Genomic DNA, 144,179 nt, shown 5'->3' with positions numbered 1-144,179 from the left:
CCTGCCGAAGTGAAAGATTTCCTATCTTCAATTAACCCGGATTCAAATGGCTCTGACTTTTGAAATTCTGCTTTTCTTGACGCCACAATTAACATTTTAAATTGTCCTTTTAATACATGCTCAAGTGTCTTTTGACCTGTCATCATTGACATTCCTGTATATATGCGTTAAGATGCATTTTACTGACTTTTATATATTATATTAGGCTTTGAACCACCTTTTGAACCGGCAAGGGAACGGTGTTATGGAGCCATTTTGGCTATAATTTTATACACGTTATTTTAGCATACTGGGCCTATCGCTGTGCACTTCAACCTAGATATATTTTATTCGGCTTTGTTTTATTATTTTAACATTAGCCACATTTGCGGTCTTGTTTTATTTTCTCTATCTCGCTGTTCTTCGCCTAGGTCAGCAGTACGTTCGTAAACAAGACATTTCTTTCACTCTGTGCTTTTCTCAAGGCTGCAGTAAGATAGGTTGCCGACAAAAGTGGTTTGCTTTGTCTCTAATGTTCACAGAAACATACACACTCTTATGTGGGGATCCTTTCTTGGAATATCCGATGTTTTATTAGGAAAACACTACTTTGACCAATGTACGTTAGAGGGCGATTCCAGCCAGATGAACACGACTGTATGCTGATTATTGATTGCTTCGCTACAGCTGCAAATGTAGACTACAGGCCTCTTACTCAGGTATGAGGGATGATGTCTCCCCAGGGGGAACCTGAAAGGCAGAATTAGAGCTTAACATGCTGTGCTCTAATATAGCTTAGGTAGGAACTATCTCTACAAACCTTAGTGACAGTATCGTAGCACTATTCTTGTGTTTTACTCTCCTTTCCACAATTTTAATCTCATTGTGCTTCATCGTCCTAGTTATTCCAATTCATGCTTTATTATCTAAGATGCAGTCACTTCAATAAAATATTATTGAACTATAATCTGTCTCTGATTGTCCTTACATATGTGAGACTAATGTAACTGAGAGAAACGGATGAGATCTGAGTGACCACAATTCCCCTGAGGAGTCATGTATGTTATGCGCCCGGTTACCCCATCATCCCCGTTCTTGGGTGGAGATGAGGCACTGCTAGTTAGCCTGAACAAACCCAGATTAGGCCAACAGGTGTCACCTGGTGCGGGATCAGACTCAGCCCCTCGCAGTACAGGTGATTCTGCCACCCGAATCCAGTAGTCTCATTAGGATAATGAGAACTATGCGACAAGGGAACCCAGTAGCACCAGGATGTACCTCAAGGTACATAGGCCCATAAAGTTTAGATCTTCTGCCACAATGACTGTCTGCGGAGTAAGTATAAAGGGCCTCCTCCCTTTATATTGTCTGGTTAAAAGGAGGGGCATTTGAGGACGATGATGGGTAGGCCTTCTTTGATTGGCACACCTCATGTGCGAAGTGGTAGTATGAGAAATGAGTGGAGGTGTTAATTGAAATTTTGAGTAACTATCTTAGTTGATATTACGGAAACTTCGAAAAATAACTTAATTAATTGTTTAGATTTATCAAGTGATGAGTATTCTGTTGTTTATCCAATAGTTAAGAGTTGGCTATATCTTGGAATAGTAATCCCTGAATGTTCTCTTTGTCCAAATTGTGAGGGGCCCGAAACATTGACTGTAATGCAATTTCTGGTATGTGAAGTAGCCTGTCCTTCTCTGGCACACTGCAGTGAGTGGGAGAGCGTATGTAACCCCCCGATAAACACGTTCTCAACTTGGTAGTCGCGTCTGCTGTGTTGGTTTTTCTCATCATCCCAATTTCCCTCATATGTTATAATTTGTTTATGTTTGGATTGAGAACATGAATATGTATAGTGACAGGTTTACCAAAAATCAGAACATTTGCACCGAAAGAAGTACTCCTTGAAAGGATTGTAAATTTACTACTTTTTAGAATACACAAACATTGTTAGTAGTAGGCTTGGGAAAACTGTGCTAGTCTCAGGTTTCCAGGCACACTCCTGCCAATCAAACACCCAAAAGGTGAAGGGACGTATGCTTGGAAATAGTGTAACCACTCATACTACCATGGGAGAGCATTCCAAGCCATTGTTTTGCATCCAATGGACCACTGTACACACAGGGCCTGATTTAGAGTTTGGCAGGCAGAGTAACGGCAGAGTTGTGGAAGACTTCCCATCCGCCATCCTGCTTTCCCTCCATCTGCCAAACTTAGAGATATCTACTGGTCTTATGGACAGCTCTGTACATTTGCAGGAACAGACGTCATTTTTCCAAACTTTTTGTTTCTCCAAAAGAAACTCCCAAACAAAGTTTTCTCCCATGGCATTTTCTCCTATCCGACAGTACACACTAAATAGGGTAGATGGTCGGATGGTTTCACTCTGATACCACATACGTTTTACTCCGTCAGCATAAAACTTGCAGTCCGCCCGACTCAAAATTGAGGTGTTGGACCTTGACTTTGGCAGACAGGGTAGTCTGTCGCAATGTACGGCCAAACTCCACATCAGCACCAGAGGTCCACCTTTTGTAAATCAGCACTGACCTTGCTCCTCATGGGAACAGTCACTCTCAAATTTTGATCATCTCACCCATTCAGCCTGCAGCCCCTGTTTTTTTGGTTGGGAAATTTGAGATTCACCCACCCTAAATCTCACTGACTAAGCTACAGTTGCACACAGGCATGATCATGACCCCCTCAGTTTGCCTTTTGGGTACTCATGAGAATTACAAGCAACCAAGAAAATTAAAATAGCAAGACCTGGCTGGCAGGCTAGCCTCTTTCTTCTTCCCACCATAACTCCTCCACCCCCACTCAAAATTTAGCGTGTGCAACCCTTTGAATTGCCCCACCTTTTCCTGTGCCAATGACACTCATCAATAAAATTAGGAAGTAACAATAATAACAATAACAAAAAATTAGGAAGTGATATTAATCTTAGCGGAAAACTCTTAATGATGGACACTGGGACTAAAATGTCATAAACAAAATATAATAGTAGTGCCTGTTCACCAAAGAATAAATATGAGGTAACGAGACAGATACACTCTATATAGTAAAAGTTTGACCAACAAAAAAACATAAGCATGACAGTACCAACATAAGAGGCAAGAGGTAGTAATAATCCTCGCAGCAAAAATCAGGGAGCATCAATTCCCCAAACAAAGAAACATTGAGAAATATTTCTAATAAGAATTTAAGCAGTAACTTCAAATAGAAGAAGCTAGTTGTAATATTACTCTTGAAAATGAATAAAAGAAGATGGAAAGTATGAATATTTAAAAAAATAAAATGAAGTACAGAGTAACATAACACTGCATATTTTTATTATGTAACAATACTTTCAATAAAAAACAAATATGATGCAAGATTACTCTCAGGGAGTAACTGTATTCCCAAAAAAGGAAACTAGTGAATAGCATTCATCTTAGCAAATTGTGAGTTCTCCATTCTGAACAGGGAGTAACTGTCACAACCTGAGCTCTGCCAGTTTTGAGAATGTCAATACCTCCTCATCCCAGAATGCTATATTCAGCCCTTGTAGTTATTTTCAAGGCTAGAGAAGAGAACCCAAGGGACTTCCAATTTTAGAAGAAACTGGGATAATTCTTGGCTTTGACGGATACATGTTTGCGTGACTGATGTGAACTATACAGTGCATACCTTGTGCGACCTCCGCCTTACCGCCCTGCTCAAGGATCAATACAATGAGGGCAGGCCTTGAATATCAAGGTAGGCCTCCGGAACAGGAGCCCAGGAAGTTGCTGCTGCTCTGTACCGGGACCTCTGAATAGTGAGCACGTGGAGCTGGGCTGGCTCCCTTATATAGAGTCAAACCAAGCCCACAAAACCACACCCAGTCATGCTGCAGGGGAAGCTTATAGAAGGTCGTAGGAAGGGACCACACCCTAACACACTCAGTAAGCCTGCAGCAATACCTTGCAAATGAACAGTTATTGCAAACATCATTAATAGTGCTTTTCAAGGTTAAACTCTGCAATGCAAAAGGTTAATATACTGCATATAAACACAATGCATGAATTATGCTCTTGCATAAAGACTGGGTTTTTGCATTTTTGTCACCCGTAGAGCACGCATTGTCCTGATGTTGACAATACTCCCCTCTCCCAAACGCGCTCTAGGGCCTGGTTTGCCTGGCTTTAGACGATGAAAACGTCTCACTAGTCGTGGAGCATGAATGGCAGATGCGGAGACCCATGAGTTGCTTTAAGGACCGTAACCTTTCCAAGACATCAGATACCGCAGGTTACGACCTCTAAGTTTGGAATCCAACACCTGTTTAACTTCGTATTCCAATTCCCCCTGTACTAGAACTGGAGCTGGTTGGGAGCGTACCTTCTGGACTGCTTTTTTCAGGAGGGAAGTATGGAACACCCGATGAATACGTAGTGACCGGGGCAACTGCAGTTTATAGGTCACTGGATTAATTTGCTGGAGGACAGTGTAAGGACCTATGAATTTGGGATTAAACATGTGCTTTTTCTTGAAGTCAATATGTCTTGTAGAAAGCCACACTTTATCACCTGGTTGATGCTGAGGTCCTTCACAATGTTTCTTGTCGTAGTGCTTTTTGTATTTTTATTTAGCCTTTTCTAGATGCAGTTGAATCAGTTTCTGGGTTTGATGGAGTTGTTGAATAGTTTCCGACACAGCTGGTGTAAGAGAACTTTCTTGAGGAATCGTGATTGGCAAGGTATCAGGATGGTAGCCAAACAAGCCAAAAAAGGGTGTGGCACCAGTGGAGGTGTGAAACGAGTTATTGTAGGCTAGTTCAGCTAACCAGAGCATTGATGTCCAGGAATGAAGTGCTTTCTCAGCGTAAGCACGCAGGTATTGTTTCAATGTCTGATTCAGTCTCTCAGTTTGGTCATCTGTTTGAGGATGATGGCTAGTAGATAGTGTGGATGTAACTTGAAGCGTTTTGCACCACGTTTTCCAGAAGTTGGAGGCAAATTGCGATCCTCGATCGGAGAGAATCACTCTCGGAAGCCCGTGATAACGGACCACTCTTTTCAGAAGGATGGTTGCCAGTTCACTGGAGGTTGGCAATATCTTGCAGGCAATGAAATGTCCATATTTCGTGAGACTATCTACCACCACAAGGATTACTAAGTGCTGTTGAACGACTGGTAGACCTGTAATGAAGTCTAATGAGATGTGTTCCCAAGATCAAAGTGGAGTTGGGAGCGGATGCAACAAACCTTTTGGTTTTCAATTACTTGTATTGATGTGAGCACAGACTTCGCAGTTAGTGACCAATGTTTTGACGTCTTTTGTCAGAGTAGGCCACCAAAAGTAGCGTTGGATTAATTCAAGAGTTTTAGGAGTGCCTGGGTGACCTGTCGTAGGTATAACATGCAACCAATGAAATACTAACTTGCGAAGCTTGGTAGTGGGCACGAACAAACATGCGTCATGGAAAGGTAGTCCTTGATTGATTGATGTTTTGGGATCGGCTTGAGCCCATGCCTGCCATTTTTCAATGGTGAAGGAATTACGGATGTCAAAATCTAGCTGAGCTCATGAACTGGAGATCGCGATGATCGGTGTATACTGTGATAGTGTACTTGGCACCTAACAAATGATGTCTCCACTCTTTAAAGGCATCACTGATCGCCAGAAGCTCTTTCTCAGCAATGAAATAGTTCCGTCCGGCTTCGTTCAGTTTTCGAGACATGTAAGTTACAGGATGAAGTTGACCAGTGTCTTTACTTCGTTGTGACAAGACTGCACCAATTACCACATCTGAGGCATCTGCTTCAACTATGAATGGATGATCCACATCAAAGTGAGTCAATACTGGGGCAGTGGAAAAAGCTTCTTTCAAAGTTCAAAAGACTCTGTCAGCTTCTAGAGACCACACAAATGTTTCTTTCTTTCTCAATAACTTGGTGATTGTCTGAGAGAAATGGTTTATAAACCTGTGATAAAAGTTTGCAAAGCCCAGGAAGCACTGTACATCTCGAACAGTCTTTGGAGTTGGCCAATCGGATACTGCTTATACTTTCTTTTCTGACATGACCATACCTTGGGGGGTAAGGATAACCCCTAAAAACTCAACTGTGGTAGCATGAAATTCACACTTGGTTAGTTTGCAATATAGATGATGCTTTCGAAGAGCTGTGAGAATCTTCTTGACATGTTCGGCTTAATTGTCAGAGTAGATTAAAATATTATCAATATAGACTATTGAAAATATGTCTAGATACTCTCTAAGGATGTCAATCAGGAAAAATTGAAATGCTGCTGGAGCATTGCACAGTCCAAAGGGCATGACGGTGTATTCAAAGAGACCATATCTTGTCTTGAACGCAGTTTTCCATTCATCACCTTCTCTCACTCTGACTAAATGGTAAGCACCTCGTAAATCGAGCTTAGTGTAGATTTTTGCTTTTTTCACTTGATCCAACAAGACAGGAATCAGAGGCAAGGGGTATTTGTTCTTGACTGTGATCTTGTTCAAACCACTATAGTCAATACAGGTTTGAAGATCCCCATTAGCCTTGGGGCCAAAAAACAAAGGAGAGGCTGCAGGAGACTTGGAAGGGCGGATGAAGCCATTCTCTAAAAATTGATCTAGGTACTTTCGTAAGTGTTGATTTTCATGTTCGGACAAGGCGTATACACGACAACTAGGGAGTATCGCACCAGGAGTTCGATCAATTTGACAGTGATAAGGTCTATGAGGAGGCAAGGTTTCTGCTTCTCTTTCATCGAACACATCTTCATAGGATGAATACTGCCAGGGCAACTTTACTTCTTTCTCCGCCGCAGTGGCTATGTGAGAGTTGCAATGTTTGGCGACTCGAGACGTCTGGAGACATTGCTCATTACATAAGGTGGAAGAGAACACGACTTTCCGTTCTGCCCAGTTAATCTCAGGATTGTGATGAGTTAACCATGGTAAGCCAAGGATAATTCCATACTGAGGAGCATAGATAACATCAAGGATGAGCTTCTCTTCATATTTAGTTCTTTGATCTCCCCCATCATAGATCACCGACAAGGGGACAGTCTGAAGAGTTACTGGGCCTCCAGTCAAGAGTTTTCTATCTACTGCTTGTATTATATCTGGAGTCTTCTTCTTGGTGCATGGGATCCCCCATGCGCGAACCAATTGGGCATCAACAAAGTTCCCAGTAGCCCCAGAATCTATGAGGGTGTTCTTGAAATAGTTGTTTTTCTTTACTTGAACTTTAATGCCCAGCTTGAGATGCCTAGACTGTGAAGGGTCAACGGTGACACCCAAGAGCAACCCTTCTTTACATCTTGGGTGATCTAGTTTTTCCGGCTCGACTTGTACATTGGCTGCAATTTTCTGGACAGGACCTCATTTGCTCTTTGGTTTGATTGGACAATCTTTGGCAGAGTGACCCTTACACCCGCAATAAAGACATTGTCCATTCTTTCTACGTAGGTCCTTTTCGTCTTTGGGCAAATGTCTCCTGATAGTTCCGATTTCCCTGGGTTCTGGGGTTCTCTCTTTCTGAGATCTTGATTCTCTATGATGGTGAACACGCCAGGAATATTTATCAGTCTTTTTGCGTGTTCCCTGTCGTTCTGCAAGACAATGATCTAATCTCAAAACAAGGTTTATTAGATCTTGACAATCTGTAGGCTGAGGATCTATCTGGGCAAGAATGTCCTTTAACTCATCCTTGAGTACTTTGTAGAACAAGGCCACTTGCTTTTCTTCAGGCCAGGATGCCTCTGCTACCAGCCGATTAAAGCTAGCTAAGCAGGAAACTAGATCTTGGTTACCTTGTCGCAAGTCTAATAGTTCACGATCTGCCGACAATGTCACTGTTCTTCGATCAAACACTCGTTCAAACTCAAGGACAAAATTTCTGCAATTGTAACGCAGGGGAATGTCTTTAAGCACAAGAGGGATTGCCCAGGTGGCTGCGTCCCCAGTCAGGTAAGATAACAAGAAGGCCACCCTGGAATGGGCATCAGGGAAAGTGTTTGGTCGACAGGTAAAATGTAATTCCACTTGAACCAAGAAAGATTGCGCTTTCAGGGGATCGCCTGAAAAACGTTCTGGGGGAGCCAGGGGGATAGCAGAGGGAACGTTGAGGGAAATGTTCGTAGGAGGATTACCTCCTGAAGCTTGAGAAGGAGGACCAGGCCAAGCCTTTGTTCCTTCTTTTCTACCCTTTCCTGCAACTGACTCACTCTCTCAGCTAAGCTGGTTGCTATATCCTTAGATGACACTACCTCTGCTTGGAGCTGCGTGATAACTTTGACTAGCTCGTCCAATGTGGTCATGCTGAGACGACGCTCAAACCAGGAGGATATTAAATTCATGGGCTCACTATTCTGTCAGGAAGACCAGATCCCGGGGCCTGCGCACGTTCCCAACTAGACCTCAAGAAATCTAGGTACCTGGAAAAAGCAAGAATGGGTTAATACAATGTTTCATATGAGCTTTTCAGGAAATATCACATACTGTCTAGAATACAAGAACCTTCATCAATAATGTTTCAGAATAAACATTGCATTTTTACATGAGGACAAAGGCTATCTGAACATTCCCTGGAAACAACAGGAACTGTATTCAGAACTTAATATGCACAAAGAATGTTGCACTTTGAATTAAGCACTTCAAAGAAATCCATAAGCTCCGGATAAATGTGTGCACCTCAAAAAACACGGCACACCATAGTTTTCAATGTCATGAAATGATCGCGCACACTGCCGATCTAAAAGCCAAGTGTTTTATGCCAGGGTTGAATCGCGCACTCTGCCGATTTGAACAAGAATATGCAAATGCCATGAAATGATCGCTTGCATAAAAACTGTGTTTTTGCATTTTTGTCGCCCGTAGAGCGCGCACTGTCCTGATGTTGACAATTGGCCTGGTGGTGGAGTACAACATTTCAAGACCTATACCTGAGGTGTTTCATTTGAGCTGAGAAGGCACAATAGGTGGTTTAATGGTTTATTTTCTAAAAAGGGGGCTAGAAAAGCAACGTTACATGTAGCCAGGTGGCTGTATAGGTTACAGGAATGCATTTAACATTGGGTATGCGCCAGGTGAAGAATGTAAATGCATACTATTTGTCTTGTTTACCAGTAGAGGCTGAGGATTGTGAGTAAGAGGACATGGCTGTTAGAGATGTCCAAAGAAAAGGCATCTGGAAGAATACACGTTTTTGTGGGTGGAGCTGTCCATTGTGGGGGGCATAATGAGAGAAGGGGACCGGTTGGGTAGGATGGTAAGTTGGTAGCGCTTCTGCATGAGGAACATTATGGCATATCCCCCTTTTAAGAAGAAAACTTGTGTTGATTGTTGGTGGCTCAGCATTGTCTGGGAATTAGAGAACCAAGTGAGGGGGTATGTGGAGTGTATTTGCAAAAACAAATCCCACATAGAGAAAAAGACCTCAGTGGTTCTGATAAATTTGCCTGAACATGCTTGTCAGAGAGTTGCTGTGGACATCTTTTGTCCTTTTTGTTTCTCCATCACCAATGGAAAGTTCACTTTGGTGCATATGGATCATTATTCCCAGTAGCACGAGGCGAGTTTTCTAAGTAAAGCAAAAACAGTGAATATGGTGAATGTTGGAGAGGAAATTAGCCAGAAGAATTTATTTCTGACAATGGTCCACAGTTTGTTGAATAGGAATTTAAGAGATTCTTGCCACAAAAAGACATGAACTACCACAAAACAGTATTGTACGATCCTCATGAAAATGGACAAGTAGAGCAGTTTAATAGAGTGTGTGTGTAGGTAGCAGTACAAAGTGGATTGTAATGCATGAAAGAGGAAGATGTGGAGTTGTAGGACAATGCCACACTATAAGACATCAGTGTCACCCCCCTTTATTCTAACAGTGAAGATGCCATGTACCAAGGTGGTGGTTCCTGGGTGGTATAACAGAGCTAGGATATGCAGGTTAGACTTTGTCCTACTTTCCAAAAGAGTGCAGGGTAAGCAAATGAAATTTGCAAAATGAAGTCTACTGAATGAAAGTTATGTGAGGGGGATTTTGCTTGGATAGCGTGAGGAAGTGGAGTGTCCAAGTGGTCTACTTCAAAGCAAGTGATTGGGGTGAACAGTCACTCTGTTATTTTGGAGGATGGTAAAAATGGAATCTGAGGAAAGTGTTGAAATGCATTGATTTGAAATAGACAGAATGAATGAGGAAAGGTGGAGTGGATGTCGAAACTTCACATCTATTCAATTGTGGGGGTGGTTGTCATGTAAAAATGCCAAAACAATTCAACTGTATTTTAGCTGTCCAAAGGTAGTGTATTGTGTCCTTTCTTAGTGGGTGTAATTTCTTCACTTTGTGAGCATTGCTGTCTGCAAGGTGCTGTTAGATGAGCATTTAACACGTTTCATTGTTCTGGGTTATTATTATTGTGTGTTTTTCTCTTTAGGACTTTGTCACATTTATATTTTCCTGGCTCCTTCGTGGTTTCTCTTTCTTTGTGTCAGTGATGAAGAAAGACATGTCATGCTTTCCTTTTGGGCAAAGTGTGCAAGCTGTTTGGGTTCCCAGAACCCACTAGGATTCTGGAAGTGTTGTGGGGAATTCTGTGAGTGGCATTTAAACCTATTCTACAGTTGTCCGGGCTGGTAATACTCTTATGCCAATAAACCTTATGATGTTTACAAAAATGTGGTGGATGGAATGCTTGAATTAATCTCGGCCACTGATAACTACATGGGCTACATCCCAGTCCATTGTGTCCATTGTTATTTTGCACACCATGTCACCATATTTTGGACTCAACAATATTCAAGTGAGTCTTGACCCTGCTCCAATGGGAACATTCCAGCCTGAACTGCCAGACCTGTAACACAGCACTCAAGACTGGTTTTGCCATAATTAGGGCTCATCTGTTGAGTATAGCCTGGTTCTAGTGGCACAGAGTGCATGGGACCCACATCTGGGAATAACTGTCCCACCTAGGGTGGCACACTGAAGTATACAAAAAAGTGATGGATGGAATGCTTGATTTAATCTCAGCCACTGGTAATTACTTGTGGACTGATGAGCTGATGTTATGGACACAGCTACTTCAGATGCTAAACATATTAAAACAAATTGAAAGAAATTAACGCCTCTTGTGAAATTGTGAAAAGTGAAATGAAACAAAACATGACCACCTTAGGGGAAGTATGCATGGTGGTAGAGAAGTTAAAGATGCAATTGAACGTCATTACTGAAAGCGGCGATCAACTGGACAAGGGGGTGGGAGAAACTGAAGGGGCAAAATAGGCATAAAACTTTAACATCTTGAGCCTGCTTGAGGGCTTGTAGGAAATAAAGAAGTTAAAAGAATGGTGGCCTCACAAGGACTGTTGCCAATATTCACCCTGTATAGATATCATTGAGTGCAGTTGGTACTGCTGGGTGATGCCTGTGGCCTCCATACGAAAGAGGAGAATTCTTGTGTGTTTCCAAACTCTGATGAGCCCAGGGGTATCCCACATATGGTGGAGGTTTGAAACATCCAATGAGAACCACAGATGTTTAAATATTTATGGGACAGAGTCTATCAAAGGGACACGAATGTTAAGGAGGCCAACTTGGACGATGCACTGCGTGTGAAACATCTGGTGCTTGTTAAAGCTCCTTATAATGGCCTGCTGTTACTAAAATGTTTGTGTTCCCTTGAGTTTTTTTCAAACCTTCCTGTCTGGATTCCCCTAACTTGGTTTTAAACGCTAGATTCACTAGTCCAAGAATTAGGTGGTCATTCTGACCGCCAAGCGGTTCCCGCCGAAAGACCACAGCGGCCATTCCGGCTTTCCCACTGGGCCGGCGGGTGACCGCCAGAAGACCGCCGGCCGGCCCAGCGGGAAAGCCCCTTCAACAATGAAGCCGGCTCGGAATGGAGCCGGCGGAGTTGCAGGGGTGCAACGGGTGCAGTGGCACCCGTCGCGATTTTCACTGTCTGCAAAGCAGACAGTGAAAATCTTTGTGGGCCCCCAGGGGCCCCACGGCACCCGTTCCCGCCATCCTGGTTCTGGCGGTGGACACCGCCAGAAACAGGCTGGCGGGAAGGCGGTCGGAATCCCCATGGCGGTGCTGCAAGCAGCGCCGCCATGGCGGATTCCCTGGGCCAGCGGGAAACCGGCGGGAAACCGCCGGCTCCCCTTTTCTGACCGCGGCTTTACCGCCGCGGTCAGAATCGCCCAAGAAGCACCGCCAGCCTGTTGGCGGTGCTTCCGCCGCCCTCCGCCATGGCGGTCATGGACCGCCAGGGTCAGAATGACCCCCTTAATGTGGGATGATGATTGATAATGTGCATCATTGCGAGTGATTCAGCCTACAACCAAGGAAGGGGACTGAGTGTTCTGGATTTTGAACTTCATTATAAGGCGCCCCAATGGCACTAGGTTGCTGAATTGCTGCCACATTGTGAGAAACTGAGTTACGCAGGGGAGAGAAGGCAAGAGGGTTCACTGGTGGCCCTCCTGATGGAGCTATGTCCGGTCTTTGTTAAACTGCCTTAATTGCTAAATATTTAACTAAGATTCTGGAAACAAATTGTCTAAAAATCATTGCAGTACAAGATGTATGCCCCAGCTTTACCAGTAGTGGGGCTTTCATAGCATGTAGGTTGCAAACATGGTCCAAGGCAGTGATCCTAATATTTGGAAACTGTTTTGAGGTAAGGACACTAGGGAGCATAGAAGCACTGATGAACAAGACTGGGCTTCCAGTTTCTAACATATGTAGTGCTAACATGTGCAATGCACAATATTTAGGGGGACAGTATTTGAATCGGGAACACATGAAGGGCCAGATGTAGGAAACGTTTAGCGACTCGCAAACGGCAAAAATTGCCGTTTGCGAGTCGCTAAACGCGTTTCCCAATGCAGAAATGCATATTGCGAGTCAGTACCGACTCGCAATATGCATTTCGGAATCGCAAATAGGAAGGGGTGTTCCCTTCCTATTTGCGAGTCTGAGTGGTATGCAATACCATTTGCGACCGCATACGCGGTCGCAAATGGTGTCGCAGTTACCATCCACTTCAAGTGGATGGTAACCCACTCGCAAATTGGAAGGGGTCCCCATGGGACCCCTTCCACTTTGTGAATGGACCCAAAAATATTTTTTCTGGGTAGGTAGTGGTCCAAGGGACCACTACCTGCCCTGAAAAAAAAACGAAACTAAAGGTTTCGTTTTTTTTTTTAAGTGCAGCTCGTTTTCCTTTAAGGAAAACGGGCTACACTTAAAAAAAAAAACTGCTTTATTGAAAGCAGTCACGAACATGGAGGTCTGCTGACGACAGCAGGCCTCCATGTTTGCGAGTGCCTATACTCGCTATGGGGCCGCAATTTGCGACCCACCTCATGAATATTGATGAGGTGGGTCATTGCGACCCCATTGCGAGTTGCAGTCGGTGTCTGAGACACCGTACTGCATACCAATTTGCGAGTTGCAAATTGCGAGTCGCATGGACTCGCACTTTGCAACTCGCAAATATTTTATTTGCTACATCTGGCCCGAAGTTCTACAAATTTTACTCACCTTTGTGAGAGGCTCAAATAAATACTCTGGCAGTATTAATGAGCTTTGGACATTGCTCAAAACTATTTGGCATCTGCTAAAAGTAAGTGAGAAGATGGCCTTGGCTGAGAATTTCTGGAAAAGAAATGGGAGCACACCCTGGAACATATTCATAAAGTATCTAGACATATGAGGTTTAGAAACACCCAATTTAATTACCTTTATACCACTTACCTAACACCACAAGCTAAACAGGATACCAGAGATGGTGAATAAAACTTGCCCCCGTTGTAACCTGTTGGATGCAGATTTCATTCATATAACTTGGTCATGCCGAAGGATTGAAAGGTTTTGTAGATAGATGATACAGTTAATGGACAGAACTTTGAGTAAAACCAGTCTGTTGCAGATGGACATAGGTCTGCTTGGCCCCAACCCTTACTCAAAAAGTGCAAAGGCAAGCTCTAAATTTCTTGAAGAAATGTGGGCACTAGGAGAATGTGTGGTTTTAAAAAGGGAAGAAAGAAGAGGGCTCCAGAGAAAACCTGTAGCGGAGGAATGGTCGACAACTTTAGCATAGGGTCTCAAGCCACGTAAAAAAGGATTGGGGGATGAGGTAAGAGTAGTTCTGGAGCTGATACAACAGTTGCAGTGGAGTTACCATCTTGTAAATGGATAATCGACCCAGAAAGGACAATGGGAGTGATGCTCAGAAACTCAAGTCTCTGTGTAGCCTGTCTAGTTGGGGATGAAGATTTCTGTTGGAGGCTTGCTGGTTAGCCAGTGTAATATAGACCCTAAGGTATTTAAAGCCTTCCCGCTGGATCTGAATGTTGACCTCCCAGAGGAACACTGAAGCATGATATCTGAGGGAGGGGAAGAGGATTTGGCCTGTTTGACAGTAAGTCCCGAAATTTCCACTGAATACTGAAGGTCAGCAAGGAAAATCAGTCTATCCTTGGCGTATATAGCGCACCGGGTCTACGATCTCAGATGTCCATTCGAAGAACGGCACTAGGGCATCTATTCTGAGCCTTCCAGCCCGGGCTCTATCACCACCTCCAAGAGGAGCAGGGACAGCAGCCAACCCTGACGGATTCCCTGCTTCACAGGGAAGGGTCTGTTACCAAGCATCCTACAATCTTCCATGCTACCAGGTCTGTATACATCAGACAGACCAATCCGATAAATATAGGGCCAAAGTTCATCATTGCCAATAAGGTGAACAGGTATTCCCATCCGGCTGAGTCAAGGGCCTTGTGGAAATCTTCTAGGAGAAATGCATGGGCTCCAGGCAGTCCTTCGGCCAGCGCAACAGCATTGTAAACCCTCCTAATAATGTGCCAGGATTGCTCAGTGGGGCATAAACCTATATTGGTCAAGCGTGCAAGGGAATTGGTGAGGGCCCTTGCCCATATTTTAGTTTCAACATTGATAAGAGAGATAAGGTGGTATGAAGTGCAGCTGTCCAAGGGGAGCCCTGTTTTGGGGATGACCACTATCTCTTCAGTGCAAATATCTAAGGGAAGAGACTCTACCCTAGCGGATTCAATGAAGGCTGCCGGCAGAGGCTATAGTAGTTTTGACTTGAACACCTTAAAGAATTCAGCTGGCAATTCTTTAAGCCCTGGGGTTTTACTGGACTGTAGTTGTCCAAGAGCCTCTCTGTGCTCCTGCATGTTAACCTCACCCTCAAGAGATTTCCTGTCTTCAAGGGCCGCAGTGCGGGTTGGGGGATCTTTATTAAAGCAGCAAGGCCGGAAGCGTCCAGCATAGATGCGCCCGAGTACAGAGTTGCATAATATGAAGTGAAGTAACCAGTCATGCTCAGCTCATCTTGAACTTGGGAGCCACTGTTAGTGGTTATGAAGGTGATAGGCTCTTGCCAAAATGTAGCCAAACACAACAAATTAAGGGTCTTAATTTCTTTGTCTCCTAACTGGTAGATGTGGCTATGTGCAACTAGTCATATTTTTCTAGCTTCCCATAACACAGTAAGCCTCGACTTTCTGAGTGTGTGGGGAGTCCCAAAGGACAGCTGAGGAGAGCAACTGAACAAGTTGCTTTTCCAGCTTCAAAACCCAGGCCTCGAATTGCCACCTCCCTCTGCTGCTCCCGGCATCTGCCTGTTTGATAAAGTGGCATTAAGTGCCTCCCAGAGTATTTGTGGGGAATCCACCCAGTTAATGTTTACGGCAAAGTACTAGATAATGGCATCAAGTATGTGTTGTCAGCATGTGGGGGTCAGTCAGCACCCAAATGCTGAACCTCCAGCTTAATCATGACAACCTTGGGTCCCAGGTGAGAACAAGCTTGACCGTAAAGTGGTCAGAAAGGGCCTGCGCCATTATGCAGGCATCTGCCACACTGTAGATCACTGCGTGTGACATAAAGAAATAGTCATTACCTTTTGGGCTCCTGAGTAGAAGGTACAGCCCCTTTTCATAGGATGCAAAGTTCTCAATAGGTCAGATAGTCCAAGTATATCAAGAAACATTGGCTTACCACTCAGATCAGATGGGGATGGCGTGCAGCCTTGGTTCTTGCAAGTCCTACTCTGGCCGAGGTAGGGGTGACCCCTTCCAGTAGCCACAGTGCTGCTGACAGTAGTACTCCACCACAGTCCGTGCCCTCCTGAAGGAGTCCCTGAGGAAAAAGCCTGAAGGGAAAAAACCTCTTGGACAGGAACTCCCTAGAACAGAAAGGAGGACACAAGAGAATCAGAACTTCGATGCCTGGAAAATCACTGGAAAGACCGAGGAAAAACAGGAGCAAAAACTGGAGTCCAAAAGAAGACCAGCCGGAGTAAGACCACCACAGGAGAAATGTTGCAACGCAAAGAGAAGAAGAATCTATCCCCTTAAATACCCCTTGACAGGAAGTGACATGCAGGAAGAAGTAGGACTGCCATCTTGGATTGGGAAAGGGGCTATAGAACAAGATAGGAAAAGACACCATTGTAGTAAGGGGAACAGATGCATGCAGGGAAGGTGAAGGAGAATGGTATGCTGGGTAAGAGAAATCATGGCTCCTCCAGGAAGAAAAAGGAAAAAAGGAGAAGGCCCTAGAATGGGGCACTAGGTAAGTAAAAGGACCGAGGGGGGACGCAGGCCCCCCGCGACAACACCCACACTGCGCGTTATACGCAGTGAGGACCGACGCCCAATCCTGGGCCTCCGGCCTTGCCACGGTAAAGGAAACAGAGCGCAGCAGGAAAAAAGGGCTGCGGTGGGCTCCGCGATCCGGAAAACAGACCACGGCCCCCACCGCGGCCCGAGCGGGAGATGCCATGGAGGCCCGCGGCATGACAGCTATGCTTTCTGTTCTGCTTTTGCCATTGTGTGAAGTGTGCCTAAAGTACACCTTCTGATTTTTGTTGACTGGTTACTTCTTAGAGTTTGTACGTGAAAAGATGAAAGAAACCCAATTCAATTCATTTTGAAATGTGTGTAAACTTGCAATGGAGTATCGAGTGCAGATGTAAAGCAAGCAGTGAGTGGGCTTATTATGTTGAGTTTTTCATTACTTAATAATTACATTTCTGATAAATAACAGTTGTAAATACTAACATTATTTGTGTGTTTGTTTCTTAAATTACCACTCACTCATTTTTAAAGAAAAGTAATTTGTATATTTGGACGACATTTTATTTCAAATTGTTATTCTCTCAGTGAGTTATTAACAGGTAGTCACAAGTGCAGTTATCTTGCAAGCCCTAGGGTCATGATTTGAATGGTGCAGCAGGTGCAGAGGCACCAGGCCGAAAGGTTGTCAGAACTCCTCTAAACACCCACTATTGCTATATTTTACCACTGAACAGGCAGTCATAAGTGCAGTTACCTTGCAGGCACTAGAGCGATGATTTGAATTATGCAGCAGGTGCAGTGGCACTGGGCCCAAAAGTTGTCAGAACTCCCCTAAACACCAAATATTACTATATTGTACTACTAAATAGACAGCCACAAATGCCGTTATCTTGCAGGCACTAGGGTCATGATTTGATTGGTGTAGCAGGCACAGTGGCACTGGGCCAGCCCAAAAGTTGTCAGAAATCCCCTAAACACCAACTATTGCTATATTTTGTTACTAATCAGGCAGTCACAAGTGCAGTTATCTTGCAGGTATTAAGGTCATGATTTGAATGGTGCTGCAGGTGCAGTGGCACCAGGGCCAAAAGTTGTCATAGCTCCTCTAAACACCACATGTTGCTATATTTTACTACTACACAGGGAGTCACTATTGTGGCTACCTTGCCGTTAAAAGGGCCTTGATTTGAATGGTGCAGTAGGTGTAGTGGCACTTTACTAACTACACTTCCCTATACTCTAATACAATGCCATATTAAATAAGGTACAAATTACAAGTTTGAAGTTCTGGGATATTTATTCAAACATACACCACAATATAAACAACTATTAACAGTTTATCAAATTTAAAACACACATTTTTATAACCTTTTTCCAATACTTATTATCCAGTTAATAGGATCACATGCAAAAGAAAAAAACAAAGGTGAAAACGATTGGCTTTGCCAATGCTTGTTTGGAAGAGCTCTGATAACAGGGCAGCTTCTTATGCAAGAGACTGTGTCACAGCTTTGGGATCATTTGCCAGACAGGTAGCCACACAGATAACTCATCACATTATAGCACCTGGAAGTAAGAAATGCCAGACTGCCAGTCATCCTTGCTGTGCTGAAAACCTAGAAGTGAGCTATGTGATTAAAGGAGCTAAGGATTGTACAGAGGGCCTGCAAATTAAATTATAAATGACACTGCGCTAATTGGCCTCTTAATTACTTGGAAGCACTTAATTAGCAGCACAAACTGTGCTAATTGTTCATTAGCAAAATGAAGCCCCTCAGAGGCAGGCAGAAGGCGGGTGAACATTTTGTGCTCGCAATCTGGCACAATGCCAAGCTGCAAGTTATCATGCTGTTCTGTGTGTAATGTTATTATGTTTCACGGTACATGATGCCATTATTATACATGGGATTCTGTAATCCCTGTATAACTGAACATCTCTAATTTCTTTATACTCTTGATACAATAAAATGCCCTCTAAAACAAGGAGGGTGTAGTGTAGTTGTGGAGCCCATAAAGGAGAGCCGCCACTTGTCCAGAGACACCTCTCCATCAAACCAATCTATCCACTCAATCTCCCTTTCATCCATCAATTCAATCATTCATCCATCCTTTTGCTCATCCATCCACCCTTCGCTCCATCTATCCCTCCTTTCACTCGATCCACCCATCATCCTCCCTTTGGCTCATCCATCCTTCCACCCTTACATCCATCCATCCATGCATTCATACATCCCTCCATTCACCCTTTCACTTAGCCATCCATCCTTTCACTCACTCATTCATCTATCTATTCATCCATCCATCAATTCACCCTTTCACTTATCCATTCATCCGTATTTTCATCCAGACATCCATCTACCCTGCCTTTCACTCATCTATCCATTGTTTTACTCATCCATCTTTAAATCATTTTGTTTGCTCATCCATCCATACTTTCACTCCATCCATCCACCCATCAATTTACCCTTCCACTCATCCATCCTTTCACTCATTCTACCATCCATCCATCCTTTCTCTCATCATCCATCAACCCATCCTTTCACACATTTATCCATACTTCTATTAATCCATAATTTCATCTATCCATCCACCCATCCTTCCTTTCACTCACTCACCCTCCCAAGTTCATAACGAGCCTTTGTCTGCCAAGCTGCAGACAGAAGAGGTGCACCAAGAACCCACTCCACTATAACTGCTAAAGGTGGAGTGGGGGATGACGATGCCCTTGATGCAGGCAGAAGCTGAACTGAACACTTACCTCTGAGCCCACTAGTGTAATTGTTGTCCGCAGCTGGTTACTTCCCTGTCTCCTCTCTCCTTGGCTTCTCCAGTCGAGATAAGGAGCACTCTGTCATGCTCAGCTTCATAATGTTTTTTTCAAAGTGAAACCAAATGCAGTACTAAACACTTCTTACTTCAAGAAGAACAGCCCCCTGCACCTCTCCGACAGCCTGCTTCTCTGTGCAATCAACAAATTGTTGCCACCCACTCACTCCTGGTTCTCATCGGCCTGGCCCACCCTCAGCCATTTAAGTGAATGGAGCTTTGCTAACTACTCCTAGGGCCACATTGTTTGCTCCCCCAAATACAACCAGATCAATTGCATTGTAAATCAGCCCTCCCTCTCAGATGTCACTGCTGTAGCTTGTGCCTGCAGGTCAAATAAATCCTCACCACACTGTCACTTGCAGTAGGACATCTGCAGAGTTCACTAGAGTTCACCCAGTAGATTCAGCACACTGTCTCCCAACAGTTATTTATTCTCAGCTGCTCTGTGTTTATTTCCCTGTTCTTGCCCTGGAGGGTGGCAGGGCAATGCCCCTTTTGTCCATGAACGCCAGTCTCCTTTGCCCCTGATTCCATAAAGCCAGATGGGACGGCTGTCCTATCTCTGTGGCTGCTGTCAGCCTATGAAACACTTTGCCTGCCCACATCTCTCAGGTAGATTCTTTTGTCTTGTTTTAAAAATCCTTGAAAACCTGGTAATTTTCATCTCAGTCTTCCTACCAGGGCACTGTAGACGTTTGTGGGTTCTGCTCTTGGTTTAGTGCTTAGATACTCTGGGTTTTAATGACCTCAATAAATACACATTTAAAATCTGTTCATTTTAATATCCCATTAAAGGTTTCTGGTTCAGAGCATCTTCACTGCACTTATTTCTAAGTACCCCTCAATAGCATTCTCAAAGGTAAAGGTGCACATGAATCCCTGTTAGTAAAAAACATCTGTCCTTCTCCTCCCTTCCAGTTGTAAAACTAGAATTGCAAAGCCATCAAGTCTAGCTTTTTAGACCAGCCTTTTCGTTGTGCCAATGCTTGTTTTGTTTTGTCATAGTTTTCTTAAAATGTTATTGTTGATAGACCTTCCAAATATAAAATAGAAACATTGACTTATATCAAAACTATTGGTGGTAGTAGTAGGGTGATGTTGGAAGGATTTTGGGTGTTGGATGGTTGGTGTAGGTGTTGGTGCAGGTGTGTTTGTGTTTGCGTGCATCCCAGTGGGTGTTTGTGAGAGAGTTGGTTTGAATTTTATGATCCCCCATTTACCTGAACAAATAAATTTCCACCAACATTTTTCCAAAGGCCTATATGTAATATCATTTTAAACAGGCAAAAGAAACATTGAAAAAGACAGCCTATGACGTGGAATATTCGCAGATGGCGTAATTCACTTGTAAAATCTGAACCATGGGGCATGAAACGCAGTGCGGCCCTGTTACAAAAAGTGCCATATACAAGAATAAACAAAATAAAATCTAGTTATATTGTGATAGATATGCTCCCCCTCCTGAACACATTGGGGGTGATTCTAACCCTGGCGGTCGGTGATAAAGCGGCGGCCAACCCGCCAACAGGCCGGCGGTCCAAAAAATGGAATTCTGACCCTGGCTGGAACCGCCAACACAGACCGCCACATTAACACTCCGACCGCCACGGCGGTACAGACAAACAGCGCGGCGGTCACCGCCAACAGGCAGGCGGCAGACAATGTACCGCCCACACTATCATAACTCACCAATCCGCCACCTCTTCCGGGACGGAAGCACCGCCGATAAAAACACGGCGGAAACAGACTACGAACGGGAAAACGCTCACCGAAACACACTCCACGAGTACGGAGGACAGCATGGAACCCGAATTAAACATCCTACCTGCTCTCGTCTACCTGCTCATCTACCACGAGTACGAACGCCGGCGCAGACGACAACGGTGAGTACTGCACCTACGACACACGGGAGGGGGGAGGAGGAAAGGTTACGGGCACACACATATGCGACCCCCACACCCCCAAACTATGTACACACCAATGCAGAGCAACAAGTCACAGTGACACCACCCAAACCCCCCTGAAAAATGCAAAGACATAATTCAATTGTGAAGAAAAATGTATGTAAAAAATAGGCTCTGACAAATATAGGTCAACTATGCAAACTATTCATACCAAAATTATACTATATACACTGCAATGGATAACCGAGGCAATTAGTTCCGTACATCAAAAGTAAATCGAAGTGTCCGTGGACCAAAGTGTAACAACACAAGGGCAAAGCCCACACAGGAGACCTGAGTCCTTTGGAGAGAACACTGCAGGGGCATCTGATGAAAAAACTACAGGCACCTCAGGGGGAAGGGAAGGGGGGGGCACCACAGCCACATGAGTCCACGACGCCAGATCCACGAAGGGGCCACCATGCCCACTGTGCCATCCTGGGGAGTGCAAAGCCACAGTCTCACAAGTCTCTACAGTGGGTGGATTGCCCACTGTGCCATCCTGGGGAGTGCAAAGCCACAGTCTATCAGGTGGATTACATTCTCCACTGGTCAAGGAGGAGGCATGGTGGGCACAGTGAACCGTTAACATTGCTTGACAGGAAGGGCCCAGCGGAGCGGTGCTTGAGACGGCGGGGCCCAGCGGAGCGGTGCTTGACAGGAAGGGCCCAGCGGAGCGGTGCTTGAGACGGCGGGGCCCAGCGGAGCGGTGCTTGACAGGAAGGGCCCAGCGGAGCAGTGCTTGAGACGGCGGGTCCCTGTTCAGCGGTGCCTATCTACACGGCGGGGCCCTGTTCAGCGGTGCTCTTCTGCACGGCGGGCCCTGTTCAGCGGTGCCTATCTACACGGCGGGGCCCTGTTCAGCGGTGCTCTTCTGCACGGCGGGCCCTGTTCAGCGGTGCCTATCTACACGGCGGGGCCCTGTTCAGCGGTGCTCTTCTGCACGGTGGGCCCTGTTCAGCGGTGCCTATCTACACGGCGGGGCCCTGTTCAGCGGTGCTCTTCTGCACGGCGGGCCCTGTTCAGCGGTGCCTATCTACACGGCGGGGCCCTGTTCAGCGGTGCTCATCCAGTAAGTCAAGGGAGCCAGACCTGGGCTGGACTCCCTGCTCAGTCCCCCTCCGACCGTGATGTTTCTGGACCCTTCGGTGACGGAGTCCTGGGCCCATGGGTGTCCTCCCTTACAGCTGGGACGTGGCATGTGGGGCCCACCTGCTCCGCGCTCCTGCTGCCTGACTTCTCCGCCCTGCTGCCCTTTCGCTCCTTAGATGTGGCTCTCGGGCCCTTGCCTCCCCTAGATGTTGTGGCAGGTGAAGTGGGCGAACTTTGCTCCTTGGGGGCAGCCGTGTCAGTCCTCTCACGGCGGCCCTTTTGTTTCCTGGTCCTCTTCCCTGGGGGGGGGCTGGATGTGTCCTTGCTGCTGATTGAAGTGTCACTGCTGGCAAAGGGTGGACTCCAGAACCCATGCACAACAGTGACACTTGTAGCTGGGCTGGTGGTGGCTGAGGTGCTCTTGGGACTCTTTGCAGATGGAGGGGGTGGGTCATCGGAGGGAAAGAGGTCAAGATTAGCGAGGAAAAGTTTTTTAGGACCAAGGTAAAGGGTAGGAGAAGTGGTGATGGGAGTGGAGGAAGAGGATGTGGTTGTAGGAGAGTCAGGTGTGCTGTCATTGGGTGAAGGTGCTGGTGCTGTAGGCTGTCGTGAGGTGGATGGCTGTTGGGTGGGTGGCTGCCTGCGTTTGTGTGTCTTGGAAGAGGGGGTGACAGACACAGTGGGAGAGGACACAGGGGACGTGTAAATGGCAGTGGGGGTGGTGACTGCACGCGTGCGGACTGTACTGGAGGGTGTGGTGGTGATGGAAGCACTGGCTGATGGTGGTGTGCATGCAGGTGTGAGTGTAGACGTCACAGGGAGGGAGGAGGGAGACGAGGAGGAGGGGGACACAGAGGTGGTAGTGACTGTTGGAATGTCTGCATCTGGGTGTTGCTTGCGTGAGTGTTTGTGGGATCTGTGGTACTTGTGTCTGGAGGAGCTGCCCTTAGGTGTTGAGGTGTGTGCAGGCTGGTCAGATGGTGTGGATGGGATAGGCTGAGGAACAGGAGACAGAGACAGGGTGGAGGCAGTCAGAAGAGGGAGGCTGGAAACAGGGACAATGGCTGCCGTCAGTGCTGAGGCCAGAGCATTGAACGATCGTTGATGGGCAGCCTGACCCGAATGAATGCCCTCCAGGTAGGCATTGCTCCGATGCACCTCCCTTTCTACCCCCTGGATGGCATTCAAAAGGGTAGTCTGCCCAACAATGAGCGTCCTCAGGAGGTCACTGAGCTCCGCACTGAGGGCAGCAGGGGTGTCAGGGGCAGGGGCTGAGGTGCCTGGGGCGAAGCAGACGCCCGCCTTCCTGGGCGAGCGGGCACGGAGCGTAGGCTGAGGGGCTGCTGGGAGGGCGGGGCTGGTGCGCTGGGTGGCGGCTGTACCTGTAGAGGCGGGGGGCACGGATGTTGCCGCCACCGCTAGGGAGCACCCATCCGAGGACGTGTCTGTGTCGCTGGTCTCACCACCGGTCCCCGTTGTGGTGCTCCCCTCGCCCTCCGGATCACTGGTGCCCTCGGTGTCTGTTCCTGGGGCCACCGGGGCCTTGTGACTGGCAGCTCCCTCGTGCTTTGATGCCAAATCTCCTCCGCCTGATGATGCTAATGCACACATGCACAAGAAGATGAAGAAGAAGGGTGGGGGGAGAAAAACGAAGACCAGGTTGAGTGCATGCAATGTCAACACCGTTGGCGGAGAGGACAGACAGAGGAGCCTCATGCACTACGCCGCGCATTCGGGGTACACTACTCAGTACTCCTGACTAGGACAACAGGTCTAGAGACGACAAACGCGCACATGTGTGATGCTGGACCATCAATAGCTGTACTTGTCACCCTACAGAGGTGGGGGCCGGGAGCACAGGGCCATGCCTAAGGGAGGGGACTACACTACAGAAAGACGCCCTGGCCTAATGTCACCCACAGCCCTCCTCCCCCACCCAGACGCCTCCACTGCGCAGAAAGATAGGAGAATGTGCTGATACTCACCCCCTTGTGTCTGCTGTGATGTCCTCAAGCGCCCATCCAAATCAGGGTAGGCCACCGCCAGGATCCGGGACATCAGGGGGGTCATGGTACGACTGGCACCCCTCCTAGGTTGGGAGGCCATCCCCAGCAGTGACTCGGCGGTCTTCCTGGTCCCGCGGCGGATGTCCTCCCACCTCTTGCGGCAGTGGGTGCCCCGTCTGTTGTGGACCCCCAGGGTCCGGACTTCCTTGGCGATGGCACGCCAAATGTCGACTTTCTGATGGGCGCTGACCTATTTGACATGTACAGGGTGGGAAGGAAACATTCATCAATGAACTGCATGTTAGATGTGATTGGCCCCCCCTCACCAACTTTGCCAACTGGCACATGCTCTCATCTGTTGTGCGTTGCACTCCTCATTCGCCCCCCACCCCACCAACTTACATCCACCCCACTCCACACAGGCATCGCCCATTCCATGTGCACACGGTGTACTTACCTGTTGATCTGGAGGACCGTAGAGTAACGCATACTGGCGGAGGACCCCATCCACAAGCTTCTCCAATTCTTCAGACGTGAAGGCAGGGGCCCTTTCCCCAGTCGCAGCAACCATTGTCACTTCCAGACCGAGGTCACAGCAGCACTTGCAGTATAGGTCCTCTCCTGTGGATGATCAGGTCTCGAGTGATTAAGCAGATAGAAAATGGCGGTCACGCCCGCGGCGGTGCGTACCGCGGCGGTGCGTACCGCGACCGCCGGCGCACCTCGTCATTGGGTCCTGAAACCCATAGGCTTCAATGTTAACCAATGCGGCTTCGTATAGCGGTCTTCGACCGCCTACCGCCACGGTGCGCCACGCCAGCGCATTGACCTCACATCCCATTGTCCCACTTCACAGGTCAGGCAGCCGCCATTTCAAGGGCCCACATGGCATAATTTGTACTGCGTCACACAGGCCTAGGCCTTGCATTGCCACACATACACGCCTTTCAATACATAGATAACCGTGTGCTATGCAAGCTGTGGTGAACGTACCTGTGAGTTGCTTGACCCTGTGCTCCATGTTGTCCTTCCTAGGAACCGTCCGCTGGGACTTGCGAGGAGAAGGATGAATCCTCGCGTGTACCGACCGCTGGTGGACCTGTCGACAATGGAAGAACGCCACATCATACTACGATACCGACTTGACCGTGCCACTATCCATGAACTGTGTGCCCAGCTGGAGCCAGCCCTGATGTCCCCCATCCGCCAACCCACAGGAATTCCCCCTCTGGTGCAGGTTCTGTCAGTCCTCCATTTTCTTGCAAGTGGCTCATTCCAGACGACAGTGGCCATGTCATCTGGAATGTCTCAGCCCATGTTTTCAAAAGTTTTGTCTAGAGTGTTGTCTGCCCTGACGAAACACATGCGGAGTTACATTCTATTCCCTGAGGAGGTTGATTTGGCCACTGTGAAGGGTGATTTTTATGCCCTTGGACATATCCCCAACATAATTGGTGCCATTGATGGGACCCATGTGGCCTTAGTACCCCCAAAAGACGATGAGCAGGTGTACAGAAACAGGAAAAGTTATCATTCTATGAACGTCCAGGTGGTCTGTTTGGCTGACCAGTACATCTCCCATGTAAATGCCATGTTCCCTGGTTCAGTGCATGACGCGTATGTGATGCGTAATAGCAGCATCCCTTATGTGATGGAACAGCTACAGGGACAACGTGTGTGGCTAATAGGTGACTCTGGTTACCCCAACCTGCCTTGGCTACTGACCCCAGTGAGGAATCCCCGGACCAGGGCTGAGGAACGGTACAATGAGGCCCATGGGCGGACTAGGAGGATCATAGAAAGGACCTTTGGCCTCCTGAAGGCCAGGTTTAGGTGCCTGCATATGACAGGGGGATCCCTGATGTACTCACCAAAGAAGGTGTGCCAGATCATCGTGGCCTGCTGTATGCTTCACAATCTGGCATTGCGACGTCAGGTGCCTTTCCTGCAGGAGGATGGTCCAGATGGTGGTGTTGAAGCAGCTGTGGAGCCTGCGGAGAGTGAAGAGGAGGAAGACTCAGAGGACGACACAGACAACAGGGACAGAGTTATCCAACAGTATTTTCAGTAGCACACAGGTAAGAATCACTCACGCCATTTTACATTTACTTGAAGACTCCTGCATCTCAACTTTGTCTATTTCCCCCCAGTTCTTTTAGACTGATGTTTGATTTTCCCTTCCCTTTTCAGTGCTGTATGACCCACTGCGTGACTTCTGGTTGGTTAGCCCATGGACTAATGCTTATTGAACTCGGTATGTTTTCAACACAAAGTTAACCGAACATAATTGATCTGTAATGTGTTATACATTTGTAAATAATACAGGCTGACTCCTGATAGATTTCAGTGCAATGAGTGATTTATTTGTAGTGCTAGATAATGGTACATGATATTAACACGGTGATGGGTGGGGTTGGAGTAATGTCCATGGCAGAGTCCAGTTCTCAGTCTCACAGGTGCATTGTCCATATGCCTGTGGAAGGATGGAGCAGGGGCAGTTCAAGGTTGGACAGGGTGGCAATGTGGGACAGTGGGATGACTTCAGGGGGTATCTCATGCTGGCGGGGGTCTTGACATCCTACTCTGTCTATTTTTTTGATCTCAGGCTCCTCTTGCGGGGTGGTTGTTCTTCAGCAGGAGGTGGGGTTCTGGTGGCCTGTCGTTGTGGTGGGGCCTCCTGACCACTAGCGCCGGCGGAGGTGGTAGGCTGTTCCTGGTCCGGGCTAGTGACAGGGGCCCTGTGTGGTGCCACATGGTCCAGCAACGTGTCTTCTATACGGTTCAGGGCCTGGACTATGCTCCCCATAGCGGTAGAGATGTTGGTGAGTTGATTGCTGAACCCCATGTAGCGGTCCTCCTGCTGTGCCTGGATCTCCTGGAACCTGGCCAGTACCGTCGCCATCGTCTCTTGGGAGTGGTGGTAGGCTGCCATGATGGTGGTGAGGGCCTCTTGGAGAGTCGGTTCCCTGGGCCTCTCCTCCCCCCCCTGTCGCACAGCAGCCCTCCGAGTTGCCCGGTTTCCCCCGGCCTCTGTCCCCTGGACGGTGTGCCCACTACCACTGCCCCCAGGTCCCTGTTGTTGTTGGGGTGGTGGGTTAGCCTGGGTGCCCTGTAGTGGCAGACACACCGCTGATTGACCTGTCCTAGAGACAGAGGCATGGGCCCGCAGGGTGGGAGCTGTGCTGTTGGTCCCAGAGGGGGTTGGGTCTGGTGTGGCCTGTGTCTGTGTGTGGGGAACCCACTGTCCAGAGGTCCCCGATGGTCCGGGCTGGTCATCAGGTTCCAGGTCGACAGAGCTGCTGTCATCACTGGGGGCCTCTTCTGGGGGTGGGATGGACATTTCTGGACCCTCCTGACCGGTGTGTTGGCGTTCGGGTCCTGCATGGGGTAAGAGAGTATGGTTATTGTTTCTGTGTGTGCTATTGCGTGCGATTTATGGGTGCCCTTGTCCCCCAGTGCTGCCATTCCCTTGGGGGAGGTGTTGTGAGGGTGTTTTTGGGGGGGGGGTATGTGCAGTCGTCATGCTTAGGTGATGGGTGTCCATAGTTTGTGGTGCCATGCAGGGGTTGGTGTTGGGTGGGTTGTGCTGGAGAGACATTCTCAGGGAGGATGTGTGATGGGGGGTTGGGGGTGAGGGTGGTGGTGGGGGTTAGCATGCTGGGGGGGGTGAAGTAGTTGAGATTGTACTTACCAGAGTCCATTCCTCCGTGTACTCCAGCGAGGCCATCAGGATGCAGGATGTTTAGTACCTCTTGCTCCCATGCTGTGAATTCGGGTGGAGTGGGTGGGGGTCCCCCGCCAGTCTTCTGCACTGCGATGTTGTGTCGCGAGACCATCGAGCGCACCTTTCCCCGTAGGTCGTTCCAGCGTTTGCGGATGTCGTCCCGATTTCTGGGATGCTGTCCCACCGCGTTGACCCTGTCCACGATCCGCTGCCATAGCTCCACCTTCCTGGCTATAGTGGTGTGCTGCACCTGTGAGCCGAAGAGCTGGGGTTCAACTCTTATAATTTCCTCCACCATGACCCGGAGTTCTTGGTCCGAAAAGTGTGGGTGCCTTTGGGGTGCCATCGGGTGGTGTGGATGAGGTGTGGGGTGGTGTATGTGGTGATGAGTGTGTTGGTGTGTGGTGCTTTGTGCTTCTATGTGGTGTGTGTGATGGTGTAGTGTGCCTCTGTGTGATGTAGCTCTCTATTCTGTGATGTGTCTCTCTCTCCTTCGTCTCTGATCTTTGGTCGTAGGGGTTTGTGGGTGATGTGGGTGTGTGTTTTATATTGTGTTGGGTGTGTGGGAGTGGTGTGTGTATGTGTATCAGGTGTGTGTATTTCAAATTGTCCAATGTGGCTGTGTTTTGGAGCTGTGTGTGTATTTTGAGCGCGGCGGTGTGTACCGCCAATGGAATACCGCGGTTGAAAGACCGCCGCGTGGATTTGTGGGTCAGAATGACATGGGCGTGTTTCTGTTGGCGTGGCGGTGGAGGTTTGGTCATCTCCAGTTTACCACTGGCCGCTGATGTGGCGGCCTGCTGTGGATGTCGGATTTTTGGAGGTTTGTCAGTTGTGGGTCAGAATGACCGTGGCGGTTTACCGCGGCCGCGGCGGTAGAATGGCAGACTTCTGACCGGCGGTAAGGGCCTTTTACCGCCGAGGTCAGAATGACCCCCATAGTGCCACCAGAAACAGGATCCTACATTTTATCCACTTCAGTGACACCAGGGAGTGTTTGTCTCAGTGGGCGGGCTGTATGCGCCTTTTAAGTAAACAAAATGCCTTGCAAGCAACAGTGCATACACTGTCTTAGGCAAAATCTAAACATTATAAAATATTGAGGTAATAAAAGCACCTCATATGCCACATCATTTTCCTTTTCTCTCTGTATAATTTTTTATTAAAACCTGATGCATACTTTGACCTCCCCTGTTGCATATTTCCACGGGCCCTGCCTATAACTCATATCACCCACCATGTCGTTGTCTTAATAGCGCTTTTCTCTGATTATGTACCTTTGGCAGATTGGTATTTTGAGTATGGTAGGGTGCCTGAGTTATGGAGTGTGTCATGTTCCTCAGTAACCATAACTTGTGACTTTCAGTTGTTTTGTGTTTTTGAGCCAGAACCATAACTCAGTTTTAACTGCGTTTTTTCAGTAAATATCATTGTCTTTTTTCAATTACATTCTTGATTTCCAATCCCATTCATAACCTGATGCAGACATCCAACCCCGCTGGCATGTGGCCAGACCCTGCAACTAATCTGCCAGGAAAACACCCCTCCCTCGGCAAAGGGTTGGCCATAGACCTTGACCTGGCCATATTTATTTATTTATTTGTTTGTTTTTGCTGGTGGGCAATGTTATTTTGTTCTAAATATTGCAAAGCCACATTATTTCTTTCTTATGTGTAATTTCTGAAATGATACTTTAACACATCATCGTGCAGTACACCCCAATCCACCCTTCTCCAATCCGTCCCACTACAATCCACGCCAATCCACACCACCTCACTTTACACCAATCCACCCACTCAGTCCAATCCACCCTACTCCAACCCACGCCACTCCAATCCTCCCAAAACACCCAATCTAATCTGCCCCACTCCAATCCTCCACACACCAATTCACCCCACTCCAATCCAAGACAATCTGCTCCACTCCAATACAAAACAACCTGCCCCCCTCCAATCTTCCTCACTTCAATCTGCCCACTGCAATCCAAAACAATTTGTCCCACTCCAATCCAAAAAAATCTGCACCACTCCAAAACAATATGGCCCTCATTCTGACCCTGGCGGTCTTTGACCGCCAGGGCGGAGGACCGCGGGAGCACCGCCGACAGGCCGGCGGTGCTCCAATGGGGATTCCGACCGCGGCGGTAAAGCCGCGGTCGGACCGGCACCACTGGCGGGCTCCCGCCAGTGTACCGCCGCCCCATTGAATCCTCCACGGCGGCGCAGCTTGCTGCACTGCCGCGGGGATTCCGACCCCCCCTACCGCCATCCAGATCCCGGCGGTCCGACCGCCGGGATCCGGATGGCGGTAGGGGGGGTCGCGGGGCCCCTGGGGGCCCCTGCAGTGCCCATGCCACTGGCATGGGCATTGCAGGGGCCCCCGTAAGAGGGCCCCTACATGTATTTCACTGTCTGCTGCGCAGACAGTGAAATACGCGACGGGTGCAACTGCACCCGTCGCACAGCTTCCACTCCGCCGGCTCGATTCCGAGCCGGCTTCATCGTGGAAGCCTCTTTCCCGCTGGGCTGGCGGGCGGTCTGAAGGCGACCGCCCGCCAGCCCAGCGGGAAAGTCAGAATTACCGCCGCGGTCTTTCGACCGCGGAACGGTAATCTGACGGCGGGACTTTGGCGGGCGGCCTCCGCCGCCCGCCAAGGTCAGAATGAGGGCCTATGTCCCACTCCACTCCAAAACAACCTGCCCCACTCCAATCAATCCACCCCACATCAATCCAGTCCACCCCACTCCAGTCAATCCACCCCACTCCAGTCCAATCCACCACAATCCACCCCACCTCACTCCTGTCTACCCCAATCCACCCCACTCTTATCCAATTCACCCCAGTCTAATACACCCTCCTTGACCAATCCACCCCACTCAATTCCACCCACTCAATCTAATCCATCCCACTCAATCCAGTCCACCTCACTTCATCCAATCCACTTCACCCGAAAACAGTCCACCGACTCCAGTCCACCCCACTCAAGTCCACCCCCACTGCAATCCAATCCACCCCACACCAGTACAGTCCACCCACCCCCTCCCAGTTTAGACCACCGCACACCAATCCAATCCATCCAGCCTACTCAACACCAACCCACTCCCACAATACGATCCAACCCACCCCAGTGGGTTTCCATCCGTTTCCAATCCACCCCATTCCAATCCACCTCATTTCAATCCGCCCCACCCCATTCCAATCGACCCTACTCCATCCCAGGTCGGTCCACCCAACTCCAATCCACCTAGCCCACCCCACTCCAGTCCACCCCACTCAATCCAATCCACTCCATGCCAAACCCATCTACGCCACCTTAATGCAATCCACCCCATATCAATGCAATCCCCCACTCCAATCCACTCCACCCCAATTCAATTCACCCCAATCTAACCCTCCCTACCCTAATTCAATTCACACCCCAATTCGATCGATCCTACTCCAGCCCACCACACCCTCATCTAGTCCACCCCATTTCAATCCACCCTACTCCAATCCACCCAACTCCGATCCATCCCACAGCACTCCAATCCACAGCACTCCAATCCACCACTCTTTACTCCAATCTACCCCAATGCACCCCACCCCATCCTGGTTCAGTCCACCCCACTCCAATCATATCCACCTCACTCTAACCCAATGACTCCAGTCCACCCAATCCAGTCCATCCCCCTACTCCAGTCCAATCCACCCCACTAGATGCTACTCCACTTCAGTCCAATCTACCCCACCACAATCCAATCCACCCCAATCCTGTCCTAACATTCCAATCCACCAACCCCAATCCAATCTACCTCATCCCATTTTATTCCCTCCCACTCCACTCCAGTCCACCCCACTCAATCCACCCCACTCTACCCCAATCCAATCCAATCCACCCCACTCTACTCCAATCCAATCCAACCCACTACCTCAGTCCACTCCAACCCACTCCACCCTATTCAACCCCATTCCATCTATGACAATCTCTGCCATGGAACTACTGAACTCAACTCCCCTTTACTCAATTCTTTGACACTCTACACCCCCACTCCACTCCACGCAAATGTTTCTGGGCAACATTTCGTGCATGTCAGTACCTGAATCGCAATTACTGGTGCCAGTATAGTTCATGTTTGAGGCACATTGACAGAAATAAATGAAATGCCAGTCCTAACACCCCTAACTAGGGGAGCATACGAAGGCCCTCAATACAACCCTGGTGGGCAGTGTTAAAGCGGCGGTAATACCGCCAACAGGCCGGCGGTAAAAAAAATGGGATCACGACCATGGCGGAAACCGCCAACATAGACAGTCACTTTAACACTCTGACCACCACGGCGGAAGCAACAAACACCGCGGCGGTAACCGCCAACAGACAGGCAGAAAATAATGTACTGCCCACCCTATCACAACCCGCCAATTCGCCAGCTTTTCCGGGGTGGTACCAACGCCATCAAAAGCTCGGCGGAAACAGGACTTGGAAGGGAAACCACTCACCTCTCGACAAGCAACAAAGAACCAGGATGCCATGGAGCCTGAGCAGCAGGTGTTCCCCATGCTGGTGTATCTTCTCATACACAACGGATATCAAAGTCGGCGGCGACGACACGGTGAGTACTGCACCTAGCACACAGGGGTGGGGGGAAAGAAAAAGAGAGTAACACACATATGCAACACACAACACCCCCACCCTCACCCACAACACCATACAAACAAAAACATGCGGCAAAATTACATTTACACCTCGTAACCCCCTGGAAGAACGCAAGGACGAAAGGAATAGAGTGCAAATAGTGATATTTTGAAATATGCAGATATAGCCAACAATTAAAAAAACAGTATATACAAATATATACATTATGTACAGAAGGCTGTACACTGTCCTTTGCAAATGTCCATGGCCCACTGGGCCAAAAAATCATGGGCGAAGCCCACACTTGACTCCTGCCTCAAAACGGAGAGAACACTGCAGGGGCATCAGGTCGAAAACACACAGGCACCTCAGGGGGAAGGGAAGTGGGGGAACCTCAGCCGGAAGATGGTACTACGCCACTGCTCCTGGAGGAGGCAACATGCCCACAGTGCTGTCCTGGGGAGTGCAAAGCCACAGTCTCTCAAGTGTGTGGTTTGCCCACTGCTTGGTCCTGGGGAGTGCAAAGCCACAGTCTCTCAAGTGGATGCCTTCTTCCACTGGTTCTGGAGGGGGCCTTGTGCTCAGTCTGCTTCATCCTGCCAAGGATTGGGTGAGTGGATGCATTTCTCCACTGGTTCTGGAGGGGGCCTTACGCCCAGTCTGCTTCATCCTACCAAGGACAGTGATAGTGGATGCATTTCTCCAATGGTTCTGGAGGGGGCCTTGTGCCCAGTCTGCTTCATCCTGCCAAGGATTGGGTGAGTGGATGCATTTCTCCACTGGTTCTGGAGGGGGACTTGTGCCCAGTCTGCTTCATCATGCCAAGGATTGGGTAAGTGGATGCATGTCTCCACTGGTTCTGGAGGGGGCATTGTGCCCAGTGATGCTGCACTTGGGGTGTGGCAGTACACATTCCCTCACCTGGGTGTCTGAGGCACAACGTTTGCAGGGAGCAGGTAGCATGATACTCCATGGAGGCAGGGCCAGACTCCATCCTGCGGTGACTAAGGCTGCAAACTGGTGGTAGTGCCGGTGCTGGTGGGGGTGCTTCAAGTGGTGGTGGGAGGATCCAGACCGTCTCCTGCAGCCCTGGACGGCTGCCCACTGGGGATGCTGCTGCTGACAGTTGTAGTGGCACCGGCTGGGCATGTGGCGGTGCTGATGGCGGTGCAGGTGGCGGTGCTTGCGGCAGTGTCTGCGACGGGGATGCTGCCTGTGCTGGTCGTGGTGCAGGTACTGGTAGTGGTGGAGGGAGACACCAGGCCGTCTCCTGCACCCTCGGTCGGCTGCCCACTGGGGATGATGATGCTGACAGTTGTTGTGGCAGTGGCGGTGCAGGTGGCGGTGCAGGGGGCAGTGCAGGTGGTGGTGCAGGTGATGGTGCCTGCAGCAGTGCTTTCCGCAGTACAGGTTGCAGTGCTGTCGGTACTGATGGTGGGCACCAGTCCCTCACCTGGAGCCTCCGAGGCCTGAAGTGCCTTGCCTTGGGTTTTCTTCACCACCTTGGCAGATGCTGCTGGGACTTGTGTTTTAGAGGAGGCCTTGCCGAGTGGGTCGTGCTTCTTGGCCGTGCTGCATGCTGGCCCCTTCTTTACCTTGGCAGGTGGTGGAATGGGTTGGTCCTTTGCAGGGGTCGGTGGCACACTGGCTGCCCTGACGGGTGCCCCCTTTGATCCTCTGGGACTTGGAGGTACCACAGGGGACGCTGATTTGGTGGCTGAGGTGCTGGCCTGGGATCTTGACATCCTGGCCCGAGGGGAAGGAGGGGGTGGGTGTAGGGAAGAGGTCAATGTTTGCCAGGAAATGTTTTTTAGACACACTGGGATGGGAAGATGGGGAGGGTTTGGTAGTGGAGGAAGAGGGAGTGGTTGTAGGAGGTGTACGTCTGCTGAGTTTGGGTGAAGGTGCATGGGCTGGATGCTGTTGTGAGGTGGATGGCTGTTGGGTGGGTCCTGGGAGGTCGGATTTACAGACACACTGGGAGAGGACACAGGGGATGTGTGCAAGGTTGGTGGGGGTTGTGACTGCTTGTGAGGGGTGTGTTGTGATGGGCGTGCTGGTGATGGAGGTAGTGAATGAAGATGTAGTGCATGCAGGTGTGAGTGTAGACGCTACTTGGAGGGAGGTGGAGGAGGAGGAGCAGGGGGACACTGTGGAGGCAAAGTATGTTGGTGTGTTTGCATGGGCATGGTGCTTGTGTGAGTGCCTGTGAGATGGAGTGTGGTGCTTATGTTTGCCTGGGCCACTTTTGTCTGGTGATTTGGGTGCATGCTGGTCTGAAGGTGTGCTTGGGATAGGCTGAGGTAGAGGAGATTGGGTCTGGGTAGTGGAAGTTGGAGGGTGAAGGCTGGACACAGGGACAATGACTGCCATCAGTGCTGAGGCCAGAGCCTGAAATGCTCTCTGTTGGGCGCCAGGCCAGAGTGAATGCCCTCCAGGTATGCATTTGTTTGTTGAAAATGCCCTGCTACACCCTGGATGGCATTCAATATGGTTGACTGCCCAACAGAGAGGGATATCAGGAGATCAATAGCCTCCTCACTGAGGGCAGCAGGGCTGACTGGGGCAGGGCCTGAGGTGCCTGGGGCGAAGGAGATGCCCATCCTCCTGGGTGAGCGGGCACGGGACACACGCTGAGGGGCTGGTGGGAGGGCGGTGCTGGTGGGGGTTGGCGGCTGTACCTGTTGTTGGAGTGGGCACAGAGGTGTCCACCACTGCCAGGGAGCTTCCATCGGAGGTGGAGTCGCTGTCAGTGGTGTCCCCTCATGTCCACAATGTGGAGCTCCCCTCGCCCTCCATCTCACTGGTGCCTTCACCCTTGGTGGATTCAGCCTCCAGGCCCATGTGGAATGCAGCTCCTTCCGTCGCTGCTGCCTCTGCTTCTCCACCAGATGATGCTAATGCACACAAGGACAGGGCGACAATACAAAAAGGGGGGGAGAGACACAGGATACACTTTGTCAATGCCAGCAACAACACTACTGTTGGCGTACACAACACACAGTGAGCTGCCCTATGCACTAGGCCATGCCCAAAAAGTCACTAAGATAGTCACCAGCCCATGGGGTACAATGCCTAACACCAGCATCTGCTGGGAATGGTGGTATGCTCCCAGGATGTTGGAGAGTACCTCGTGGAGAGTGGGTTCCTTGGGTCTGTCCTCTCCCTGTCGCACAGCAGTCCACCCAGCTTCCCTGTTTTCCTGTGCCTTTGTCCCCTGAACCGTGTGCCCACTGCCACTGACCCCAGGTCCCTGATCGGCCTGGGTTTGTGGGGTTGCCGGGGGTCCCTGTAGTGGTGGACACACTGCTGATTGACATGTCCTGGGGACAGTGGCATGGGCCCGCTGGGTGGGTGCTGTGGTGGTGTTTCCTGAGGGGGGAGGCTCTGTGGTGGGTTGGGACTGTGGCAGGGGAACCAACTATCCAGAGGTCCCTGATGGGCCAGGTTGGTCATCCTGATCCAGGTGGGCAGAGCTGCTGTCATCACTGTGGGCCTCTTCTGGGGGGGACTGGATGTAGCTGGCACCTCCTCTCCGGTAACGTTGGGAAGGGTCCTGTTGGGATGCAAATGCATTGTTAATGTATCTGCGTTTGCCATCTTGTGCATGGGTGTGTTTCCCTCTATGATTGTGATTTCCCTGTCAGCTTGGCCTTGTGTGAGTCTCTCTATTGGGCATGCTGGGGTGATGGCTGTCCATGCAGGTCTGTGAGTGACGTTCATGCATTGGTGGTGCAGGCAGGGCTTGGTTTTGTGATGGGTGGGTTGTGCTAGTGGAGTATAAGTTAGTTGGTGGAGTGATGGGGGTGAGGGTAGGGGTAGGAGTTAGTGATGGCATGCAGGTAGGGTGGGAGGGATGAAGTAGTTAAGATTTGACTTACCAGAATCCAGTCCTCCTGCTACTCGTGCGAGGCCCTCAGGATGCATGACCGCCAAGACTTGCTCCTCCAATGTTGTTAGTTGTGGAGGAAGAGGTGGGGGTTCACCGCCAGTCCTCTGTACAGCAATCTGGTGTCTTGATACCACGGAACGCACCTTCCCCCGTAGGTCATTCCACCCCTTCCTGATGTCATCCCTGGTTCTTGGGTGCTGTCCCATGGCGTTGACCTTGCCCACGATTCTCCGCCATAGCTCCATCTTCCTTGCAATGGGCGTCTGCTGCACCTGTGATCCGAATAGCTGTGGCTCTACCCGGAAGATTTCCTCCACCATGACCCTTAGCTCCTCCTCAGAAAACCTGGGGTGACTTTGGGGTGCCATGGATGTGGTGTGAGTGATATGTGTGGGGTGATGTGTGGGGTGATGTGTTGTTGTGTATGCTGTGATGTGCGTGAATGGTGTATGGGTGATGCTGTTCTGTGCCTCTGATTGAGTGGGTGCTCCTGGCTTGTCTCTCTCAGTTAGCTATATTGTTTTACGTTGAATGGGGCAGTGGGTATTGTGGGCGTGTGTTTTATAGTGGTGTGGGGGTGTGGGTGTGGTGTGTGTATGTGTGTCAGTTGTGTATTTTGAATTGTCCAATGTGGTGTCGTTTTGTATGTGTGTGTGTATTTTGAGCGCAGCGGTGTGTACCACCAATGGTTTACCGCGGTTGAAAGACCGCCCCATTGATTCGTGGGTCGTGATACTGTGGGTGTGTTCCTGTTGGCATAATGGTGTGGGTTTTGCTATCACCATTTTATCACTGACCTTTGTTCTAGCGGACTTGTGTGAGTGTCTGTATTGTGGCAGTATTCTATGTGTGGGTCATAATACCTGTGGTGGATTACCGCCCCGGTCACGGTATGTTGGCAGCCGTCAGCACGGCGGCAGGTGGCATTTACTGCCAGGGTTGTAATGAGGGCCTAAGTCTCTAAATTCCACTAGAGGTTTTCCCAGAAAGGGCAAAGTCCTTCACACTCTAAAGTGGTATGCCTCATCATTGGACCCCTCCTCAAACTGATATCCCAAAGGTATGCACTGTGGGCTGCCCCTCAGGCTTTTCAAAAGAAGTGTTAGTAAGGTAACTGAGACCTTTAGAAAAGAATGCTGAGTGGATGCCTAAGTAGACCAATGTTATTGATACCTCCCTATTGCATCAATAAAAGCAATGCACTTCAAAATCTGTTTAATGCACATCTTTATTGATTTGTCAACATGTTTCTGCCAACTTTCTGTATTGTTGGGTTTACTGTTGATGTTAAAGAGGGTGTATCTTGACACACAAAGTGTCTTTTCTCTGTCTTCCCACTTTTGTATGCACTCCTTTTGACTGTGGTTAAAAGACAAAAACGTGTTCATATACTGAGTTTGCTTGTGTTATTATTGCTCGATGAGGATATGAAGAATGATATGTTTTGGCCTGGAGGCATTGTTGTGCCATGGTAGTATAAAAGTGGATGACACGACAAGAAGTATCTGGATTACTACTTTGTCACTTTAGTGCTGCAAGTTGACAGTTGCCATAAGCAAATGAGATGATTTGTGCCAATGCAGCCATCACAAGTAGCAGCATTGATTGTTCAGTGCACTAATAAATCCACTCCAAAGATCTTTGATCCCAATCGTCACAGGTTCAAAACCCATTGGTCCAACTCAACTTTTCTACCTTTTGAGATCGACAAAAGGAGTACCGTTAACTTGGGTAACAGACATGCACTATTTGCCCGTAGCACCACAAGCGTCTTTAGTGGTTAATATGTATTCTTCTAATATACCTGATATGTTATGCTGGTGAAAGAGCTGAAGCCATCTAACAAAAATTATATGAATTACTGTTAAAGTAATAATGATAACAAACGGGGACAGCCGAAGGGAGACCTAAGATACACCTGTGCTTGTGGAGAGAACAAGTCTGCCAATGAGCCCTGTGGAAACCTTTTACAGCTCCATCTGGTTCATGCATCTTGCTCCCTCAGCTGAGAAGATGAAAATATTTCTTGCCTGCCTAGGTGAGGGCACTGTTTTCTCTGACGAGTATACTCTTATTGAATCCCAACTTTGTTAGCTGCACTACCGATTCCAAACCAGTGAGATCAGACCAGCCCTAACCCTTCCATGGGTTCAATGTATTTCACCCCACACAACCACTTTTGTGTTTGCCCAGTCTAATCAAGCTTGAGATGGAGGTAGTAGGAGAAATGACAGTCAGGCAATTAGAAAATATGTGTGTGATGGACTGAGATGAAAGCTGGACTGGCAGGCAATACTAGCAGAAGGAGTTATATACAATGACAGCAGGCCTCTGACAGCAGCAAGACTAGATTATGCTAAAAAAGCAAGAATTACAGAAGGAACAAGTGGCAGAGCATGTCATAAGAGGAAATACCACTTTACCAAGAGCGGCTGCAGCACCCGTATACTCATTCACTTATCCACTCACAAACTCAAAACACTGGCTTAGCACCCGAAGGTATCTGTTTGTGATCTATTTTTCATTGATGCTTGAATCTGAGTTCCACCTCTTGTGTGAGGGATAGAAGCTTGCAATACTTCTAGTGTTGATCTGCTAGGAAAACCTGTTTGCACTACAGATGACTGAGCTGTACTTGTTTTGGTTGGGAGAGAACTTGTACATCCGTTGCCTAAGCTGTACGCTTCTGTGGAGGAAGTATGGTTGTGCACTTGCTTCCCTGCTTCATGTATTCTGTAAGGAAAGCTTGCTATTCCACTGCCCGATCTGTGCCTGTTCAGTCAAGGAAAGAAGCAGTTTGTATTGCTTTGCAAATAGTGTACCTGTTTTTTGCTGATGGTGCAATTCTGGATGTGTATGTATATGTATAGCTCGAATCTAGCCAAAAGGCAGCGGAGCCCTGTACATGGTCAAAGGCAATCATGAAGTCAAACAATAATATAAGAGGAAACTGTGTTGTGGGCAGTTAATGCATTTAGATGTAGTATTCTTTAAAGATGACTCTTTCCTAAATTCCAGTAGCATTGGGGCTTTCCTGGTGTACAGAGATTCCAAATCCTGGGTACAAAGATTAAAAAAGCCTATTGTCTTGTTTTTTCCTATTTTGACACTTCGGGGGTCATTACAACATTGGCTGTAACCGCAGCCGCACTCCCGCGGACCCCATTACAACATCCCCGCTGGGCCGGCGGGCGCAAACCTAGTTTACGCCCGCCGGCCCAGCGGGGATGCGGCCGCAACATAGGAGCCGGCGGTGTTGTGGCCGTGCGACGGGTGCAGTTGCACCCGTCGCGCTTTTCACTGTCTGGCATTCAGTGAGAGTTGGCATTCGGAGCCACCAACGTTCATGTCATTGAGCCAGATTTGCCCTGTATCTTGTTTGTTGTTCTTGGCAATACCTGGAATTCTGTCTTGGTTCGGTGAAGCTTCAGGCAGGCTCTGGACATCCAGGTCTGGAAAACATGCAGGCAGAGTTGGAGGCCTTGGATGTCTAAAGCAGTGGAGACCCTCAAGTAGACGTCTGTATCATCAGCACATTGGTGAATCCTGATGCCACTATCTGTGAGTAGAGCTCCAATTAGTTCCATGGAAAGTCTGAAGACAACAAAAGACTGTATGGAACCCTGGAGACTCCTCATGTGATAGGGAGTCCCTATCACATGTGTAACCTAGAGTTGCCTATATGAACAAACTGGTATTTTCCTGGAAAGTTAGGAGGGGAACCAGTGAAGGATATTGCCTCACTCACTGTGTCGAAGGCAACTGAGAGGCCAGAAATATCTAGGCGGCATGATCATCTTCATCTGTGGTCAAGAGGGCATTACCTACAAAGTGTAAGGTAGCAGTCTCCATCCTGCAGCGTGTTCTGTGTGTATAACAGAACCCTGCTTTGCTGCTGTGGCCAACTGTCTTATACCTAGAATGTTAGTAGAACCTTCACTAAAGCTGCCCTTTGTTACAGCCTCAGATAAAAATTAAGTTGAGAAAAAGAAAAGGTAATTGAGCAGTACTCACAGGCAGCATTTCTCATGGACGAGCAAGGCAAAAAAAGACAGACCAACTAAAAGGTCCCCTTTAGCCTACATGTACCTCTCTTCCTCAGAGCACCAGAAATCCACCTTAAGACTTCTGTCAAATTCTCCAAAAGAAGCTACAGATGGCGGAAGTGAACTGCCAGCCAGCATGGTCCAAAGGCCACTCCTTAATCATGCAGACCCCAATAGTAGGCTTGTGTCAGGAAGCCATGTGTTTAATGAACAACACATTTCTCTGCTGGCTATACTGTTCTTGCCTGAGTTTAGGTGTTTAGTAATGTCACAAGCTACACCAGCAGCATCTCTGTGGCACACATCCTGTTTAGAAACAGGGTGACCACAGTTTGCAAATACATCAGCGTGAGAGCTACCAGTGTTCCCTGGGGTCCTGACAATAACCTGTTTGGCAACAACATGGTTGCATGAATCTTCTGCACCCCTCATGGGTCCAAAGAATGATCAGGTAAATCTGTACTCCCTCTGTCAGAAACTTGCTTCCTACTAAAGTACGTCGTCCTGGACATGGAGGTGGCTGTTTCAGCAGAACATTTCCCACGTACCGAAGTTGCAAGCTTTATTGTGGTGAACAACCATCTCCCATCACCCATGGAAGTAGTGATACCCTCCATTCCAGTGGACACTCTAGCTACAGTAGCCAAATATGAAATGCGGCCTGCACAAATATAGGAGAAGTCCATATAGCACTGTAACTCCTACAAAAACATAATCATGTTATGTTATCATGCATTTGTATAATGTGCGCCTAACACTATTTATCATCATTGTAGCATTGAAACTCTCTGAAGAGGTCACCGGTGTATCTGTGTGTTTCGGTGAAGAGTGTGAAGTTGAAGCATGTCCTATGTGGAAAGAATTGGGTGTGGTGTATAAGTGCTTAGTACTTTGGCTGGTCCTGTCATGGTGAACTTGTCTCAGCTGGTACGTGTTACGTGTGCCAACGTTTCATTCAATATGCTCTAGGCACCATTTAATTTTTGACATAGTTATTTGATGAATCGGAGGTAACCATTAAGAGACTAAGGTGAAACTGGCTCGGGTCAGTAATTGGTCCATGAGTAATTTTTAATTATGCAACATCATGATTGTGCTACCTATAGCTTTATTTTTTTTAAATTCAGAGAGTTTTGTATATCATGCATGTGACCCATGGGTATTATAGCGCTGTACAACAGATCACGTTTCACATTACACAAAAGCTTTAAGGTGCTCACATAACATAGCAATCAAAATTCTGCAACATAAAGAAAAAGAAAAACAAACAGATGAGGATAGTATGTTCCCCTCCGTTACCCACTAAGGGGAAATGACAGAATGTGTTCTAATTGGGAGGGTGCCCTGTGCTCTCTGTGGAGCCTAAACCAGAGGTCATAGTTCAGGAATCTGTTTAGTAAAATCCCATTGACCTCTTTCTTGAAGGTGTATGTCAATGGGTTTGACCTTATATCTGGAGGCTAGGAGTTCCATATTCTTGGTGCAGATCCAGAGAAGGTGAGGGCGCAGGTCTTCTTTTTACTCAATCTGGGTGGTTCTAGTAGGAGAAAATGTGCGCTCCATAGGGCACGGCAGCCTCTTGCTATACTGAGTTTATTAGCGAGGTACCTGGGTGTGTCATGGTGAAGTCTTTTTGTGTCAGGCATGCTATTTTCATTTGGATCCTGGCTTCTAATGGGAGCCAGTGGAGAAACTTTACAGAGGGAGTGATCTGGTAGAAACGCCTCTTTCCTGTTATCAATCCAACTGCAGCATTAAGTGTTGCCTTTAGCGGTGCTGTGTATGTTTTTAGTAGACTTGTTAAGGTTGCAGATCTGTAGTCTAGTCTGGACATGACCAGGGATTGAACCGCAATTTTAAAGTCTTGTCGGGGTAGGAAGGGTCTGAGTTGTTGAAAAGCACTGCGTGTGGATGGGCTGATGTGAGCTTCCATATTGAGGTTTACATCTAGTGTTATCCAGAGGGATTTTGTAGAATTAACAATGGTACGTATGCAGTTGAGAGCATCTAGGTGACATATCAGTTCTTGAATTGGGGGGGCAGTGAGGGGTATGGGGGAAGAGTAGGAATTCTATTTTCATGAAGTTCAGTTTGAGGTGGATTTGTGACAGCCAAGTTCGGGTATTCCTAAGAATGTTGTTGAGTCTTGTGATATCATTGCATGAGGACATTTTTAAGTAAAGCTGTGCCGCGTCTGCGATGTGCTGGGTTTGACTGTTTGAGGATTGCCATCAACGGTTTCATGTATGGATTGAAAAGTTTGGGGGAAATTGTGGATCCCTGAGGTAGTCCCATATTAATCGGGTGCGGCTTTGATATCGAGCCTCCCAGTTTAACATGCTGTGATAGTAGTTGACTGTGTCAAACACAGAGTACAGGTCAAGCAGAGTGACAAGACAGAATTCGTTTGGTCCATTATTTTTAGTACATCGTCCATGATGTGTAGTGTGGTTGATTTTGTTCTATGTCCATGTCTGAAGCCAGATTGGAGTATGTCAAGTAGGTTGAATTGTTCAATATGTTGTGAACACATTTTTCCAATAATTTCCCTAGATGGGTATGTTAGATACAGGATGAAAATTATTTAGGCCTTTTGGGTTGGTGTCATGTCTTTTCAGGAGATGAGACATTTGAGGGATCTTCAAATAGTTTGGGATGGTACCTTGTGTTAGTGAGCATGTATGATTTTAGTCTAAGTGGAGGATACAAGTCGATTTAGATCTTTTATAATTGCAGTGGGTATCGGGTCACTGAAGTGTGAGGTTTGTTTCATGGACACAACAGTCTCATGGATCTCCTCTTCATTGAGTCGTCTGATTTTGTACCATGTTGCCTTATTTTTCATTGGCAAATAGTGAGAATGTAATATTGCCAGTGACTGAATTATCCATATGAGCGGGCTGGCTGTTGCTCATTTCATTGTCGATGGAGATAGAACTTTTGAATTTTAATATTTGCTCTTCAAAAGAGGACATAAAGGCTTCCCAGTTCTTTGCAAAGGTGTTCATAATGATTTTGTGATTACTGGATCCGATCGGTTGATTGACACATTTTTAAAGAGCTTGCTTTGTGGGTTTTTGGCAGTATCTACTTAGGATCCTATGAAAGATGCTTTAGCATTCCATCTGTTTGTTAGTAGGTGTTTCATGCATCCGAAGGTAGTTTTAAGTGAGTGGTGGAGGGGTTGTGTCTCCAAAGTCTCTTTGCTAGTTTGTCAGTTCTTCTCATTTTCTTTAGGTTCTGGTTGAGCCAGGGATAACCTTCTTTGTTTTATTGGCTTGGAGTGGAGAAGCCGTGTGGGGCTACTACTCCATTACATCAGATGTATTTTGGTTGCAATGGTCTGTTAGATCTTGCACACTGTGTAGGTCTTTTGGATGTGAGAATTCGCTGAATTTGAGGGAGGCCAGCTCTACTGTGCTCACATTTCTGGTTTCTCTAGACCAGTATTTGTTTTGATCCCTTGTCCTCTTGCTCCCTGTGTTTGTGCAGTGATATGAAATAAAATTTGCTGATGGTCTGACCAGTCTGTTGGGTTGATGGAATCTATGTTACAGACTCCAATATTCAATATGATTAGGTTAAGTGTGGCACCTCTGTCATGAGGTGGTACTGAACATGCTTGTACAAGGTTTTGATCATTCAGGACGTGTTTTTAGAGTGCCGACCTGGGTGTCTTTCTCATCGTTCCAATGGAAATTGAAGTCTCTTAGGAAAATGGCATTCTGGTGAAGCAGTAAATAGACTGTGATTATTTCCAATATTTGTTCGATGAATGGCTTGTTGTTACATGGTAGATGATCGATGAGGTGAATTTTTCCTATTGATGTGGTTAAAATGAGGATTTATTCACATGTGTATGTACATTTGTATAGCTTGTCTACAGGAAATTAGTTCAAGTGTATGGAGTTACAGTGGATTACTGTAGTCCCCCGCCCTCTCGCTGTGGTCCGGTTAGATATATGATGAAGAAGTTGGGAAATGTAAGAATGTCCATGAGGGGAGGTGGATGATCGTTTAAGCCAGGTTTCTGTTAGGAATACTAAGTCACGCTCATGAGACACGATAGTCTTAGATATGTCTGAAGCATGTTTGGCTGCTGCCCTGCAGTTTTGTAACATACATTTCTGTGTGGGTGCCAATTCTATGGTGTTATTTTCATAGTTTCAATGAGAGGGAGCACACTGCCTGCACTCCAGCAACAAAGTATGACCCTAATGCATCATGGAAAATGCAGTTGATTCGTAGTCCATTCAACAAGTAAAAAGAGTCTTTCACCTCCGTAGGTGCAGCAAGTACTGTATATCCCTGTACACGTGTTTCTGGGTTTATCCCGTCATCAGCAGGGAGCAGCGTGGACTAGGGGCTTGCTTGGAATGCCGCCAAATGTCTTCTCAGGTTTAAGTCACCCTCATGGCTCACAGGTGCCTCCCAAGGCTTGTCAGCCGAGGCTCAAGGGAGCCGTCAAAAGACTGTTTCAAAGAGAGGGAGCACACTGCCTGCACTCCAGCAACAAAGTATGACCCCAATGCATCATGGCAAATGCAGTCGATTCAAAGCCCGTTCAAAAAGTAAAAAGAGTTTTTCAACTCCGTAAGTGCAGCAAGTGCTGTAAATTCCTGTACACATGTTTCTGGGTTTAGCCCGTCATCAGCAGGGGGCAGCGTGGACTAGGGGCTTTCTTGGTTTAAGTACCGCTCATGGCGCACAGGTGCCTCCCAAGGCTCGTCAGCTGTGGCTCAAGGGAGCCGTCAAAAGACAGTTTCAAAGAGAGGGAGCACACTGCCTGCACTCCAGCAACAAAGTGTGACCCCAGTGCATCTGATGTTAAAATTCAATTGACAGGCGGATCTGAGGTTTGCTTGTTAGGAGACTAGTACACCCTGGAGTATTGCTGTCTGGATTATTTTCAGTTTTCTTTACACTCGTGCCCACTGCTTAGCTTTCTGTTACAGGAGACCTGGTTCGATTAGAGGTGTCTTGCAGAAACTGAGAAACCAGATGTGTGCAGTATTATGAGTTGAGCATACTCCATTCATTGCACAATTCACAGTTGAGCATACCGTGGAGTAGGTATCTCATCAGCCTTTTGTATTCAAGTGCTTACCGCAAGTACAATTGAAATGCGTATGTCCATCTACCTATAATAGTTGTAAAACCCACAGTTCACACAATAAATGTCATGCCACACATGAAACAAGTGTGTACCTTTAGCCACATTTATTCAGTTCTCTGAAGCAGTGGCACGGGGACAGAAAGACACACACTGGGACCAGTACAACAGCTACATTGGAATGGGCAACCTTATAACGCTGGAACAGAAAAGCAATTACATGGCTATAAGTAACACATTTTCATTCAGTACTTGTGAACTCGGTCTCAGTAATGCTCGGAAAACATGTAAGCTGGAATATGTAATACATGGCTTTCGAAACAGGTTTTGGTCTGGTCAGTGCTTTTTCTTGAATTACGTTTTCCATGCATGCGACAAGAATTGGTCTCCTCCTTGTGATGTTGAATTGTCAGGACAATTCTTATTGAGACTTCTTATGTCCAGTACGGGAGATCCACTTATGAGTACTGGCGTCTGTGGCCTCGAACGTTGGATTTAGTTAGGTTTTCTTGACTGACAAAACCACACTCATTCTACCACTACCTAGCAATGCCTCTTTTGCTACCTAAACCAGACACTGATACACTCTCTCTCCTCAGAAGCCATATCCTATTCTCAACCCATTTACACTTGGGCTCTCCTTTTCCCCTTTGACCTATCCCTCCTCAACCTAGTGACACACCCATAAGGGGGCTGAAAGAAAGAAGCATTGACAAGAAATGTTGCGTCCACTAGCATAGAGTAAATATAACAATAGAACTACTCGCAACACAGTCTCACCTCTCTCTGTAAGGGCACAACTGCAAGACTGCCTGATGTCAAATGTGTTCAAATCAAGGTAAAAATGGCGATCTCCACCCAGCCTGGAGCTACCCTTTATACTCCGATTGACAGGCTATAGGTTCAAGCATCACCTCTTTGTCTGTTTTCCTCGTCCTATTGCTCACTTACTCTGCTCTTCCACCTGTCCAAGATTAGCGAATAAGTTCCCACCCCTAAAATGGCTTCTACTTCCTGCCACTGTTCTCATGATCCTATAAGGACAGGAGCCGTCAATTCCCACTTCCAGTTTTTTTTTCTGCTGGCGCACATTGTGGTGTCGAAGCTAGGGGTGACTGCCTCTTTTTGATTTGTGGGGATCTGTTGTAGCGTTTCCCCATGAACCGCCACCTGCCTTTAAAATGCAGTGGTATTGCGAAAGGTGGGAGAATGTGTGGTTAAAAAGCGAGCAAATGGTTACACTATTACCCAAGTGGAGTTGTTGCATGGAAGTTACTTTGTTGCTGCTGGGTTGTTTCAGGCTTTTGTCTCTGGACTCAAGACATTTGAGGTGCAAGCCTGCAATACTTCTGAGTCGCAGTAATGTACAAAAAGCAAGGGGAGAAGAAGGAGTCTATTTCTCCAGGAGTGGAGCAAGAGGAGAAAGGGATGCCATAGTTTTCCACAATAGGATACATCCAAAAGCTAGGTGAGCAGGCGGCCTCTGGTGTTTTGAAAGCAAGGAAAAGCTAGGGGAGATCCTTCATCTCCCAAATGCCCTGGAGCAGACTCCCCTAACTTTGACCAGGATTTGGATGATGAATAGATCAAGGGCAGGTATGTGCAAGGGAAACACCTTTTCAGCACCTTAGACAGACCTTGTCTTTCCCAGGCTCTCCAGTGTAGGAGGAGGATTTTTTTCATCAATACCAGAGGCGTGAGCTGGACATCCTTACCTCCTACATATGGCTATCAGGAAAGTGCTGCAGAGTGAATGGAAGGTGGTGGATAAACACACTTTTCCCCGTTACTTGGAGTAAAGATATCCACTGGTGGGATTCATGATAGAGTTTCCACCAGTGGTCAAAGTGGACTTTTTCATGGTATGGCTGTATTTGCAGTGGATGATTATTTCTGACAATGCTGCTCCTTCTGACCTGGTAGAATGGTCTTCGCTCTCCAAAGGTCCTATGCGCCTTTTAAGCTTTGCTGTGTTAGCATTGAGCTGTACTAATTATGCTATCCATTCGATATTGAAGGATATCCAGAAGCTGGTGGACCAAATTAATTGAGGGTTGGATTTTACAGCTACACTTTCTGTGGTAGCAGGTCTGTTTCTTGTTGGTCATATCATTTGACATGCTGCTGGCAGCAGCAATCACTGTGGTGTCCATTGTGTGTCACAAGGAAAATCTGTATGAAGGCATGAAAGGTAGACACTTACCAGAAGAACTGTTGATGCACTTCCCATTCCCAGGTTTGAGGCATTTTGTAAAGAAGTTAGAGACTCTTTTAAAAAGAAATCAGTATAGGAGGATGATGATGCGCCCAGTTAGACCTCCTTCCAGACAAAAATATTTTGCATCCCATAGTGTGTTTGGACCTGCTTTCCAGTCAAAATTTAATAATCAGCCCTTTTTTGAGAGGGGACGAGGCTGAGGAGTCTCTTCAGCAGAAAAAACCCCAGTCACAGTCAGTAGGAATGTGCCATCTGGCTTTGCCCCATCCTTAGGCATAACAATGTGGAGATTCAGCATCTTCTTCCAATGGGAGGAAGATTGGCCTATTTTCTTTTTTTAGATTTGGAGGTCCTCGTGATGGATCAATGGGATCTGGAGATCATGTGATGAGGTTATTGCATTGAATTTCAAGATCTTCCAACCGATTGTTTCTGTCCAGTACCTCTGCCCAAAGATCCACAAAAATGCCAGGTGGTGGGGGAAGGGGTGCAACAGTTAGTAGACAAGAGGACAATGATTTGGATCCCATTTTCCAGAGAGGGAAGGACTTCCACTCAATTTTATTTCTGGTCCAGAAGACGCCATGCGATTGAAGGTCAATGCTGGACCTAAAATAGCTAAATGCTCATATCCCGCATTTGACATTCAAAATTATGTCTCTGTGAATAATCTTGCAGTACATAACAGCAGGAGATTTCCTGACAGCTTTGGGTCTTCTGAATGCATATTTATACATTCCAGTCCACATAGCATCTCAGAGGTTCCTGAAATTCATGCACTTTCAGTTCCAAGTCCTCCCTTTGGCACTTACCAGCTCACTAAGGGTTTTCACCTGTCGTGTAGGCTCTCATTATCCTAATGAGACTACTGGATTTTGAGCGGCAAGATCGTTCACAGTGTGGGGGACTAAGTCTGACCCACGGTGAAGGACCCTTGTCACTCTAAATCCGGGTTTTGCTCCGGCTAACTAGCAGTGCCTCATCTCTCCCAAAGGGAAGAGACAATTGGGCAGCCGAGCACATGGCATCTTAGTACTTCCCAGGGAAGTCGTGGTCACTCAGGTCACAACCGGTTCTCTCACACACAGGGCGGTCTCATATATAAATGACAAAGGCAGTTTAAGTTTTAAAGATTGGTTTAATAAAACAAATGCATTTTAGATAGCAAAGCGTGTGCTGCGATAACCAGAACTACACAACACAGTAGGATTAAAATAGTAACGATGAGAGTGAAGCACAAGAATAAGGCTATCATAGTGCAACTAGATTAGGTCCTCTCTGAGCACAGCATGTAAAGCTCTAAGCCTGCCTTTCAGGTTCCCCCGGGAGGACATCAACCCTCATACCTGAGCAAAGGCCTGTAATCTGCATCAGCATCTGCAACCGGGCAGTCAGCATCTATTTGTAGGTTCCTGGTCGGAATCTCCCTCTTCCTGTACTAGGACTAGAAAGAGTTTTTGTAACTAACACGCAGATGTTCTAGGAAAATGTCCCTACGTAAGGATGTGTTTTTTCTACGAACACTAGAGACTAAACTTCTACCACGTGTACCGGCAATGTACCAGACTGTAGCCTTGACTAAAGCATAGGGTGAGCAAGAATGCATTGTTTGAGAACACAGTGCTGAACTAAGCTAAACAGTGTGATAGAAAGAAATAAAAACAAGACCATAAAACTGGTTATTGTAACATAACAGTGCAAGGCTGAATAAAATGTATCTAGGCTAAAGTGCACAGAGGCCTAATATGTTAACCTAACATGCATGAAGCTATATTAAAGATGGCTACACTACACACCAAGGTATTGGCTCCATTGTTAGGGGTAGTTTATGGAAGAGGGATTCAGGTCCTTTTTTTTTTAGATGATTTGCTGATTTCTTGTACTTCTTTAAAGGCTGGCCAGTACAGGAGATAAGTATGCAACCTGCTCAAGGCTCACAGAACGTTGATTAACCACAAAAGTTGCCGCTGGTGCAGTCCCAGGACTTCATAGGGATGCACTTCATGACAGACCTGGGACTAAGTTTTCTTTCAGAGACTAGAAAGAGAAGCTAATGGCATCATTGCTAACTCTCCTAGCCAGTGCTTAATTTGTAAATAAAGAGGTGCCGGTGCTCAAAGCCCTTCTGTTAAACACGAGACTGCTGTAATTAAATCTGCCAGCACTGAATACTGAGGCAGCGTAATCCTGAAGCCATCTTGGGCCTCTTCAATGCATTTACGGCCACCCCAGCCCCTTCAGCTTTTCCTGCAACTTTCTACTTTCTCCCTTTATGACGCTTTTTCGTTTTTCTCTTCCTCTGTCTTTCTCACATGTGTCTTTTGCTCACAGCAAATGCTTGGGGCATAAGAATAAGCCCCGGCCCTCACAAATAAGTGCCGGTGCTCAGCACCGGAAACAACAAGCACAAATTAAGCACTGCTCCTAGCCATTGAAGCACTGACATCATGGCACTAATTGAGTTTAGAGGAGCTTATGGCCGCAGTGGTGGTTGTGGTCCTCCCCTAGGCTAGGTTGCATATGTACCCATTGATGAAAAACCTTCTGGAGTGTTGGGACCCACAGTTAGAACACTTAAAGCAGATGGTCCAAGTGGCTCTAAAGGTTTGCTGGTCTCTACTTTGGTGGCTGGAAAGGAGACATTTGGAAAAGGGTTCCCTTCTATAGAAAGTCCCTCCCAAGATGATCACAACGGATGCATACAAACAAAACATCGTATTATGCAGCAGTGCCATGAAAGCAAAATACTCGTCAAAGTGTGCCATGACCATTTGGACGCAGAAATCCGGAGGCGCAAGACAGGGTGGGATAGGAGATCTGAACGTATCACGTTTTAGCGAGCTTTAATAATTGAATAACTCACACCAGAATTTGCAAGTACAGCACAATAACGCTTGGACTGCTCCTTAAGTCTGTGGAGCTGATAATAGCGTCGTCTTCTCTGGATGATCAAGGTGCAGGGAAAGCTCTCATTTGATAAAACAGCTAATTACAGTCCAATTACTCTAATTAGCTTCGCGGCCTGTTTCATGCGAGGGCAATTAACGACTTGTAATTAGATTAGTACAGGAATTGGGGAGCATCGACTATCATAATATTGAGCGGCTGCCATCTGCCCAAAGCAGAAGGGCTGTAGCAGGGTACATAGAGGATCAGGTGTTGGTGCAGGGGTCAGAGATCCTGTGCGCGTGAAGCAAAAAGGTATGTAAGATCCGCAAATAATGTACCTTTGTAGCAGCACTGTCAGCAGTCTTCCTCTTGGACATACAGAGGGCAGGAATTCAGTCCCAGGACTGTCAGCCACCTCTTTCGTCTTATTCAGAAGCCTTCATTCCCTAACCTAGCAGTACATCTCCAGACTTAGATATATAGGCCCGTATTTATACTTTTTTTAGCGCCGCATTTGCGCCGCTTTTTGGCGCAAAACGGCGCAAATCTACAAAATACAATGGGGCATATTTATACTCCGTTTGCGCCGAATTTGCGTCGTTTTTTTCGACGCAAATTTGACGCAAAACTAACTCCATATTTATACTTTGGCGTTAGACGCGTCTAGCGCCAAAGTTCATGGAGTTAGCGTCATTTTTTTGCGTGAACACCTTCCTTGCGTTAATGATATGCAAGGTAGGCATTCCCGTCTTAAAAAATGACTCCGATGCATATGCGTCGTATTTATACTCCCGGGCAAAAATGACGCCCGGGAGTGGGCGGGTCTAAAAAACTCGCATTAGTGCCGGATTTTAACGCCTGGGTCAGGGCAGGCGTTAAGGGACCTGTGGGCTCAGAATGAGCCCAGAGGTGCCCTCCCCTGCCCCCAGGGACATCCCCTGCCACCCTTGCCCACCCCAGGAGGATACCCAAGGATGGAGGGACCCACCCCAGGGACATTAAGGTAAGTTCAGGTAAGTATTTAAAAAAAAAAAAAATTGTGGCATAGGGGGGCCTGATTTGTGCCCCCCTACATGCCACTATGCCCAATGACCATGCCCAGGGGACAGAAGTCCCCTGGGACAGAAGTCCCCTGGGCATGGCCATTGGGCAAGGGGTCATGACTCCTGTCTTTGCTAAGACAGGAGTCATTTCAATGGGGGTTGGGAGTGAAAAAAAAATGGCGCAAATCGGGTTGAGGCGATTTTTTTGCCTCAGCCTGACTTGCACCATTTTTGGACGCCCATACTCCATTTTCCCCCTACGCCGGCGCTGCCTGGTGTACGTCGTTTTTTTTAACGCACACCAGACGGCGCCGGCGGCTAACGCCGGCTAACGTCATTCAATAAATACGGCGCCCGCATGGCGCTTCAGAATGGCGTTAGCCGGCGCTAATTTTTTTGACGCAAAACTGCATTAGCGCAGTTTTGCTTCAGAAAGTATAAATATGGGCCAATGGTATTTTGCAAGTTTGCGCCGTTTTTGCGTCAAAAAACGACGCAAATGCGGCGCAAAAAAAGTATAAATACGGGCCATAGGAACCTTCATTCAACGCACATCTGCCTTCCTTCCTGCCCATCATGGAGTACGCATGGGGATTTCAGTACCAGAAGAGGGCTTTATTCAATACCTCCCCTGTTCTGGATGTACGGAAGGTTTCTGTCCCTCACCTGTTTCGGCATATACAAAGGGTTTCAGTATTAAAAACGTTTATCCCTTCCTTTACTTCTGAGATCGTGCACCACTATTATGGGCACAGCAACTTTAGGCTAGGGGAAGGCCAGCATGCCTCCTGCCTCACCAGCGCATTAACCTGGGGTGGAGATCACCTCCCTGGAAGGCTTCTAGGGGAGCAGGGCGAGCTGGGTCTACCAGAGTTCACATCTGGCTCCTGGCATGTGAGGCTGGTGCTGGCCCGGGCTTCCTCAGATGCAGTTCAGGCTTCAAGTTTCAACTCACAAATCCAGGACCACTTCTGGTACCTGGGAAACAAAGTTCAGATGGAAGCACAGCCCGAGAATGGTGATGTCATGGCCAGGCCAAATCAGACGAAACAGGTATGAGCTCTACCTTTTCCACCTGCACTCTCGCCTGGGGTTGGAGACATTGTGACGATGCATGGATTTTTTGTGACCTAAGCCTTAGTTTTAGGATATCCTTGTATTTACCTGTGGAGACAGATGATTGTGTTTTGTTGAGTAGAGAAGCACTTACATGTTTAGCATTTTGGCTAACCTTTCGTTTTCACTGGTTCTTTTGGTTAGGGGCAAGATAGGTTCACTATGATGAACAGTTACAGAAAAAGTTTAACAGTAATTGCAACTTGATAAAACCCAGGAATTAATTGAGGTATTTCCATTATGTGTTTGCTCCCCAGGGGTGTGGTTGAACAATATAGGCTGTTCAGGGCAGGAGGGGTTTTAGCTTCTGATTTCACTGTAGAACTGTGTAGCTTGGCACTGTGCATTACCTGGTGGGGGCAGAGGTGTGAGGACAGAGGTCTGGGACTTGCATCAGGTTTTGCCATTGCCCAGATTTTTCCATCAAATAGCATACATCTGGATAGTGGTTCCACTTCTGTGTGAATCAAAGTAAAATATTAATTCTTGGTGTTGTAAAACAGGCCAATTCTCATTACTAGTATTGTAAATAAATTTGAATTTTGGAAAGCAGTTATTGCTAAAATGACAAAATGCAAACTTTGCTAACTCAAAGAAACTTAATGCCCGGTGTTGTCAGTTACTTGTTAAATGCAGAAAAACTAACTTCCATGCCTCCCAGCCTAAAATGCAGAAGGCTTCTGTAGCAACACTGTCAATACATCTACGGTGGTTCTAAAGGGAGATTCAGTCACAGCAGAGATGGACACCACCGCTTTGCTGAGGATTAACAAAAGGTTTCAGTACCTCCAGAAACAGCAGTAACTCTCCTGTCCTTGATCTACATGGCACATCTTCACTCCTCACCCTCGTTCTCCTGCACGTCTGAACCACAACTCCTCTCACTCCTGCCATCCTAGCCCTTTACAACACCTCACACAACAGTAACTCCCACTAATCCACCCAAACGCAGGTACACAGCCAAACACCTCCCTGCCTCCACCATTTTACCCTCCCTCACACACCTTAATCCCAGCAACCCAAAGAGTACACAACCCAATGCCGAATCCAATAGCACATCTCAAATTGGACACACTTGTTAAGACAGCCATCATCATGGTTTTTGACTTAACTAAAACCGTCCAGAAACTCCAAGCCCTAAAGGATTAGATATAACAATAAACACCTGACAACATTTACGCTGCTAGGAAGAACACAACCCAGAATATTAAAGAACTTCCCTGCTGCTGGACTCCATCGACACTGTCAAGAAGAGACACTGAGGATCTGCTAAGAGTATGTAATTCTGGATTACCAAGCACTGATGACCTGGTTGGCCCACCCATCACCACTTTCATGGGCTGACAGAGTTAAACAACCCACTTAGGGAAAAGGAATTAATATAAACAAAGTAATTAAAGTACACCGTGACTCATCTCTTAAATCTAATATCCGACATGTTTCCCTAAAGTGCAAACTATATTACTGCACTTATATAGTTGACACAGTTAAATATAGCCTAGAAATTGCTGAAATCATAATTAATTGCAAATTACCTAGACCTGCTCTTCCTAGAGGAAGTCCAGGCCACTTCCTAACACGACTTCACAAAACATCCCAACCCACCCTTGACTTGCTGCGCCTGCTGACTACGCCATTGTTTGGCTGGATAAAGCAAACAAAACAGGAAGGGGAGTAGCAACTATTAACAAAGACTCCCTTAAATGCAGTAATCTCTATAAGGACCAATTCATGTAATTTGAATGCCTTTCTATAGAAAAAAAACAAGTAAGGATAGCCCAGTTAGGATGCATGTCATTTGTCAGTCACCAGGGAACAACGGGGCCTTTTTTGAAAAATGTATGCAACTCTTTATAGAAAGTAAGATCAAAGTGGAGCACTGCATGTATCTCGCACAACGATGATCAGAATGACACAGCCATGCCTCTTCTATCCTTATTGCTAGCTAATTTAAACCTCATTTAGTTTTGCACACCCCCTGCACACACAATGAGCTCCACATTAAATCTACTAATCACTAAAATCAGTCTATAAAGGTTGACACCGCACTTCCAGTAGGCTGGTCTGCCTACTGCATTATTCCCTTCTCAATGGTCTCCAAGACAATAACTTCCCATGGCAGCCTGAGAGACCAAAGTACTGGACCAAGGACCTTGAAAGCCTTAACAAAGCCATTCTATCCACCAACATTGCCTATATGTTACAGAACTAACCTTCCCACTCGAGAGATAAGCAACCTTGCAAACCTTTACTCTGAGACTATGGTGAAGATCATGGACAATATGGTGCCAAAAACCCTTGAAAGGCAGGAACTGAAAAAAACTCTGCCAAATGGTTCTTGAAGGAACTCAATTAGGACAGAGCCTCAGAATGCCTGTGGCACCAAAACTCCTCAACAAACACCCTAACAGTGTTCCAACTGAAAATAAATAAATAAAATAAACTAATTTTCGAAGCCAATTTTTCATTCATCAAAGAAGAAATCAACCTAGCAAAGAACCGGCCAAAAAAAAATATTTGAAATCGTGGTACAGTCCGCAGTTCTAATGCTGAAAGACATCTCAGACTCCTGTAAAGAAAAAAGTAAGACATTCTCATCCTTCTTCATTGATAAAGTTGAAAATGTTGCTCTCTCTCTGTCTCTACCACCCCCACTAGGCAGTCTGAGTCTCTCAGCCTTATCAGCCAAATCTAAAATCTTGTGGTTTTAAAATGGTTACATAATCTGGCCTGTCATCAAGAAACCAAGACCCTCCTTTCTCTTCTCTTCTCAGTACCTCATCCTGGGGCACATGTACATACCATTTTTCCTGTCGCAAACGGCCCGATTCGCAGAATCGGACCATTTGCGAAAGGATAAAAAACATTTTGGTATGTACAGGGTCTATTTTGCAATTCGGTAATCTATTTACCAAATCGCAAAATAGGTTTGCGAGTCGCAATTAGGAAGGGCCGTTCCCTTCCTAATTGCGAGTCGCAGTGCAATGTAAGATTGTTTTGTGACCGTGAATGCGTCACAAAACAATCGCAGTTAGCACCAGTTTCAAACTGGTGCTAACCCATTCGCAAACGGGAAGGGGTCCCCATGGGACCCCTTCTGCTTTGTGAATGGCAGCAAATATATTTTTTCAGAGCAGGCAGTGGTCCCATGGACCACTGCCTGCTCTGCAAAAATGAAAAGAAAACTTTTCATTTTTGATTTTGAAGTGCATCTCGTTTTCCTTTAAGGAAAAGGGGCTGCATTTAAAAAAAAAAAAACTGCTTTATTTAAAAGAAGTCACAGACATGGTGGTCTGCTGTCTCCTGCAGGCCACCATCCCTGTGAGGGCGGCCATTCCCAATGGGGTCACAAATTGTGAACTATCTCATGAATATTCATGAGATAGGTCATTTGCGACCCCATTGGGAATCACAAACAGTGTAAAGTACACTGTTGTACATCCGGTTTTGCGATTCGCAAATTGCGAATCACTTATACTCGCAGTTTGCAAGTCTCAAAACTGGATCTTTGTACATGTGGCCCCTTATGTTTTAACTCAAGAAGATCTGTCAAGCAGTAGTGCCTTACTGGCTCCACCGCATTAGCAACTACATGTTGAATGGAGAAGTCCTGGACTGTATAAACAAAATAGGTCAGTTTATCCCTCTTCTGAAAAACAAGGTTCAGGTATAGAGAGACTAAACAAATTCTCGAACAAGCTACAACATACCCTTCCTTGCCAGAGTACCGGAAAGCTTTCTGGAATCGATTGCAATTCAGACTATGCCTTGATTAAGATGGTTTGCTAGATGAACTTAATACCAGCTTTAGAGCAAAACATAACACCAAAACACTCACCCTGAAAAAATTCAAACATCCTAAAAATCCTGGACAGTGGATACTCCTCATCTCCTAGTCATTTGAGGCAGTGAACCACTCCTCCCTTTTCAAACATTCAACATCAACATGGATGTGTAGGAGGCTGACACTCTATATAGTGTACAAAAACAATGTGCACTGTGCAGAAAGCCCTGGCAACCCCACTTTGGTTTAATGAGCTAAAAACTAGACCACCTAGTGCTCTAATTTTTATGGTAGCTTGGTCAAACAGGCCAATCTTGGAGAAGTACTAAGCATTTGTTGTACTCACTGTATCAATAAATGTGGACACCCCTCAAAAGAGTAACTAGAGACCAATTTACAAAAACGACTTCAGATCTTTATAAGTTTTTTAAGACCAAGATCATCAAAATAAGGTAAGTACTTTTTAAGTTATGATTTTTAAAGGTTTAGCAAAAATAGCCTTTTGTGCGTAATTATGCACCATAGAAATCAATGGGAGAAAACTTTAAAAATGCATATAAAATCAGGCACTGTGTTTACCAATATCTCCTTCTGTAATTAGGTCGGGGTCATCGAGGTGTCCTGTGGACCAGCCAGAGATGTTCAGTTGGTTCCCAGTGTAAGCGAGAGCAGCTGCTGAAAGTCTTGGAGCTGGTGCAGAACAGGCAAGGGAGACCACTTGGAAATGCACTGCACAGGTGGACTTCAAGGTGAGTCCGGTGGGTCTCCTCGGAATGTAGAGGTCGCAGTGGGTGGGGGACCCTTAGAGCACAGCTGGTTCTCTGGTGGAGGGTGCAGGGGGGCTGGGTACAGAGCAAATAGGTCAGCCAAGAGCTGTGTGGAAAGGTGCCCCTGGAACCAGGAGGCAGGTCACTTGGAGGGTGGATTGCAGGTCAGCAGGGCCACTTTGGGGGGTGGTTCTTATGTGTCCTGAAGTACCTCGACTGGTGCTGCTTCTTATTCCTCAGAGAGTCCAGAGTGGACTTTTCTTTTGGGTGTCTAACGCTGGGGGTCGAGTACCCCTGGCTATTGCATGATTCAGCCACTGGAGGTCGCAGTGCTTTGTCCGGCTCGTTGGTCAGTGGCCGGTCAGTGAACTGGATGTCACTGGTTTCTGCTTCTTGGTTGCAGGGAGTGATGCCTTCAATCTGGAGGGAGGCCCTTGGCAATTTTCAGAAGGTTGGAGGTCCTCTGGGGTTTTGTAGTGTCTGTCCAATGTCCAGTCAACCTCTCTGCGGCAATTGTCGAGTCCTGGGTGCAGAAGGCTGGGTTTGACACTTTTTTTCTTGGTGCAGCAGTACTTCAGTTCTCGAGCCATGGGTCTTCTTTGTCACTGGCCTTCTTGTGTCCGTTGAATCTGAATCTGCAGGTCTAGGTATGCCCACTAAATACTTCATTTAGTGGGCGTTTAGGGAAGTACATGGTAGTGGCCAATAGACCTTCTTCCTTAGAGTGGCTACACCCACTATGTGACCACTTTATGTGGGCAGAGGTCACATCCCTGATTGGCTGTTTTCCTACTGTGAAAGATGGAGTAAAATTAAACGGAGAGGTCACCGCGCCTGCAATGCCTTGGGGGTGGTGAAGGTTGGGGGTGGCCACTCCTCCTGGTCTTTGTGCATTTTTCTGCTGTTGCTCCTGCCAAAAAGGGGGGGTTTTGCAATGAGTGCGGCTGTCTGCTTCTAGCAGCAGGGCTGGGGTTGGGTTTCAAGGGCGGCAAGCCCTTTGAAGCTTGCAGGCACAGCTATGCACATTCCTGGGGGAGGAGGTGTAACACCTCTGCCCAGGAAGGGCTTTGTTTTCTGATCCCAGAGAGCAAAGTCCCTCACTCGAGGGATCTAGAATCTTGTCTGGTGGTGGCAGGCTGGTTAGGACCGACCAGCAACCATGGCAGGGTGAGTTAGCTAAATGGCCCCTGGGTACATTTTGCAATAAATCCAGTACTGGTCCCAGTTTGGATTTATTGTTCTGAGTTGTTTGATACCAAACAAACCAGGGTTCAGAGTGGCCATCATGTAGCTATGAAACTCGTACTGACCAGTGTCCAGCACATGCATTTAAAATGGCTGCTGTGTACACTTTACTATGTCCCAGGTTTGGCAAGGATACAGGAGCATATTGCTCATGCACCTATGCCCACCCATGCCCACACATGCGTTGTAGTGCACCATGCCTTTCGGCTTGAAGGCCTGCCAGAGGGATGGCTTACATATGTTGCATGCAGTGCGTAGTGGACAGGTCACACAGGTTGTGTGCCATGTCATGTGTGCATTTTAGGATTGCACCAGGACCCTCAGCCTGCAATGGCAGTGCTGGGTGAACTTGGATGCATGGACCCTGAGGGTGGCACAATATGTGCTGTTGCCCTCAGTGGCACACCCTTAGTACTCCATGCCTTGGGTCATTAAGTACCATTTAGTAGGGACATATAGTGGCAGCTAAAGGTGTTGCCAATTGTGCCAATGCATCACAACAGTTTTGGGGAATAGATCTGGTCCAGAGCACCTGTTTAGCATGGGCCCTAGGCACTACAACTTTGAAACCACACCAAAGACCAGGCAAAAAGTGGGGGCTAACCATGTCAAAAGAGCACAGTCCTAAACTGGTTCACATCCTGTCTGGAAAACCAGCGTCAGTGCATCACATTGCCAACTCCACCCCAAGCACAGCAAAGCTACATCTGGGAGTCCCATAACTCTACGTATTGTCACCTTAGGTATTCAGTATATGCATCAGACTCCTTGCCTCAATTCTCAGTCGAACATTGCCTATTACTTCTACTCTGATGACACTCAGCCCTGTTTGAAAATGTCATCACTAGAAGACATCTTCATATCTTCACAATTTCTCATCAAGATTGTACCCTGGATTATCCAGCACCATCTAAAACTCCATTCACTAAAAGTTGAATTCCTGTAGATCTCCCCAAGTTGCCACACACCTGCCCAAAGAAGGCTTGATGAAAGCTCTCTGCTTAACGGCAAGTGAAACTCTTATTTTTGCTCTCACGCTTGACTTTAATAAATCCCTAGGTTTTATCTAGACCAACACTAAAGTCCTCCAGACCACATCAATAACAAGGCCCAGATAGTGTACTTCCAACTCAAATCTTTGAGAGGGATAAAACGTTTTATCCCAGTCCCTGACTTCCAACTAGTCATTCAGCCTCTATTCCTGTTGATTCTAGATTATGGCATCTACCTACTAGTATGGATTCCTAAAAATCACATTGCTCTTCCGAAAGCAACATTACATTCAGCTACTAGATTGGTCACAGGATGCAGAAAATTCATCCACTTCTCACCCATTCTTATCTTTCATAGAAAGTTCCTTACTGAAGCAATGAACATTTTCCAACTTCCCTGCTTCATCCATGAAACAGTTCATGGGAACAACTCCAGCTATAACAATCAGAAACTTTGGATCTCTGGAGGGCAACACCACCTGAGAAGTGCAGACCCTCTTCTCATAGAAACCCAGACCATGAAGAAATCAAGAAAACTTGTAATTGTATATATATAGCACTCACTACCCCTGAAGAGTCATTAAAGCATTATTTAGCAAGTAGCATGCTACTCTGGAACCCAAGGTGGATTTGTGGTGGATTGGTAGAGGGAAAGTATAAATTGTTATTGGGAGTACTGGACAGGTGTGCCTATTAGTTGGATGAATAGGATAAAGGGGGAGAATTTGGACAGGGTTATTTGAGAGTCCATAGTTGTATGACAGGTTTGGAATGACTCAGAGAGTGGAGGTAGGGGGATCGTTTGAAAAAGGTATAGGATGAGTAATAGAGTAGTGGTTTGGGGAAAGTTGTTTAAGGTTTTTTTCTCTCCACAGTGCGTGGACAATATATAAATATATAGATACATACCCCCACATGCACAGGTATACTACTTACAGATGTTAACATATTATGTATATGCAAAATAATATAGAGGTATAAAATTGTACTGTACAAATATAAACACTCCTTTTCAGAAAGAGCCCCTACAATGTTGAACTCCCATCAGGAGTACCTCTTCCTAGGCAGAAAGGAACTAAAAACGTTCTATTCTAACGCCATTTCTGACTAAAACCACAAGATCCCCTTATCATAGAAATCTACCAGTCATACAGAACTTACAACCTACATTGTTAGCTATCACAAACTATTTGAATGCGGAAATTCATACTCCTTTATGCAAGCTTCGGTATTTATCTTATGCCAGATTTACAGATGTGACGCTGTGTGTATAAATTTGCATATACAATAGTTACCTCGTGTATAATTTCTTCTGCATATTTGTACTTCGAGGAAATTTCCATTTTTATATTACTCTGCTCTCTACCTACATACTCTATCTAGATATGCGCCCATAATTTTTCTTAATTTGTTATTGTTGTGAGAGTAATTCTATGCTAGTCATTATATTGTAGAAATATGTCTATGTAAACCATTCTGGTACAACAGATCTAGTCCACACTATACACAAAAATGCACAATTAAAAAATGCCCTTGATCTGGATGTACGTATGTCTTCATTCACAGCAATGCCAGTCCTTCCCCCTTCTCGGATGTACAAGGAGATCCAGCATAGCAGTTTCTCTCCAGGGACATAAAGAGGGACTCCATTCGGACATCATCAAAGAAAGGGATATACTGGAATCCTCTTCAGCTAATACCGAGAGTTCCACTGAAAACAGAGGAGTGACGACATTGGCTGATAGACCTCTGCTCCAACATTCTAGTGCTTACCTTTTTGTGTTTTACTGTTTAATTAAGAATATTATTTTCTCATTGGGTTGAAAGTTCTAGAAGCTTTATAGCCGTACTTGCCCTATTTCGCTAAAGCCCCCCTTGACCTTTATAAGCCTCGCCTGCTATGCGGACCTATAAATACTGTACAGAGCCTTTGACGTCTGGTGTAGCACTTAGCAGCAGGCTATAATGCCATATTGTAGGTGATTTTCGGTGATACGAGATTTGGTAAAGAGGGTTCAGTGTCTTTCTTTTTGCTAAATTGTGATGTCATCGAAAGTCCAAGCAATACACCTAGACTGATCAGATCACAGTCCGTTAAATGCAAATAAAATGAAGACCGCTTTCCATGGAGTGTGGTATGCACTGTATTTCTCAGTGCGCATTCAGAATTTTGAAAAAATTAAGCATATGATGAGCAGGATGTAAGTCTTTAGAATAGTATTATTTACTGGGGCTCTTGCCTCGTCCTGAGCCCTGCCTGGCAAGGACACACTTCAAGCTCCCTCTCCCCCCCCCCCCCCCCCCCCGTTGCCCTGGGCTAATCGCGCCTCTTATTTTTATTATTATTGTCATTATTAGCGTGAACCGTTTCATCTGCGCGCTCAGCGCAGCAGCGTCAGCTCCAGTAATAGCGCCATAAATTCAGCCCATAAAGCCTAATGGAGAGAGACAAATGCCGTCGCTGAGAATCGGCCTCTGCGCGCGTGGCATTAATCACCGTCCCATCTCTGCGCCATTTCACATAATTAACAAAGGCCTCTAAATTCGGAGAGCCCGGCACCGGGGCCTGCCTACTGGAGGTCCTGGTTGTACCGAACTCTGACTACTGTGAGAGCCTAACACTGAGATCTAACGACTACAAGAAAACCTAAGACCATGGCCCAAGAACTCGGAGCCCATCTGCAATCAGAGAGCATAGCACCGCGAACAAACCAGCTCAAGGAACTACTGTGAAAGCGTCTGGTAAAGCACCTAGCACAGAGGCCAAACTCGTCGAAGAAAGTATGTATGTGGTATTTGTGTAGCGAAACCTAGCCAAAAGACAGCAATATTCCCTTGTGAATTGCAAATGTTGCAGTACCACTGATGTCCAGGGGTTTCAAGTATTAATTATGTATTTTGTATTGATGTGTATTTGTGGAGCGCGTTCTGGCCGTAGCATCGAAGCGCTAAGCGGAGAAAAATGCACGTGAAAGCAGAAAGAGTTGGAAGCGTACGAGCAACTTCCCAGGAGCAACATGTTTATAAGCCTATGAGCCATGGTTTCAGCCGTTTACGAAAAGGCATGAACGTGTCCACTTTCTTGATAATGGAGCCTCCAATTGGATAACCAAGTTACTTTCTTTGTGCACTTAACAATAACGAAAACCTAATTGTCCCGGCACTTTTTGGGTCTAAAAACAACTCTAAATATTTTATAGCATATAAGGGTTAGGCACAATGCTTCATGTATGGTTATTATCTACTGAGAGACAAATCGTCCTTTCATATCACAGTATAGTACAACAAATGTCAATCTAAAAGAAGAGTAGTACATTGTGTAACATATAAAGTGTGTAGGCCAGTTTACAAGAAATACCTTAGGTCAATTGTCAGCACTGTTGACAATAGTTATCAAACAACACATGTTTAAAAGTAGAAGTCTTCAAACAACAGTTCCAAAATAATTGAATAAGGACTAAGATCCTGGTCGCACTCCTCCCTTCTATCCCTCCCTCACAACAGCGTGAAGGGTTTGTATCATCCTCTGTGTGGGATTTTGTGCCCCAATGTTTCTCCAGCACCCACTTTTCCCCTCCTCTATTCCCCTCATCAGGCCAACCCTCTTAAGCCAGTTCACATCTGCCCCTCTCTTAGAGGTTCTATACTCCTGCACTCAGTTCCCACCATTGGTGCTGATTTTTAGGAAATATGAAGGGTTCACATACTTGGTCATACGATTCCATGTGTTCATTCACCCTGAAAATAATCTTTTCACTATCTTACACAGCTTTGAGCGCCAGAGCACCCTGTCAGGGACTGTCAACTTCCTCGAGAACCTCAGAATGCACAGCTTCGCAGCTGCAAAATCTGTGTCCATACATCTCCTCTTGTGTGCAGAAGGAACTACGCTCTCCGTCATATCATGAGGAAAGGCCAGCCTGGCAGGGGTCACAATGGCGACATCGTCCAACTCCCCAAGAATTAACCATACCTCTCTCCAAAAGTCTACAAACCTAGGGCAATTCCATAAAATGTGGATCATGTCACAACAATCTTCACTACATCGCCACTGGGTGTGTGGTAGTAAGTCTACCCTCTGTAGTTTCCTAGGGGACCAGTACCAATTATGGAGGAGTTTGAAATACGAGAATTTCAATCTTGATTCCCGTAAATATTGAGTCATGGGATGTCATCAATGTCGACCATGCTTCCAAGGAATAATTATGCCCTACCATTTGTTGCAAATATTGTCAAGTAGCTGTTAGGATTGGTTCAGAGTAAACTGGATCAATATGAGGCATAGATCCCAGCAACCACCCCTTTGTAGGAAGTTCATAGATCTAAATAGGAGTGTATTGGTGAAGTAGGAGTTGAGACATGCTATAAATGCAAATAGAGAAATGCAGCTACTCACAAGTTAGAGTACTTGCTTGCTCCTGAGAAGTGCCAGTAGTTTCTTATTAAATGCAATGCAGTAGTGCTGAGAAGTGCAGATACGCTCCTTTCAACTTAAAGAAGTGCTGGGACTCAGTACTCCACACTAGCAGCTCATTTAAAGCACTGTGCATCCCCAAAACAGCCTTTAATGGTCAGGCTTTTTAGTTGCCGGCCTCCCATGAGGCTCTTTTCTTTTCCACTGGTCAGCTGGTATTTCGAGTTTGGGTTGAAATACACCTTTAACTTACATTATTGCTGTAAACATAGTGGCTCCAGAGGCATTTAAAAATCAGGGTGACCCATTCCAGCCAACAAGGCACTACATGAAGATCTGTGGTGTAAATGTATCACGTCTGATACTGAACAAAAGCAGATTGTGTCTTTTTCCCCCTTGCTGATGGGGTTGTGTGCCATGATTGGACCTGGCATGGCAACCACATATATTCAAATACTAGACGGATACATGGAAACAGGAGTTTGGTGTATGTAATCGCTGATAACCTTACTAGTTTTCTCTTATCTGCTAGAGCATCAGTCTACTTTTAGGGATGACTACCACTGTAGGTAGTGTATTATCTAAGATAGTACTTCCGTCCCACATGCTGTATTGTTTTGTTATCATACCGGTGATACTTAGACAATCTGTTTTCCATGAGATGAACACTTTGATGACCAAACTGATTTACTTGGTGGCTCAGCTCTTATGGATGGCAACAGGGTTGGACAGTCAGGAGGCATAAAAGCTAGGTATATGGGAACTGCCTCAATAAGAGTGCATCTGCTTTGTATGCAGAAGCTGGGAAATTTGGCATGGTTCTGATACATATTCATATGGAGACCTCACTGACACTTGGTCAGCGTTCAGTTGCTCCCCAATGCTCAGGTTAGGTGCTGTTCCAGGTCGCACGTTCGAGGCCCTCCTCCACCGGCAGGCTTCCACCTGCTCCTCGTCCCTGGTGGTCCAGTGGTGAGTTCTGTCTCTGTTCTTACTCTGTTCTTTGCTCTGTTTCTCTTGTTCTATTTCTCTCGCCTTTTTGCTTTTCTTTTCCATTTTTCCATTCTAATTCTGCAGCCTTCCTCGCTCCTCTCCCCTTCCCGCCCCTGCAGTGCTCTGTCCCTGTTGCCCGCCCCCCTCTCAGGTGGCTCCTGCACAGCTGCGCCGCTGGCATGCCGAAAGCGCATCAAAGGCAAGCCTGTCTGAGCCCATCCATACCTGGACTGCGCCAAGTGCCACAGACCCTGGTCCCAAAGCCTTTCACTGCTACAATGCCAGTACCCTCCACGCCCTCAACATAAAACAATCCACCACCTGCCACCTCGAAAGCCAAAGGACACACAAAGTCTGTTCACCTGCCACAACTGCGCCTTCTCCTGTCTCAGCACACCGGACCCGCCAACCTCACACCCACCTAGCACTGGACCCGGCCGTTCCAGCTGCATTCTACTCAACACCCGCTCAGCAAACATGCGCTGGAGGTCTGGGACCTGCTCGACTCCATCCCTTCAGATGTGGAATTCTTCATGGAAACCTGGATGACCCCCCAATACAGCCCTGGATATCTCCACCGCCATTCCAGACGGCTACAAAATCTTCCACAAGTACCGCATCAACCAACAGGGAGAAGGCATCACCATTGCTCACAGAAACACCTTTTGCCTCACTACTAGCTTTGAAGACCTCTCTGCTGACATGGAGCACCTCCACTTCCAGATCCAGACCAACCCGAACACCACCCTATGGGGCACCCTCATCTACAGACCTCTGACCCATCCCCTCTTCAGCGAATCCATAGCCGATTTCATAGCACACCATGCCCTCACCTCAACAGACTACATCCTCCTCTGCGACCTCAATTTCCACCTGGAAAACCTCAACGACCACAACACATCAGCCCTACTGGAGAACCTCACCACCCTGGGACTCAAACAACCGCACCGAACTGCACTGGACCCACCACTACTGCGTCCACTTTGCCTTCACCAAACCCACCGAACACCACCACCCACCCAGAAGCTGGAACAAGGTCTCCAAAGACCAATTTGCCACGCCCTCTGTCAAACACCACTGCTGGCCACCACAGATGTCAACAAATCAGCACGCAATCTCCACCAATGGATCTCCAACTGCACCAACAAACTGGCCCCCTTCAGGAAACCATCTGACAAACAACCACCTAGAAAGCCATCTGGTTCTTCCCCACCCTCCAACAGTCCCACCACACCTCCAGAGGGTTCAAGAGAAGATGGAGAAGCAGCAAGACCCCGGCCGACCACACTGATTTCAAAACTGCCATCACACACACCACCACCTCATCAGAACCACAAAGAAAACAGCCATTCAGGAATGTTTCAACGCCAATGCACACAACAGCAAAGAACTCTTCGCTGTGATAAAAAAATTCACTAAACCCAGCACGGAGTCCACAGACATCTCCCCCTCCCAAGACCTCTGTGACAACCTCACCACCTTCTTCCATTGCAAGATCTTAGACATCTATGACAGCTTCACAACCCAAGACCCTCCCATCCCACCTGCAACTCTGCACCCAGATGCTCCAATTCCCAGCCGACCCTGCTCAACTAGACCACACTCACCAATGACGACACCCTAAAGATCATGAAAACCATCCACTCCACAGCCCCCTCAGACCTGTGTCCCCACCATATCTTCAAACGAGCCAGCACCACCATCGCCCCTGGACTGTGCTGCACCATCAACTTCTCCATTGAGTCCGCCACCTTCCCGGAAGACTGGAAACATGCAGAAATCAACCCCCTGCTGAAAAAACCCTCTGCAGACCTGACGGCCATCAAAAACTACTGACCCATCTCTCTTTTCCCCTTCCCAGCCAAAGTCATCGAGAAGGCCATCAACGCCCAATTCAATGAGTTCCTCAAAACCAACCACACCCTGCACTCCTTCCAATCAGGCTTCAGAAGCAACCACAGCACTGAGACCGCAACTCCTCACAACAACGAATGACAGCCGCACTCTCCTTGACCGTGGCAAAACTGCAGCCCTCATCCTCCTTGACCTCTCCACCGGCTTCAACATTTTCTCCCACCACACCCTATGCACTAGACTCCATGACACCAGCATCCACGACAAAGCCTTAGAGTGGATCTGCTTCTTCCTCACGGGCCGAACCCAGAGAGTCAGGCTCACACCGTTCGCCTCAGAACCAACAGAGATCAGCTGTGGAGTTCCTCGAGGCTCCTCTCTGAGCCCGACCCTCTTCAACATCCTCATGGCCCCCCTTGCAAACATCATCAGAAACCAGGGACTCAGCATTGTTTCCTATGCCAACAACACCCAGCTGATCCTCTCTCTCACAGACGAGCCCACAGCCGCCAAAAGCAATTTGCACAACGGAATGAAGGCAGTCGCCGCCTGGATGAAGGACAGCTGCCTGAAACTCAACTCCAACAAAACCAAGGTCCTCATTCAATCCCCTCCACCTGGGATGACTCCTGGTGGCCCTTAGAACCCCCCACACACACTGACCACATGCACAACCTTGCATCATCCTTGACTCCTCACTCTCAATGAACTGCCAAATAAACGCCGTCTCATCCTGTTTCCACAGACTCGGCCTACTCTAAAAGATTTTCAAATGGATCCCCATGAACCCCAGGAAAACAGTCAATCAGACGCTCGTCAGCAGCAAGTTAGACTACGGCATCACACTCAATGCTGGACCCACCCAAGAACTCCAAAAAACTGCAGAAAATCTAGAACGCCTCAGCCAGAGTCATCCTGGACATCCCTTGCTGAAGCCACATGAACACTCACCTGAGAGACCTTGACTGTCTCCTGATCAACAAAAGAATCACCTTCACGCTCCTCATGCATGCCTACAATGCCCTCCACAAAATCGGACCCGCATATCTCAACCACCGCCTGTCCTACCCTCCCACTAGATACCTCTGCTCCACCCAACTGGCCCTCGCCACAACCTCAAGGATCCACAAGAACTCAGCTGGAAGAAGACCCTTCTCTTATCTCTCTGCTCAGGCCTGGAGCGCTCTTCTGCTACACCTCAGCCAATCACCCGCTCTACCTCAATTTAAGAAGGACTTCAATACCTGGCTCTTCGACTGAACTGCAACTGCCCTCCCCATAGCGCATTGAGACCCTTACGGGTGACTAGCCGCATTCTAGAAGAACCTGATTGATTGATTGATAGATTCATGGCTAAATACTGGTTGGACAGTTATTTGCGATGCCTCCCTAGGTACAGGGTAGCAGGTGATGCTGCGATTCATGCAGCATGGTCCAGGGAATCTCTCACCCAGGTGAGGTTCATCTACACCTCTGGTGAGATTGTGCCCTTTGCCAGACTCAGAAAGGATTATTATGTACCAGTAGTCAGTTCTTAACTTATGCCTGCCTGATCAAAGCAATTAACTTGGGAATCTGAGTCCTTAGATCCAGAGTCTGACACTTCACTGACATAAGGGGATACTTCATACACATTACTATGCAATTGAGGACTATTTGGGGTAACCTCAGAGACACCTAGAAGAGCCTGAAAAGTAAGTGGAAGATGGACTTGGGGGAAGACCTTACAGATCAACAATGGTCTGCAGCTTTACAGCATATGGTCAGGGTGTCTAGGAATGCAAGACTCAAGATGCTCCTGTTAAAATATATACATTTCAGTTACTTGACTCCATCACAACTACATAACAATTGTCCGGGGGTGACTCACACCTGTCCCAGATACGGGCTGATGAGGCTTTGTTTTAACACGTGGTGTGCACATGCCTAACTCCTCAAGATTTCCCTAAAGAGATTTTCCAACAGATTTCAGATATCACCAGACACAATCTTTTCAATCCCAAAATATGTTTATTTGGATTAAATCTGAGGCCAAAGACTAACTGCAGGTTTATTGACCTAGCTATGGTCCTAGCCAAGAGCTGATTTCCATGAGTTGGGAATCGAAGCAGGCACCCAAACTGCCTGATGGAAATGGGCAGCAGCTGTAAACAATGTTTGTAGCTGAAATAGTCACAAACCTGGTCATGTAGTGAGTGTGGTGGACTGATATACTCTTCTGCTCAAACTTGCACAGACCTCAGTGACTGTTGGCCTTGGATGTTCTAATCACCTGAGGCATGTGATTGTGCTGTCTTGCTCTGTCTCCCTCCATGCTGCTGTTGCTCCTTCTTGTGTGTGTGGTGCTACTGAGTGATTGGTTAGACATGGCTGGTACATTGTGTGTTTTCCAGCACTGGTTCTTTAAAGGCCACCATATAATCCTCCACAACAGTGCAGATATAATCTAGGATAAACATCCACCAGAAATCAAATTTAAGTATACGTTAGATCTTTCGGACAAAAAAAGGATTTTCACTCAGTGGTGCTCCCAGGACAACCAAAAGAGAGCTTGGTTCTTCATAGCTGCTCCCCCTACAATGTTTGGGAGGAGACATTCCCTTCTTGCCCTCTGCATGGAAGTCCGTAACATCAGACCAATGGATGACAAATTGTACACACACTCATGAGGTTGTACAGAAACCACCTGTCTGCCCACACATGCATTAACTTCATCTTCACTTGGGTGAGCTACAAAAATAAATTCTCTTCCACTCCTCAAGAGAGTGATAGAGATGGTCCTGAGATCCCAAAGAAAACAGGAATTTTATTCCAGATTATTTTTGGTTTAACAAACAAATCCTAGTCCTCAAGTAGCTGAACAAGTTCCTGATTTTTTTTTTTTTTGCATGATAATGCTCCCAGAAATCCATTTGATGTTTCATGAAGGAGATTACCTGACCTTCCTGGATCTTCAGGTTGAGTATTTTCACATAAACATAGGAAGCACCCCTGGTTTTTAGTGGTGGGTCAGCACTATCAACTCAAGACGCTTCCATTTGGCCTTAAGTCTGTATCCTGGATTTTCTCCTAGGTGTAGCATAAGTTGCTGCCTTCCTAAAACAACAGGTATGCCCGTACTTGGGCGGCTGACTCATCACGGTTCGATCAAGTGAAGAGCCAAAGGATTGTATAGCTGTCTGCATCAGTCTGTTACACAGATTAGGGCTGGCACTACACATCAAAATTTCCTGTATCGAACCACTGAAAAAGCTTCTATATTTGAGAGCAATACTGGGCACCTAGTTGGGAAAGGATTTTCCCTTGACAAAGAGAGGGATGAATTTCCAAGCCACGGCAAAGACCTTCTCTTGCAGGCAGTCAGTCACAGTCAGATTATACAAATCTCAGTTAGGCCTCATGTCATCCTACATAGGCCTAATACTCTATTGCAGGCCCAAAATGAGACCTGTAGAACAAGAATTGGGCAATCAATGGAACAAAATGGGCGGCTCATGGAATGACATGGTTCAAGTCACAAATATGCTCAAACAGGCACTATTATGATAGAGGATCCCCACAAATCTCAAAGCAGGCCTCGCATTTCATCCTTTATCAGACAGAGAAGTACTATTGAGGGATGTGTTTATGGAATGCTGAGGAGCTCACATGAAGGAAGCACTGATCAGAGGCCCCTGGTCAAATGCAGAAAAGATACTCCACATCCTGGAGAAAGAACCATAAAACTGAACTTACAATCATCACTCTTGGAACTAGCAGGACATTGTCTTCAATAAGACAAACAACAGTGCCTTGATGTTTAACATCGCAAAGCACAGAGGAATGAATTCCTAGCCTCTGTGGAAAGAGACACAGCTGCTATGGGACTGGGACATCTCTCAGTGGGTTGATATCACTGTTGAACCTCTACTGGTGATACGTTTTTTAGATTCTGTAGAACACAGTCTGGGAAATAGCCTTCCAAGTCCCCCGGCACTAAGGACTTTGTCAGTGTGCCAGTATGAGACAAAAAGCTAGTTGGACTGCAACCACTCCTCAACCTGCTGACCAGGACTTGAGTGAGATGCGTTTCAGGTAATAATCAATCTTGTGATATAATTCATGGATGATTAGTGGAACCCAGACAGTCTTTAATGTTAGGCACACTCAAAAACACTAGGAAAAAATGGATACAGTTTAAAGATTTATTTTAAAATGAAAATCCTAACCTAGTGAAACACAAAGTGAATTGCAACTATACTAAAAAATAAACGGAGATTTAGCTGCAACATTTACAAGTAATGTGAACAGCAAACAAATATTCCAACATATTGGCTGTTTATCTTTATATCAAACACACCCGCACATCTTTGGCTTATTAAGATAATCAGAGCACCAAAATAAAAGCCTAATTCGAGTTTCAAAGATGGTTCACTCTCATGCCTGCTTTGAATACTGAAGGTATTGTTCAATATAGTAGCATGGTCTGCTATTTTTGTCCTTGACAATAAAATATACTGTTCCAAAAAGGAAGTAGGAGGGAGAAGTCCTAATTCTAGGAGCAAGAATCCACACACACCCAAATGGGTGTAATGCTTCTTCATCGGAAATGCTCCTCGTCAGACTGGCGCTGCAATGTCTGACAGGCACCCCCGCAGTATTCATGATGTATTCTATATTTGTCATTCATATGTAAATGATTAACATATGTAATCTAAGAACTGGCATCCCTAGAAGGGAAAGAGCATGATAATTATAACACTGGGATGCCAAAACAATCAGGTGGGTGCACTCAGTTGAGTAGAGCAGAATACCCACAAGTGGAATCTCCACCAGGAAAAAGTGGACTACATCTTTCACAAGTGAGGCTGGCCCACACTAGACATGTTCACCACCCTGAAAAAGAAATGATGATGGAACACCAGCAGGTTTTGGAAACAAGGAACCAAGGTTAATGCATTTTCAATCATATGGTCATCTTTGCAAATCTCTTTCCTTCATTTCCCCTGAACCTCAGGGTATTCAGAAAAGGCGAAGGTAGATGAACCCTGATATTCATTGCCCCGGCATTGCCACACTAGTAGAGGTACAGCAAGACTAGCCACATGTCTAGTGATACCACTGAAAATGCACACCAGGCTACTCTCCATACAACACAGAGACACCCTATCATGGCCTCAAGGTGCTGAGCTTGAAAGCCTGGTATCTGACCATTTAGAGGTTAGTCATTTGGATCTGCCTGTGTAGTGCAGGAACATCCTGGTACAGGTACTGGCACTAGCAATTAATCAAGTGGAAGCGTTTCTGTATCTGGAGAAAAGACAAGGACTACCACCCAGTGTCCATGGAACCCATCAAATACTTCCATACATGCTGAACCGAGCCAAGAATGGTGAACAGTATGAGTTCATCTGGCAGCAGTGGCCTTAGAAGAATAGAAGACACCTCACCCACTCTATTTTCACAAAGGACCATAAAATTATTTATAATGGGATGTTTCAAAGTTTTTCCTGCTGTATGGTGCCCTCCAGTGCCATAGGAACTCAACACTGTTGAGCCAGCTTAGGCTGCCTCTTTTTGAACCAATCCTAAAAGTGCATCTAAAGTTTATCCCTTAGAAGACACCAGTTCTCCTGCTGCCTATCTTCGAGTAGGAGAGATGCAAGTTCTTACTATGAAAGAACCCTTGCTCTGCTTTACAAGTGACAGTCATCTTACGGAGAAACCCTAAATTAATGCCTAGGTCACCAATTGACTGTCATCTGAATGAGCATTATGCACGCTTTATCCCAATTCCCACAACATCAGCGGAAAAACGATTGCACTTGCTAAATAAATGCAGGTGCCTTAGATTCTACTTGTACAAAACAAAAGACATAAGTTAATCTGACCAACTGTTTGTGTCTTTCTACCATCACATAACAGGCCAATCCCTATCAAAACAAATTGGTGGTCAGCCTACATCACCTTCTGCAACAACAAAGGACAGCTTCCACTCTAGGGCAAAGAGGGTGCATTCTTCCAGGATGACTGCTGCCCTCTATACTGGTGCACTTTTACAAGACATCTGCCATGCAGCTACATATAAGAGCATACATCTGATAGAGACTTCTAGTTGCAGATTCCTTACCTTAAAATTTCCCCAGGCATCAGTCTGGATCCAGGGATTTTTCTTGAGCAATACACCTGCACGCTATCATTCGGCGGCAGTCAGCTCTGTGTCTGCCATCAGCATCAAGCGCGCCAGATATAATGTCATGAGACCTATATAGGTGCCACCCCGACATGCTGACATCAGTTCTTTTCTTTCAGTGCCAGCCAGCGCACATCTGAATAAGAGCTACCCCTCAGTCACTTTGACAGTTTTTTTTTTCAATTTATTGTCGAGGATGTTTTGAGTGTTGGCAATAATGGTGCATCGAGCAGTTGTCACGTAAGACTGGGCTCAAGTACTGCAGATCCTGTCATTGGGCGATGTCCTTGACAGATCCACACCAGGTTCAAGTCCTGCAGATCCTGTCATTGGGCGATTTCCGTGACAGATCCGCACCTCATGTGCTTGCGGTGTCTGGAGTGCGACCACAATCTGAAATTGTGCTCCAAGTGCTGGGCCTAAATCAAAATGCTTTTGAGGGATTAGTCATTAAAGCTTATTGCTGCCCGAGGCTCGGCTCCGCATCGCTCCTGATCTCGGTTGAGAGGAGGCTCTCAAGAACGGTCGCAGAGCCCCCATTCTTCATCGTCCCACTCCAAGTCCTCTGGATGGTCGGGTAAGTCGAGGCACGAAACAAAGTCAAAGAAGAACAAGCGTTCATCGACTTCACTCCGTCCGTCGGCCAACGAGATGAGGGAAAAGGAGCATAGTCATTCCAGGCCTCCATCCTCGGAGCCTGCGTCTGTGCTGGCTTCACACCTCCTCGAGTTTCTGGGAGCTGAAGCGACCCCTGCCCAACTCAGTGAGTTTTATGAGGCCATGCACCTCATATTTGAGCAGTCTAACTCTGCAGGAGCACCTTTGGGCCCCAGGGGGTTGGCAGAGGCCCCTTTGGGTTCCGTGCCATCATATTTGGGCATTCCAACTCTGCCGGAGTTCACTCAGGCCCCAACAGGACCCCCTCAGGTTACGCACCAGCCTGTTTTGGCCTCGGTTTCACAGGGCACCCATGGCTCCGTTCCTGGATCAGAACTGGTGTTAGTTGTACCACCTCAACCTTCCACGATGACTGTTCCGATGTCAATGCTCCAAATGCCGCCTGTGCGCCTGGTTGGCATCGACCCCATCCTCATTGCTGACTCCGACACGGAGCCGGACCAGCATCATGCGATGCTGATTCTGACTTCGACCCTTTGGAATACCAGCTGGAAAGCCCATGGACTGGACTGTGGCAACAGAGGAGGGAGCGTCCTACTCAGTGGTGGTGAGAAGAGCGGCTGAGGTCCTGGGCCTCGTGCTGCCCTTTAGTAGCAGTCAGGACTAACCTCCTGAAAGAGGTGCTTCAACATGGGACTTCCACTTCTGAACCCCTTATGCCCTTTAATGAAGCCCTCAATGATGTCCTGCTGGGGACCTGGTCCAAACCCAGCACAGGGGCTCCTGTGAACAGGCCGCCATAGACCCGCTCCAAATGACCTAGTGTTCCTGACTCAGCACCCAACCTCTAAAAGCTTGGTCATCCAAGCCTCCACATCCAGAGGCGCACTCCCTTCCGCACCCCCAGATAGGGGAATCTAAGAGGCTGGATCGGCTTGGGAAAAAGATTTTCTTCATCCAGCCTGGCATTGCGATCTGTGAATACCACATGACTTTTAGGCCACTACACCTATACTTTATGGAACATGGTTCCACAGGTGCTGTCACTGGACCCGGTGGAGGCCCGAGCCTTTCTCTCCCAAATTGTTGTTGATGGGAGAGACGCAGCGAAGTTTACAATACAATGTGGACTGGATACGACCGACTGGCAGATTGGTTGCATCGATGGTGGCCTTGAGGCACCACGCCTGGTTGAGGACATCTGGCTTTTCGGAGAATGTCCAATAAACCCTTATGGACATGCTCTTTGATGGCATTTGTCTCTTTGGAGACAAAGCACACTCGGCGCTCAAGAAGTCCTGGGCAATGTTCTTGGGCCTCACAGCTGCCCCTCGCTCCCCTCAGTCTACTTTTCAGCCCTTTTGTGGCTACGAAAGGGGTGCCAAACCAAGTTTGTTTACCTCAAGCCACTGTGCCATGCATGCTGCCCAGCCTCTGCATGACTGGGGGCGTCTGATCCAACGTCCTTGTGGATCAGAAAGCCAGTGGTGTAGCCAGTCCAAACCCCCTTTCCCCCCACAGGAGCCTCCAAACCTTCCTAGCCTGATACGTCCCTACCAGGGACCACTCAGATGCAGGATTCATCATCACCACCCCCGCTGACAGTCCATCATGTCACACAGGCAGGCTTTGCAAATAGTCTAAAGGGGATACTCCCTCTCCTTAAGGACTACTCCTCTTTCCATGCCACCATCCTACAATCGGATGATGAAGGATCACTTGGCATTTCTCCATGAAGAGGTTAAGGCTCTCTTGTCCAAGGGAGCTATAGAGAAGGTCCCTGTGCCAGAAGTAGGTTGTGGTTGTCACTCTAGCTACTTTCTGGTGCCCAAAAAGGACAAGGACCTATGCCATAAACTAGACCTTCAGACCCTCAATCTCTTCCTCAAGAAGGAGTTCAAAATTCTAACTCTGGCTCAGGTTCTATCTGCCCTGGACCCAGGAAACTGGATCGTAGTGTTGGACTTGCAGGACGCCTATTTCTATATTTCTGACCTGCCTGACCACAGACGTTAATTGCGGTTCATGGTAGGCCACGAGCATTTTCAGTTCACCGTACTCCCCTTTGACCTTACCAGTGATCGTCAGGTGTTCACCAAGGTGATGGTGGTGGTTGTAGCTCATCTGCACTGGTCAGGGGTTTCAGTCTTCCCCTACCTCAACCACTGGCTGTTGAAGGCGGCTTTGCCCCAGTCTGTCATCTCCCACCTCCAGACTATGGCAGAACTCCTGCATTTGCTGGGGTTTACTTTAAACATGCCAACGTATTACCTAACTCCCTCTCAGATGCTCCATTTCTTCCAAGCTGTTCTGGACAAGGTGCAGTTTCAGGCTTATCAACCCGAGAAGCGAGTCCAGGATATTCAGGCTATGATACTGATGTTTCAGCCTTATCCTGGATCTGGGTGAGAATGACTCTGAGGCTGTTGGGCCTCGTGGCCTCCTGCATCCTGCCGGTGACACATGCCAGATGGCAAGTTCCAGTGGGCGCAGCATCAGGGGAATCTCTCCAACATGGTCCAGATCTTGGAGGGAACTGCACAAGAACTGCAGTGGTGGCTCTTGAACTGTGATTGGGTCAGAGGCAGATCCCTCTCCCTTTCCCAACTAGATCTGACAAAATTGACAGATACATCACTCCTGGGATGGGGCGGCCACATGGGAGAGGCGGAGATCAGAGGTGTCTGGTCTCCAGCAGAGTACGGGCTCCACATCAGTCTTTTGGAGCTCATGGCGATCAGACGGGCATTGAAAGCATTCCTTCCGTTTCTCAAAGGGAAAGTAGTGCAGGCATTCATGGACAACACCACCGCCATGTGGTTCTGATCCAAGCAGAGCGGAGTGGGGTCGTGGACCCTTTGTCAGCAGCTCTGCACCTCTGGACATGGCTGGAATATCAGGTCATTTCCCTGGTGGTTCAACACTTAGCAGAATTCGTCCACTCTCTGAGCTCCAGAGTGTATGAATTCAGCCAACAATTCCTGGTTAATCATGAATAGCAACTCCATCCGGGGGTGGGACAAGGTCTCTTTCAGCAGTGGGGAGATCCTCAGTTAGATCTGTTTGACTCCAAAGAGAATGCGCTAGTTAGATATCACACTTACTTTAAAAAGTAATGACTAATTATGTCGGCATATCTTGCTGCTACTTCTGCTCCCCTTGAGACGTGTGTTGGATGTGCTGGTTGCTAATGACCCTCATCACCTGACTCTGGCTCAGAAATGATTACTGGCAACCCTTTGCGAGTTGCTATATTGTACACTATTGCACATGTTGTGATAATCTTGCAGCTTGTCTCTGGTGTTTATTGTTGGGCATCACCACCCTTATGGCGACAGAAAAAATGACTTTTGAGGAGGCCAAATGTCCTTTCAATCACAGATCTGATTCTTTTGTTTACAGCATTTTAACAATGCTCACTCTGTGCGGAAGGGTGAAGGTGAGGTGTCAAAATCCATAAGCACTGTCAACTACAATTGAAATATTTGCATTAAGTAACAAATAAACAATATGACCATGTGGATCATATAAGTTAGAAAATGTGAGTGAACTTACCAACTAAGAAACGTGTAAATGCCACTATGCCTAAACATAAACAATTCACAGATGTTGCCTGGGAATCTTGTTTCAATATGTGTAATTACATTTGAAGACTCAAAGACCACTTGGATGGTTAAGAAACAAGTATGTTTTCCATTTCAAAACAGGAACTCAGTGCCAGAAGGTGGGACTATAGGAACATGAGTTCCGTCAATACAGCCAATGACGTGGAAATTGTGCAATCCTGTAAAGTTATACATTTGTTAATTTTAACTCCTATGCAGTGCTAGGAAAACTAATGTGAATTCATTCTGATTAACATAGCATCCAGCAAAGCTCTAACACACCTTGATATTACACTTAGGGATATCCCGCCTGCTGCAGCAGTCTCACATTTTTAACTCCCAGTGGCTAGGAGCTGCAGTGAACATGGGTGGTGATAAAATTGCTACTGAGGGTGTTTTTCTCTGGCTTAATTTTAGCAATGAGATATAAAATAATTGCCCTACTTAGCCTTCATTAATCAAATATATTTTTCTCAGTTTGTTAAAAAAGTATAACACTTGATTTAAAAATCTTTTCCTTTATCTTTCTCCTCAGCAAACCAGACAGTATCCACATCCTCCTTGCCATCATGTACAAAGCAGCCATTTTAAAAAAAGAAAGCTGATGCATTCTGAACCTGTTTATATAGAGCGCACCTGTTTACTACCTGTTTTGAGTTGATGGTAAATTACACATGGAAAAGAATCATCCTGCGACTAGTCTCAATTTGTGTATGCTTCGTACGTTGAAATAGCTATTTGGTAACGTGAGATTGCAAAAAGTGTCTCAATATTTTGAGTTGCAAACAATGCAGACTGTATTATTTGTTTTTCAAAAATAACTGCAAATGCCAGGCATACAAAACACCGTTTTTAGGTCCCTAACTAGTTAGCTACTGGTTACAGACTTGCAAACGCTTCGTACATCTGGCCATTATTTTACATGCTCTTTATCTACCCCATGATTATGTTGTTTATTTTATGTGCAAGGGTGTTTTATTCCACTTGTACACATCAGTAACTTATATCAAGCTGTGTACAGGGTGTTGTGTTTAAACCTCAAATCAATAACAATGTATTAAAAAAGATCTGGAGTGTAAATAAAATTCTCTTTCATGAAGGAAATTGGTAAACTGGGTTTCCACGTTGTTGCGGAAGATAAATGTTAGCGCAGACGGACCATTTGATGCAGTCCTTTGGTGTTCCATGCACTTCCCAGATGCAGCATATGTCTTGGATCAGTCATATCGAGCTGCCTACCAACTTTTCTGCTCCAGAGCACACTTAGGGGCATAATTATACTCTGTTTGCGCCGGATTTGCGTCGTTTTTTTTTACGCAAATCCGACGCAAAACTAACTCCATATTTATACTTTGGCGTTAGACCCGTCTAGCGCCAAAGATCCTGGAGTTTGCGGCATTTTTTAACGTGGACACCTTCCTTGCGTTAATGATATGCAAGGTAGGCGTTCCCGTCTAAAAAATGACTCCGAGGCATGTGCGCCGTATTTACACTCCCGGGAAAAAATGACGCCCGGGAGTGGGCGGGTGAAAAAAAATGACGTCCAGCCTCTTTAGCGTCATTTTTTAACGCCTGGTCAGGGCAGGCGTTAAGGGACCTGTGGGCTCGGAAGGAGCCCAGAGGTGCCCTCCCAAGCCCCCAGGGACACCCCCTGCCACCCTTGCCCACCCCAGGAGGACGCCCAAGGATGGAGGGACCCATCCCAGGGAACTTAAGGTAAGTTCAGGTAAGTATTTATTTTTTTGTGGCATAGGGGGGCCTGATTTGTGCCCCCCTACATGCCACTATGCCCAATGACCATGCCCAGGGGACATAAGTCCCCTGGGCATGGCCATTGGGCAACGGGGCATGACTCCTGTCTTTGCTAAGACAGGAGTCATTTGAATGGGGGTTGGGAGTAAAAAAAAATGGCGCTAATCGGGCTAAAAATTTTTGCCTCAGCCTGACTTGCCCCATTTTTTGGCGCCCAAGCTCCATTTTCCCCTACGCCGGCGCTGCCTGGTGTAAGTCATTTTTTTTTAACGCACACCAGGCAGCTCCGCCGGCTAACGTCATTCCATAAATAAGGCGCCCGCATGGCGCTTTGGAATGGCGTTAGCCGGCGTTAAATTTTTTGACGCACAACTGCGTTGGCGCAGTTGTGCGCCAAAAAGTATAAATACGGCCCTTAGGCCCTTATCACAACCCTGGTGGTTGGTGTTAAAGCGGCAGTAATACCGCCAACAGGCCAGCGGTAAAAAAAATGAGATTACGACCACAGCAGAAACCGCCAACATAGCCAGCCACCTTAACACTCCGACCGCCACGGCGGTAGCAACAAACACCGCGGCGGTCACCGCCAACAGACAGGCGGAAGACAATTTACCACCCACCCTCTCATGAGAGGCCAATCCACCAGCTTTTCCGGGGCGCTACCAACGACATCAAAAGCATGGTGGAAACAGGACACTGAAGGGGAACCACTCACCTTCCGACACTCCACGAAGAACCAGGACGCCATGGAGCCCGAATTGCAAATCCTCCCCATGTTGGTGTATCTTCTCATACACCAGGAAGTAGAAAGAAGGCGCCGGCAACGACGATGGTGAGTACTGCATCTAGCACACAGGGGAGGGGAGGTAAAAGAGAGTGACACACATGCGGCATGCAACACCCCCACCCCCTTTCCCTCACCCACAACACCATACACACTAACACATCCAACAACATTACAGATATACCCCGTCACCCCCTGGAATAACGCAAGGACAAAAGGAAATTATTTTAACCAGTGATATATTGGAACATTCAGATACAGCAACCAAATTTTAAATAATCAGTATATTCAAATATTTACCTTATGTACAGAAGGCTGTACACTGTCCCTTGTAAATGTGTGTGGATCAGTGGTCTCAAAAATCATGGGCGAAGCCCACACATGACACCTGCCTCAAAACAGAGAGAATACTGCAGGGGCATCAGGCCAAAAAAACACAGGCACCTCAAGTGGGAGTGGGAGGGGGGCACCTCAGCCGGAAGATGGTACTACGCCACTGCTCCTCGAGGGGGCTCCATGCCCACAGCGATGTCCTGGGAAGTGCAAAGCCACTGTCTCTCAAGTAGGTGGTTTGCCCACTGCTTGGTCCTTGGGAGTGCAAAGCCACAGTCTCTCAAGTCTCTCAAGTGAGTGGGTTGCCCACTGCTTGGTCCTGGGGAGTGGAAGGCCACAGTCTCTCTAGTGGATGGCTTTTTCGACTGTTTCTGGAGTGGGCATTGTGCCCAGTCTGCTTCATCCTGCCAAGGATTGGGGGAGTGGATGCATGTCTCCACTGGTTGTGGAGGGGGCATTGTGCCCAGTCTGCTTCATCCTGCCAAGGATTGGGGGAGTGGATGCATCTCTCCACTGGTTCTGGAGGGGGCATTGTGCCCAGTCTGTTTCATCCTGCCAAGGATTGGGGGAGTGGATGCATCTCGCCACTGATTCTGGAGGGGCCATTGTGCCCAGTGGTGCTGCACCTGGGGTGTGGCAGTTCACATTCTCTCACCTGGGTGTCTGAGCCACGAGATGTGCAGGGAACAGGTATCACGATAATCCTTGAAGGCAGAGCCACACTCCATCCTGCGGCGACTTAGGCTGCAAACTGCTGGTAGTGCCAGTGCTGGTGGTGGTGCCTCATGTGGTGTGTCCAGGGTCCAGGACATCACCTGCAGCCTCAGACGGCTGCTGTCTGATGTAGTGGCACTGGCTGGGCATGTGGTGGTGCAGATGTCGGTGGCTGCGGTGGAGATGCTGCCGGCGCTGCCCATGGTGCAGGTGTCTGTAGTGGTGAAGGGAGACACCAGAGCATCTCCGGCAGCCTCGGACAGCTGATCACTGGGGAGGATACTGCTGACTGACGTTGTGGCAGTGGCGATGCAGGTGGCGGTGCAGGTGGCAGTCGTTGCGGCGGTGGTGACCGCGGTATAGGTCGCTGGCATGTCTGGGGAAATGGTGGTCACCAGCCCCTCACCAGGAGGCTTTGTGCCCTGAAGTGACTTGGCCTTGCTCTTGTGTCCCTTCCCCACCTTGGTAGTCACTGCTGGAACCTTGGCACTGTCCTCTTTGTGTTTGGATGAGGCCTTGCTGGGTGGGTGGTGCGACTTTCCCCTGCTGCATGCCGGCCCCTTCTTGACCTTGGGAGGTGGCGGAATTGCGTGGTCCTTCACATCTGTAGGTGGCCACTGGCAGCTCTGCCGGGTGCCCCCTTCGATCCTCCCGGACTTGCAGGGACCACAGCGGACGCATATTTTGTGGCTGAGGTGCTGGGCTGGGAACTGGACATCCTGGCCCTAGGGGAAGGATGGGGAGGAGATGTAGGGAAGAGGTTAATGTTAGCTAGGAAAAGTTTTTTTTACACACTGGGACAGGAAGATGGAGGGGGTGTGGGAGTGGAGGAAGAGGTAGTGGTTGTAAGAGGTGTACGTCTGCTGAGTTTGGGTGATGGCTGTTGAGTGGGTGTGTGCCTGCATTTGTGTACTTTGGGAGGAGGGCTCACAGACACACTGGGAGAGGACACAGGGGATGTGTGAATGGTTGTGGGGGTGGTGATTGCTCGTGAGCGGTGTGTTGTGATGGGCGTGCTGGTGATGGAGGCAGTGGCTGATGATGTAGTGCATGCAGGTGTGAGTGGAGACGATACTGGGAGATGAAGGGGACACAGTGGAGCCAGTGGATGTTGGTATGTGTGCATGGGTATGGTGCTTGTGTGAGTGCCTGCAGGATGATGTGTGGTCCAATCCAAGAACTGTGTGCCCAATTGGTCAGCTATCTTCCATCCCACAGGTATCCCCCCTCTTATGCAGGTCCGTCAGTGCTCCATTTCCTGGCAAGTGGCTCCTTCCAAACTACAGTGGCCATGGCATCAGGGATATCTCAGCCAATATTCTCCAACGTGTTGAGCAGGGTGTTTTCTGCCCTGCAGAAACATATGCACATCTACATCGTGTTCCCCCAGGTGGATGATTTGGCCATAGTGAAAGCTGACTTCCATGCCCTGGGACATATCCTCAACATCATTGGTGCCATTGATGGGACACATGTGGAATTTGTCCCCCCGCAGAAATGAACAGGTGTACAGAAATAGAAAAAGCTACCATTCGATGAATGTGCAAATGGTGTGTTTGGCGGACCAGTACATCTCCCATGTGAATGCCAAGTGTCCTGGCTCTGTGCATGACGCCTATATCTTGCGCAATAGCAGTATCCCTTATGTGATGGGCCAACTCCAGAGGTACAGGGTGTGAGTAATAGGTGAGCCCAAGGTCCCCACACAGTATGAGTAGGTGTCTGGGTAGGGGGTTGTCCCTAAGGGTTAGTGTGTGTCTCACAATTGTCCCTCGATATTTGCAGGTGACTCTGGATACCCCAACCTGTCATGGCTACTGACCCCAGTAAGGAATCCCAGGACAAGGGCAGAGGAACGTTACAATGAGGCACATGGGTGAACTAGGCGGATTATTGAGAGGACATTCGGCCTCCTGAAAGCCAGATTCCGGTGCCTCCATCTGACAGGTGGCTCCCTGTACTACTCACCCAAGAAGGTGTGCCAGATCATCGTGGCATGCTGTATGTTGCACAACCTGGCATTGAGACGCCAGGTGCCTTTTCTGCTGGAGGATGAGCCTGGTGATGGTCTTGTGGCAGCGGTGGAGCCTGTGGACAGTGAGGAAGAGGAGGCAGAGGAAGAAGATGTTGACAACAGAACAAACATTATCCTGCAGTACTTCCAGTGACACACAGGTAAGAGACTAACTCCTCTTCACATTTCAGTATACTTTAGGACATTGTACATGGCAGCCTCTTAACCTCTGTCTATGGACACTGACTGTTCCCTTTGGGTTTCCGTTTTTCCGATATGTGTACCCCATTCTGGCTTCTCCTATGTGTACTGCTGGCCAACAACTGTCATACATTGGTATGAGTAAATGAACATATACCTTCCAATGCTTTGCTAATGTTATACTAATACATTTGTGAATCATCAGACTGACTCCAGATTGGTATTTGATTCAAGGGTGTTTATTTAGGTGCTAATAAGTATAGGGGTATGTGCAAGGGCCTGGGGTGATGGTGGCGGAAGGTCCATGGTAGAGTCCAGTCTCATGGTGCATTGTCCAGGGGGCATAGGAAGTGGAGCAATTTCAGTTCAAGGTGGACAGGGTAACAGAGTGGAACAGAAGGGTGAAAATCAAGAGGGTCCTATTTCCTAGCAGGGGTCTTGGCAATGTTCTCTGTCTTCTGCCTGGATCGCAGGGACCATTTGCGGGGTTGGTCTCATTCTGCAGGGGGTGGGGTGCTGTTGGCCTGATGTTCGTGTGGTGGGGCCTCTTGTCCACTAACACCGGCGGAGGTGGAAGGCTGTTCCTCGGTTTGTTGAGCCACTGCCTCCCTCATGGTCTTGCCCATATCAGCCAGCACCCTTGCTATGGTGACCAGGATGGTATAGCTTTTGGTGAGGTCATCCTTGATCCCCATGTACTGTCCCTCCTGCAGCCACTGGGTCTCCTGAAACTTGGCCAGTACGTGCCCATGGTCTCCTGGGAATGGTGGTATGCTCCCATGATGTTGGAGAGTGCCTTGTGGAAGGTCGGTTCCCTGGGCCTGTCCTCCTCCTGTCGCACAGCAGTCCTCCCAGCTTCCCTGTTGTCCTGTGCCTCTGTCCCCTGACACACTGCTGATTGACGTATCCTGGGGAGAGTGGCATGGGCCCGCTGGGTGGGTGCTGTGCTGGTGTTTCCTGAGGGGGAGGCTCTGTGGTGGGTTGGGACTGTGGCAGGGCAGCCAACTGTCCAGAGGTCCCAGATGGGCTAGGTTGGTCATCCTGATCCAGGCGTGCAGAGCTGCTGTCATCACTGTGGGCCTCTTTTGTGGGGGGACTGGATGTAGCTGGCACCTCCTGTCCGGTGACGTTGGGTAGGGGTCCTGTTGGGATGCAAATGCATTGTTATTGTATCTGTGTGTGCCATCTTGTGCAATGGGTGTGTTTCCCTTAAAGAATTGTGCTTTCCCTGTCACCTTGGCCCTGTGTGATTGCTGATTGTGTGGGGTGGGTGAGTCTCTCTACTGGGCATGCTGTGATGATGGGTGTCCATGCAGGTCTGTGATGGAGGTCCATGAATTGGTGTAGCATCCAGGGCTTGGTATTGGGATGTGTGGGTTGTGATAGTGGGGTATATGTGAGGTGTTGGAGTGATGGGGGTGAGGGTAGAGGTAGGAGTTTGTGATGGCATGCAGGTAGGTTGGGGGGGATACAGTAGTAAAGATTTGACTTACCAGAGTCCAGTCCTCCTGCTACTCCTGCGAGGCCCTCAGGATGCATTATTGCCAAGACTTGCTCCTCCCATGTTGTTAGTTATGGGGGAGGAGGTGGGAGTCCACTGCCAGTTCTCTCTACTGCTATCTGGTGTCTTCAGACCACGTAACGCACCTTCCCCCGTACGTCGTTCCACCTCTTCCTGATGTCATCCCTGGTTCTTCGATGCTGTCCCACAGCGTTGGCCCTGTCGACGATTCTCCTCCATAGCTCCATCTTCCTTATAATGGACGTCTGCTGCACCTGTGATCCGAATAGCTATGGCTCTACCCAGATGATTTCCTCCACCATGACCCTTAGCTCCTCCTCAGAAAACCTGGGGTGTCTTTGAAGTGCCATGATATGGTGTGAGTGATATGTGTGAGGTGATGTGTGGGGTGATGTGTTGTGATGTATGATATGATGTGCGTGGATAGTGTATGAGTGATGGTGTTCTGTGTCTCTGAGTGAATGTGTGCTCTTTGATTGTCTCTCTGTGCTTGTTCTATGTTTTTTTGGTTGCAAGGGGTTGTGGGTAATGTGGGTGTGTGTTTTATAGTGGTGTGAGTGTGTGGGTGTGGTGTGTGTATGTGTGTCAGGTGTGTGCATTTTGAATTGTCCAATGTGGTGTCGTTTTGTAAATGTATATTTTGAGTGCGGCGGTATGTACCGCCAATGGTTTACCGTGGTTGAAAGACCACCACGTTGATTCGTGGGTCGTGATACAGTGGGCGTGTTCCTGTTGGCGTGATGGTGTGGGTTTTGCTATCGGCAGTTTATCACTGACCTTTGGTGTGGCGGACTTGTGTGAGCGTCTGTATTGTGGCGGTATTCTTTGTGTGGGTCATAATACCCGTGGCGGATTACTGCCGCAGTCACGGTATGTTGGCACCCGTCAGCACAGCGGTAGGCGGCATTTACCGCCATGGTTGTAATGAGGTCCTTAGTTCTTTGAATCGTACCCCAATCAACTATGCTTTATTTTTTCTCTTCAGTATCAGGCAACCCTGCTCAGAGGAGTGCAACTTTTTTCTTATGTAGCAGGGCATAGTAGCAGCTGGTTTTAATGTGCTGGTATGGATACAGGCCTGATAGGTGAAAAAAACACGGGGGTACTGGACTTGAACAGGCCTTTCTCAGAACTGGTGCAGTACAACTTCTTTCGAAGTTCAGACAAATACAAACTACAAGGTCCAGAGAGGAGAGGCTGTATTTACTTTACATAGTAAGCACTGGAAGAAATACACCTCCAGTCACCTCAGGAGGAAAGGGTTCCAGAATCACAACAATGGGCCGAAGTGGTGATGCGATACTCTTTCCACACACTCCATTAAGAAGGGGAAGGACTGGCACGTCTTGGCCATGAGACTTATTTCCAGAGAGGAACTTCTGACTCCCTGAGTGGGGTTTCTGATTTCCAGACAAAAAGAAAATCAAGTAAATTTAACCATTTGCACAGTACAGGCTTACAAGGCAGACGTAACTAATTTTAGACCGATCTGGAGCAGAGCTGTTCAAGCCACCAGAACCGGTTATGTCAGATCTTGTCTAAGGAGCAGCACTTGGCCAGCAGGACATCTGAAGTGAAATTCCTACACCTTTTTAGATATCTGTAAGGCATTTCAGAAGAAAGTTTTGTGATGAGGCTTTGTCCAAAAGGCAACATGGAGGAGAACCACTGCCTTGTCTTGCAGTCATTGCACCCTAAAGGAAGACACCTTCCATAAAACCCAAATACATACAGCTTGGTCCACACAAACACACATAATCACTCATAATCAGTGTCACGTGCCTCACCTTCCCACACACAGAGGGTGAAGTAAAAGACCGCCAGTTATAGCGGACTGACCCTAAAATAAGTAAAGAGGAACAGATGGGTAAAATGGACTATGCTGTTCCCTACAGCCTCAGCCAAATAATTACTTAATTTGTAAAAAATCTAAGTGCAGGAGCCCAAACATTCCTTAGGAGCATTCTGCTACTGGTGTTGCCAACTTCAAAACCTGCATATCCTAACTCCACCTGAACTTCTCTCTTCACCATGCTACACTTCTTGACTATATATCTCACTCTTGTGGGTCCAGTTAATCATTGCCCTATTCCTTTGTCAATGTTTTCCTATCTTCTCATCCAGGGGTCCTCATCTATAATCAAAAGCACTGAATTGTCCCACTCACTCGCAGGATCCTAGAGCAATTTACAGAACTATATGTAAACAATACAGATATACATACGTGCACAACTTTTTCAGTAGAACAATGTGCTTGAATAGAAAAAAAGATGTTTGCAGCTTATGAACAGGCTAAAAAGTGGCCACATTTTATTTGTTTCATTTTAAAAAGAGCCAAACAAACCAATATGTCACTATATTATGAAAAGGTGACTGGAAACATCTTTCACAAAACATTTTTAAATTAGAAAAGAAAGACCATGAAAGGCAATGTTAGCAGATAGACTGCCATAGGCACTGAGGTAAAAATAACATTATGCCGCAAAAGGCCTCTCACTTTCTCCTGTGTCCCATCATGCCCCACAGCTAACATGTTGGTTCTTTTTTTCTGGCTTCTAGTACTAGGATCTTGGATCTTTCCAAACGTTTTTACACCTACTTCACTCTGTACTTTAGGACTGGGAGTGTGTTTGGAACATTTCCGCACAGAAAATATTATTTTTTCCTGACAAAATGCCTTCACTTTTTGTGAAGGGCCCTGCTGTGGCAAAAAGAAGGTCCAGTGAGACCCCCCCACAATGTTTATGTAATATGCCTTTCTGAAGATCATTGCCCTGAAGACTGCAGCCACTACCAGAAGTTGCCCAGCAAGATTCTAAATGACAGGCAGAAAATCAGGTTGCTTAGTCTGCAGAAAAGGGTGCTAGAGGCAGTTTCAACATCTGAGGGGCAAGGAGAATGTGGTCCAGCTTCAAGGACACTCTGAGAAGTAGATCATCAAAGGAGTCAAAGGTATCATTTCCAATTGACGCTGAGGTCTGTGACATTAAAGACTTGTAAAAATACACTTTCCATCGAAAGGTATGCAGAAAAGAAAGTTGCATCAAAACGCTATTCGGTGTCAAGGGACACCATATATTTGCTTTTGACACCTCCGTTTACGTTGATACCAGGCTTGAGGTTGACATCCAGGGCCACATGGCGTCAAAACCTCACTAGACATTGACTCCACCTTTGAAGTCAAGAACCACATCACAATCAACTTCAGACTGGCTTTACCTATATCAAAAAAGGGGCGTCACCCACACTTCAGATTCAAAGTACTTTAGAACTTAGGCCCTCATTATGAACATGGCGGTCCGTTCTGCACCGCCGGTGGTGGCGGTAGAAACCGCCAACAGGGGAACGGCCCGGACCACCAAATAATGAACCAAACTAAACACACACTCCCGCGCACCACCCACCGCCAGGAAAGGAGCCCCGCTGACAACGGCAGAGTCCACCCACAGGCCGTTGGAAAGGCCTAACCCACCCATCAAATTATGAACTACCATCCCGCCGCCAGTTCCGGCGCGGGAACCACCACCACACAAAGCCAAACGGAAAAGAAACAAAAAGAAGGAAACACTCACCGGAGTTCCACAAAACGTGCAGCGGCAGCCATGGACAGAGAGCTGCAGATCATGCCAGCCTTGCTCCTTGCCATATATCTACATGACCGAGACCACCGACGAAGACGATGATGGTAAGTACTGCAAACTACGACACAAGGGAGGAAAGGGCAAAGTTACATACCCACCCATTCCACCCACCCCGCAACGCCCCCAACCCTTCCCAGCAGCACAAGTCAGACACCCCACACCAAGAGGGACGTACCCGACCGAGGCCACTGCAACTTGGCCATAGTACATACAATAGCCCCATACCCATAAATAACTTAAACAAACACCAGGGTGGAACTGCTGCAGCCCAAACACAGGCCACACCAAAACCTTATTATCTAGCTCAGTGAGCTAAATGGTGCCAACAGGGCCAATGGCCAGTCCATCAAAAGTAATTAGTCCTTGGCCACAATTGGCCACACCTGACTCCCTCAAGTGCTGGGTACTCCACTGAAAAGAGCACCATATGGGGATCCAGGCACCTCACGGAAGGGGGTGGTGGGTAGTGGTGGGGATTTATGATGGGGTGGGTCTTAGACTTGCGTGAGGAGGTTGGAGGGGGGTGAGCTTCTCCTTTGAAGGGGTGGGGGCTGTTTGGCTCGGGCGGAGCAGGATGCCTTAGGCTCTAAGGGGGCCTTCTTCTTCACCGGAGAAGGGGCACGGGGATGGGAAGGCTGGACCGGGGTGGGCTGCGATGTGGAAGGAGCGGAAAGGGCAAGGAGGTGGGCACGTTTCGGGACAAGACGGGGTGGGCCAGTGGGTTCAAACAGGTCTGCACAGGAGAGGAAATGTTTTTTTTGGAGCAATTGGGGTGGGCGTGGATGAGGGCCTGGGAGTGGAGGCAGAGGGAGTTGATGTATGGGGTGTAGGTGTGTGTGTAGTGGGTGCAGGTGACTGCTCAGTATGCTGTGGTGTGGTGGATGTCTGATGGGTGGGTGTCTTGGTGCTTTTGAGTGTTTTGGTAAGTGGGGGGTGGACACAGTGGGAGAAGACAGACAGCTAGTGTGGATGTATGTTGGGTGGGTGTCTGCAAGTCAGGTGAGTGTGCTGCATGTGTCAACTACAGTGGAGGTAGTGAGTGCAGGTGTGGTGTATGGGGTGCATGTATGGCTGTCTGCTATTGTGGTGAGTGCAGGAAGAGGAGCAGTAACAGTGAGTGAAGGTGCAGTGCATGAGGGTGTGGATGTAGAGGGGACAGACAGGGAGGTGGAAGAGGCGGGCACACTGGGGGAAGTGGACGTTGTTGTGTGTGCAGGTGTCTGTTGTCTGTGTGAATGCTTGTGGTGGCAGGTGTGGTGCTTGTGTTTGGAAGTGTGCTTCTTGTGTGTTGATGTGCCTGTAAGTGTGTCTGATTGTGTGCTTTGGACGGGTGAAGGGAGTAGGGTGCTGGAAGGGGTAGAGGAGGTTGGAAGGGGGACGGAATGGCCAGGGAAACTGGCTGCCGTCCAAGAGGAGGCCAGAGCCTGAAAAGATCTCTGTAGGGCAGACACAGCACTGTGAATACCATCCAGCTAGGCATTGGTCTGCTGCACCTCAGAAGCCAGAACCTGGATGGCATTGACAATGGTTTTCTGCCCTACAGAGATGGTTCTTAGGAGGTTAATAGCCTCCTCTGTGAGGGCAGCAGGGGAGGAGGTGTCTGGGGCGAAGGAAACGCCCACCTTTCTGGATGGGCGGGCACGGGTAACTCAGGGGGGAGCAGAAGGTATGGGGGGTGGCGGTAGTTGTTACGGTAGTGGTGTGTGCACTAGGGTCCACCACCACCAGAGGACCCCCATCGGAGGAGGTCTCAGAGTCACTACCTCCTGTGGTAGTAGCCTCCCCCGTGGAAGTCCCCTCGCCCTCCCAACCACTGGTCCCCTGGGCATCCGTTGTCTCTGCCTCGGAGGATCTGTGGGCCGCTGCCACCCCACTTGCCAGTGCTCAGCTCCGTCGCCTGATGTTGATACTGTACCAGACAAACACAAGAGAACAGGGATGGGGAGACAAAACAGGAGAGACACTTGTAAGTAGCTGAATGCTGATACACAATGGCCAGACATACACCTACCCAGCAGACACACCCAACAGGCAGCACCATGCACTAGGCCCATGGCCATGGCCCTGACTACTGAGCAGTATACTGACCTAAACCTATATCCTGAAATTGTATTGGAGCTCAGGTAGGTGAAACCTGACATGGACACCCCTACACCCTTTGGGGAGCAGACAGTAGCTGGACACCAGTCAAAATCCCTGCTCTAAGCACCATGATCCCTATCGCACACACACTCATCCTTCCAGGCTGAAGTATGGGCTGTGAGTACTCACCCCCTTGTGACTGCTGTGCAGCCTTCAAGCGCCCATCCAGGCCTGGGTACGCCACCTCCAGGATCCTTCACATGAGGGGGGTCAGTGACCGACGGGCACCCCTTCCACGTTGGGAGGACTCCCCCAGCTGGGCCTCAGTAATCTTCCGCACCCAGCACCGCAGGTCCTCCCACTTCTTTCGACAGTGGATGTTCCGCCGGTTGTAGACCCCCAGGGTCTGTACCTCCTTGGCGATGGCATGCCAATGTGCCCTCTTCTGGTGGGCGCTGACCTAGTAGGGTGACACAGAAATGGAACACAGAGGTCAGGCACCTGCACAATGGCAACAGCTGGAAGATTGTCAGACATAGGACAGACAGTACTCCCAGACATGCAGGACAGTTGCATGCAGCATTCCATGCACCAAGCCCCATCCTGGCTCACAGGAGCACACATCTGTGCATTCCATTCCATCCATCACTCACACAGTGCCCCCCAAACCCGGACTCACCTGTACCTCTGGCCGTCCATAGAGTCTGCCGTACAGGGGCAGGACCCCTTCCACCAGTTTCTCCAGTTCTTCCTGGGTGAAGGCCGGGGTCCTTTCCCCTGCACCACGTGGAACATCCATAGCCAGAGGCAGGCCACAGCAGTACACAGAGTGGAGTACTTGTCCGCACAGGATCAGGGAGTCAAGTGATCAAACGATGACGAACACGCGTACATTCCGCAGCGGTATGCACCGTCACCGCCGGCGGCAATCATGATACGCCAGGATTCCCGTTGGCATCCATGTTATCCGATGACGGTGCGAACGCGGTCAACACCGCCGTATGCTGTGACGTCAACCGCTAGGGGTATTAGGTCACTTCCACAACGAAGGGGCAGAACTACAGTGGGCAGACATTTTGCCATCACCTACGCATCTTGAGATTCATAATACTCACAATGCGGGGCCTACTAACCATATGAAGCACATAGGCCTCTATCCATTGAGTATATAATCACACATGATTTACTCTGTTCCCTTCTAGTGATGTACATGTACATCTGTCAGGTTGCAGTTATTGTACAGACACTACTATGAAGAATGCAGTGCATGTATGTAGCAAATATGCCAGTGTATGTGTGCACATCACTACTTTTTCCTACCCCTCATAGGTACCGACCCTTGTGGCGAGGAAGGGCACCATCAGTGTACAGACCACTTGTGGATATGGGGACCATGGTGGAGCATCAGATCATCATCACCTACAGACTCACACGTGCAACTATTCAGGACCTATGTGCATTACTGGATCCTGCACTGACTCCCGGAAATCGTAATCAGCATGCCATTCCAACTGAGGTGCAGGTGCTCTCCGCACTCCATTTCCTGGCCACAGGCTCTTTTCAAGTGACAGTGGGCATGGGTGCTGGTTTCTCACAACCAATGTTCAGCCAGGTACTGACAAGATTTCTGAATGCATTTGTACAACATCTGCAATCCTATGTGCGATTCCCCCCACAGTGCTGACCTCCCTGCCATCAAGTCTGACTTCGATGCCTTTGCAAACATTCCCCATGTCATAGGTGCCTTCAATGGCACCCACATAGCTATCATCCCCCCAAGAATGAGTGAACAGGTGTACAGAAACAGGAAGAACTTTCGCTCCATGAACATCCAATTGGTATGTACTGCAGACCAATACATATCCCATGTGAATGCCATGTTTCCGGGTTCTGTCCATGATTCATTTGTTTTGAGGAACAGTAGTGTGCCACAGAAGATGAAACTACTACAAGAGGACAGAGGGTGGATCATAGGTAAGTTTGCCTGTTACTAACCGACACATTGCAGAAAACCAGCCTGTCTGACTAAGGACATTCCAATGACGACTCTGTATTGACCATTCCTCTAGGTGATTCTGGCTATCCAAACTTGCGTTGGCTCCTGACACCAGTGAGGAATCCCAGGACGGAGGCAGAGAGGAAATACAATGAGGCTCATGGACGTACTAGGAGGGTGATAGAGCGTACTATAGGTCTCCTGAAGGCTAGATTACGGTGCCTACATATCTCTGGGGGTTCCCTGGCCTATGGGCCTGATAAGGTGTGTAGAAAAGTGGTGGCCTGATGCATGCTGCACAACGTGGCAGTGGGACATTCAATCCCCCTTTTGGAGGTGGAGGGTGCTATAGGTCCTGATAATTTACCTCAGAGAGGTGAGGAGAGTGATGGTGAGGATGAGGAAGGTGAAGATGTCAATTCCAGGAACTAACTGATACAACTCTACTTCTAATTACTGTGTGGGACTTAAGCCTGTAAATATGGTTAGTGGCTGATACTGTAAGTGTGCCATGTCATCTAGGGGGAATTGGTCATGATAGGCAAGACATGGACCTCTTCAGCATGGTACTGACAGACAATATATGCATTCTCTCCTTGACTATTTTGAAACACACATTACCACCACCATGCACAAATTGACAATGAAGTTGTTCCCTGCCATTTGAATCCATACTCCACTTTGTTCAACATTGAAGACAGGGGACAGTGTTACAGGTGAGATATGTTGTTTATTGGTGGAATACAGTGAAATATGCTATGTACAGTGATGGAAGTCTTAATGGTTGGGTGTCCTCAAAACCGACTTGGTGGCAGGCCTGTTTGATGTCATAGGTGGGTCCTATTTGTAGTTTAGTACTTTATTTAGCCCTCCACTAAGTGTAGTTGGTGAATGGATGGGATGGTTGCTTGGCAGTAGTAGCAGTGTCAATTGTTGGAGTGGAGCTTGTTCTTCGCTGGGTTTCCAGTGCCATATCTTGGCCTGAGACTACATTTGTGCGCCTGCTGTGGAGCTTCTTGGGGTGGCATGGTTGGGCCTTGTAATTCCTGGGAGGGTATTTCCTGTGCTGTTTCAGCTGCTTGGGTCATCTGTTGCTGGTTGTCGAGGGCTGCTGTGGGGGCCTCTTGTCCGGTGTGGGAGTCTGAGTGTTTGTTGACCAACTGCAGCAGTTCTCCAGCAATGGTGGCCATTGTGGCATTGTGTTCTTTCCACTGCTCCATGGCCTGTTGGTGTTGTTCCAGCTGCATCCTCTGACTTTGCTCCAGGGTGGATACAATATGTGCCAACCTGTCTTGGGTATGTTGGTAGGCCCCCAATACCTCTACAATGACGTCCTGGGCTGCTGCATCTATCCGGTGCCCTATCCCCTGACCCACTGGGGCACTTGCCCTTGCCCCCTGTGACTGTGTCCCCTGCGCAGGTCTTGACGTGCCACTTGTAGTGGGGCCCTCATCTTCCTGCATGTTGGGGGTGGGAGACTGTGGCCTCTGTAGCTGTGTTCCACCAGTTTGTGCCCTGGGTCCACTGGTGTGGGTACGCCTCCCCTGGCCTGCTGGTCTTGACTGGGTGTTAGAGGTGATAGTGGTTTCCTGGGTGGGGCTGCTGCACGGTGAGCATCCAGGGCTGTGTGAGGGGCCTGTCTGTTCATCAGTGTCCAGGGATCCTTCACCAGTGTCCTGTGATGTGCCTCTGTCTCCCTGGAGTGCTGTGGCATTCCTTGTCCCCTCCATTAGGGTTGCATGGGTGGTGGTGCCTGTTGGTGGACATAGAAATGTATGTTACATATGCATGAGGGTTTGAGGTGTACTGAACTGTGCAATTTTGTGCTGGTGTGCCTTTCAGTGGCCTTCCAGGGTGCGTTTGTGAGGTGGGCATTGCATTTAGCGGTAGTGGTGGGGTTACATTGTGGTGGGATTATTATTCCATTATGGGTACGTGCAGGGGTGGGTGGCTGTGCACAGCGGGAGTGATGTGGGCCTGGTAGTGAGTTGTGGTGGATGTGGTGGGTAATGGCTGGGTTGGGTGTGGGTCTAGGTGGGTGTGTGTGGGGTGGGGTGGTGCATGCATTACAGGTATGGTGTATATAGGGTAATTGTAGATGACTTACCCGAGTCCATTCTGCCAGTGAGTCCAGTTAGTCCCTCTGGGTGCAGGATGGCGAGTACCTTCTCCTCCCAGTCTGTGTAGTTGGGTGGTGTTGGTGGCATTCCTCCCCCAGTCTTCTGCACTGCGATGTGGTGCCTGGATGCCATGGCCCGGACCTTCCCCCGCAGGTCATTCCATCTTTTGCGGATGTCGTCCCTGGTGCGTGGATGGTGTCCCACTGCATTCACCCTGTTCACAATGGTCTGCCACAGCTCCATTTTCTGGGCGATGGTTGTGTGCTGCACCTCGGACCCGAATATTTGTGGCTCCACTTTTAGGATCTCGTCCACCATGGTCCTTAGCTCCCTTTCGGTGAAGCGTGAATTATTGGGGGGGGACAAGGTGAGGGTGGTGGATGGCGTCGGGACTGGGGAAAGGGTTTGGGTGCTCCTGTGTGGGTCGATATGCGTGTCCTGTCTGCTGGCGTTCTCTGTCTGGCTCTGGTGCTCTCCGTCTTCTGGTCCTGGTTTCGTTGGAAGGGATTATGTGGTGTGTCTTGGGGTGTTTTATGGTGTTGTGGATGTGTGTCAGGTGTGTGGGTGCTAAGCCTAGCCAATGTGTGCACTGGTTGCTGTTGGGCCCACTTGCCGCCCGTGGCGGTCGCAGCCGCCAATGGTCGTCCGGCCTCCACTGTCCGCCGAGGTGATTTATGCATCATTATTTGGAGGGTGGGATGTGGGTGTGCTTGGCAGTGGCGGGGTGGGGTGGTCCGGGATTCCCGCCGACAGGGTCCTGGCGGGAAGTGGTGGTCTGGGAATTTTTGGCAGGGTTGGGCTTTTCGATCATTATATGGCGGGTTTCCATTCGCTGCCGCCGGCGGGATTCTGCTCACCGCCGCCACGGCGGTCTTTCCCGCCATGTTCATAATGACCGCCTTAGTCTCTATCAAGGGAGTAACTCCAGAATTAATTTTGTCACCAACTCCCTCCCCAAGGAGGTTAGCCACTCCACGCTTTCCACCAGTGACCCCCTGCTTGCCCAGTGTTTTTCCCATCTCCAAGGCCCATCAGTGGTCGTTAAATTCTTGCCTCCTTCTGCTCCTTCTTCAGGGATTATTCATCAACTATGGCAGACTGTCCTCCTGCCCATGGTACCTTGTAGATGACATAACAGCCTTTAATGAGGTTCTAGTTAGCAGTGACTAGGTTGAACATTCCCATGCTGACTCTAATAACAACATCCTCTGTGAAATTTGAACTCTACATCACAGATAAACCTCCAGGCCTCACATGGCTTTGGTCCCCTGGATTAATAAAGCCAGCCATACAACTATTGCTAGCCGAGCATCAGTTAAGCCTGCTCCATCTTAACTCCAAAGGAAATACAAAATTAATGGATAAAGAGCCTCTGGTCCTCAGCAAGTAATCCATGGTCAGATTATCTCTTTCTATCGGTTGCAAGAAAGTTGCACGCTGTATCCTCTTCCACCACTATTCCTCAAACGAGGAGAGCAAGCAGATGGATTCATGTGGTAGAAACATGAGTAGTGCCCCTGGCAACAGTGATGGAGATTAACAGTGATGAAGGTTTCCAATGCCATGTCACCATTAGGAAGGTATAACAAATCACTATTGCTATAGTGAGCCATCTACAAGAGTGGAAGAAAATAATAAATAAATGGGTCATCAAGATTGCTTAGAATGAATATTCTCTCCTATTCAAAGAACATACACCCTTTATTCCATCAAACATGTCCTTTTCTTATCATCAAGAGCTGCTGTGGAGAGAAGTGAACACTGTAGTAGAGTAGCATGCAGTGGAGAAGGTCACTCATCACAACAAAGGAGAGGGAATTTATTCCTGTTACTTTATGGTTTGAAAAACCAACCCAAAATAAGAATTGAAACCTATCCCTAATCCCAGACTTACAAATATACAATAAAGAAAGAGAAGTTTAAAATGCTGATGTTACACCAAATGTATTCCCCATTACACTAGGGGGGATAGATGTGTGCGATAAACCATTAGGATGTCAAATTTTACATCCCTACAATAAAGAATTGTCAGAAATTCATGAGGTTTCAAGTAGGTTGTAATCACTTCCAGTTCAAAGGCTTCCTATTCGGACTGAAGTCAGCTCCACAAACTTTCTCACAGCACATGGCACTCACATTGGCATGGGTCAGAGCAAAAAATCTTCATCTACTTCTGAGTAGACAACTGGCTGATAAAGGTTGCAACATCGGAAAAAGCCCTGAAATATTTGCAGATATGTTTAGAAACCCTTTGCCAAGTGGGTTTTTATGTCAACCTAAAAATTTGACTGTCACTCCAATCCAAAAAAATACATTATTTGGGTGCGATCTTGGATATGTATATCCGTCTGAAAAGTTGCTGTCTTTTACAAATACCTCACCTGACTTCATAGCAGATTTCACCTCTGCTAGAATTAATGGCCTCCTACGTTTTTCTGCTTCCTCATGCCAGGCTTCATATGAGAAATGTGCAGCAGTGACTGGAGGACTAGTGGTCAGCTTGCAGGCAGCTGGTAGAAAAAGCTTAAGCTGGTCCAATCAGTGATCCCGTTATTCACATCAGGGTGCCAGTCACAGAATCCTTTCATCAATATTCCCCAACACAGACAGTCTTCACATATGCTTTCCTTCAAGAATGAGGTGCTCACATAGATTATCTCCAAGTTTAAGGGCCATGGTCAAAGAAGGAAAAGAACATGACCAGTTTACTCCTCCTTTTACTACCAACCAGGGTTGAAGGGGAATGCCTTTTTTGATGGACTTTTCAGAGAGAGTTATGTATGCATATCCTCCAGTTCCACTGATCCCAGTTGTGCTGATCAAATTGTACTATGGCAAAGCCAGACTGATCCTCATAGCTCTGGAGTTGCCACGTCAGTATTGGTTCACAGACCTGCTACCTATATCTGAGTGACCAGACAGGAAGCTGCTCTGCCTGCCTCCTCTCATATACACATTTTTGTTTGGGGGGTTCAGATCCTGTACCCCAACTTTCCATTTTTGAGTTTGGTGGCCTGGCTCCTGAATCTTTTCAATACAGACAACTACTCCTGCCACACGACTATACCCATTTTATAAAAAGCAAAGCATCCCTCAACCAGAACATCATAGGATTTCAAGTGGAAGGTGTTTCATTTACAGGTCAGGCCTCTTTGATAAATCTGTTTGGGTGATGGTTGGAGCTGTTTTGCTTTGTTGTCCTCTTCTAATTTTCAGATGGGCTTGCTATTTTATACAGTGCTTAAGCCTATTGATAAGGATCCCCTGGAGGAGAAGGAAAAGTTACTTACTTATATTTCTAGTTCATTTCCAATTGAAACCTCATTAAAGTAATAATCAAACCACCCAACTATCGGGCAAGCAAGCATACAGCATTTCTTCCTGTTTTACTTATGAGACTCTTGGTTCTGTAAAAATGAACTGATGTAAACGTCATCTTTGGTCAATGTTTGAACACAGGAGGAAGGGTGAGGCCCTTAAAGGCACAGGGCTAGTTCCTACTCTTATGTGTATGGCATCTGATCTGCTAACATAGCCTCCACTTCCTTCTTTTCTTTTTAAAAGAAGGTTTGTGAAAGATGTTTATGGTCACCTTTTTCTATTTTTTTATTATAATGACCAATTGGTTTAAATACCTCTTGTAAAAAAAAATAATACATGAAATGTGGCCATTTTGTAGCCTGCTTTAAGGCTGACAACTGTGTTCTTCTCTATTTAAGGACATTTTTAAACTGGATGTTCAGCACATCCGTATATATATATATATATATAAATATATATTTGGTATACAATTTTGTAAAGCATTTGGCAATTCATTGCTTATGTGTAAGAAATTTAGTTATTCATGGAGGAGGGTAAGTATCCACTTCAAGTAATAACCACAATCCTTGTCAGGGTGAACCACTATAGTCACTAAATAAAGCTGAGCTCAACCCCCTGATTGCTGTGACACAGGAGGCAATGTTCAAAGTATTAATGCAGTACTAAAACAACAATAAAGATGAAATGCAAAACAATAAAAAGTCCAAAGAATATTCAGAATAATAGAGTAAAATGCAATAAACAAAATTAAACGAAAATGGCAGAAATCCAGAAAGAGATATGAATGTCAAAGTTTTAAGTCGAACTAGCGCCAAGAGGCACAAAGTGCCAATGATAGTCAATGGCCGCAGTAACATGAGACCTTAGCACAATTTGATGCTGACTGTAATGGAGTGTGGGTCAGATACACAATCCAGGTTGGTCCTGGCCAAAGATTTTTAGACTTTAGCACTTGAAATCCCAATCCATAACAGGAGTATACTTCTAAACCAGGACCTCAGGGGAGGCACTTAAGAGACTCACAGGTTGGGAGGCAGGGTTCAGTCCAGATCCACTTGCCACCGGTCAGGTGGGCAATTTTGGGAAAGGCCTCCTATAGCTTGTTATACCCCTGTAGCTTGAATAGGAGGTCAGCCTTATGACCCTTGGACTCAACTTCTTAGTCCTGGGTACAGAAGAGGGAGAGCAGCTTCAGTCCTTTAGGGTTCTTTTCAAGTCTCATACAGCAGGTTTAGTTCTCTTCTGGTCTTCTATAGGCCGAGGGGTGTCCCGAAGTGGAGGCCTGAAGATGCCACATTAATGACTGGCAGAAGCCTGTGGCTGGGAATGATCTCTCTGTGCGCCCTAATCAATGAGGTAAGGTTACCAGGTTAACCCTACCCTGTTTGGGCATTTCTGAGATGGCTGAAGTGTTTGGCCACACTAGAATTGGGCTCTGAGGTTTGAAGAGTATATTATGGTTTTCCAAGTGTCCTCCCACATGTAACACTAAAATCTAGTTTTAGGTAGTCTCTGTACCCCCTACAAACTCAAGAACAAAAGTCTAGTAGAACAAAGCTGGACTTTCAGCAACCAAACAGTGGACACACACAAATTGTTTTGCCATTCTCTTTCCCTGCTTTGAAGTGCATCCCAAATGTCATATTAATAACCCCAGCAGACCAGTGAAGCAGTTTTTGACACTTGCAGGATCTAACACTGTGATTTCAAGGAAAGGCCCACTGTGATCGAGGTAGGTCTGGCTGGGGGGAGTTAAAAAAGCAGCAGGCCTGGGTTTTAAGCTTCTTTAAAGTTAACCAAGTCCCTGGGCCCAACCAGCAGGGCACATTTACACTCCTCACAACCAAGGCATTTTACCCCTGTCCTGGGAGCAAGTTCACATCTTCTACATGCCTATTTAAATGCTCCTTAATGACTGGCAGAAGCTAGAGTGTGTGCAAAAATGCAGATTTAGCTTCCAGGGACCTCAGGCGGAGCAAAGGTAACTTTTTAAAATTTACTTTTCCATACTATCTAGACATAATCCAACTTTACCATGTCCCAATTTTAAATGCCATGCACCCTGTCTTTATGTCTACTAAGGCCAACCTTAGGGGAGAAATTAGTATTTAAAAGGAAGGATTTAGGCCTGTCAACAGGATTTATTTTAACAGATCACATTGGTAGTTTAAAAACTGCTCTGCTATGCTGCAATGGTAGGTCTTGGGTTGGGGTTGTTATGTCACTGCAGTGGGTGGCACAATATGTGCTGCAGCCCACTGGTGAAATGTAACTCACGGGCCCTGGGTAGACTTTGTACCATACAATAGGGACATAAAGAAAAGTTAAAAGTGCCAATCAGGTGTTTCCAGATGCAATCATGTTTAAAGAGGGAGCACAAGCACCTTACCCCTGGTTAGCAGAGGTAACGTGTAGAGAGTTCTAAGGTCAACAAAAACAGTCAAAGCAAATAAATAGCTGGGGCAGTAACAAACAAAAGGTGGCCATTTCCAACATTATGACTTTGATGAGGATTCCCCTGGAAAAGAAGTAGGATTAATGGTAACTTTTCCTTTTTTCTCATTTAAAAAAAAAATCTGTTTATTGCATTTTGTTTATTAGCAGTTCTCTGTGCACATATGCAAAAGAGAAAACATTGTACGATATTACACATCAACACATTATGACACATTTGTTATACTTTATCTGCAATCATATTCTTATAATTCGTTGTACTTGCTAACGTTTGTATTATTACTCTGCTTTTGTTTTGGAATGACGGGTTGGCTATATCAGATTTTTTTGTACAACTTCAGTACTCAGTCCTATAACATTAAACTATAAATTAAAAAATTTACTGTCTAAAGCGTGTGTATTACTATTTTTGTCTGACACCACTGACCTAATAATGCTAGCTGCAGTGCCTTTTGTTAACTTATGGTGAACCCCATTAATGTTACTGCCAATCCCATGATACTCCAAATCACTATTTGAATTGGGCCTTAGGTGTTCAAATGCTGTATTTCACTCCATTTTTCATCTGTGGGGTATTACATAATGCCGTGTCACTCTTCCTTTTTAAGTTGAGCGTGCAAGCGTTTTGATCTGCCGTAACTATTGTGGGCTTTTAACCATGCCCACCTCATGCCCATCACTTTCATTTGTTTGTGGACTTGCCTTTCAAAAATACCTTGATGACAGTTGCAAATGCTTTACGTTTGTCCCACCTTGGGGCGGTTTTGTTACTGCCTTGCAGATTGACCCTGTTACATGGAGAATTGCTGGATTGCCACTTCACATCGTGCACAGTGGCAGCCATGGTGCTCACAGCACCAACAGCGGGAACTCCATCGGTGGTATTGGACTGCTGGACACATTGGTTTTTTTTTTGTCTCTCCTTCACGCTGCATGGCAGCCATGAACCCTGCCCTTATTGTCGCACTGTAAAATAAAAATAAAAATCACCTGAAATATTTTGTACACATTCTTGCTGGCTTCCTTTAAATTTAGTTGAAATTAGATTTGCAAAATTCATGAAAAGAAAATGCATTTGTGCAGCCATTCATGAAGAACAGTCAATGCACCGTTTATGTCAGTGCTTAATTTGTAAATAAAAAGATGCCGGTGCTCAAAGCTCTCCTCTTAAACACACGGCTGCTGCAATTACAAGTGTGAGCACATAATACAGAGGCAGTGTAATCCTGAATCCATCTCGGGCCTCTTCAATCCATTTACAGTCACTCCCTGCCCCTTCAGCTCACTCTTGCAGCTTCCTGCTTTTCCCCTTTCTGACGCTTTTTCGTTTTTCTCTTCTCCTGTCTTCCCCAGGTGTCTTTTGCTCGCAGTAAATGCTTGAGACAGAAATACTAGGCTGCGGCCCTCAAAAAGAAGTGCCGGTGCTCTGCACCGGAAACAAAAAACACAAATTAATCACTGGTTTACGTAGCTTATTTGTGCATTTAAGTGTACGTGATTAGTGCAGAAGGGATGGGATAGCGCACATCCAGATCTATAATTTCCATTGCTACAACGTGATGCTGGCGCTTCGTACATCCAGTCGTAGCACACGACTACCACCACATCGTGTCAGGAGGAGTGGGGTTGGAAGCAGTTCAAATGTCGACCAGGAATGAAAGTAAGCTGTCTTTGGTATCTTCTTGTATATCGCCCTTTGTTTTCCTTACTAAGGCTGAGTTTCTTGGGAGGCGGGGAGACTTTTAATATATATTTTTGTGAGGCTCTTGGGTGTCCGAATGAGAGACACCTTTGTGTTTTGGGCGCAATGGTAATAGAAAGTGGTATTATTGTGTCGCAATCTAGAAGGTGCTTTAGGCATGCATATAGACGTCACCAATCATGAGTCACCAATTTATGTCTGCGCTTTTGGAAGCATTCATACATTACCATCATTTGTAGGAATTTGTGTTTGTCCTTCTCAGAAGGAATGCATTCCATTATTGCAGACTTGGTGTGAGGCCACAACACATCTTTTATTTGTTTTGGTGAACGATTGACTGGGAAGAACACAGCATATTCAGACGATCCCAAAGCACTGGAAGATGCGGGCCCTGAGATGGATGTTTTGTATTGAGTCTGGCACAGTGCTTCATTTGTTTATATATATAAATAAATATATTCTAGTGCCCATTGGCACTGCTGAATGTTGAGGTTGCCAAATACCAATACTGTTTTGTTCTGATTCTGCTTCTTTCTTCCACCACCCTACACTTCTAGGATCTCTAGCTCGCAGGCTTTCTCCGTTTGTCAGTGTTTTTCTATCTTTCTTTACCTTTTCTTTCTTCATGTTACTCTCTCTTTCTCTCTCTCTCTTTCTCTAGGTATGATGATGATGATGATGATGACAAACAAGTCCTAGAACTCAGCAAGCATTGCCAAAGGCAATCTGTTGAGCATCTTAAAAAGCAAGAAATAGACCAATTGCCATTGCCACTCGTTTGTGGACTTGCCTTTCAAGAATCCCTTGATGTCATTGGTAATTGCTTTACGTCGGTCCTGCCTTGAGCTGTTTTTGTCATGCCTTGCAGACTCTGTCCCTGTTACATGGATTATTTCACGATTGCCAATACTGTATATTTCAGCGTGGGCAAACAATTTTTTTGTCTTTCCCCTTCGTGCTGCATGGCAGCCATGGCACTCACAGCATGAACAGGCAGAACCGAGTGAACTTCATCAGTGGTATTGGAGTGCCTGTCACATTGTTCATAGTTACCTAATCTGAGTAATTTCTTGTGGCTCTGCCCTTAAAACACTTGAAATTGGTAATGCTTTACGTAAAATAAAAAATCCTCAAAGTGAAAGCGGCTCTCCTGGCATAGCGGGAGAGCCGATACTACAATATTCACAGCACTCGGGAAACTCGCCCCATAAGGTTTGCAGAGCATTACTTTTACAAAACATTTTTTATCATAACTCAGCCTGTGGTGGTATTAGGACAATGGGACCATCACCAAAACGTTCACAACAATGTGCTCTTTCTATCTTCGTCATCTTTGGGTCCCCACACTAGGTTAGTGGGGACCCCAAAAAAATAACCCCTCCCACCATTCAGGGTAGCAATATGATGACATGACCATGTTTCTTATAAATTATATGCTTGTTATGGTGCCCTCTAGGGTTTGTTTTGAGCATTACGATCTAATGCCAAAAGTTTATTTCTGCTAAAGGTTTATATGATAATTGTATGTGTTTTAATAATCTCTCCTTATTACAGTTATGACCATAATTCAGGCTGATTTAACATCCTTACCACACCATAACTGTTTGAACATCCTTGATATGTTTGGGTGACCCTTCTAGTTTATTTCTTTTCTGTGGTTGTCTTGTGTCTTTTTTGGGGAATTGTGTTAGTCAGCCAGCAACTCTAATGGTGGGGTGGTGAAAGTGGTATTCTGTTGGAATTAGCACGGCAGATTTGAATTAGGATGGTAAATGGCAATTTTTTTTTTTTGTGTGCAGATAGAAGAAGACGGTAAATGGAAGTGCCTTAGTTATATGCAGGGCCACTGGAATTAAATGGCAGTAAAAAACGAAATTATGAGGCAAGTTTGACCAATTGATATAGCAAGAAAAGTCCAGTAATGAATTTACAATGCCAGTAGCTCTAACTCAAGCAAATGCGAGACCTATTGCATTGCAAATGCTTGTTCACAATTGCATGCTTGCTCCTTGCCTATTTACTGACATCCCTCTGCAATTTTGCTAGTGCAGGTGCCTCATTCACTTGCCATTGCATAGCAGTGCTCCTCTTGGCTAATGTTAATGCCAGGTCAATAAAGCAAGCACTGGTTCTATTCATTTTAGATTTGGGAAGCAGTCCTAGCAGGAATGTTTCTTGGGTAGAGCAAAGATTATTACTTACAGTTTTGTTAATCGTTTCCAATATCTGTTGCCAATATATTCTAAGTGTCCCGCAGTGCCACACTATTTTAGAAATCTACGTCTCTTGTATCACATCTACGGCATTTGTAAGTGTCCCCTCGTAGCATTAGATTTAAACATCTAGGGGTAAGATATGTTGTGGGAAAATAATTAAATTGTATGCATTTAAGTCTTGCATTCATAGAAACTCTGTGGGCGTAATGCTTTGTCCTTTCCCATTCCTTGTCTGTGAATGCTCGTTCTATACATTGTCGCCATCTGCGTAGTTTCTTTAGTGATGTATATAAGCGATTTATAGAACCAAGATATCAATCTGCTTCCGTTCACCATTGTGAAAAGGAGTTGGAGTATTTCATGAACTGGTGGTTTCATTTGAGCGGTCTCTCTCTAATTATACCTCTAAGAAGGCATAAGTCAGGAAATGAGCATGTGGCAATCACAGTTCTTCCACCATCTCCATAGTTAGGAATTTCCCCTCCCTATAGCAGTCCCCTATGGTCTAAAGCTGTGAATCCTCCTGGTTGCATATATAGTCCATCTGATGTGTTTATCATGTCTGAATCAGGCCCACAATAGGAATTGTAGGGGCGTACTTGACTTGTGTTTTAGTTTCAAGGGCTCATCTCTGACAGCATTTAATAGCTGCTTCCACTAACCTTGGCATCTGTTGCTATTATAATGTGGGGTGAAGTTTATAAGTTAGTAAAGTGTCAATATTATTATCACCGCCATTGTTCGCTATTTCCTAAAGATCGCACCCCTCAAGCCACTGAGACAACCACTGCACCTGACCAGCCATATAATAAGCCTCACAATCAAGTGATCCAAGTCCTCCTTCTAGTATAGGTGCTTGCACTAAAGTCAAGTTCGTCCTGTGACATTTGGTGCCCCAGATACAATTCAGTAAAGGAGCTTCTAACTCTTTAAACCACTGAGGTCCAAACCAGATTGGCAAATTGACAAAGTAATATAACAACCTGGGCAGCATGGTCATCTTTGACAATGCTATATGACCCATCATTGTGATCGATTTTCAGCCTTTTAGAATTCACTGTTGCCTTTTATTGCTCTTATTGGTCCTAGATTACCTTCCAGAAGATCAGCATCTCTATGGTATACTCTCATCCCCAAGTACTGAAAAGTGCGGGGGCGCCATTGTCGTGAGTTCATTTTATACTTTGCCCGGGCACACATATTTTAGCTTAGTGTAGGCCTGCAGCTTGGGCCCTTTTGCCTACATATGTGCTCTGATTTCATTTATTCAGTTTTTATTCATTTTGCTTAGCCTGCTTTCAGCAGGGATGTTTTTATTTTCTAATCAGCTGTAACTTTGTGATTATACAATAGCATTGTTATTACTATTCTGTGCACAACATTTCACCATGTACCTCTGTCCAAGGTTAACAAGTCAGAGTACGTGGTAATCCAGATAACAACTGTCACCACAAGAGTTTGTAAACAGTCCGACACATAGGCACTTACGTCAGACATTTTCACAGAACAAAAATATGTTTCTTATAAGAACACTGTATAGGCCAATGGACAACAGAGAGCTCATTTCAGCCAGGATTCCATCCACACTGAATGCCATTCATTGCTGACCTCAGCCCTGTCTCTACAGTAAACCCTCAGAGACGGCGGGCAGACCTCTATCTTTCAGGTAATGGAGGTGGGTGCTCCTCTCATGGACTAAGTACGGACAGATTGGGCTACCACTGCTATGCTCTCACTTAGGAGTTAGGTAGAATTCATCTTTGTATGTTATTCCAATATGTTGGGACTGTTTATTTTCTTCTTCTTGGTCACCACCATTCTAATACTGTTATGCCTCATTGCCCTAATAATTGCAGCTCATGTATTTTATTGTATATTGCGGTCTCTTAAATAAATGTATTAAAAACCATCCTGCATCTCTTTCTGTGGCCTATGTGTGTGTATGAGACTTTTTGCTAAAGAAAGAAAGGAGTGAGTCGACCATGACTTCCCATAAGAAGCCACAGAGTGTCATGTTCCAAGCTCCAACAAATCACCGTTTCCTTCCAGGTTTGGTGAGGTGCTGACAGCTAGCCATTAGAGTTGGGCCGACAGCTGCTAAGACGGTGTGGGAGTGACTCAGTCACACACAGACGATGGTGCTGCCGGCCCTAAACCAGCAGTTTCATTTTAACAACGGGAGTCTTACGACACCATTCAATTTGCCACTGTCCTGGTGCTTCTGATTCTACCACATTATCAGCATTGACTGGGAACCCGCAAGACCTTTCCCAAGTAGTGCGGAGGTCGGAGAGCTCTCCAAATTCCTCCACTAGGGGCAGAGTCTGGTCCAAATCTGTGGCCCCATTTTTTAAATAAATCAACATGTCATGTGCATAAAATGGTATGGTGTTCACCCCATCCCTTAGTGGTATTCCTCTAGCTGCATACTCCTTTTGGATCACTGCAGAAAAGAGTTCTATTGCCAATGCAAACAGAATCAGGAACAGGGGGCTCTCTTAATGTTTCATATGCAAGCAGTGTTATTCAACCTCTCTTGACACATGCAGTAGACTTTGTGTACAGAAATTGGATCCATCTTACCCAGCACTCGCCCATATTCATGTGTTTAAGCACAAACAGTAAGAACTTCCAACGAAGTGTACCAAAAGCCTTTCTAGGTCAATTGATACAGTCAAGGACTTTGATCTATCCTCCTACGTATCTGATGTATCCTTCTAAACAATTGTCTAATATTCACCAATGTGTTTCTGCTAGGTATGAACCCTAATTGAACCCTATGGATCAAATCAGCCATCAAAGATTCTATTCACCAGCACTTTGCTCAGCAGTCTGTAGTTAGAGTTCAGCAGGGACAGCGGTCTAAAAGACGACCTATTAAGCAATTCCCTATAGGATTTGGGCAATGACACTATTAGGCTCTCCTGCAAAGTTAGTGGCAGTCTCCTCAGTTCCTGTGCAGACAAATATAATTTTGCCAGCTGTTTCGTTTAATGGCAACCTTAATTTTGGATTCTGTGATTCGAGCACTCAATTGCTCCCTGGCCTCCTCCAAAACCTTAATTAGGGCGCACCGCTGCAGGTATTCCTCTATCACTTGTTCAGGTGCTTACTGGCACTCTCCATACAGCGCACTGTAATATTGCAGGTAGTGATCTGTTACCGAAATGTGATTTCTTAAACCAGACCAAGAGTTTTCCCGACTTATCCCTCATAATGCTGTTGAGCAAGATATTCTGCCTAGTTTAAACACCTCATTATGTCAACCAGGCCAACATAATGCTCCCGCTGTGATTTCCATTTGCTCTGTTTGGTCTGATCAATGAGTACCACCTTTTTGAAGTCTCTCAATGCTGTATCAAATTATTTTATTGTCTCTTTAAAGTTGTTTGGTTCCCCACTGTCACCACTACACAATGGCCCCTTACCACTGTCTTGAATGTCTCCCACTTAATTAGGGGTGATGAAGCTGTGCCACAATTATCCTTAAAGTAATTGTTAATGACTTTTTTTAGCCCCTCACACAAGGTTTCTTCCTTCAGCGTAGTACCCTGGAGCCTCCAGGTGGATATTGGTGATGCTGGTGTCCCCCATTGCATCTGAGTTAATGAGGATTATGGTAAAAAATGGCGTGTCCCATATATTCCAATCGGAGCAGCACGATGAAGGCAATTCCAGTTGCCAGAAATCTATCAAGGTAAACATGCAGGTCATGGACTAGGGGCTAGAAGGAATATTTCGTTTCCTTCCTTTGCTCACTAAGGCACACATCCATAAATTGCCATTCATGCATCATTTTCCTGAATGTTAATGCCAATCTGGCTGCTCTTGTCCTCGCCAGCGATGGATAAGACTGATCCAGGAAAGTGTCTCGTACAGCGTTTGTGTTCTACTCCCCATCCAGTATCATAGGTGTACCTAGCCTGGTGGCAAGTTGTGTTGATAGTGTGTCAAAGAATCTCATTTGGTCGATATTAGGAGCATATACCTCACCCAATGTAATGTCTTTACCTTCCAGTTTTACAGTCACTAGTATGTATCTTCCCTCATTGTCCACCTCCGTAGAAATGGGCACTAAGAGGCACTCCAGGGCGAATCCGCAGTAACAGTCCACTCGTGAAGGGGGAGTAGGCTGTCACATATCAGTTACCCATCTATCTTCTCTGCAGTGTGGTAACTCCTATTTTTTTCTATTTTTGTCAAAGATGTTTCTTGTAAGAACGCCATATTCACACCTCATCTTCGGAGAAATAATTGACTTTATAGTGCTTGACTACAGATCTTATGCCCTTAACATTTCACGCTTTGAGGGGTGTAGCTATCTGTTTGTGTCATGGTGAATGTAGCATTTGTCAAACCTCTCCTCTTTTTTACATTTGGCACCACTATTCTCTTTCCTTTGCACGCAGTGTCCCGTCTCGAATCAAGGAATTATCTGTACCTGCCGGCAGTGATTGTAACATAGTGTAATTGCAATGTTCCCCCACTCCCAATCCCCAGGACCTATGGCAACCGGCCATCCACCCAATGGCATGACTTCTCAGAGTTCTATGCCTCTGTTTCTCCTCACTATAATAATAGGAAAATTTGCGAATCGTTAACGTGCGACAATGATATATGTTCACTCTCCCATCCGGCCAGCCTCACCCAGAAAAAAGAAAAGGAGCATTAACCCCGCCCCCCCCGTTAACATGTCATAAATCAGTCAACATCACCATCATGATCTATAAATCGTCCACCGTTCTAGGAGTTATGACTGGTGGTTTGTACCCACCTGATAGCTGCATTTCAAGTTCTTATTCTTCTCCCAACCTTCAGGGATTGTGCCAACTTTTCCTTTCTCTTCATTGTTTCTCCCTTTTTTGCCTTTTTGCCCCTTGCTCTGGGTTAGAGCCCAGTTATGAAAAATAAATCCTGGTGCCAAAAATGTGCCCGCTGCCTACAGCCACCTGCCAAATTAGGCACTCTGGCGTTCAGTCTTGGCAGCGCGCAACTTATAAGCACAGACATATCCGGGAGGTAGGGCAACAAAAAGGCCTGTTTTATATGTTCATCCCAAAAAAGGACTTTAGCAAACGTTATAAGTGTCTGCACTCTTTCGACACTAATATTGGGCGTAAATATCCTGGTGGACTTACTACAAGGTGTGGTATGGCCCCTCTGCACAATACACCTGAACCCTCACGCACTTACAATAGGGACACTCGGGCACAGGGAGCCTACTCCTGTTTATTACAGCATGCACCTTCAGTCCCACCTTTGGGGGACAGAGAACTGTGGCCTATAAGCCATCTTTCTACTTAGACGTAGATATTCGCACCCCTTTACAATCCCAATATATGCTCCTATACTCACCAACCTTACATTGACCCAGCTCCTATGCCCAAGTAAGCCTCAATCCCACCCATTTACTACAGTAACCCTGCTGTATTCCATAACAGCCCTGTACCCGAACAATCATCCTCTGCTCACCACGTCCCTTTATCTAGCAACATATTATATCCAGATGCATGTATAAAATGTCAGTCCCTTTACCAGCCAGTCACCGTCCTAGAAGCATCCCTTCCAAATACATGCACACTGTGTCAACCCAACCTCTAGACCCAAATCTACTACAACTTACCCAGGCCCTACATCCACCAAATATTTAACCCAAGAGTTGCAGTCAACACTTTATTTGTGCCTGGGGCACCCATGGAACTTGGGGAACCCCAGGGCTTGACCGTGACTTTATATGACAGTTTTTCAAGAACCTAACATGGTGACCTCTGCAAGTCCACAGAACCAGACACCATGCTGTACGTGTGAAGGTGGCCTGCCTCATGTTTGTTCTGGGAATCGAGGCTTTTTATAAGCATATGGTGGTTGATAATGGCAAGTACTCACCAGCGCTTGAGAAAACAAGCCAGTCACCGTCCTAGAGGCATCCCTTCCAAATACATGCACACTGTGTCAACCCAACCTCTAGACCCACATCTACTACAACTTACCCACGCCCTACATCCACCAAATATTTAACCCAACAGTTGCTGTCAACACTTTTTTTGTGCCTGGGGCACCCATGGAACTTGGGGAACCCCAGGGCTTGACCGTGACTTTATATGACAGTTTTTCAAGAACCTAACATGGTGGCCTCTGCAAGTCCACAGAACCAGACCCCATGCTGTACGTGTGAAGGTGGCCTGCCTCATGTTTGTTCTGGGAATCGAGGCTTTTTATAAGCATATGGTGGTTGATAATGGCAAAGGCTCACCAGCGCTTGAGAAAACAAGCAATAATGCAGCTTTGTGACCAAAAAATACTATTGCTTCTCCTGGCAAGCTGAAATGCGAAGGTCTCATGTCTCAGACTATCCTTGGACTGTCTGGATGACCTCTATTCAGATCCAAAAAGTCAGTGGTGTCTTGTGCAATTCTTCCTGCGAGAAGGTCGGCATCCCTTGGTAGGTGCAACCCAGCACCCCATGCTGGCAGCTAACTTCGCCTTCTCTGCACATGTCACAGCAGGAAGATGTTAGGCCAAGTCCAGGGGTAGGGTAGCAACCCACGAGAAGTTCCACTCCTTCTTCCCGCACTATTGTGTAGGCCTGCTTGGTGTTCAATCCTGGTACAGACTGAGGTGGCGAGTACTTGTCCTTCTCTGTTGTTCTCAGTGATAGGCAGCCAGAGGCAGCTAGACAGTAGGCTTTATTCAAAAGCCTCATCTGTCCTCCATTTCTGAAGAAGTGCATCTTTTGGGTTGTTAGTCTGCTATCTCCTTCCCTAGAGCCAAGAGTACCCAGACAGACTCTTTTGAACTGATCTCAGATGAGTTGTGGATTGGAACAGGTCATTGCTTAGCATCTGTTGCCATTACAAACTGAGATGGAACCAATACAAGAAATAGGATGTGGGTGACTCTGGATGAAAGACTGAGCTGGTGACCACTCAAAGGCAAATTAGTACACCATGTTTCAGAGAGGGGTGTGGGTAAGAAGTGTGTGCAGGATGACATGCCCACCTTGAACATAGCCACTTGTGTCAAAGGAAAAGCCCCCATCTTGTGCAGCACACACACTGTGTCCAAATGCACCACACCATTTATTGTGTTATTGGTGAACCACACACAGACACATTTCATAGATGCCCACTATGAAGAAGACAAGGGGTACAATTTATTGAAGGCTAAATATGCCTTCTACTGCGGGAAACCGGTAGGCAGTCTCTCTCCCATGAGTACAGGTGAACATGCCTTTTGTCACTGAACTTTCACAATACCGCCACAACCACAGTCACCATATAGTCAGGGTTTTGAGGGAGCATAGCCCTTGATCGGAAATTAAGTACAATTTGGATTTCCTCAGTCATCTGAGCACAGCGAATGATAATAAAAATAGAAAAGACCTGGAGCACATTGTGATATTGCATATTTGTAAGTTCATTGATGGAGAAGCAGACAAAACAAACAAAATAAAGGACAAAGCAGCACATGGTAACCACGCCGTGCAGGGGACTTTCATCCAAAGTTAGATAAGATCATGTTCAGTTTAATGCCCCCTAATCTTAGCCTTGAGGTATCAGATGTATACACACTGCTTGAACCCCTCCAACAATTTGACTGAATGCAAAGCATTAAGCACAAGAACCAGTTCATGTATTCAGATGTTGCACCAGTGCACTAACTACAAGTTTGTTGGGCTAGAAAACTGGAGGATTGTGAGTCCCATGATTGAACACAAATCTTATTTTCTCCAAACTGTGGTTCCTTGTGCACACCGATTATACCTAAAAATAACATCAAGTTCAGCTCTGGGGCTCTAGTTGGTGGTAGCTGACCTTGTTGTTAGAGTAAAAGTCTCCGAAAATCTCTCAAATCCCAACCCTACTTTTAGAATGAATATTATTAATTATATAAACATGGTTACAGACAAAGGCAACCACTGCCCAACCAGCCAATACTGAAACTCTTTGATAAAATCCTTATAAGCTGTCACCTCCTTCTGCATAAACATACAACCGTGAGCAGGAACTCTATAGTAACTTGTGTAACTCAAAAGGGCTATAAAGTGAATAGGGATAAGCAGAATATAGGGGGTCATTATAACATTGGCGGTAAAAGCCACTTACCGCCGTGCAGAAGTCCGTCAACACACTGCCGCGGCCGTGGAAATCTGCCACAGCTATTACGACCCAGATCTCGAAATCTGACAAAATCCAGACACCCACACAAGTCCGCCACACCAAAGGTCAGTGATAAACTGGCGAAAACAAAACCTCCACCGTCACGGCAAGAGAAATATGCCCATGCTATCACGACCCATGAATCCACACAGCGGTCTTTCAACTGCGGTATTCCATTGGCGGTACACACCGCCGCGCTCAAAATACACACACACATACAAAACACCGCCACATTGGACAATTCCAAATACACACACCTGATACACATACACACACCACACCCACACACCCAATACAATATAAAACACACACCCACATCACCCACAAACCCCTACGACCAAAAATTTTCCGATAGAAGGCCAGAGAGAGACACCACCATCCACAAACTAGCAGCCACAGGCACTCAACACCATCACCCACACAACTTCCACGCACAAAACACCACACACCACTACATATCACCACACTTATCACCACACACACCACCCCACACATCACCTACACCACCCCATGGCACGGCAAAGACACCCCAGGTTCTCGGAGGAGGAGCTCAGGGTCATGGTGGAGGAAATCGTCTGGGTAGAGCCACAGCTATTTGGAGCACAGGTGCAGCACACCTCCATAGCTAGGAAGATGGAGCTATGGCAAAGAATAGTCAACAGGGTTAACGCAGTGGGACAGCACCCAAGAAATAGGGACGACATCAGGTAGAGGTGGAACAACCTACGGGGGAAGGTGCGTTCCGTGGTCTCAAGACACCACCTGGCGGTACAGCGGACTGGCGGCGGACCCCCACCTCCTCCCCCACAACTAACAACATGGGAGGAGCAGGTCTTGGCGATTCTGCATCCGGAGGGCCTCGCAGGAGTCAGTGGAGGAATGGACTCTGGTAAGTCAAACCTTTAACTATCATATCCCCCACCCTACCTGCATGCTATCACAGACCCCCACCCTCGCCCCCTCCCCTATCACTCCAACTCCTCACAAATGTACTAATAACACAAACCACACATCCCAACACCAAGCCCTGCATGACACAACAAAGCATGGACACCCATCACTAAAGCATGCCCACTGCACATACCCATAACACCCCCCTCAACCATCATCACACAAGCCCACACACAGGAATTCTAGCACTGGGGTACACGGTCACCCACCCATTGCACACCATGACACACACAGATGCAATAATCATGATTTTACACCCCTGCAGGACCACTACCCAACGTCACCAGACAGGAGGATCCAGACATCTCCACCCCACCCACAGAAGAGGCCCACAGTGATGACAGCAGCTCTGTCCAACTGGATCCAGATGACCAGCCCGGACCATCGTGGGCCTCGGGACAGTCGGTTCCCCTCACACAGGCACAGCCCACCACAGACCTTCCACCCTCTGGTAACACCAGCACAGCACCCACCAGCGGGCCCATACCTCCGTCCCCAGGACACGTTAATCAGCTGTGTGTCCACCACTACAGGGAACCCAGGATAACCCACCACCCCAGCAACAACAGGGACCTGGAGGCAGTGGCAGTGGGCACACGGTCCAGGGGACGGAGGCACAGGAACACAGGGGAACTGGGAGGGCTGCCGTGCGACAGGGGGTGGACAGGCCAAGGGAACCCACTCTCCACGAGGCCCTCTCCTCCATCATGGGAGCATACCACCACTCCCAGAAGACGATGGCAACTGTCCTGGCCAAGTTTCAGGAGACCCAGCGCATGCAGGAGGAACAGTATTTGGGGTTCAGGGAGGAACTCAGAACCATCAGCTCCGCCCTGGGCACCATCGTAGGGGTGCTGAAGGAAATACTTAACACCAGGAGGGACACTGTGGCACTCCAAGGGGCCCCTGACACTAGCATGGACGATGAACTGCCCACCACCTCCGCTGGCGCTAGTGGACAGGAGGCACCGCCACAGGACCACCACTCCAGCACCCCACCCCCTGCAGACGGAGAACCACCCCGCAAGCGGTCCCTGAGATCCAGGAACAAGACAGAGCACGATGCCAAGACCCCCACCAAGAAATGAGACCACCCTGATTGTCAAACCACTGTCCCACTTTGTAACCCTGTCCATATTGGAACTGCCCCAGCTCCACTTCCTATGCCCATATGGGGAATGCACCTGTGAGACTAATAGACTGGACTCTGCCATGGACATTCCTCCACCATCACCCCTCACCATTTTACAACCCCCCTCCAATATTGAGCACTTCAATAAACACCCTTGAAGCACAAAACAATCTGGAGTCAGTCTGTGATTTCGAAAATGTGTATTAGCAATGACAGTGACAAAATGCTTTTTCAAATGTAATGTCAACATACCTATGTCACACGTCTCAAATTCATGAGGAATCTAAGCAGATGACACACGTTGGAAACCACACCTGTGAAACCATAAGGGAAATGTACAACTCAGTGACCATATACTGGTTGAAATCGACAGACAGGTTAGAGGTAAAAGTGTTAAAGTACTTGTAGTAGACAGGAATGTTTTCTCACCTGTGTGTCAATGGACATATTGCTAGATAACTGAGTCCCTGTTGTCAATGTCTTCTTCCTCTGTTTCCTCCTCATCACTGTCCACAGGCTCCACAGCTGCCACAACACCGCCATCTGGACCATCCTCCTGCAGAAAAGGCACCTGTCGCCGCAAAGCCAAGTTGTGAAGCATACAGCAGGCCACGATGATCTGGTACACCTTCTTTGGTGAGTAGAATAGGGATCCACCTGTCATATGGAGGCACCTAAACCTGGCCTTCAGGAGGCCGAAGGTGCGTTCGATCACCCTCCTAGTCCGCCCATGGGCCTCATTGGAGCGTTCCTCTGCCCTGGTCCTGGAATTCCTCACTGGGGTCAGTAGCCATGACAGGTTGGGGTAACCAGAGTCCCCTAATAGCCACACCCTGTGCCTCTGGAGTAGACCCATCACATAAGGGATGCTGCTATTCCGCAGGATGTAGGCGTCATGCACAGAGCCAGGGAACATAGCATTAACCTGGGAGATGTACTGGTCTGCCAAACATACCATCTGTACATTCATGGAATGATAACTCTTCCGGTTCCTGTACACCTGTTCACTCCTGTGGGGGGGACCAGAGCTACATGTGTCCCATCAATGGCACCTATGATGTTGGGGATATGTCCAAGGGCATAGAAGTCACCTTTAACTGTAGGCAAGTCCTCCACCTGAGGGAAAACGATGTAGCTCTGCATGTGTTTCAGAAGGGCAGACAACACTCTGGACAACACGTTGGAAAACATAGGCTGGGACATCCCTGATGCCATGGCCACTGTTGTTTGAAATGACCCACTTGCCAGGAAATGGAGCACTGATAGCACCTGCACTTTAGGGGGGATTCCTGTGGGATGGCGGATTGCTGACATCAGGTCAGGCTCCAACTGGGCACACAGTTCCTGGATTGTGGCACAGTCAAACCTGTAGGTAATGATCAAACTTCTTTCCTCCATCGTCGACAGGTCCTCCAGCGGTAGGTACACCGGAGGATTCTGCCATCTTCTCACATGTCCCAGCGGACGGTGCCTAGGAAGGACAACAGCGACCACAGAGTCAAACAACTCAGAGGTATGTACCCACAGTCTACACAGAACACCATTCATACACAAAATGTGGCCTGTATTTGTGTTGTGAGACAAGGCCTAGGTATGTGTGACGCAGTTGGTAATTAGGCCATGTGGGCCCCTGAAATGGCGGCTGCCTGACCTCTAAACTGGGACAATGGGATGTGAGGTAACTGCGCTGGCGTTGTACACCGTCGCGGTAGGCGGTCAAAGACCGCGGCGCAATGCTGCATTGGTTAACATTGGACCCTATGGGTCCCAGGAGCCAATGACGATGTACGCCGGCGGTGATGGTAGCACCGCCGCAGACGTGACCGCCGCGGACATGACCGCCATTTTCTATCTGTTCAATCACTCAATACCTGATCTTCGACAGGAGAGGACCTACACTGAAAGTGCTGCTGTGACCTCGGTCTGGAAGAGACAATGGCTCGTGCGTCTGTGGAAAGGGCCCCTGCCTTCACTGCAGAGGAGTTGGAGAAGCTCGTGGACGGGGTCCTCCCCCAGTACACGCTACTCTACGGTCCTCCAGACCAACAGGTAAGTACACAGGGAGCACGTTGTATGGGCTATGGCTGGGTGGAGAGGGCTGATTGTAAGAATGAAGGGGGCACAGTTCTGCGTGCATGAAGGACTGTGAATGCATGTGCCACATGGCAAGGGCAGGGATGTGGGCCACTCACTTAGACAGTGCAGTTGGTAATGACTTCTCTTCTTCCCCTGTACATGTCATGTAGGTCAGCGCCCGCCAGAAGAAAGATATTTGGCGTGCCATCGCCAAGGATGTCCGGACCCTGGGGGTCCACCACAGACGGAGCACCCACTGCCGGAAAAAATGGGAGGACATTCGCCGCGGGAGCAAGAAGACGGTGGAGGCTCAGCTGGGGATGGCCTCCCAACGTGGGAGGGGTGCCCGTCGAACCATGACCCCCCTGATGTTCCGGATCCTGGCGGTGACCTACCCTGAGTTGGATGGGCCCTTGAGGGCATCACAGCAGACACAAGGGGGAGAGTACAACACCATTCAGCGGACTTTCCGCGCAGTGAAGGTGTCTGGGTGGGGGAGGAGGGCTGTGGGTTTCCCTAGGCCAGGGCGAGTTCCGTAGGCTAGGCCCCTCCGTAATGCAGGCCATGAGGCACCCCACCCCACCTCTGTAGAGTGCCAAGTACAGGTATTCATGCCCCTGTGTCAGTGGAGAAGTGTGGCTCAATGGTTAGAGCGGCAGACCCTGAAGCAGAGATCTGGCTCAAGACCAGGGTTCAAGTCCCGCTTCAGCAGGTCTTGGGCTCAATTCCCCTTGACCAGATAATTCTCGCCTCAGTGCCTAATCTAATTCATGGGTCCCACTCTGCAACTCTGGGCAATAGCTTGCTTAATCTCCACAACGGCCCCAACAGCGCTTGGATGCCTGGCTTCACCCTGGGGGTGCTCAGGAGTGGGCGCCTCACAGGGAAAAGCCAGGAGGGGTTCCATAGCGGTATGAGTACAGCGCCTTGAGACCCTAACGGGTGAGTAGTGCGCTATACAAGTGCTAATTTAAATTTTTTTACATTTACATCTATGTGTGCAGATGTCGTCCATAGCCATGTAGGCCATATCCCAGGAATTGCATCTGTAGAGCCCAACAGCGCGACGTAGTGCAGGGGGCTGCTGTGTCTGTATTGTCCGCCAACGGTAGCGGTAAGCCATGCACTCAACCTGTCTTTCTTCTGTCTTCCCCCCCTTTTTGTGGTTTCCCTGTTCTTGTGTGCATCAGCATCATCAGGCGGAGGTACAGTGGCACCGGAGCACGAGGGAGCTGCATCCCACATGGCCATGGAGGGCCACACCACGGACTCAGAATACACCAGTGGGACGGAGAGCGAGGGGAGCACCACGGTGGTCACAGGATCTGCAACCAGCAACACGGACTCATCCTCCGATGGGAGCTCCCTTGTGGTGGCGGCAAAATCTGTGCCCCCCACTTCTACAGGTACAGCCGCCACCCCCCCTACCAGCACCGCCCTCCCAGCAGCCCCTCAGCCTTCGCCCCGTGCCCGCTCACCCAGGAGGGTGGGCATCACCTTCGCCCCAGGCACCTCAGCCCCTGCCCCTGTCACCTCTGCTGCCCTCAGTGAGGAGGCCATTGACCTCCTCAGGTCCCTCACTGTTGGGCAGTCTACCATTTTGAATGCCATCCAGGGTGTAGAAAGGGAATTGCAACACACAAATGCATTCCTGGAGGGCATTCATTCTGGTCAGGCTGCCCTTCATCAAACCCTGCAAACTCTGGCCTCAGCACTGATGGCAGCCATTGTCCCCGTGTCTAGCCTCCCCCACCAACTTCCTCCACCCAGACCCAATCCCCTGTACCCCAGCCTATCCCAAGCACACCATCAGACCAGCCTGCACACACCTCACCACACAAGGGAAGCTCAGGCATACATAAGCACCACACATCCCACAGGCACTCACGCAAGCATCACACACATACAGACACACCAACATCCACTGCCTCCACTGTGTCACCCTCCTCGTCGTCTCCCTCCTCCCTCCCAGTCTCGTCTACACTCACACCTGCATGCACTACCACTACAGCCACTACGTCCGGCACCAGCACACCCACCACCACACCCCGCTCACGTGCACTCACCACCCCCACTACCATTTCCACGTCCCCTGTGTCCTCTCTCAGTGTGTCTGTGATGCCCCCTCCGAAGATACACAAATGCAGGCACACACCCACCCAACAGCCATCCACCTCACGACAGCCTCCAGCCCATGCACCTGCACCCAAATCCACAAAAGTTACACCTCATTCAACCACCACCTCTTCCTCCACTCCCAAACCCCCTCCAGCTACCCGTCCCAGTGTCTCAAAAAAACTTTTCCTGTCCACCCTTAACCTATTTCCCCCCACCCCCATTCCAACTCATAAGTCCCGTACTAGCACCTCAGCCAGTGGTGCCTGTTGTTACAGGTATGTGGAGTGCACCGGCCACCAGGCCAGCCAGTGTGGCACGGAGCCACAGCACAGCCAGTCCCCCCCTGTGAAGCACCAGAAGTTGGACAGTGCCCGGTGGGAGAGGGGGAAGACTCCAACAAGCAAAGCCGCTCACAAGGGTCCCGGGGGGAGTGTCGACTCAGCTGTGACTCCTCCCAAGGTGGGGAAGGGTCAGAAGAAATCTCCAAAGTCTGGGAGGAGCAGCACGGCGGAGAAGACCGCCATCATCCCCGCTGCCCAGGAGGCCAACGCCAGCCCCAGAGTCACTGGCCAGGAGGCCCCCACCAGCCCCATCGTCACTGGCCAGGAGGCCACCACCAGCCCCATCGTCACTGGCCAGGAGGCCACCGCCAGAGTCACTGCCCAGGAGGCCAGCCCCATCGTCACTGGCCAGGAGGCCACCGCCAGAGTCACTGCCCAGGAGGCCCCCGCCAGCCCCATCGTCACTGGCCAGGAGGCCATCGTCACTGGCCAGGAGGCCACCGCCAGCCCCATCGTCACTGGCCAGGAGGCCACCGCCAGAGTCACTGCCCAGGAGGCCAGCCCCATCGTCACTGCCCAGGAGGCCACCGCCAGAGTCACTGCCCAGGAGGCCCCCGCCAGCCCCATCATCACTGCCCAGGAGGCCACCGCCACTCCCATCGTCACTGGCCAGGAGGCCACCGCCAGCCCCATCGTCACTGGCCAGGAGCCCACCGCCAGAGTCACTGCCCAGAAGGCCACCGCCATCCCCAGAGTCACTGCCCAGGAGGCCACCGCCAGCCACAGCCCAGCTGGCCAGGAGGGCCCCGCAAGCCACAGCCCAGCTGACCCATGAAGGACCGCCAGCCACAGCCCTGCTAGGCAATGAAGGACCGCCTTAGCAAGGACCGCTGAACAGGGCAAAGACCGCCATGGAATGCACCGCTGAACAGGTCTGACACTGGCAACTCAAGCACCGCTGAACAGGCCAAGGACCGCTGAACAGGGCAAAGACCGCCATGGAATGCACAGCTGAACAGGTCTGACACTGGCAACTCAAGCACCGCTGAACAGGCCAAGAACCGCTGAACAGGGCAAAGACCGCCATGGAATGCACCGCTGAACAGGTCTGACACTGGCAACTCATGCACCGCTGAACAGACCAAGGACCGCTGAACAGGGCAAAGACCGCCATGGAATGCACCGCTAGCCCATTTGCGGCAGTGTGTTGCACTCTGGGCATCAGTCCCCCTCCAGAACCAGTGGCGAACAGCATCCACTCCGTCTGTCCTTGGCAGGATGAAGCACTCTGGGCACCAGTCCCCCTCCAGAACCAGTGGAGAACAGCATCCACTCCGTCTGTCCTTGGCAGGATGAAGCACTCTGGGCACCAGTCCCCCTCCAGAACCAGTGGAGAACAGCATCCACTTGAGAGACTATGGCTTTGCACTCCCCAGGAGATGGCAATGGGCAAGCCACCCACTGTAGACACTTGAGAGACTGTGGCTTTGCACTCCCCAGGATATGGCAGTGGGCAACCCACCCACTGTAGAGACTTGAGAGACTGTGGCTTTGCACTCCCCAGGATATGGCAGTGGGCAACCCACCCACTGTAGAAACTTGAGAGACTGTGGCTTTGCATTCCCCAGGATACATCAATGGGCATGGAGCCCCCTCGTGGATCTGGCATGGTGCACTCATCCGGCTGAGGTGCCTGTTGTATTTCTATCTGATGCCCCTGCAGTGTTCTCTCCGTTTTGATCGGGTATCTTGTGTGGGCCTCGCTCATGCATTTTGTGCCCAGTGGTCCACGGACTATGAATGGTGCAATACCTGCACTACTAATCGTGGTGTATATTTTGTTTATTGTGTATATATATATATGTATATATATTTGCTTACTGTATTTTGATATATTACAATGGTTCAAATCATTTCCTTATGTCTTTGCATTCTTCCGGGGGGGGGGGGGGGTGTTACTGTAATGTATAGATATGCATTGGTGTGTGTGTTGTAGTGGGTGAGGGTCGGGGTGGGGGTTGGGATGTTGGTTGTGTGTGTCCCTGTGTTTTTTCCTCCCCCCTCCCCTATGTCGTAGGTGCAGTACTCACCGTGGTCTTCGCCGCCGGCGTTGATGATCCTCGTATAGAAGCAGGAAGACTAGCGCTGGCAGAATATGGAGTTCCGGCTCCATGGTGCCCTCCTTCCTCGTGGAGTGTGTAGAGGTGAGCGTTTTCCCTTTGAAATGGCTGTTTCTGCCGTGTTTTTATCCACAGTGAATCCGCCCCGGAAAAGGTGGCGGATTGGTAGGTTGTGATACTGTGGGCGGTACATTGTCCTCCGCCTGTCTGTTGGCGGTGACCGCCGCGCTGTTTGTCTGTACCGCCGTGGCGGTCTGAGTGTTAAAGTGGCTGTCTTTGTTGGCGGTTTCCGCCACAGTCATAATTCCAATTTTTTTACCGCTAGCCTGTTGGCGGTCTTACCGCCGCTTTAACACCGTCCGCCAGGGTTGTAATGACCACCATAATCTTAACAGTCTGTGTAATAGTCGACATTCCACCTCTCTCAAAGAGCATCCCTTTGGTCTGCTCCTTTTAGATGTTCAAGCACCCTATAGCCTAGGGAGAGCCCTGGTCTCCAAGCCTCCAGCCAGTCATTTACTAATTTTCTTGAGTAAGACTTTTAGGAATGCCCTTGTCCCTTGAGAACATGTATTTTTTGCCCTTGCTGTCCACTTTAAATTAAATAGGAAATCCAAATTAAGCTGTGAACTCCCAGTGCTACAACTTACACTTAGTCCCTGCATTTCTCTCCTTCTTGCCAATGTAGTAGGCGTATGTAAGGAGAGAACAGTTATTGTATGTCCTCGTTTTTCACCTCCTTGTGTCTGCTGGAGTCTGATTTCTCCCTTTGGATGAAGAAAATGCTGCCATCACTGGGCCACCAGCCCCATCATTCTTGTTCTGTGCTCCTGTCGGAAACCTACATATTCTTTTCACAAGTTTCTTCATCTCATCTGGTGAAAGAGCCAACAGGTTCTCGAATAAACAACATAAAGTGATATGGAGTAGCGCCACTGATGTTTCCTTGGTGTACAAGGACTCTAAGCATTTTGCACCTTTTCTGATTATCCAGTAAGTCTATTGTCTCCTCGAGTTTCACCATGGCATCCAATGCATAATTCCTAAAATGCTGTTATCACTCTCACTTCTGTGGTAATCCCAGCTATGTCATTTTCCAGCACCATCATCCTAACATCTATTATTTCTAGCGACCTTGCATTTACTAGGACTCTGCCTATCAGGCTTTTCAACTTTCCTTCTATCACTGTGGACGCTACTAAAGAGATATTCTCCCCCAAATCATGCAGTTGATGAACTGTAGTATAGTCTGTTTACTTCCAGACAAGTGGATATCAAACTGGGACTGGCTAACAAAGACTCTTTGTCAGGCCCGGTTTGTCGGAAGCAATGCTCTCCAGGTGCCTCCCCCCTTCTGGCAGCATAGAGTTTTATGTATTATTAAAGTATTGAGATGACCAAACAGGGGAAGGGAATTTAAGGTGGGTACTGCAGGGAAGGAAACTTGAAAAGAAAAAGAATAGTCAACAATGTTTAGTTAGGAGAGCAAAGTCAAGAATTACAGTTCCTTATGCTAACTAACACAACACTCTTGATATTCCTCAATCAAATACTGTAACAGTTCTTTTCAAGGTTAATTGTGAGTTCCCAATACAAGTCTCTATTTCCAAAAGCAAATCTCACCAAACCCAAGGATAGGCCTAAACAAGACCCCCAACTCACCACCTTACCTGAGTGCTGTTTTTCCCAATTGCCTAGAAGAATTCCTGCTTGAGCACCAGAAGGTGGTACATCATTCAAACTTCTGAAGAAGGTGATTGGGGACTAAAAGTGCGCAGAGTCAGAGAGAGCATGGAGACAGGAAACACATGCAGCCTTGACCTGCATGGAGACTGGAACATCTCTCTGGAGTTGAGAAAGCCACTTTGGTTTTGAAAGGAACTGCTGTTGGAGTGTGACTTTTATAATCAATATTAACGTGAAAAGCTTGCAAAATAATGTATAACGAAGCTGCATAGAAAACGTGATAGAATAGTATTAATGCACACGTTTGAAATGTGCCCACAGGGTGTGGCCACCAATGTATACGATGAGTAATAAAATTGACTGATAATGACTTAATAATGTACTTATGTATGATTTTGTATTAGCATTAAGAGTTATGTATTGAGGTTTTGCTAAATTAATCACTAGGCCTTAGTTAGCAAGGGTCTGGGCCTAGCTGCCTGGTCTCATATTAACTGTGTTTTCTAATGTGCATTGTGCTGCTCTCCTGAACGGCCACGACGCAGTACTTTTCCAGAAGCTAGAGATGTGTGTGAAGCCATAGTAAATTCTTTCTCATGGGACCTGACTTGCTCAAGGAGACATTCTTGCCGAATGCAACAGTGTAATTTGCAACAGGTGCAAGGTCGCTAAACTGGTAAAGACAATGGAACTACTGACTGGAGTGAAAAGTGTAACTTTTCTTACCTGACATTTTACCCGTTGAAGACGTCAATCACAGGAGCCAATAAACTGCCTTAGGTGAAAATTCTAGTAAGGTGTGGGACGGATTATTGGTCAGAGATAACGATGCACCAAATATTGCCCAATGGGAAATTAGAGACTTGTTCAACAATTTTAATATAACGGGGTGACACAAGGAGAAATCAGCCATTACTGGACATTCCACTGACCCATTACTTTGCCATCCTTTGTTTTTCTAAAAGACTTTGGCCCTCATTACAACCCTGGCGGTCGGTGTTAAAGCTGCGGTAATACCGCAAACAGGCCAGCGGAAAAAAATGGGAATTATGACCTTGGCGGAAACCGCCAACATAGACAGCCACTTTAACACTCCGACCGCCACGGTGGTACAGACAAGCAGCGTGGCGGTCACCGCCAACAGACAGGTGGAAGACAAAGTACCGCCCATAGTATCACAACCCGCCAATCCGCCACCTTTTCCGGGGCGGATTCACAGTGGATAAAAACACGGCGGAAACAGCTTTTGCAATGGGAAAACGCTCACCTTAACACACTCCACGAGGAAGGAGGCCACCATGGAGCCCGAACTACAAATACTCCCTGCGCTTGTCTACCTGTTCCTCTACGATCACCATCTATGTAGGCGCTGAAGACAACGGTGAGTACAGCACCTACGACATAGGGTAGGGGGGAGGCAAAAGTCAGGGAGACACACACGCAACACCCCCACCCCCAACCCGACCCTCACCCACTACAACACACACACCAATGCATTTCCAAACAGCACAGTAACAACCCGCCCCCCCCCGGAAGAATGCAAAGACAAAAGGAAATCAGGTCAAACATTGTAATGTGAAAAAAGACTATCGAGGGTCCCTGGTTTGATAAGTAGCCCATCCAGGGAATAATACTTGAATACAAGAAAAAGCAATGAGCTACAATCAATATTCACTTATATCTAGTATAGAATAAAGCTGTAACGAATTTTTAAAAAAATATATATTTATTACAAATGTATGTCAAACAACGGCATAAATCAATATTCAAATATACAATTATACAAAAATAAACATGGAAAGACAAAAAAATATTTCCATAAATATTTACACCTATACATGAATTAATAAACGGAGACAGCCTAACACATCAGACAAAACAATTAAGATAATCAGACCATGACACTACATAAACATACACATACATTATTTTACAGTACAGTGGAATACAGATTAAGAATATACAATTTATTTTCCTGAAGCTGAAAAGATATTCACATAAATGTCATATTATTATTCAGTTCCTAATTATGTCTCCATCTTCTTTGATAAGAGAGAGATTTCTATTTTAACCCCATAACTTCAGGGTTCATACAAAAACCAAACAATAGTAGGAACAAAGCCTACGCGCGTTTCGGAGGAGACCACCAAATTTGAAAAGCCGCCTTCCTCAGGGCCGTTCCTTTTCCATACTTAATACATAATATCGTAGATTGAATAAATTCTCATCTTTCCCTTTGAATAAATCCTGATAAATACAAAGCAAAACAAAGTAATACATTTTAAAACCAGGCTCTTGAGATTCCACTATCCACCCGTGACTAAAGACCTCAAAATCAACAACCAATAAATTATGAGGTGAAAACAGAAAACGCCAAAGCAAAAATAAATAAAGTAAGATGTGGAAAAAATAAAAAAAGAAGAAGAAGGTAAGAAAACTTCAAATAGAAGTGAATTAAACAAATAATTTAAAAACACCACCATCTCCCTTGTGTGTATAATCACCAATAACAGCATTAAAAAAACTAAATAATAAATAAATAAATAAATACCCGGCAATGATGTTGCTGAGTTTCCGCAATTATAGTTCAGACAAGGTTCAGTTTTCTAATTTCTACTTCAATTCGCAAATAAGTCCTTGTGAAAACACATAACCGGATATATATAATCACCTCATTTTGTTTAACCAAACATGTCAAATAACTGAAAAAAAGGGGGGGATAGGAAGGGGGGGGGCCCCCCCGGAAAGAGAGGGGGGAGGGGTGATTTGGGAAAAAGGGGGGGGGCGGGAAGGGGGTAGGAGGTAGAAAGGAAAAAAGGAAGGGAAGTGGGTAGGAAAAGGGAGAGAGGGGAAAGTTTTGGAAGGAGGGGGGGGGTTTGTTGTGATGCAAAGTGATCCTCTACCAAGAGACAAACAGCTAATTCCTTCACCTACCCAAATAATCTTTTAGGTAAGAAATTTCTCTGGGGGATTCCTCCAAAATGTTCTCACAACTCCTCTGTCTGCATACAGAGAAAAAAACAATACAGTCAAAAAGTCCATCAGCAGTGACTGGTCCCTCCTGTCTCTTTACTAAAAAGTCTGTCTCTTTACGTTAATTCCAATTGGAAAATCCACTCAATTTACATCCCACAAATTTTATAGTCTCATGTTCTTGCTGATAAACGACATAAACACACGGATCTCAATTGCTTTATAGTTTTTAGAGGGAACTCAGATGTTGGCGCTACACCTCTAAGCCCCCTATATATTTTTAGCGTGGGCTTATATTCCTATCAGCAAGCCTACCTTCAAATTTCGACGATTCTTCCAAAAACCAAATCGCAGGCGTCCGATGTAAAGGTTGCCGAATAGTGCTGACTCCATTTTAAAGTCAGGCAGCATATTCTAAATCTCGGTCGAAAAACCGCGAGACTACGGAATTGCCGATTCTCACAAAAGCAGTGTCGGCCATCTTGAAATGCGTGGGCTTATATTCCTATCAATGAGCATACCTTCAATTTTCGACGATTCTTCGAAAAGAACCCAAATTAAAGGCATCCGATATAAAGATTGCCGAATGGTGCTGACTTTGTTTTAAAATCAAGCAACATATTCTAAAACTCGGTCGAAAAAAACCGCAAGACTACAAAGTTGCCGATTCCCACAACAGCAGTGTCGGCCATCTTGAAATGGTGTTAAATACAAGTAGCCTTTGATTCTAATAATATTGCAGTGGAAGTACATTCTAATGGATGCAAAGATTTGTTCAATTGTAACAGTTCATATTAGTAATAGTGAACCCAAGAGACATCTAAAAAATAAAATAAAAGAAAAAAGAAAAAATGAAAAATAAGACACTTTAACTTGTCGGTCACACACTTGACTCTTAGTTACAATCATTGAGCCACAGTCTCTTCTATCTGGTGGAATCAATTCCAATCAAAAAAAGACCAAAAATGCTGTCAGCAATGTGATAATGGTCATCAAGAATCGGCCAGCTCTCAGAGTGAAAGAAATTTGAAAATAACCTAAAAACCGTCGACCCTAACCAAATGATCATAAAGACTCACTGAATTAATTAAGAACTTCTGGATTTTAACAAGAGAAAATACTGGATACAAGAAAACGTTCAAACTAAAGCATTTTCCCAGGGCATACATTCATTTAGCCCATTACAATGTGTATCCAAGGAAAAAATCCAAAAAACTTCCCGCTTTTTTCTTATGTTCTCCCTTTCTTTCCCTGGAATATCCTTAATTTTTTCCAGAATCGTCCAAGACATTTCATCCAGGCAATGTTTTTCTTTCAACCAATGTTGAACTAAGGGAGCTCCCTCCCTCTTGTTGCGAATATTCGATAGATGTTCTGAAATTCTGACTCTCATTTCACGTCCAGTCTCTCCCACATACCCAGTCGGGCAGGGACAGGTAATCAAATATATGCAATTTGATGTTCTACAATTAGTCATATCACATAACTTATACTTCCTTTGGTTCCACACTAAAAGGTCACTCACTACAGCTTTAGGGCATGCTTTACAAGTCCCACATTTGTGATTCCCCCTCACTGGGGCTAATCCGGTGATGGACTTTTGACTGAATTCACTATCTCTCGGTAAAGCTGCCTTGACCAATTTATTACGAATATTTTGATTTTTCTTAAACGCCAAAATAGGTCTATCTAGAGGAGTAATAGTTTGATCGTTGTTCAGGATTTGCCAATTACTATTGATAATTTTCCTGATTTTATCATTCATATTAGAATGTTGAATAACACAAACTAATTGTGCTTTCAGTTCTTTTGTACGCTGTTGAAACATGCTCTCTGTTGAAGTATTTCGCGCGTTTATATGATTCCCTGATCAGTCTCTTGGGATAGCCCCTCAGCAACAGTTTTTTTTGGAGAACATCCGCATGTATATTGTATTCACTAAGTTCAGTACAATTTCTACGGATCCGGAGAAATTGACTGAAAGGGACTCCTTGTTTTTGGCATCTTGGGTGATAGCTATCAAAATGCAAAATGGTGTTCTTTGCCGTGGATTTGGTGTATAATGATACTTCTAACCGTAAGTTATGGTTTTTTAACCAGATGTCTAGGAACTCAATTTTGTCCCTACTTCTATGGACGGAAAATTAGAGATTGGTGTCACATAAATTGACCCATTCACAGAATTCATTCAATTCTTCTTCATGTCCAGACCAAATGAAGAACACGTCGTCTATATATCTTGACCATAACCTGATGTTCTCATAAAAAGGGGCCATTTCGTTATAAATGTGGGTCTGTTCGAATAGACCCACATAGATGTTCGCAACACTGGGGGCACACGCTGCCCCCATACTTACTCCCTTCTTCTGCTGGTACATTTTCCCATCGAATTAAAAAAAGTTACCTTCCAAGACGATCTTTAAACAGTCTAGAACGAACAGCAAATGGTCAGTCATTCCCTCCTTAGCAAATAGTAGGCGCACTGCCTGCAGAGCTTCATGCTGGGGGATATTCGTATAAAGAGCCTCGATGTCCATAGTTACCAAGAACTCATTATCTGGATTGAAACTAACCCCTTCCAGTTTTGAAATAATATGGCCTGTATCTTTAATATATGCAGGGAGTTGTACCACTCTTGTTTTCAGGAATTTTTCCACAAATTTGCACAATGGTTCAGTAATGGATCCTACCGTAGAAACTATAGGGCGAAAAGGAGGGTCTATCTCATTTTTATGTATTTTCGGTAGACCATAAAGAATGGGAACTCTGGTGGTTGTAGGATTCAAAAATACATATTCCTTGTCACAAATCAGTCCTTCATTATATGCTTTCAGACTCACTTCCTGAATTACCTTTTTTACTTCCTTTTGCCAACTATTGTTGGCTTTGCTATAATGTTCTGATACTCCTAGCATAAGGTTAACCTTCTGCTTATACTGGTCTGTTTCAAGTAACACAATCCCTCCCCCTTTGTCACAAGGTTTGATAACAATATTCTTGTTTTGCTGTAATCTCAACAAGGCCTGTTGTTCATTTTTTGTAAGGTTCGGGTCAGGCTTAGGGGTGAATTTGCACAACTTTTTAACTTTCTCGAGTACCAGATTCTCAAATATTCTTATTTCTGGTCCCACCATATCAAGACTAGGAGTAAAAGTGGAGATGGGTTTCAACCCGGACAGATTATTCTCTATGATGTTACTCCTATTCTCAAAGAATCTTCTGAGTCTAATCCGTCTAAAGAAGGCATGTAAATCAGTAAAAAGTCCAAAATAGTTTATGGATACACTGGGAACAAAGGATAAACCTTTTTTTAGAATTGTTTCCATGTCTGTATCCAGTTGGAAAGAGGTAAGATTAAATACTGGTATGGGATCTAGTCCCTCCCGTATTGTTGTCTCCTCGTCTGCAGAAAATGTGTAGGATTGTCTGTATTGTAGTATCTGCCTCTCTGTTGGCTTCTGAATCTGGTCCGTTGCGATCCTCTCCGAGATAAAAAACGGTTTGACTGATTAAAGCCATCATGGTAGGGGCTTCTATTATCGGACTGTTCTAAACGATCGCTTGTACCTTCCCCCTCAGACTCTGATGTGTCAGAGAATGTGACAATTTTTTTGCTGGTCCAAAATTGTCGGTCTGAAGATTGCCCTGTTTGATTATAGTTCTGATAATATTTATCTGACAAATAGGGGTAAGCTTTCTCTTGGGTAAACCATCTGATGTCCTTTCTTAATTTATCTGACTTTCTTTTTGTCAGATAGGCATCGAAATAATCTAATTCCTGGTTAACCATCTCTAATTGTTTCTTGGCTTCAAGTACGGAATCTTGATTTTTAAGTTCCTCTTCAAGTGTCTGGATCTCAGTGGCTAGTGTTTCAATGAGTTCCCTTGCAGTCTCTACGATAAGAATCATCCAATCGCGAGAACATCTGTTCGATATTAAAGACCATTTTTCTAGGAATTTGCGTATTTCTGTAAAAAATATGTTCTGTAACATTGTAATGTATCAAAATACAGTAACCTAATATATATAGATATATTTACACATTCCAGAATTGATACATGACGATTAGTAGTGCAGGTATGCACATATCAATGTCCGTGCACCACTGGGCCCAAAATGCATGGGCGAGGCCCACACTAGATACCTGTCCACAAACAGAGAGAACACTGCAGGGGCATCAGATAGAAATACAACAGGCACCTCAGGGGGAAGGGAAGGGAAGGGAAGGGGGGGGCACCTCAGCCGGATTACAGCACCACGCCAGATCCACGACGGGGCTCCATGCCCATTGATGTATCCTGGGGAATGCAAAGCCACAGTCTCTCAAGTCTCTACAGTGGGTGGGTTGCCCACTGCCATATCCTGGGGAGTGCAAAGCCACAGTCTCTCAAGTCTCTACAGTGGGTGGGTTGCCCACTGACATATCCTGGGGAGTGCAAAGCCACAGTCTCTCAAGTCTCCCAAGTGGGTGGGTTGCCCACTGACATATCCTGGGGAGTGCAAAGCCACAGTCTCTCAAGTCTCCCAAGTGGGTGGTTTGCCCACTGGACCATCCTGGGGAGTGCAAAGCCACAGTCTCTCAAGTGGATATCAGTCTCCACTGGTTCTGGAGGGGGACTGGTGCCCAGACTGCATCAGGCTCCCCGTGACGGTTCCTGTTCTGTCACTGTCCCAGCTGCACATGGGCTAACGATGCTTGATTTGACGGTCATTTCCCTGTTCAGCGGTGCTTTGCCATGGCGGTCTGTGCCCTGTTCAGCGGTGCTTGACTTTGCAGTTTCTGACCTGTTCAGTGGTGCTTTGCCCTGTTCAGCGGTCTTCACCATGGCAGTCTTTTCCCTGTTCAGCGGTGCTTTGCCATGGCGGTCTGTGCCGTGTTCAGCAGTGCTTGACTTTGCAGTTTCTGACCTGTTCAGCGGTGCTTTGCCCTGTTCAGCGGTCTTCACCATGGCGGTACTTTCCCTGTTCAGCGGTGCTTTGCCATGGCGGTCTGTGCCCTGTTCAGCGGTGCTTGACTTTGCAGTTTCTGATCTGTTCAGCGGTGCTTGACTTTGCAGTTTCTGACCTGTTCAGCGGTGCTTGACTTTGCTGTCTGACCTGTGCATTGGAGTGTGGCATGACGGTCCCTCATTGCCCAGCGGGGCTGTGGCTGCCGGGGCCCTCCAGGGCACTGACGCTGGTGGTGCTCTCCGGACCAGTGACTACAGTGTTGCCCTCCAGGGCACTGACGCTGGCGGTGCTCTCCTGACCAGTGACGATTGTGCTGCCCTCCTGGGCAATGACTCCGGCAGTGGTCTCCTGACCAGTGACGATTGTGCTGCCCTCCTGGGCAATGACTCCGGCGGTGGTCTCCGGACCAGTGACAACTGTGCTGCCCTCCTGGGCAATGACTCCGGCGGTGGTCTCCTGACCAGTGACGACTGTGCTGCCCTCCTGGGCAATGACTCCGGCGATGGTCTCCTGACCAGTGACGATTGTGCTGCCCTCCTGGGCACTGACTCCGGCGGTGGTCTCCTGACAAGTGACGATTGTGCTGCCCTCCTGGGCACTGACTCTGGCGGTGGTCTCCTGACCAGTGACGATAGTGCTAGCAGTGGCGTCCCGGCCGCTGGGGAGGATGGCGCCCTTCTCCACCGTGCTACTCTTCCCAGACTGTGAAGACTTCTTCTGGCTCTTGACCACCTTTGGAGGAGTTACAGCTGACTCGGCATTCCCCCTGGGACCCTTGTGAGCAGTTTTACCGCCAGGAGTCTTCACCCTGCCCCGTCGGTCACTTTCCAACTTAAGGTGCTTTACAGGGGGTGGACTGGCAGTGCTTTGGCTCCGTATCACACTGGCTGCCCTGGTGGCCAGTGCACTCCACACACCTTTAACACGCACCACTGGTACCGGACTTTTTTTGGCTGAGGTGCTACTACGGGACCTATGAATTGGAGTGGTGGGGGTGGTGGCAAAGAGGTCAACGTTGCTGAGGAAGAGTTGCTGATGAAGACTGGGATGGGTAGCTGGAGGGGGTCTGGGAGTGGAGGAAGAGGAGGTGGTTGTAGGAGGTGTAACTTTAGGTGATTTGGGTGCAGGTGCAGGTACTGGAGGTTGTCGTGAGGTGGATGGATGATGGGTGTGTGGGTGCCCGCGTTTGTGTACTTTGGGAGGGGGCGTCACAGACACACTGGGAGTGGACACAGGGGACGTGTAAATGGTAGTGGGGGTGGTGAGTTCAGGTGAGCGGGGTGTGGTGCTGGGTGTTCTGGTGCGAGTCCTAGTGCCTGTAGATGTAGTGCATGGAGGTGAGAGTGTAGACGACACTGGGAGGGAGGAAGAGACGACGAGGAGGGGGACACAGTGGAGGCAGTGGATGTTGTTGTGTCTGTATGTGGGTGATGCTTGTTTGAGTGCCTGTGGGTTGTGTGGTGCTTATGTTTGCCTGAGCTACTTTTGTGTGTTGAGGTGAATGCATGCTTGTCTGATGGTGTGCTTGGGATAGGCTGGGGTACAGGGGACTGGGTCTGGGTGGAGGAAGTTGGAGGGGGGAGGCTAGACACAGGGACAATGGCTGCCATCAGTGCTGAGGCCAGAGATTGCAGGGTTCGATGAAGGGCAGCCTGACCAGAATGAATGCCCTCCAGGAATGCATTACCGTGTTGCAACTCCCTTTCTACAGCCTGGATGGCATTCACAATGGTAGACTGCTCAACAGTGAGTGACCTGAGGAGGTCAATGGCCTCCTCACTGAGGGCAGCAGGGGTGACTGGGGCAGGGGCTGAGGTGCCTGGGGCGAAGGTGATGCCCACCCTCCTGGGTGAGCGGGCACGGGGCGAAGGCTGAGGGGCTGCTGGGAGGGCGGTGCTGGTAGGGGAGGTGGCGGCTGTACCTGTAGAAGTGGGGGGCACAGATGGTGCCGCCACCACAAGGGAGCTCCCATCGGCGGACGAGTCCATGTCGCTGTTTGATGATCCGGTGACCGACGTGAAGCTCCCCTCGCCCTCCGTCCCACTGGTGTATTCAGAGTCTGTGGTGTGGCCCTCCATGGCCATGTGGGATACAGCTCCCACGTGCTCCGGTGCCACTGTACCTCTGCCTGATGATGCTGATGCACACAAGAACAGGGAGAGCACAAAAAGGGGGGGGGGAGACAGAAGAAAGACAGGTTGAGTGCATGGCTTACCGCTACCGTTGGCGGACAATACAGACACAGCAGCCCCCTGCACTACGCCGTGCTCTTGGCCTCTCCAGATGCAATTCCTAGGATGTGGCCTACATGGCTATGGTGGTCATCTGCACATATAGATGACACAGGGGCATGTATACCTGTACTTGGCACTCTACAGAGGTGGGGTGGAGTGGCACATGGCCTGCATTACGGAGGGGCCTAGCCTACGGAAGTCGCCCTGCCCTAGGGAAACCCACAGCCCTCCTCCCCCACCCAGACCCCTCCACTGCTTGCAAAGTCCGCAGAATGAGAGTGTACTCACCCCCTTGTGTCTGCTGTGATGCCCTCAAGCGCCCATCCAACTCAGGGTAGGCCACCGCCAGGATCCTGAACATCAGGGGGGTCATGGTGCGACGGGCACCCCTCCCACGTTGGGAGGCCATCCCCAGCTGAGCCTCCACCGTCTTCTTGCTCCAGCGGCGAATGTCCTCCCATCTTTTCCAGCAGTGGGTGCCCCGTCTCTGGTGGACCCCCAGGGTCCGGACGTCCTTGGCGATGGCACGGCAAATGTCCTTCTTCTGGTGGGCGCTGACCTACATGACATGTACAGGGGAAGAAGAGAAGTCATTAACAACAGCACCATCGAAGTGGGTGGCCCCCATCCCTACCCTTGCCATGTGGCACATGCATTCACAGTCCTTCATGTTCCCTGAACTCTGCCCCCTTCCTACTGACATCCAGCCCTCTCCACCCAGGCATAGCCCATACAACGTGCTCCCTGTGTACTTACCTGTTGGTCTGGAGGACCGTAGAGTAGCGTGTACTGGGGGAGGACCCCGTCGACTAGCTTCTCCAACTCCTGAGCAGTGAAGGCAGGGGCCCTTTCCCCAGACGCAGCAGCCATTGTCTCTTCCAGACCGGGGTCACAACAGCACTTGCAGTGTAGGTCCTCTCCTGCGTATCATCACCGCCGGCGCACTTCATCATTGGCTCCTGGGACCCATAGGGTCCAATGTTAACCAATGCAGCATTGCGCCGCGGTCTACGACCGCCTACCGCGACGGTGTACAACGCCAGCGCAGATACCTCACATCCCATTGTCCCACTTTAGAGGTCAGGCAGACGCCATTTCAGGGGCCCACATGGCTTCATTTACTACTGCGTCACATATACCTAGGCCTACACTCAACACACATTCAGGAAGAGTTTTGTATATGGTGTCGTGTTCTGTGTAGCTGTGGGTACATACCTGGGAATTTGTTGACTCTGTGGTCGCTGTTGTCCATCCTAGGCACCGTCCGCTGGGACATGTGAGGAGATGGCGGAATCCTCCGGTGTACCGACCGCTGGTGGACCTGTTGACAATGGAGGAGCGACATTTAATCATCACCTACAGGTTTGACCGTGCCACAATCCAGGAACTGTGTACCCAGTTAGAGCCAGACCTGATGTCACCAATCCACAATCTCACAGGAATCCCCCCTGAAGTGCAGGTGCTATCAGTGCTCCATTTCCTTGCAAGTGGGTCATTTCAAACAACAGTGGCCATGGCATCAGGGATGTCCCAGCCTATGTTTTCCAACGTGTTGTCCAGAGTGTTGTCAGCCCTGCTGAAACACATAAGGAGCTACATCGTTTTCCCTCATGTGGAGGATTTGGCTACAGTGAAAGGTGACTTCTATGCCCTTGGACATATCCCCAACATCATAGGTGCTATTGATGGGACCCATGTAGCTCTGGTCCCCCCCGCAGGAGTGAACAGGTGTACAGGAACCGGAAGAGTTATCATTCCATGAATGTTCAGATGGTATGTTTGGCAGACCAGTACATCTCCAAGGTTAATGCTATGTTCCCTGGCTCAGTGCATGACGCCTACATCCTGCGGAATAGCAGCATCCCGTATGTGATGGGTCAACTCCAAAGGCACTGTGTGTGGCTATTAGGGGACTCTGGTTACCCCAACCTGTCCTGGCTATTGACCCCAGTGAGGAATCCCAGGACCAGGGCAGAGGAACGCTACAATGAGGCCCATGGGCGGACTAAGAGGGTGATCGAACGCACCTTCGGCCTCCTGAAGGCCAGGTTCAGGTGCCTCCATATGACAGGTGGTTCCCTATTCTACTCACCAAAGAAGGTGTGCCAGATCATCATCGCCTGCTCGATGCTTCACAATCTTGCTTTGCGACGACAGGTGCCTTTTCTGCAGGAGCATCGTCCAGATGGCGGTGTTGTGGCAGCTGTGGAGCCTGTGGACAGTGATGAGGAGGAAGCTGAGGAAGAAGACGCAGATAACAGGGAGTCAGTCATACAGAAATATTTCCAGTGACACACAGGTGAGAATATTTTGTTTTACTATTACATTCACTTTCACACTTCTACCCCTATCCTATCTGTCATTTAGTAGCAGTATATGGTAACTGAGTTGTACCTTTCCATTACGGTTTCACAGGTGTGGTTACCAACGTGTGTCATCTGCTTGCATCCTTCATGGACTTGTGATGTGTGACATAGGTATGTTGACATTACAATTGAAAATGCATTTTGACACTGTCATTGATAATACAAATTTACCAAATCACAGACTGACTCCAGATTGTTTTGTGCTTCTAGGGTGTTTATTTCAGTGCTCAAAAATGGAGGGGGGTTGTAAAATGGTGATGGGTGATGGTGGAGGAATGTCCATGGCAGAGTCCAGTCTATTCGTCTCACAGGTGCTTTGCCCATATGGGCATAGGTAGTGGAGCTGGGGCAGTTCCAATATGGACAGGGTTACAAAGTGGGACAGTGGGAGGACAATCAGGGTGGTCTCATTTCCTGGCGGGGGTCTTGCCATCTTGCTCTGTCCTCTTCCTGGATCTCAGGGACTGCTTGCGGGGTGGTTGTCCATCTGCAGGGGGTGGGGTGCTGGTGTGGTGGTCCTGTGGCGGGGCATCCTGTCCACTAGTGCCGGCAGAGGTGGTGGGCAGTTCATCGTCCATGCTAGTGTCAGGGGCCCCTTGGAGTGCCACGGTGTCCCTCATGGTCTTTTGTATGTCCTTCAGCACCCCTACGATGGTACCCAGGGTGGAGCTGATGGTTCTGAGCTCCTCCCTGAACCCCAAACACTGCTCCTCCTGCAGGCGCTGGGTCTCCTGAAACTTGGCCAGGACCGTCGCCATTGTCTCCTGGGAGTGGTGGTATGCTCCCATGATGGAGGAGAGGGCCTCGTGGAGAGTGGGTTCCCTTGGCCTGTCCTCCCCCTGTCGCACAGCAGCCCTCCCAGTTCCCCTGTGTTCCTGTGCCTCCGTCCCCTGGACCGTGTGCCCACTACCACTGCCCCCAGGTCCCTGTTGTTGTTGGGGTGGTGGGTTATCCTGGGTTCCCTGTAGTGGTGGACACACCGCTGATTGACGTGTCCTGGGTACGGAGGTATGGGCCCGCTGGGTGGGTGCTGTGCTGGTATTACCAGAGGGTGGAAGGTCAGTGTTGGGCTGTGCCTGTGCAAGGGGAACTGACTGTCCCGAGGCCCACGATAGTCCGGGCTGGTCTTCTGGCCAGAGCTGCTGTCGTCACTGTGGGCCTCTTCTGTGGGTGGAGTGGAGATGTCTGGACCCTTCTGTGTGGTGACGTTGGGTAGTGGTCCTGCAGGGGTATAAGAGCATGATTATTGCATGTGTGTGTGTCATGGTGTGCAATGGGTGGGTGTGCATGTACCCCAGTGCAAGCATTCCTGTGTGGGGGTTTTTGTGATGATGGTTTAGGGGGTTGTTATGGGTATGTGCAGTGAGCATGCTTTAGTGAGGGGTGACCATACTTACTTGTGTCATGCAGGGCTTGGTGTTGGGATGTGTGGTTTGTGTTATTAGTACATTAGTGAGGAGTTGGAGTGATAGGGGAGGAGGTGAGGGTGGGGGTGTGTGATAGCATGCAGGTAGGGTGGGGGATATGATAGTTAAGATTTGACTTACCAGTGTCCATTCCTCCACCGACTCCTCCGAGGCCCTCTGGATGCATGATGGTCAAGACTTGCTCCTCCCATGTTGTTAGTTGTGGGGGAGGAGGTCGTGGTCCGCCGCCAGTCCGCTGTACCGCAATGTTGTGCCTGTAGACCACTGAACGCACCTTCCCCCGTAGGTCGTTCCACCTCTTCCTGATGTCCTCCCGATTTCTTGGATGCTGTCCCACAGCGTTGACCCTGTCCACGATTCTGCGCCATAGCTCCATCTTCCTGGCTAAGGAGGTGTGCTGCACCTGTGAGCCAAATAGCTGTGGCTCTACCCGTAGGATTTCCTCCACCATGACCCTGAGCTCCTCCTCGGAAAACCTGGGGTGTCTTTGGCGTGACATGGGGTGGGGTGGATGATGTGCCGGGTGGTGTATGTGTTGATGTGTGTGGTGATGTGTAGTGGTGTGTGGTGTTTTGTGTGTGGAATGTTGCATGGGTGATGGTGTTGTGTGCCTCTGTGTGGTGAGGTTGTCTATGCTGTGCTCTCTCTCTGTCGCCTTTGTCTCTAATTTTTGGTCATAGGGGTTTGTGGGTGATGTGGGTGTGTGTTTTATATTGTGTTGTGTGTGTGGGAGTGGTGTTTGTATGTGTATCAGGTGTGTGTATTTGGAATTGTCCAATGTGGTAGTGTTTTGGAGATGTGTGTGTATTTTGAGCGCGGTGGTGTGTACCGGCAATGGAATATCACGGTTGAAAGACCGCTGCGTGGATTCGTGGGTCGTGATAGCATGGGCGTGTTTCTGTTGGCGTGACGGTGGAGGAATTGTTTTCGCCAGTTTAACACTGACCTTTGGTGTGGCGGACTTGTGTGGGTGTCTGAATTTCGGCGGATTCCGAGATGTGTGTCATAATTGCTGTGGCGGAATTCCGCAGCCGCGGCGGTGTATTGGCGGTCTTCTGCACGGCGGTAAGCGACTTTTACCGCCAATGTTGTAATGACCCCCTTTGTCTTTTACTCTTAACCATCCTCTCCTTACCCCTTGCCTGAGATGCACTTCTCCTCCTTATTAGGGAAGAGCCTTTGCTATACCTGCTAAGACTTACCTGCTTATCCTGGCTGATGGTGAACCAACTGATGTCCTGAGGACGAAGGCTGACACTGTTTTCCGCCCCATTTGGATGGGTAACTATCTGATGATGTGTTGTAATTGACTGTTTGCCTTTTCTTTCTAGGTACCAACTGCTCTTTTGACAGAGACTATAGTTAGATGTTTTCTAAATTCATGTTGCTAAATTGTTTTGCATGAAGCCCAACATGCTGATGCTAATTACAGGTTAGTTAAGGAATTCACTAAATCGGGTGCAAATAGACAAATGACTGAGTCTTTGCTTTGCTGAATGATGTACTAATGATACTCTGCTAAAGTTGATTCATGTTGATGTCATGCTTTGTTCTAATGTTCATGCTATTTGCTTTGATAAAGTCTTATTCAAGTTGCCATATTGTAGTTTTGTTGATGTGCTTATTGATATTGAGACTAATGAATATGCTAGCAGGTTGTAACTAATAGGGAATAAATATCCAAAATCTTACTAGATTTGCGTGGTTATTCATGGCCGGAAGGTCATGGCGTGTTCCATTCTTATTAAATGTTAATGATTAGTTTTATTGAGCAGTTATTGTGAATATCGATTTGGTTATTGATCTATCAATTGAGATGTTAAGTAGATATCTCGTCCTGAGGAGTCTCCAATCAGGGTCAGAAGGTTCATTGGCCTAAAACGAGTCCCCTTGTAAGTAAATTATCAGAGGTGGGAAGCGTTATCTCTGCCACATCACAGAATCAAACACCTAACAGGAATAGTAAGCTTGGCTGAAAGGACACACCCTCTTTAAATAGGGGAACCATCCCATAAGGTGGTGCCCTCAAGCATATTCCGGACTTACACATGCTGAAAAAGGAAAACACAAATGAGTCATCAGGCAGCACAAACGCGCCATGAGGGTCAGAACAACTGAGGATGTTCCAGAATTGACATGCTGCCAGAAGGAAACAACAAATGAGTCATCAAAATCAGCACAAACAAATAGGTCACGTGTTGAACCCCATTATTGACATGATGAAGACATTTTAGTAATACACAATATCATGTTGTTTAAGCATTGGACAGTTATTAGTACATGCATGTTGATGAGATGACTTAATATTTGTGGCAAGGAGACACTTTTGCCAACTCTATAGGTTACCCCCCTTTCTAGTAAAGAAATTAATCACCTTCTTGATAAACATAAGCATTCTGTGATAGTATCCAGATAAAGGAGCAGATATTTCAGTGTCTCCCTCGTTTCAGTGTATAAGGGCTTTCCTGTCACCACCTGGTAACCATGATTGGGGCCAGAACCCCTGAAGAGGCAGTTACAGGAGCTGCATCAGCCTCCAGTGGTTGGGAGGCCTCTTCTGCCAGCCCGTGGTTAAAACAATCCTTGTTCCTCCATGTCTCTCATCTGGGCCATACTGCTAGGCCAGAGCTGCAGTTACACTATGGCTGATGCAGCCACGAATGCGTAGTGAGCCACCCGGCCCACGCCATTGACCTTAACCCTGGTGACCCTGCACACAACCCCAAGGCCAGACACGGCCACGGGGTACAAATAAATGGGATTGAGACTGCTCGTGGCTCATCCCAGAATACTACTTAGAGAGTCTGTCTGTTTGTGCTGCACAGAGACCTAGGCCTGCTGCGACCCTAGCCAGGGAGCTTTGCAACCCACTGCAGATTGGACCCAGCACCACAGTGTTGATCTTAGTCATAGGTCAGGTTTTTTACCTCAAGGAATGTTTTTGAAACATTGTGCTAAACGTGATTGTGTTTAATGCATCAGGAAAGCATCTTCTATTCATTTTTTTTATTATGGTATTATTCTGCCTTGGTGACATTTTGGAAAGTGTGTTGCCTTTTAAAGCACATTGGTCAAATATAAATATAAAGTAACTCCTGGTTCAGTGAGTTAATGCTTGCTGCTGACAACTGCAAATCACAAGTTCGAGTTTCACTAAGTCTGACACAGATTTCCATCATTTTGTTTTGATCCTCTAAGGCTGCCATACTGAGTAGCATTCATAAATTATGTATAATTATCCATGATAGAAGTGTAGTAAGAAAGAATATATGTATGAGTACGAGCCGCACCTCAGGGGCCTGCATATCATGCATGTATAAGAAACGTTCATAATAGGAATATATTTCATGCCTGCAAATTGAACATATATCAGAGGCTGACACTATGACTATATCTGAATATTCCATACTGTGAATGTATCTGAAGCAGTCACACAGGGCATGTATTAGAGGTATAGAAACTGTGCCTATACTAGAGGCTGGCAGACTCTGCAGATATCTGAGTTAGGCCTATGACATATGCATATTACATACACATATTCCACTCTAAACAATGCATTTTAGAAATAATAAAAGATGACTCTTTGCTAAAAGAGGGAGACAGCAGTACTGACCGGCATATGGGAATGAGTATGAGATACACCACTGTCTGGAGTCTGGAAAAAATAGAACGTATTAGGTTTTAGATTGTGCTAAAGTTTCATTGTCTACATTTATCTATTAAACTGCTCCATTTGAACAGCAGAAGACTTTCCCATTCTAATACTGATATGAATGTTTCCAAATGTCCTCAAGACCTCTGACATCAAGTTGAATATGAAGAAACAAAACCTCAATCCAGAAACATAAACCTCAATCAAGCAGAACCGGGGAACTAACAACCAGTTTCCATTGAGTGATATGAAGGGCACCCAGGTCTTCAGCAAAGAAAATAACAATGCATTACCCCACTGTGCTACTAAGTCTAGAAGAACTCAGTACTCCAGGATCTGAATGATCAGGGTGGTGTGTGACACGATTATATCTTCTCTCAACTCCTCTTTAGTACTTATTCCTCAGCTTACTATAAGAACTCAAATCATTCAATGTAAAGTATAAGAATTACATCCTCCTTTAGCTTGAAAACCTAAAGCTGGGGACAAAGCCCGTTGCTCACCATCTTCAGGAAGAACCTCAAGACGTGGCTCTTTGGATGAGGCTCCTCCTCTCCCTCCCAGCGCCTTGAGAACCTCACTGGTGAGTAGCCGCTCTTTACAAATACTGATTGATTGATTGAATGACTGTTCTGGCCGGGATCACTGCTTTAGAGTCACATACCAATGGATGCTAATTAATCGTCACAAACTTATTTTAAATAGGGATCTTCCCCAGCAGAAACTGGGGAAATTACTTTGACAGCCACCTGGCAGCAGTCTTATAACTAGCCCTGGAAATGAATCATGTAACCAGCAGTGACATCCTCACATCCTCACGTATGAAAATGTGTACTGCATTTTCCTTCTTCTAGATTACACCATTAAAACACAGAATTCAAAATGCAGCAGGTAGAAATTACTGTACATATGAAACCACTTCACTCACTAGGATTCAAGTGTTCCAGTGGATACCCTTGATGAGAACCTTCTTTGTGGCACTCTGCTTCACTCACAGGGTCATCAAAGGTAGAAGACCATCTTTCACCCAAGTGAAGCCTCAGTGACACATGAACTAGGAGCCTGCACTCAATTACGATCCGGAGACAAAGCTGTAGCCTGTTTACTGCTAGGCTGGCCTAGGTTTCCTCCCGCCAGCCTAGCAGGAATCTCTTAATGGGTCCGGCGGGGAGGTAGCCAGAAGTTCGGCGGCCAGTGAAAACCATTCACTGAACTCCTAATGAGGCTCAGTGTGTGTGTGCAACAAAGATGAAAAACAAATATACAAATTACTTATTGTTGTGGTGGTAATCACCTCTGCATGATGTACAACGTGCCCCTTGCCCTGTGTTCTGGAACTGAATACTGGAGATATTGCTGTTTTAATTTTTGGTCATACCACACACTAATCCTATGTGTTCTCATTGACCTATGCCCGATATTTGAGATTTGTAGGTTCTGGACCGAGTTCTTCCTAGGAGGGCACAGAAAGCACATCCTCATAGTGACGTGGAGCACAGTGGTGGCAGTGCCTCATGCAAGTGAATTATAGTAACAAGCCTTTTTACCTGTGAGACATGAATATACACCTACTGGCCCATCCAGCTAAAAGTTCTGCTCCTCTTGATGAACACAGAATCCTGAACATTACATCCTGTCTGTTGTATGTGTGTGTGTGTGCTGGGATTATTAATAAGCCACGCACGAGCGATACAGGTCTTCGACTTACATATTGAGAGCCCACAGAGCACAAGATGGAGGAGAAGCTGTTTTCTGTAGACAGCAAATGTGTATTGCTCGTATCTCCTAAAAGGAAGGGGGAACACCCTATAGCGTGGTGAGGAAAGGGGAGACAGCCTTTCTGTAAAAGTGCCAGGGCCCTTCCTGACATGGGGCTGTAATTGGCTGCAGCTGCCATTAGGTAGATGGGAGGGGGTACATGGTGAGGCCTGCAGGGTCTGTTCTTAAGGAAAGGAGTCCTTTGAAATGTCAGAGATTCCTGATCTGTGTGTGGAAGGATCATAAATATCTGGGCACTGTCTGCTCTCACCTCTTTGTACTTCTTTGGTAGGCACTCCACGTGGAGCAGAGGTGGGCTAGGCAGAGCATCCTTGTAAACACCTGGCCTGGAAGGTGGCTTGGCCAAGACACATGAAAGGGGAAACAACTAACCCTGTTACAGTGAGCAGATACGGAAATCATATCCTCCAACTCCGAAAGCGGTATAAAGGTGGGAGCTAAAGAAAAATTGTTGTTCATTGTTATGCTCTCTTCAAGTGAGGAGGGAATACTCCACAGAGTACTCAGGGACTACTTACTATGTAGCCAATGGTTGGTGTCACACTGACAATGAACTCCTGTGAGGTGAGGTAACACCACATGGAGTCTAATCTGAGGGTGAAATTCCTGAATGTCCTGGGTGCCAAGACATTCTACTTGGGAGCGAGGAAAGGAAGCACCAACCCTGCACAAGGAGCAGATCGTGGAAGAAACTGCTGTAATTGACCCTTGCTTTGGGTACACTTGAGAGAGATTAACTAAGCAAGAATGCCAAATAGCTCACGGTACTGCTGGATTGGGCATTGCGACCATTGTCGAATATCCCTGTGGTAGACGTCATGCCCCTGGAGATGTGTGCCTGTGCAGTGGCCTCGACTAAAGCTAGGATAAGTGTCTGCTAGTGTTTCATGTGCTTCATACTTGGATTGTGTGTAAGTGGACGTTGTGGGCATATCACGGCCAAGTGTGTTGTTGGGTGGACCCAGTCCTGAAGACTAATTGATCTGAAATGTACCCGGGGGGTTATCTGTGAAGAATTGAGGTAATTGATGGTGCTTGGTGTGCACTGCACTGAGGAACTGCCATTTGAGGGCATGTGGCCGGCGCAACCAAGAGGAAAGCCCCAAGTACTCATCGGAGCACCAGAGTGAGCTGCAAAATGAGTGAAGTATCCTCCAGAGTGTTGGAGGAAGTATAATCTGCCACGACTGCCCAGAATAGTGCTACAGACAGAAGCCTCAGCCCCTGAAGTGGACCCTTTGAGTGACATAGTGTGTGTCTGGTTGCTGCACAATCCCTCAGAGGACTGATGTGTGCTGCCTGGAGACACCTGCTTCTTGCTGGGGAGATTCTGCTGCAGCTGGAAGGCCAAATGCAGTCCTGCCCAGCTTCTGGACTGTTGCATGCTGTGTGGGGGCTCTCGGCTGCAGCTGGTGAGATCCTGCTGCCTCAGGAGGGTAAAGAGTGGCCCATCACTGCTAATTCAAACTTGGTGAGAGACTGAAAGAGCCTAGGCCCAGGGGCCTGAGTGCTACAATGAACCAGGACTGCAGGGGAGCACAAGCTCCACCCCCAGAGCTTGCTTTTAGACCCTGAATCTTTAGACCCAGTTCAAAGAGTGCCACCCACTAGAGATAGGTGAAAACCTATTCAGCAGCAGCCCCTGAGTGCACAAAGACTCATTCCTGTGACTCGGATATTCGTGCATGTTTGAATGCGTAGTGGGAATCTATTTTTTGTGTAATAAAGTACTTGTCTTTTGTACAGAGACAAAATGGGCTGGGCATTGATCTTATTGTGTTGCTGGGGGTGCTATTGATTCTTGAGCCTGAGTAACTCCCAACCTAATCTCCTTAAGAAGCCTATGACTGCTTGCCCACGCTACCAGTAAGATTTAAGTATGGAA

The sequence above is a fragment of the Pleurodeles waltl genome, chromosome 6 (assembly GCF_031143425.1).
Source record: "Pleurodeles waltl isolate 20211129_DDA chromosome 6, aPleWal1.hap1.20221129, whole genome shotgun sequence".
NCBI classification, from domain to species: Eukaryota; Metazoa; Chordata; class Amphibia; order Caudata; family Salamandridae; genus Pleurodeles; species Pleurodeles waltl.
The sequence above is the reverse complement of the archived record's forward strand: the minus strand, read 5'-3'. Positions refer to the sequence as shown.